The 142,969-nt window shown below is 40.7% G+C and overlaps 4 protein-coding genes and 1 long non-coding RNA gene across 17 annotated transcripts; 3 read left to right on the top strand and 2 right to left on the bottom strand.

Annotated features, from left to right (window-relative positions):
- The first annotated feature begins 4,278 nt into the window (after positions 1 to 4,278).
- LOC135302928 (uncharacterized) lies at positions 4,279 to 15,432 on the top strand. 3 transcript variants are annotated; one of them, XR_010364478.1, is made up of 3 exons: positions 4,279 to 6,005; positions 7,840 to 15,313; positions 15,358 to 15,432. It is a non-coding gene; the product is annotated as an uncharacterized LOC135302928 (long non-coding RNA). The 3 variants fall into 3 exon arrangements; XR_010364479.1 differs by having other exon boundaries at positions 4,279 to 7,949; positions 8,698 to 15,313; XR_010364477.1 differs by having other exon boundaries at positions 4,279 to 15,313.
- Positions 15,433 to 27,530: 12,098 nt separating this feature from the next.
- On the bottom strand, positions 27,531 to 49,748 carry LOC135302927 (uncharacterized). Of its 6 annotated transcripts, none has more exons than XR_010364475.1 (9): positions 49,598 to 49,748; positions 39,003 to 39,124; positions 37,712 to 37,850; positions 36,746 to 36,867; positions 34,928 to 35,038; positions 31,548 to 31,654; positions 30,905 to 31,106; positions 30,084 to 30,174; positions 28,908 to 28,955 (listed from the first exon to the last, which is right to left on the bottom strand). XR_010364475.1 is itself a non-coding variant. In XM_064423966.1 (8 exons), exons 1-8 carry the CDS (start codon positions 49,692 to 49,694, stop codon positions 28,839 to 28,841), a joined length of 906 nt encoding a protein of 301 aa, XP_064280036.1. In that variant the 5' UTR covers positions 49,695 to 49,748; the 3' UTR covers positions 27,531 to 28,838. The 6 variants fall into 6 exon arrangements, 4 of the variants coding, with proteins under 4 accessions (XP_064280036.1, XP_064280039.1, XP_064280037.1 ...); XR_010364476.1 differs by having other exon boundaries at positions 30,905 to 31,094; XM_064423966.1 differs by lacking the exon at positions 30,905 to 31,106 and having other exon boundaries at positions 27,531 to 28,955.
- A 317-nt stretch (positions 49,749 to 50,065) lies between these two features.
- On the top strand, positions 50,066 to 92,213 carry LOC135302925 (signal recognition particle subunit SRP54). 3 transcript variants are annotated; one of them, XM_064423962.1, is made up of 17 exons: positions 50,066 to 50,228; positions 53,614 to 53,722; positions 55,080 to 55,171; positions 55,757 to 55,841; positions 56,779 to 56,883; positions 58,510 to 58,576; positions 58,663 to 58,720; positions 59,402 to 59,552; positions 60,433 to 60,581; positions 61,877 to 61,977; positions 62,083 to 62,169; positions 62,585 to 62,658; positions 62,866 to 62,974; positions 63,750 to 63,920; positions 64,413 to 64,508; positions 89,689 to 89,786; positions 90,002 to 92,213. In XM_064423962.1, exons 2-17 carry the CDS (start codon positions 53,645 to 53,647, stop codon positions 90,212 to 90,214), a joined length of 1,734 nt encoding a protein of 577 aa, XP_064280032.1. In that variant the 5' UTR covers positions 50,066 to 50,228; positions 53,614 to 53,644; the 3' UTR covers positions 90,215 to 92,213. The 3 variants fall into 3 exon arrangements, with proteins under 3 accessions (XP_064280032.1, XP_064280030.1, XP_064280031.1); XM_064423960.1 differs by lacking the exons at positions 89,689 to 89,786; positions 90,002 to 92,213 and adding an exon at positions 65,134 to 65,597; XM_064423961.1 differs by lacking the exons at positions 50,066 to 50,228; positions 53,614 to 53,722; positions 55,080 to 55,171; ... (10 more) ...; positions 63,750 to 63,920; positions 64,413 to 64,508 and adding exons at positions 68,999 to 69,163; positions 73,076 to 73,252; positions 87,883 to 87,949.
- A 772-nt stretch (positions 92,214 to 92,985) lies between these two features.
- On the bottom strand, positions 92,986 to 106,542 carry PPP2R3C (protein phosphatase 2 regulatory subunit B''gamma). Of its 2 annotated transcripts, none has more exons than XM_064423965.1 (13): positions 106,462 to 106,542; positions 105,652 to 105,779; positions 104,433 to 104,537; positions 103,737 to 103,849; positions 102,858 to 102,955; positions 100,431 to 100,501; positions 99,571 to 99,703; positions 98,427 to 98,482; positions 98,279 to 98,354; positions 97,550 to 97,686; positions 95,799 to 95,936; positions 94,131 to 94,190; positions 92,986 to 93,423 (listed from the first exon to the last, which is right to left on the bottom strand). In XM_064423965.1, exons 1-13 carry the CDS (start codon positions 106,466 to 106,468, stop codon positions 93,235 to 93,237), a joined length of 1,311 nt encoding a protein of 436 aa, XP_064280035.1. In that variant the 5' UTR covers positions 106,469 to 106,542; the 3' UTR covers positions 92,986 to 93,234. The 2 variants fall into 2 exon arrangements, with proteins under 2 accessions (XP_064280035.1, XP_064280033.1); XM_064423963.1 differs by lacking the exon at positions 106,462 to 106,542 and adding an exon at positions 106,328 to 106,458.
- On the top strand, positions 106,532 to 141,588 carry PRORP (protein only RNase P catalytic subunit). Of its 3 annotated transcripts, none has more exons than XM_064423957.1 (8): positions 106,532 to 106,649; positions 107,295 to 108,698; positions 109,463 to 109,510; positions 110,833 to 110,965; positions 121,689 to 121,796; positions 138,509 to 138,657; positions 139,283 to 139,478; positions 141,069 to 141,588. In XM_064423957.1, exons 2-8 carry the CDS (start codon positions 107,686 to 107,688, stop codon positions 141,195 to 141,197), a joined length of 1,776 nt encoding a protein of 591 aa, XP_064280027.1. In that variant the 5' UTR covers positions 106,532 to 106,649; positions 107,295 to 107,685; the 3' UTR covers positions 141,198 to 141,588. The 3 variants fall into 3 exon arrangements, with proteins under 3 accessions (XP_064280027.1, XP_064280028.1, XP_064280029.1); XM_064423958.1 differs by having other exon boundaries at positions 106,624 to 106,668; XM_064423959.1 differs by lacking the exon at positions 106,532 to 106,649 and adding an exon at positions 106,825 to 106,974.
- Positions 141,589 to 142,969: the final 1,381 nt, after the last annotated feature.

Here is a 142,969-nt window from a genome sequence, read left to right as displayed (position 1 = left end):
ATCGTTATTTAGACTTTAAACTATGTGAGCAAAGACAATGTGCTAGTTTTATCAATCCACTCCAGCTGTGGGTAACAGTAACATTTGGTCTATTGTCTTTTACTGGCTGTAAAGCACTATGTTCAGTGTTTAATAACATACTCACTTATAAATAACATTCTTCAGTCAAAAAGAGAAACCACGGAAGAAGTACAAATGATTCTTCACAACACATTTAATCTTTCATTCTGGTGCAGTTCTATTTCAACATACTTTTAAAGTAGTTCTGTAATCACAAGACAGGAGGTTCCTTATTCTGCAGCTGCTGGATGCATTCATTACTTTGTTGCATTCACAAGTCACAAATAAAGGTAAAGAATCAATCAATCCCTCTTGACAGTGAATTTTTAGTGTGGTCACAATTTCTGTTAGTTTCTTAATAACCTTAAGCCAGGCATTCCACAGTTGCAAATGCAGGCTTAATTGTTGTGTCTGCTGCTATCATAGAGGGCAGTAAGTCATGGCCAGAGTCTGCTTTGGCTCTTGTAGAGCTTAAATAACACCAGTACAGCAGAGCCCATCCCTCCACAAAGCCCTCAGGGAGCACTGGGATGTTTCTTATATCATTGGATTTATTCTGTGGAAAGGCATTCTACCTTCTTAATTTTTTTCACAGTTTAATAGGATTTAGACATATGGCTCTCACTGCTTTTAACAGATATTGCATGTTTAATATCTGTGTAACTCTAGAAATTAAGAGATACATTCCTTTAAAGTTTAATCATATCCTATTTTTTCTCTCTCAGAAAATACTATTAAAGGTATTTCAGCTGATAACTTTATACTAGTGGGGAGGAACTCTGACCTTATCTACTTTACAGCAATGGCCATGTATGATTGGCCTCTAACCTGGTTACAAAATGATAAAATGATGTTGTGAAACCACTGTTCATTTCCTAATAGTGTCTCTGAAACCAGCTTAAACTCTGAGAGGATTGCTACTGCATTTTCTCCCTTACAGTTGTAGTGCACAGGATACGGAGTATTGACATTACTGTAATTTTCTTACACTAAAATATGCAGAATTTCTATTGTTAACTAATATTAAGAATGAATGATGGCTGATTAAGGATTTGAATGAATGAATGAATGAATGATGGGCAGATTTGCTAATTTTTGCTACATATGCACATTGTCACTACTGGAGCAATATATGACATTTTACAATAGACTTAAATATCCTGAATCAACGTGCTTGAAACCTGGATCTCTATGATTAAGATATTCTTTGTACAGTCAAATTTAAGATTCGAAACTCTCAACCTGAATACTACTAACCTACCATTTACTAAGTTTGCATTCATCTTATTTGAATTTCTTACATTGAACACCTCTCTGTCTAGTTGATGAGTAGAACAAATAATTTCAAGGATGTTGCTTTATGATTTTATTATATGACTGTACAGTCCCAACTTGTTTGTTTGTTTGTTTTTGGTTTTTGTGGGGCTTTTTGTCACTAATACTGAGATTAGACAAACCTGCTTGCACATTGAAATGATCCCATGCAGTGCAATTTCTGTTGAGGAGCACATGAAGAGAAGCTGGCCCAGTAGCTGCTCTGGGTTATTTAGTCAGAGTGTACAGTGATGAGTCAATCTGAAGCATATACATCTGCTCAGTGAAATACAGACCATGCTGGATTTTCTTTGAGTCATTCATTTGACAAATGTGATGACTCACAACTGTGACCAGTATTCTGATTTATCCCTTTAATATGAGACTCCTTTGGCCTCCACCTTTTTTTCTTCTGTCCTGCTACTCATCTCTAACAGAAGACCTTAAAAGCTAAGGCAAAGAGGTTAACAATCCAGGCACTCGTCTGATGGTAGATCCCAGATAAGAGCAGAATTGGAAGGAGAGAGTAGCTGGCTGAAAAAGACTCTGGATGTCTCCCCACTGAACACCAGGTGAGTCATGGTGTGTACAGGTGGAACAGCCTCACCACGATGCTCTGCTCATGCTCAGACCACTTCAGCCAAGGTAGACGAGGGCTGGAGTTAGCTGGCTCTGCATACAAAGCAAGCTTCAGTTTTGATTTTGAGCTTTTACAGGATGCTCCAAGCCTGCTGAGTCCTACATCTGGAGGGAAGCCAACCATACTACATCACAGCCACAGAATATAGTCCTTGGGGAATGCTATACTCCAGGGAAATCCTCTCCAAGGAAAGCTCCTCAGGCTCAAGCCCAAATGACCATTCTCCCTTCTCCCACAGATCCAGGAACAGATATGTTTTAGGTGGACACCACTGCCCACAGTACCCATGCTGGTGCCTCACACCCAAGCGAAAGTGAGATACTGACAGAATGTCTACATTTCTTAAAAGTCAGGCACTCATAAATATGTCTGTTTTAAATAAAGCATGCATGTAGAGCAGAATTGAAGGAAACACATTTTAAAGGTGGTAAATCCAGTGTGTACATTAGTCTTGCTCTCTTTGGAAGACTCAAGACAGCTGGAAAGTTATTTGGATTGTTATCATACAGTTGATAAGCATTCATAGCAAGGAGGAAAATGTAAACATTGATAGAATGAAATTGCTAGTTTCAAAAACTTATGAATTAAGAAACAACAATTATGTCAGTTTTAATTTCCAGTCATCCAAGAAGTTCTTAGACAAAAAGCAAAGGCAAGGGCAATCCTAAGACTACCTTCACACATAGAACTTAGAGACTACAGTGTGGACACAGATATAAAGTTGCAAAAATGCTTATATCCACATAGTTTATTGTTGTATAGGAACACTTTCTAGAGATTCAATGTATCATCATATATCTGTAAATGTATGCATTTTAAACGTTGAATTGGCATAAATATCTCAGCCAAAAATACATTTTTAAAGTTTTCATCCTTTTTATAATTACAGGATATTATAAAACATTGCATGTAAACCAAGATTTACAGAGACAGGAACACTTAAACCAGCATACTGTGTTGCCCCCAGAAATCAGAGAGTTACTTATAACTGCAAGCTTCCTTTAGTGGAAAGAGAAAGAGTAGTCTACAGCTCTGCCTAGTTCTTGTTGGATGCAATGGATAAGGCCCCTCCTTAAAAATAACTTTCAGTTACACTCCGTACCATGGCTCATTTGAGGTACAGTGAAGTAAGTGCAGCTGATAATGAGAAAAAATGAGAAAATGTGCAAGGTATTTCTTTTACACTTTATACCGGTAAGTATCCCCACTAAATCAGTACCAAGAAGAAAGGTTTTAAAGGTCAGATCGAGTTTTAAAATGCCCATGCCTTCCCATTACTGCCCTGAATTGCCTTGATTTTTATTTTCTAATGTTTCTGAGTGAATGTGTTGTGCCTCTGTGACAAAAGTGAGGTTCAGTGAGAGAATTTCCTGCTTCATAGATAGGTTTTCAACAATGCAAGGCATATGCATGACCTCAATTCTTCATTTCTTGCCTGTTGTGCAACTGAGAGTTTAGCAGCAAAAGGAGTTACAACCTCAGCATTATCTAATACTTGTGCATATTGCATGTGCACATGCTTGGATAAAAATGTTTAGCAGCTGACACAAAATTGAAATAAAACACTTCCTCCCCCCTGCCCCCAATAATAATTCTTTCACACCATCTAAAAGAATCTCCTTGGCAGGAGGACAGGTTGTCAAAAAATCAGGAGGAGGCAAGGGAAAGGTATGCCAGGAAACGCAGCTCCTGTCTGTGTCAATGGTGGGATTCTCAATGAGTTCCACAACAGGCTGTGAGTACAACCCATCTCTGAGTCCAACACATATGGATTCTTCTTAACATTCATGTAATACCTGGTTACAAAAAGTGGTGACTTTCCAAACAGCTTTGCAGAACCGAAGGGAAGCAGTGCTCTTCATCTGGTGAAGCTCAGTCCGACTGTGAATGAGGGAATGCTGCCAGAGGAGTTTTATTTGCTGCCATTAATTTGTTTCTGTTAGGCTGATGTTGCCACCCTGGTGGGCACCACTTCTCAGGCTGGCCTGTCAGTGGGATTTGGAAGGACTTTGGCACTAACAGTGGGATCTTGAAAAAAAAACCACTTTCAGGAACTACACATTTTGTGCCTAAACCATGAGCAGTTCAGGGGGCCGTGACATCCATCTGGGGGGCTGTAGTGGGCAATGGCAGCCGTACCGGGGAAGGCCCTCACAGCTGCCCATTGTGGCTGGCCTCGTCGCACGTGGAGCGTCCGCCTGCTCACCTCTGGGTAGGGAGGATGGTTAAAGCTTAACCAGAGCGGGCTGAGGAGTAGGGACAGCCCTCACAGCTCACGTCACCATCTTGCAGGGGTGTGCAGGGGCTGGAGGCCACCACTGCCCAGGCCTGCTGCCTGAGGAGGTCGGCTCGGCGCTGCGGCTGCCACGGGAAGTCCATGCCCTCAGCCTTCTCCTCACGTCCATCCGGCATGTCCCCAAGAGCATGTGAGGAGCCTGGGCAGCGCTGGGGCTGCTGCTGGCCCTGCACGGCAGGCGTGCACCACCAGCACACCATGGAGCAGGTCACCACCTGCTCCAGGGAGGCCCACAACCCTCCCCACCTTTATGGCCTTTGCCAAAATTGGGTAGGAAGTGTCTCTTGGCTCCACGCCAGGTTAAAGCTTTGAAGCCTGTGGCTGATGGGTGCTGGCTTTGGCCACCCCTTTAGCCAAGCGCGTATGAAACAGCACTGGGTTCAGCACTGCAAGCTGTGCTGCTCCTCCTGCACCAGCCGGATCGCGTCCAGCGCTAGCATCGGAGCGTGGTACATATAAAACCTCACGGAAATTAAGAGTCCTTCTGCTGAGAGTCATAAAATGTAATCAGTTCCAGTGGGGGTCAAACAACAAAATGCTCCTGGGAATAATTTGGACTTTGTTTCTTCAGTTAACCAGAATGAATCTACTAGTGATTCATATTTCAATGGTGTATAGACCTTGTGCATGTGACCATCCTTTGTTCTAAAATTAAGTCTGTCCCTTCTCTGTCTTTATTTTGTAAACTATCAGTTCATAAGGATTTAGGGAAAGATAAAAGCTCCTGTAAATTGTTATGGTTTCACAGTGTTAGGGAATGCAGAACAGAACTTTCTTGATTTTTTTTAACACATTCTACCCCTAAATCCTACTCTTAGATGTAGCATAAGCTTTGCATGCAGACCAGACCATGAACTAGTTTAACTAGTGTTATTTTGGCATCAGTTTAGTGGCTGTGCTGAGAACTGTCAGGTGGACACATTGAGAAACAAGGTGTAAACACTACATTAGCACATTAACACAGAGTTTTAAAGGTATTTAGTTAAGTAGGAGTAAAAAGGGGTCTAGATGAGCCAGTGAAAGCTTTGTGCATAGACTAGTTTTTCCTTTTGTCTGGATTTGGCTTGTGTAGGAACTTCGCTTAATTCTGTATCAGATGACTGGTGTAAATATATGCCTGTCCCACCAAAGGGAAATTTGCCTCAAAGTATCTGAAATATGTGTCCTAGTAGGTTTCCCTCCTACAGTAGTAGCGAAGATAAAAATCCATCTGTGTCAGCTGACTTACACGCTGTTTCCTTTACACTTAGGTGTAATGTATTAATTCCTTTGACAATCAATAACTATGTATTTCAATAGATAATTATTTTCTCCAGATGAATATGTTTTAAAGCCTTTGCAAAATGTCTGCAAGGGGAAAAGCTTTGAACTTTGTCTGCAAGGGGGAAAGTGTTAGAACTTCTAAAGAAATTGAATGAAGAGTCCACAGTAAGATGAAAAAGTATTTAGAAGGATAGAATGTTACCCACATAAGTTCAATTATACTAAAATTACCCGTGTGTTCATTATGAAACCTGATTATCTTTTCCTAATAAAAATAATATGGATGAGTAAGATATGCAATTTTTCTGAAGGAATATGGTCAGAATCTTTAAAGATTCAGTGGTGCTCAGTATGTCCAAACACTGGAGCAGCTGTAACATCAGGACACAAAGGCCAACAAGCGAGAACGCAGCACCTAGGAATGTAATTAAGGTAAAATAAAAGGTGGTTATATGGGTTCCATTGTAGTTGCTATTTAAATAATCCTATCTGAACTGCACCACTGTACAAAAAAAATAATCAAGTCTTGCAGGTTTGCGCTTATGCAACTTGAAAACAAAATCTATCAGTTGAGCCAGGTCCTTGGCACTACTCCAACAGTTCAAAACAGGTCTAGAGCCAGCTTAACTGCCCCAGCCATAAGTATTTTCACTTCTCCAGAAACAGCTCTGCCAGGCATAGGCCTGCTGAGACAGGGTGCACTTCCTTACTTCTGAACTCTGCCTCCCAGAACACAGAAACAAAAGGCATGGGAAGCATGGACCTGCTCTGCAGTGTATCTCTGCCACCAGAATGCTCCCCCTGGGCTAGGAATAGCTGATTAATTCTTTAAACAACAAAACAAGTTCCAAGATAATTAAACAAAATGTTTGTCATATCTTTCTTCTCCTATCCTCCATTTTGTTTTTTGGGGTTTGTTTGTTTGTTTGTTTGTTTTTGTTTTGGTTTGTGTTTTTTAGTTCTTCATCTTTGGAGATAGGATAGAATAAGCATTGAGAAACTAATGTCAGCTGGCAGGGTTTGGGCATGTTTGCTTTTCCTTGGTCTTTAGTGAATCTAAGGTATCATTTTAGAATTCCTGTTGCTTGTTTTATACAAACATGCTCTCAAGCTTCTGTCTAGTGAGGAAGTAATGACAATTTGTGGAGTAATAAAAAGGAGTCAACATTTTACAATGTTGAAAATTGTTAATAATCAATATTAAAAAGTTTTAATCTGCTGACAGTCATCTACTTGTTTTATGCATCTGGCTGCCCTGCTGTCTTATCTTTCAGGCTAAGTGGAGTCTGCTCTGAGCTATGTGTCTTTGTACAGTGGTTACTCTGGAAACATGGAGGTAGCAGCTCTCCAAAGCAAGGGCTTGAGCCATTGCTGAAGGCCTGAGCAAGAAGTAGTCCAGGCAGTACATGTGATTTTCCCAGGTTGATGTGAATGAATTAAGAGCAAAGACACTGCCTCTAGGAGCAAAAAACCCTACCAGCCCCAAAACAAAACAGAACAAAAACTCAACCCTCTGTCTAGCAGTTGCCTAGAGCAAGGGGATGGAAATTTTGGTTTTGTGTTCTTGTTGCCTAGAGTTATGTAAAACTTTTCCCCTTTTATTACTAGCAACAAATCCTGGGGCTGACTGGGTATTACACTGTGTGAGAAGGAAAAAGAAAGAAAAGAGAGAGTCATTTGAGGCACTGAATGGACCTGAGGACCGAGCACAGGGTTTGAGAAGAAATTTCTTACCATCTGTTTATTTAAAAAACTTGAAATGAAGGGATAGAGTTCATACTGCCCTATTATCCTCCTGACAGACAAATTAATTCAAACATTCCAATAATGATTTCCTATGCCAGGAAGAAAATGTTATTTTTCCTTTTATGACAATCAGATGTTTAGTGGGAGGAACGCTCAATGTGCATCTAAGAGATAGGTGATGCCAGTTATGAGAAAAACGGGACTTCACACCCTCAAACTAAACCTGTTTGGTTGCCAGTACAGTAAGCTACCTGAACAGTGCAGGAATAGGATTATAATAATTTAAAGTGTAGTAGGTAACACATAAACCCTCTCATCTAGAGACACCTAAACCTGTATGGCTCGCTTAGCAAAATGAAATGATGGCTAATGTTCTTCAGACTCAGGCTTGTCTCTTTCTATGTTTGACTGAGAAGGGAAAGACACCTGATCCAAGACACCTGAGAAAGATGCTGATTTCAGCCTGTTTAAAGCTGCTTCACTGGTATAAATGATCACATTCTGTCCTCTTTTTCTGCAGATGCATGAAACCCTGGGTCAAAGAAAGATTTTTATCTGCATCCTATTTTGGAAGGTTAGGTAGTGACAGAGATGAACACATGACAACAAAAAAATTAAAAGGCAACACAGGTACCTGTTTGAAATTACACTTTTCATTGTTTCAACATTCACCTTCTAATGTGCTCCATCTCCTTATTACTTTATGTGAACCTTGTCTCAGAAAAAGATAAGAAAAATGTTATGCACCAGGTGATTCAGATGGCTCCCTATTCTGACACTTTGCAAAGTAAGTGGTGTATAGATGTTATCTGTACAAGGTGGACTTCACCTTGCCTTTCACCACTCAATTTCAAAAATAATAGATTTATAACATTTCTGTTAATGTCACCCTTTTCATCTTGGTTTTGGTTTTGTTTTTTCTCTGAACTTGTTACAGTTGTCTAGAACGTATAGTTCCATAATAGTTTATTTAGATCATGAGGAAAAACAAATTGTTAATGTTACTTTAACTGCATTCTTATCAATCAGAAGCACAGTTTGGCATTGAACTGTCATATCCAGCTTCACAGCAGTAGTGTACATCAAAAGTTGGCTTGCTCTGATGTTATAAAAAGTTTTCATGGGAGACAGAATTCACAATTCCTTGGGATATTTATAGTATTTAAGAATGCTTTTAAGTCACTTGTAATGGCAGATGCCATTGGGTACTCTGTCATAAATGGTTTCCTTATTCATAACAAGTAATGCATATTGTAGTACATTTCAAACCAGGCCCACATTAAACTTGGTAGAAAAAATAAAGACCACGTCTGTATTACTGTATGAATTCCATTTGGATCTTGTTAATGCCATGTTGTGTTTTTTGTTTTGAATACAGCTCCAAAGAGGGATTTTTAGCCTTCAATTTGATTGTATGGACTTCATGATGGGTTTCATTGGATTACATCTAAAGCTCCAACCCAGGCTAAATGGTGTTACCATCAGGTGGATAATGGGCTTGTTACAACAGAACTAACCTTTGAGTGGCTTGGGCAGCAGGTCAGCAGAGTAAGAATCCTGCTCTCCCACTGCTGGCTCCCTTCTCCCTCCCACAGGAACCTCTTCCTATCTCTACTACACAGCCTCTCCCCAGGAGTGCTTCTCTTCCCCCAGGGGATGTAGCTGTGGATTGCTGCCCCTGCAAACACTGAGAGGGCCACAGTGCATCCTGGCTTGGATTAGAAAAGCAAGAGGGACTTGAAGGACCACTGGGACCTCTGAAGGGCTGGGATACCAGTTCTGGAATCTAAATAAGCTCCAGTCACTGGTCCAGAAGGATCCCAGTCATGGAGTTAACAGTTGTCAATGTGCTGAAAAACAGTTAGAAATTACTTACCTGTAAGTGATAGGATCAATTCACAACACACAACTCTTCCTAGAACAGGAGCAGCCACATTCTAACAGAAATTGCCAAGTTTGGTAAGATTTGACATTTCATTCTGGCTTCTGCAGACTAGAAAGCCCAGTTCCCTTGGAAATGACAGTGGCTTCTCACACAGTATGTGTGAGGCTCCTAGCACTACTACAAGGATTTTCACCTTCTTCACACAACACATTTTTGTCCTTTATGAACCAGTCCCACTTGCTGTCCCCGGCCTTACCTTTGCTTCCAGCTCTGATCCCTTCCAACTTCTGTTCCTCACCATACAGTCATAATCTTCCCTTTAAATACGTATGCTCAGTTGCCAGCTTTTCTTCTAGAATGTCTGTGGCCATTCATTATTGTAACTTGCACTGTAATTAGCAAGTAACAAGTGATTTCACAGCTGTTGAAAAACTTACAAAAAATAAATTTGGAACTTAAGGGGCATGTAGATCGAATTATTTACAATCATTGTTAAACAGGTTAAAAACCAGGTGATTCTTCTTTAATTTCTATTCTTTCCTCAGCCATTTAACATCACATGAGAGGATTTTGATTTTGTAAGTTACACAGATCCCTTAATCAGCAGTTCTCCCCCATCTCATAAAAATCAAAGAGTCTGGACTGGGAGCTTCTCACACGTTGAGGCCTCTAGTCCAAACATCTTAAGAACTGTTGGTATAATCCACACTGGGAAGATGTAGCTCTGCTGATTTCTGAGGGTTTTTTTCCTCAGCTTTATGTTTTTTGGGTTTTTAATTGTAATACATTTATGTAGAACTAAGCAGATAAGACTCTGTGTGGTTGCCTCAACGTGCCACTTGAGTCAGTCTGGCTTCATGAAAGCATTGAATTGACACCCATCTTAGTTTACAGTTCTACTTGTTGCTGCTGAGTCCTCCCTACCGCAATCATTCCACAGGCTCATAACTCAACAACCTGTCCTTTTTCCTGTCAACACAGCTTTCCTCTCAAAAATGTTGTTAACAAAACAAATACCTTCAAAGAGGATGAGACTGCTATTGCATGCGTAGATTTTTTTAAAAAGTCAGTAATTTGCTGAGGTGATGAGAATTTGGGGGATTCTGTGTTATAAATACACGGGTGTTTACAGTACATGTATGAGTTTCTTGTAGACAAAGTCAGCACTCAGGAGACTTCAGCATATAGATAGAAATACAAACAGGTGATGTTTAGTTCTGTCCTAGAGAATTATGTACCAGACACAGAGACTGGAGGTTCTATTTTTTAACAGATGTTTGAATTCTCCACCATTTAAAATGCTGTAGATGAGGTAGGGGCTGAAAAAGGCAGATTCTGATGGCAAAGGGAACCTTTATATTGCTGCTAGCCTACAGTTTTCACTTACTGTTTTTGATTATTCTTGAATTGTATATTAGGTATGGCTTATTCAGGTGTTTCTCAAGGGCAATGAGTGTTTTGTTTCAGCAGAGTGTAAAGGTTACCAAAAGAGTGACTCTTAGAAAGTAACAATTAAGTAGAGAAATTTAGATTTCATTTACAGGAAACTATTTGTGAGATGTATCATCACTCAGAGAACAGACTTAGGTTGGCATAAGCTTAATGGCTTTCTGATGTTAGGCATGGTATAGATCTGAATGTGATTAAGTTAACAGGAATTCTGCCACTCTTTGGTGACAATGACCTTGAGTCCTGAACTGAAAAATAAGAACATCTTAGGAAGAGAGTACTCTGAATAATTGAAGTAAAATATTAGAAAATTTCAGGATAAATGGGAAGAGCAGACCTCAGGATGAGTAGTTAAAAAGAACTACAACTGATTATTATGCAAAAACTGAGAAGCTTAAAAAAATCCTTAATGTTACAGGTACCATTTTTAGTCTTCTGGCCACCTTATTTCTATGTGATGGCATAATTAACATAACTATGGAGGCAAATTTCTTTTAAACTGCTTTACTCTTAGCAATGCTATCAGCCCTAGCAGAATCTCTAAACCTAGTTTTCAGCCTATTAGTACAGGAATAATTTGTTTCTCAACTGTTACTTTGAAACATATTGATTTTTCAGCCTACACATGCTTTTACTTGTTTGTGATCTTATCTTACTCAAATTTCAGAACCACACAATTGACTGCTAAGATAAAGAATGCAAAATTATTCACCCAGTTTGGCTTCAGACAAACAAATGGAACTCAACACAAACAAAGAGAGTTGTATCCAAGCATTATTTGCCTGAGTTCTTAATATTTCAATACTTTGTGGAAAAAGCAAGTTGGGTAACAAGCTGTTTTGACTTCACTTCCAGTACACTTTCTGGTTTCTCTAGTCTCCAAAGCCAAGAATCCTGTCTAAAGATGCCACAAAGCTTCAGCATGCTTAGGGCAAGACAGTGCTGTGTTCTTTTTCAATCTTTTGTTGCTACACTTTGGAATAAAATAAAAGTTTTACCATAGTGTATAAAATAAAAGCAGTCTAAGATGTTACCTAAATCCCCCACACTTATTTCATATGTGATTTATGCTTAGAGGAAAGAACCTTGAGGTGGAACTGGTTACATTTGCATTTTCTGCTGAAATAATTCTGAGTTTGAAGCATGTCATTAGGAGCACCCCGCTTGGACAAATTTTCAGCAATCAGAGCTGCAGTCTGATTGAAATCTCCCCAAAATGGGGCACCTCAGCCACCAGGTCTCTGGTCTTCAACCTGTTGACAAATGGCCTGTGCACAGAGCATCCAGATCATCCATCTCAGTGTCAGCTGACACAACTTCCTCAAAGAACAATTGGGATTTTTCTGGGAAAACTCAACCCTTGCAAGTGCCCATCCTGGCATGAGACTGTTGCTCCACTGTTATGTAGGAAACGGGACCAGCTTTGTGGAGAGCAGCCTCTTGCCTGCTCCAGGTTATTGAACCAGCAGCTTGAAAGCCAAGCTCCCACAGCCCCAGAAACATCCTGAGAGTCTGCAAGCCTGAACTGTGGCCCTGTGAAGGACTGCACTTTCGAGCTAAGTAAAATATTTTTGATTAATTGTCTTCATTTTGTAGCAACTTGTTTGTCTGCATCAGTACCAGGGGGGACAGGACTGACTTTTTGAACAACTTTTGTTTGTCCCCAGCAGGCCTTGATACTCCTTGCCCATGTTATGCAAGGCTGGCCTACCCTGCAGGTGACAGAATTGTCTGAAGTACTAACACCACCTTTCTTTACAGACAGGGCCACTCTTTCAATGACAACTGAATGGAAAGTGTTTGTCCATTTCTGTTTTCTTTTAACTTCCTCTGCAGAGATCTGGAGAGTGCCTGCCTATAAATACTTGCTTATAGGGTACTTGGGAAACTACTGTCTTCCACAGGGATCATGTTTTCAAGTAATATTTTACAGAGAGGTAATAAAGGACCTGAATTTAATTTTTCTGCATCAGCATCTCAGTCATTCATTACTTTGACCAGGTGGAAAAGTCTCATCACAAAATAAAGGCAGCAGTATAAAGTGATGGTTTCAGAGAAAGCAGGATCCCAAAGCTAAAGGGCTCACAGTGTAATGGAGATAAGCAATCTTTTCCAAATCAAAATAAGTAGTGATATCCACCAAATATGATATGCAAATTTTCAAGCCTTACTATAAAAACTTTTCCATTCAATTCTGAATGTGTTTCAGACTGGTCTATGAAGCAAAAAATATGTATTAAAACAGAGACTAGAATGTGTGACTGAATTCCAATTCAGTCTTTGCAACTGAATTCCAGACATCATAGAATGATTTTCAAGATGTTACTCAAAGCAATGGAATATGTATTTAAAAGCAAGCTTAATCTTGACTGCATTTTGAATGAAAACATTCGGAAATTCATGCTAATGCATTTTTTTATTACACTTTAATTTTTTTACAGTATTCAAAAAAACAATTGGAAATTAAAGGCTGCAGTCCTGCAAATATCACCATTAACTTTAATAAAACTACCAGCATGCTGTTAGGGGCTGCTAAGTACCAGAATTAATAAATGTATATTTTCTTAAAAGTCTTTGCTGAAGCAGTACAAAACTGTGTCAGCATTAACAATGAAATCCTTCCAATTTTTCAAGATGTTGATGAAAGTATCATGAATTTTTGAATATACATATCAATCAAAACAACCAGCCAAAAAAAATTAAAGTTTTGGGAAAGACCAGACCTTTATTTGACAATACACTGCACAGAAATGGTTAGGACTCCCTGAAATGGATGCAAAAGATTTGCTGTGAACGGCTCACTTTGCTTTTGAGAAGTACAAGAGACAAAGAGTATTCCCAAAAAAATCACCATGTGTTTCACAGCCCCTAGAGAACATGGAAAAAAGACTTTAGAAATGTTTGTCCAGAGAAAGCACATAGAGAGTTTAAATCAGTTTCAGTAAACCTTGTAATAAGTTTCACTGTATTATTTTAAAGATTATTTAAGAAACTTAACCTATAATAGTAGTTTTTACAGTACTGTCATTCCTGAGTAAGAATTACTAATTTCTTGGTGCTGTTAATATACATTTGTTAATTGGAAAATGGTGGTCAGAGAGAATGTCGGAAATATTTTTTTTTTTAAATCTTGTGCTATACTTAGCCATTTTTCCTCTTCTGGGTGAAAGAGTAGTGGTAGCTTTCATTCTTTGCCCTCATTACTCCATGAAATTATTATTCTGTGTGTGATTATCTTTCAATCCAAATTGTACCTCACTCACGACACAAGGGTGGTAGGAGCATTCTGCCAGAAAGCAAAAGAAAAAAAGCTATAGAAGGACTATCTAAGTGAAAATGTTTGCAAGTCAAAGGGAGGGCACGTTTAACTTCACAAAAGAAAATGCTGGTTTCTGTTGTAATATTGGTTACACAATCACATAAGGTTTTATTTTTAAAAGCAAGTAAAAAAATTATAGTGCATCAGCTCTTTGACTGGTGTAAATCAAGATGGTTTTATTGACTTTGATGGAGCTATGTCGATTTATACCAGATGAGGATTTGGCCTACTGTATGGAGATATTTTTATTTCTCTTCTCACTCTATCAGTTAAAGAAAGGGTAATAATCAGCAAGCTGGAAGCAATTATGCGTGTGTGAGGAGGGGGTAGTTTCATAATAGCTAACTTGATATTATTTCCTGTAAAATGCATCAGGAGACTAAAGCCTGGAGCCTGCTGACCAGTTTGTTTTGTAAAGAAATATTTGTTCAAATCTGTTTATAATAATTTGTCAAATTATGGGCAGATTCAGCTGAAGCACTTGCCTTCCACTGACACCAGAGGCAGCAGTTCTGGAGCTGATCAGGGCACCAAGTGGCACCCATGAGGGAAGACCCAGGCAAAATTTGGCTTTCACTTGCATCTGTGTAAATCTGGAATAATTCTACCAAAATCGGTGGAAATATTTTCTATTTACAAGTGTGCCTAAAAGCAAAATTTGGCACCATCTTCAACTGAGCATTTATAAGCTGTTTCTGGCAACAAATAAGGATGGGGGAGGGGAAGATTATTCATTGCAGATGCTTTGTAAGATTACCAGAGGCTTTCTGGTGACAATAAAGTCTACTAACATAGGCACTTTTGGAAAATGCTTTTGAAAATGTGATTTGAGGGTGTTTCCTGTTATCCTTTAATTCTTACATCATTTCATGGTGGTAAAAAATACTAACCAAGACCTCAAGTGAAATTACTTAAATTGTTCTCCTTACTGTGGTGAGGCAGATGAGTCCCAACCTGCAATACCAAGTGGACCAAAGCAATTCATGGCAAGCTAAGATTTCTGTGAAATCATCTTGGATGAATGCATTTCATAAGGTGCAGTTTAATTATTGTTAAGCAGCCACACATTGACAAGGGAGCTGAAGACAAAACAATCACAACTAAAATAAACTGAAAGATTTGGGAATTTATTTTTAAGTTACAATGCAGATTATTCTAAAGTACCAATATTAGCACTATAAACACTAAAGTATACCAACCAGCTTTTGCAATATAGCTCATTCATCTGATCTCTTTGCTCTCAGGAATTATTTAATTTTTGCAAAGTTTTTGTGATGTTTTAACTTAAGAATATAAATAAAGTGACTTCCTGTCCCACTAGGGTGAACATAGTTATACTAGGCTAGCTATACTAGGCTATAGTATAACTATACTAGTTATACTAGGCTAATGGTGCTTTTAGCACTATAGCTTATACACATTTAACTACCTCTTTTTGAACTGATCTACAGGTAAATGAATCCCAAAACCAGCATGTAGGTGAACCCTGAGTTCGGAAATTATTATGCATAAATGCAGCTCTTGGCCCAGCTAGGGAGAGCCCCGAGGAGCCCTTCATCCCTGCACGGCCCTCTCCAGCCCTCCCTGCTGTGTCTCCCTAGAAGAGGGCAGGTAGCCTATTCATCAGGCCCTGGACTTGGATTTGAAGTATGTACATGTCTACCATTTCCTGGATCCTTTGGAAGCAAGGAAATAGCAGAAAATTTCCAGGGAAAATTTGCTTATTTTGGGATTATTTTTTTAATAGCTTCAATGCAACTGTCTTAAAACCAAAACAAGGCATTGTTTCAGCTAGTGCAGGTGATGGCATTGTGACATTGAATTTAAATCCACCTTCCTGTAGTGAATATGGAACTTTACCTATAAAGTGCTGCCTGGTTTATTCTGTGTGATGCTTCAATGCATCGTTCACTAATTGTCTTACTCAGTTTTCCAGCTATGCATGGAAATTCATGGAGTGTTTTTTCCCAGTAAGTTTCAAATGTATATGCTGTTCTACACTGAAAAAGATAACTGTGAGGTCATTATCATCTTTTCTAGTGAGAACATAGAATAGAAAAATTAATTAAATAATGTAACCATCAGCTACATTGATTGACTGAATTTCTATGATTATATCTGTGTACATAGGGACATGTGTTATATGTATAAATGAATTATTCTATTTTTTATAAATGCATGCACTCAACTGTTTTTACTATTTAATATATTGCACAAAATATAACTGCTTACAGACAGTATTCCTAAAATCAATACCACAAAATCAATTCACACTAAGAATAATTTAAAAGGATGAGAAAACTTTGATTATTTTTCTGTTTAGGTTTCAGATCTTTACAGGGAAAAAAAAAAAAAGATTAAAAGATCTCTTTCAAACCTGGTGTGTGCTGTAAAGATGATGTTCCAGCTAATTTTGACGTGGACAGAGGTTACAACTGAAGTCAGGAATAGAGAGAAGATTAAATTCTAAACCATGACCCTGTTTTCATAGCAACGTATTAAGGAAACAGAATGACATACCTAAACCAAAGCATTTCTAAGTAAAGGCATCTGTCAGATTTTTCCATGAGCTATAGGCAGTTTATGATGTACTGTGATGGTCAGATTTCTGCATTTTAGTATTGTTCAGCTTTCACGGTAAGTGGTAAGTGGTCTAAAGCCTGAAGATGAATTTCAGAGATAAACTGAACAGTAGCCAGAAAAAAGGTTAATATCACGGAAGTAACAGGTTTCTATGTGTCAGCTAACTTGAGAAAAAACTAGAAGAGGTGATCATTAAATCAAGTGAAGCTTGAATGTATGAATGAATTTGAGTTTGGTGTTAAACTACATTGAGGGTCAGGTACTACACCAATATCTAATCCTGTACATAGCACTGGAGTTGGTGCTTAGAGCAGCAGAACTTCATGTTGTAAGCACAAGTTCTCATGGGGAATATCTGTGGCATACACTGCATCCCTGTTTTGTCCTGACCAGGGACCAAGATAATCCTGTCACCAGGGAGAGCTGAAGTCTGCTGAGAGATCTCTAAAAGCCACCTCTTGTGGTCCTGCAGGAACCACTGCTAATCACTTGAGACTTTGTTCACTTGCTGTTACCCAGATGCAGAAGAGGACCCAAGCAGCAGCTGAACCCCCTAGCCAGGAAGGACTTGGGTAAAAACTGACAAAAGTACCAGATTTCCCTTCCAAGTGCTCTAGCCTGATCTGAGAAGAAATATTAATCATATCTTTACTGTCTAAAATAGAGAAATAGAATTCAGCTATTCTGAGATACATATTTAAGGTTCTGGAGGCCTCACAATTTTTTGGGTTTTTTTTTTTTCAATTGTTTTTTCATTGGTTAGTTGGATTTGGTTGATTTTTTTTTTCTTTAACTACACATGTAATTAACTGGTTTTCCAGTTAGAAATAAATCTTTGAAAGCAAGAGACATCCACCTCTTTACAGTTACCATGTTTCCTTAGGTATTATGAAGAGTGGAACAAATAGGGCTGGAAGAGATCTCTGAGATTGCTGGAATATTTTCACTCATATTATCTGTTTCTAGTGTGCAGCCTGAATCTGACTCTACTACAAGGTTTTACGAAATGCATTACTGTGGGACTTAAGAGTTCCTCTGGAAGAAATGCAAACAGAAGTGGAAGTAACAGAATGACCTCTAAATGCTATTGCTCAGCTTGATTTCCAATTGAGTATCAGTTTAAAAATTTAATTTGACTAGTCCGGTTAGTCCCGAAATTTAAGAAGCTAGTGTCAAAGCCCATAGAGCCTGAGACCAAGTACAGTCTAATTACCAGGCTGGAATTTTTAAATTATTGCAGATAAGAGTATTGGGGGAAAACTGTCATGATTCAGAATTCAGAAACCACATCCTCCCTATTCTCTGGCCATCCCACTCAGCCTCTGAGAGGGAGTGTTCAGAGTGGAGTAAGTGAAGGCAGATAACCACATCCCCAATCTGCTGTCATCCTCAGACAGCAGAATTTCCGATGATGTGCCTTCTGCTTACCAAAGACCAGTGATCAAATCAAAGAGGGTTTAAGTAACCTCACTTGTCAACAGGTGCCTTCACCATAATTACTTGTTGGCCTTTTGCCAACAGGCAAAATTTCAATTGGCTTTTTAGCAAATTTCTGCCATATCTCCACTTAGAAAACTCAAGATGAAATCAGCTAAAATGTGTACAATTTAAGACATCTTAAACTCTACATAGCTCCTCTCATTCAAGAGCAAAGGATCTGCAAAACTCTAACATATGTCCCCTACTTAGGTATCACAGTCACAAATCTCTTTCGCCAGGTAGCAGAACAGGATTTGAGCATTTGTGAGGGAAATTCTCATTTATAGCTTTGTGTTTTTGCACAAGCCCACCGTTGTTACTGGCTTAATACAAAACCCTGGGCTGTGAACAGGAAGGGATGAGGTGTGTTACCCACCTTGCTCCACTCTGCAGGGAAAAGTAGCAAGCTGCTTATGCTAATGCACTGAACTGCTTGGCTAGATTTGGCAGACATGCCTATCCAAGTTTTGGTTCATTATGAGCAGATCCTACTAAGTAGCATCAAACTAAAGCCGCTTGATTTGAACTGGAAACCTCCATCTTGGGACTGAATGCATTTTAAAGGCCCTGACAGATGGGCTCTGCCGAGTGAACAGCAGCAATCTGTAACGCTTTAGCTCCCCCATGTCTGCTGTGCCCTCTCCCAGTGCCGTCTGTCCCAGCAGCAGGGGAAACCAGCAGATGCTGGGAAGGGCACAGAAGGCCTGTGCAGGGTGAGGCAGCAAGCCCCTGCTTTGGCCACTGCTAGGGCAAGGACCCTGGCAGTGAGGTGTGGGAGATGGCAGGCAGACAACGTGTAACCATCGCTGCTAAACACTTACTGATTTGCCAAAACCTGCTGTAGCTGCCTCGTGTGGCACCTTCTTCACACGCATAATTATTTGACCACAGTCAAAGTTTTTGCTTAAAGCAAAGAATATGAGAGTGCTGGTGCAGTGCAGGAGGAGAGCAGAATGTGTTTTAAAGCCTTTTCACAGCTTTGATCTGAAACCTTTTGGTTTCCAGTTAAACCCATCTTGCTCTGCCAGCAGCAATCCCCACAGGAACACAAACAAGGGCCCTGTCTCCTCCCTCTTGCAACACTCACACCCTCTGTGTCTGGGCTTACCTGCCAAATTTTGTGCATCTCTGTGTCTGGCACCTATGCAAATTAAGCAATCTGTGTCTAATGTGTACATTGTCATAAATATGATTTCTGAAAAAAACACTGGCAGGGGTGTTTAAAAGTATTAGGCTGAGACTTGTCTTTGCAGGGAGAGCTCCTAAGACCAGGGTCTGAGTGCACTGGAGATGGGAAAGAGCCTTCTTGATAGCCAGTCTGGAAACCTTTCTCTGGAAAACACAGGTAACAGGTGCATCCAATGGTTCCTAGGGGTCTCTTCCAGCTCAGGATCTTCACTGGCCAATGAGCATAGCAGTGGAAGACCAGAACTTTATAGAGGGCTGTTCCCCATGGAAGGAGGAGTGTTGACTGCTATCTCATGCTATACACTCATTAGGTGCTGCCAGAACTCTGCTGATTTCTTGCTCCCTCTTCCCCCTAATCCACCTCTTCCTCTTGATTGCATGTCAGTGCCCTAAATCTGTCCTGGGAACAGGGAGCACACAGAGGAGAAAGGGATGGCTGTCCATCAGCTGTGCATCACCCCAGCTCCCAGGGACAGACATGTAGACTCCTTGCCTAGAAAAATCTTCCCCTAATTCTTTAAGAACAAGCCCTCCTGTTGCTGATTTCTCCTAATTTTCCTCCTGCCTTGCCCCTTCCCCACCTCACAGGAAGACTGGTTGGGAACTAATATCCAGGTGAACTAGTTTGGGCAGAAAGAGATCCCAGTCTATTGACCTCTGTACTCCAACTTCCCTCACCAAGGGGTGAGGTAATTGGATAGCTCATATGCATTTCTGAAAACATTGTAGGAAGAGTAAAGGAAACATAACTGGGAGAGGTGGGATGGTTCTGCAAGGCAGGGGAGAAAAAACAGCCCAGGTCATGCCAGAAGCAAAGTGAGAATTTATGGGGAGAAGTCCTCACTGACTTAGCAAACTCAATGGCAGCAGCCACAGACAGATGGCTGCTCAGGGCTGGGAGCGATGGAAAGGGCTCAGCTGTGGGGCAGTGCTGAACAGGGCTGAGCACTAGGCTCAGGTCATTGCTGCATCTGGAGGCTTTACCTCCTCTCTGGGGCACTGAGCAGTGTATGATTGCTCTTCCCACCAGCCAGCCACCAGGCTGCTCTGGTGATGCTGAGAAGTTTGCACCTTGTTTCTCCTGTGCTGTGATCACAGCAGTAAGATGATCACATGTAAGGTGATTCCCATGCACTGGAAATACTTGTTTTGGAGCCTAGATATCTCTGGCAGTTAATTTAGGCTGTAAGCAGGGATATCATCCACACACACAGGATATTTGTCTGCTCTCCTCTCTGCCAAGGCCCTTCATTACTATTAAGGCCTACATGGGGAAGAGACAGAATTAGTTTCTGACCAGCTCTGTCTTCTCCATTCCCTCCATGCCCTTTGCAGCCACTTGCATGAAGGATGAAGGAATAATCCCAAGTCTGGATACCACATCACTGTAGCTGCAAGAGAGTAAAATAAAGTAAATTCTTATTAGTGAAAGGCAATTAGCTCTGGGTTGAATGGTCTGCTTCGAAGTCTCAGTAAAATACATCTTTCTAGCTACTAAATACTCATCCCTATTATCTGTGAGAGCTAAACCATATGCACAGTTATGATTAAATGTGGGTGCTGCAACTAACTTCTGTTAATTCAGAGCAGGACTATCAACTCAAAGCAGTAAGTGGTAAGAACATCCTTCTGTTATGAGAGTTTCAGGGTGACATCAACTGTTTTGCATGCAAAGACTGGGTGAAACAATTGACCAGGAAAGAAAACCCCACTGAACAAAACCAAAAACAAGACACAACCAGGAAGAGAAAACTAATGCAGTGTTGGATTTTATATCATACATGTACTGTAAAAGAGGATCTGTTTGAAAGGGATTGGGAAATTTTACAGAAACCGTCTTGTTATCTATTTAAGTAAAACCAGACCTAATTATCAGGCTGTGCTCAGTCATGCTGCTCCTGTTAGCACAGCCCTCTCTGAAAGTGAACAAAAATCAAGTAATTTTAGGGTTCCTCTTACCTGCAGAAAAATCTGAGGATGGAAAGGAAGAAAATAGTAGCCTTAAGAGGTATTTTCAGCCTTCTAGACATTAGCTGGTAGTAGAGACCACGGGGCTGCTAACCAGATCACGTTTGGCTATTCTGCAATTTTAAATATTATTTAATCAGAGCAAGCAAATACAGATAATGCAGAAATTCAAAGGTACCTCAAATCCATTTTTGTACTTTCTCTCTCAGCACATATCTTTGGCTGTAGCTCAGGGTCTGAGCATCTGTGCATAAACTTAAAGATCCATCTTCAGAAATCTCGATGCTCAGAGTTGAAGGTGGAGAGCCAATACTCAGATGAGAACTGGAGGAAATTCAGTGAAGTCTTGCACACACAGAGTTACACCAGTAGGCAGCCAAACCAGCCCACCCCTCTTTAATTTTATCTAACAATTCCCATGCTCAGGACCATCTAATGGGTCACGGTGGCTCTTACGTTGTGTCAACTTTGTACTGCAGAGATACTTCAGTTCACTCTGTTACCTGATGGGAAGGGATGAGAGGCTTGCAGCAACCCCATTTGCTGGTGCCAGCCTTCTGGCACCTAAGCTAGCAGGTCTCCCATTTCCATGCATGCCTGAGGCACTGGTTCCAGGGCAGCAGTGCAGCAAACCTCACTGCAGAGACACACCAGCATCTGAGTCGAGGCATGGACCAGAACACAGGCTGAAAACCTCAGGGCATGAGCTGAGGTTCCTCTCCAAAGCTGTCACTCATCAGGAAGCATTAAGCAAGAGCCAGGGGAGTCAGAGTTAGAAAACAACCCTCTAAAAGAAGCAGAGCATAGCAAAGCTGGCAGCAGCCAGGGACAGGCCAAGAGGCTGGATCACACCAGTGCACAGGAAGAGCTGAAAAGGGAGGAGCAGGGACCATGCAGCAGCAGCATGAAGCGGCCTGAAAGCTGGATCTAGGAGCAGAAGATGCTGTACTCAGAGTCTGCATGGAAAAAAAAAAAAGCTATAGCTGAAAGGTAACTTTCCAGCTATATTCCCCAGCTGAGCATATGCAAGTAAAAAGGCAGAGGCAGCACTAGAAGCTGCTATTAACACCATCACAGCTAAATGTCAGAAGTAGCCTAGAGAGGGAACTTCACTCTGCAAAATGCATAGCTGTGAAATCCATCGACAAAACTGATGTCTGCTTCTATTAGTACCACAACAGCAGTTTGACCTAAATAGTAATTTCTGTTTGGCATTGAAAGACAAACAGGAATAAGGTCCAAAATATGAGTCATTAAAAATAAAAAAGGCCAACTACATGTACTGTACTCCACTCCTTCCCAAAAGGGGGCCAAAAGCTGTACATATTTGGGATTCTTCCATAGCAAATCTTAATGCCACCTCAAAATTTTTGGCTGACACAGAAGTAGAGAGTCAGCCTATGACACAGAGATTTTAAATAGACAGTGGTGGTCCTTACTAATTTCAGTAAGTGCATTAAGAAACACAGACTCACAGTGTTGCAACACCACATGTTGTGCTCACACATGCGGCAGTTTTGACCATAAAATCCTTGAATGCTTGGCAACCCCCTCATTGCCTGGCTCTGGTTTGGATTTTTTTGCTGATGACCTTTTGGGTTATTGCCCTGGCAAGAATGGAGAGCTGACAATGACCTACCAGTCACTAGTTCAGTCTTTTTAACATACACAAGTGGGAAAGAATCAGTGGAAATGCCCGAGATGCTCCTGTGTAGACTTCTGAGAGTGACACTCCTAGTGCATATATGCAACATAGTAGTTCAAGATTACTTGAGCTTACTAGCTCAAATAATTGTTCTCCTTAATTACCACAGCTCCTAACTGAAATGTACTTACTATTCAAAATGCTTTCAAAATTACAAAGCTGATGTACTTGTTTACTTACATCCTCAGCATGTACACCTTACACAGGACTGAAAGAAAACATGCAGGCATCTGTGATCTCGAGTAGAGAATACATCCAACCCCAGTTGGTTGGCAAGCACTTCCGCAACATCATGCTTAAGTCTCCTTATAAGATACTAAGTCTGATGTTTTGTTAACTTTCTGTTTAGATTACTATTAAAATTAGTAATTTTTTCTTTGTTAGTTTCTTTGTTCAAGCAGTTGGAAGCAGGCAGCTCCACCCAAATTCTTCATTACACCAGTGCCCTTAAAATGTTTATCTGTGTGTCAGCTTGGTGCTTGTGTCTTAAAATTGTTTTGCCAGGAAACCGTCAGTGATGTTCTGTTCCCCTCCCTTAGCCCCTACCCCGCCAGTAAATTGTGTACTACTTATCTTCTTAATGTCATTTTTAAAATAGAGATTATTTATTTTAATGGCTATCTATTTTCATGCTCCCAATTTTAAGTCCCTAAAAATACTGACCACAAAAAATGCACTCAGCAATCCTACAGCAGACCACGTGTGTGTAATTACCTCGTTTACACAATCACAATAACTACACAAAATTCAATGCCCCATCTGAAAAATAGGAAATATTATTTCCTTTCTTCTACCTTTGTCTACGTACATAGCTGACTCTTGAGGATAAGCAGAGTCTCATTATGTTGGTGGATATATATACACACATACACAATATATATGCTCACACAATACTGCAGATAATTGGGGCCTGATTTCTGTCAGGGCTGCTAGCAACTCTGGTAAATTATTGTACTTCAAATTTTGGCAAGAAATCTCCTGCCAACTTTTCCCATCCTTGCTCTTTCCAGCTCAGGCTGACAGTTTTGGCTGGCTGCCTTCCCTGCTTGGGTAAAACCCTGGAAGCACAGCTGAGCAAAGATGCAGAACCTTCCCTCTCCCCCACCTGCCCCATAGGTGTTCGGTGGGGCTTGAGCCAGGTGATGGAAAGTAAACCATCACAGCCACATTCACAGAGAGAGGGACAGATCAGAAGAACCTGGACCTCTGATGCACCCTGTGATGAAGAATGAAAACTGTTTTCTTCTTCTGTCCCACCACATGGAAGGAGGGGAGACTACAGAGAAGCATGAATGCAAAAATCCCCCAGACAGGGTCTCCAGGTAAAGTAGTACCACAGCTGTGGGAGCTGGGACATCACACAGGTCATGCACCAGAAAAAAAGAGGGGAAGCAAATGCTTAGTACAAAAGACTTACAACTAATAGTAAACTTCTGGGTTTGGGGTTTTAATATCTCTTTGTTGGATGGGGAATGACTCCAGCATAGAGAACTCCTACATTACAAGCTACAAGGGACACTGGAGGTGATCAGTTCTAACTAAGCCTTCCAGCGTACTGCTACCTTGTTCCTGTTGGAAAAGACTCACCCCTAGGGTGACACAAACATGTCAATTTTTTAAGATATACAAGCTGCACTGAGTTTCTGCGAAGGAATTTAAAAAACATGTGCACTTAAGCATGATGTTCCATCTCCCTTCCCCAAAAACACTGTGTCACATTAATCTGCTCTCAAATAATGAATGAGTGGAAGTATAGACATTTCCAGGAGCATTTAACATGCATTTGTTGGAAAAGCAGCACTGCCTTCTTCTCCCACTTATTTCTACAATAAGCAGAGGGCTTGTGACAGCCCAAGGGCATATGAGAGGCCATTTGTTAAAATGCTGGCAAAGAGTACTGGCATTGTGCATGTCAACTCCTGCTTTACCAAGGGTGGGCAGGGGGCAGCCAGAGCCTGAGTCTGTTGTGAGGCCTCAGAGATGAGATGGAGCAGGGTCTGCTCTTTTCACTGGAGTCCCCACCAGAAATTCCTGGAGAGTACAAAGCAACCCCTTAAAATTTTTTCTGTCATTATTCCAGCCTGCAGTGAACCCTAGAAGCTGCTCAGCTGAAGTTACCAGTCACATTTTCTATTATTGTCTTCCAGTAACAGAGAAAACGTGCAGGCTGCAGCCACACTCAGGCACAGCTCCTGCTGCACCATGGGCTGGTCCTGGCACTGGCAGCAGTGAGAAAAAAGACAGCTGAGAAGAGACAAGAGACAGGAGAAACCTAGGAAAGAGAGAATGATACAAATGGTGAGGAATGAAGGAGCTGGATTTGGGTTTTTTCCAGCTTGCTCCACTGTCAAGTTTTCCTCAGCATGGGCCATTAGCCCCTTCCAGTATTGCTTACTGTGAAAAAAGGCACACGGAAAATGACACACCTTTGAGAGCCAGGCTGTTCTCACTAGGCATTTGGTGATTTTTTGAAAACAGTCTCAAGTAAAGATATTTGCAACATCTCCTGCCTGCAAAGTGAATTTATCATCCTGACATTTTTTTCTCCTACTACAATGGATCCAGAATATTTTTTCTTCTTCTTCTTCTTTTACTACTACAGAGTACTTCTTTTACTACTACTACTACTAGTTCTTGCTGGGTTCAAATTTCAGATGGCTCTTTCTGCAGAAACCAGGGTACTGCATGGGAAGTTAGGCTACTGGGGAATAGCAGAGCTGCCTTCCATGTGTGAAAAGAACTTCTGGCGATTGTAAGTGCTGCAGATATGCATCTCCCTCATTATTATTTTCTAATTCAGGCTTACAAAAGTGAAATGTTGTGATTTACAAGCTGTTCATGACCACAGTGTACTGCTGCTGTAGCAGGGGTTGGGACCTCTGTCAGGCCATACAGAGCTGTGTTTCACAGGCAGGGGCAGCACACTCCAGCTGTGCAGCCCCAGAGCTGTGCAGGGCAGCCAGCAGCTCGGGCTGGCAGCTTGTGGCAGCCACTGTGACATCTCCAGCAGCTGTCACAAGGCTGCCCTGCACGCAGGCCCAAAAATCTGGGTACCAGATACTCCCCTCTCCCTTCCTCCCAATACCAGGGGCCAGCTAACAGCAAGGGCAGTGAAAAAACAGAGCTCTAGGAAACAATTATTTGTGCATTTTCAACACTGTACTGTGGTTAATCTGTGCTTCCTTTTCAATGTTGTCAGGTGAAGGAAAGAGCCAGAAAGTATCTCAGAGAGGTACTGGTATTATCTTTGTCTTTCAGGTTTTTTAAATTAGGTCACTTCACAAAGAAGAGCTCTGCTGTTTAATATTTTTTCTATGACAATCTCAAAGCAACTGATATTCAATTAATTCACAACCTTGCTCTGATTTTGGATTTGTTGGATTTTGTCACTGTAGACACCAAGGAGGAGAAAAGTTCAATCACTGGCCAAAAACCATGCAATTCAGCAGTAGCAGATCTAAGAACAAGGACTCAACATGCTGAATATACTCTGGCAGCTTCCTCAAGCTGAACAAGCAAAACCTTAGTTGAGGCAATACACACACTCTTGGGAGGATTTCAGCCGATATCTGAGGTCTTCTGAGCCTGCACAGGGAGGACTGATTTGCCCCCTTTCACACGAGGTTTTGCAAACTACATCACAATTTACCCTGGTGTGTGGGAATGTGTTACAGGACTGAAAGGGGCCAGCTGGAAAAGAGACAATTACTACCTTCTTGATGCACTAGTTGTTTCTAGCTCTTCACTAGGTGAGTTAGGCAGCCCATAATATCCTAAAGCATGGCCCTGTGATCTCTGGCCCTATGATGTCAAGTTAGGAAGAGGTTTCTAAAAGGACAGAGGAGATATATCTCTTAACATGAGTTTGATAAAACCAAACTGAATTACCACCACTTCTTCTCAGTGAATGTGTCAATGTGAAGGTTTTAACCGAGGACAGGAGAGGAAAACACATATTTCAGCAGCTTGAACTCACCTCTTGAGTTTCCCCTGATGTCTAAAAAAACAGGGGGAGCTTCCCTTTTGCACCCTCTGCTGCATATGAGCTCCAGATGCGTGCATGCTATTTTCAGTCAGAGGATACAGATGTCATTAAATATGCTGGTGATCTGCTCCAGTCTATTGAAATTTTTTAAATCTGAGATCAACACCCAAAAAAAGTGTTTGAAGACTCAGCATGAAGAGGGGAAACAACTGCAATGAAAGCTGTAGTTCCCATATTACCAAAACAAGGTGCAGGGCAGAGATCATACCTAGTACCATGAGCCCCAAGTCCTGACAATTGATTCAGGATATCTTTCAGGACCTCTGGAAAAAGTAAAAAACATTCCAACATGGTGTTTTCTTCTCACATGGTAGTAGGGTCATGAAGTAGCTTTTTATGACCCATTCAGTTTTCCTTTTATAGCAGCCTATTTATATACTCCAATTCAGTCACAGCTTCCACTGTACTGATTACTACAGTGCTCATTTCCTCATTCTGAACTGCCCATGAATTTCTTTTCTTCATTTTTATTCTCTCCGTATTAGATCTGTTAGCCTTGCATTACCCCTCCATGCTGTTGCTTAGCCTCTCTTAGGCTTCTTTTCTAGGGGTACTTGTCTCACTGACAACTAAGTAACCAATAAAATAAATGTTTTAAGAAAAGCTTTCCATCTTTTTACATTTTTAAACACATGAAGAATAGATTCAACACAGTATTTGAGCAGCGGTTCAGTATCACTCAAGTTAAAACATCCTCTTCCACTCTGAACAAGACATGAAAGTAAGACTTCTTAAAACTCACTATCCTTTCTACACTCCCATTTATTTACTGAGTTGGTGGATGCCTATAGGCCACTGATCCTTTTTGCTCACAGCACATATTATCAAAGTCACAAACCTGTACATCCTTTGAAGACTGAAATCCAATGTAATGTTTTCCCATTTACACTAGACATAAGTTGTGCAGCAAACTTTTTAACAATGCTTCTGAATTCACAACACGCTTAGTCCAAAACTCCTGAAGTTAACACTTTTGCACTTGGGATTGTTAATGTTTGCTAAAACCCAAAACATTCTTCAGCTGACTAAAAGCTTTACATCCTTAGAACGTAAAATCTAAATATAAATGTGGTGGGCGTATGTGGATCTTTTCTCTCTGAGGAGGCTCTGTTATGAATTTCCACTGTTTTACGCCACCACCAAGCCTCTGCTAAGCCACGACACCTGTTCAGAATTTTCAGCTTCTTAACCCCTTATTACACTTCCTACCATCCACAGAAGTGCAGGAAAAGAGTTCCATCATCCTGGATTTGCTGTATTAATTCTCCATAGCTCCTCAGTGTCCTTCTGTATTTTATATTAATACCCACCTTAAGGACAACTAACTAAATGGATGAACTTGCCTCCCTCATAACATATGCCAATAGATTATCTGGTTATCAAGCAGAACCTGGAGAGAAAGCCTAAAAATTCCATAGGAGGAACATCAAAGATAATGCTGTTAATAAATATTGTTACTGATAAGAATAAATGCTTTATATCAAAATGAAACAGCACTACAGCTTTTACGTAACATTATGCTAAATGCATTCTTATCATTCACATCAATAAGAATTCACTATTTTTAGGTTTGGTTTATTTAGCAAACATTGGCAGTGCACAGTGCTACTGATGACCAAAAGTTCTTTTAGCATTACTATACAGACATTCTTTTTAACATTTCTGCAAAAAATAAATCACGAGGATATCTCCTAAGTCAAAAGTCAAAATACCCTGTTGAGACAAAGTGCCTCAGTAAGAAAACCTGTTTTAAAAGACTCTTTTTCATTAGAAACCACATATATCTCTCAAATTAACCACAATATGAATTTTGACCTGATTTATTCACACAAACGCATCCAAGTTCATTTTAGGCCCAAAATATATATCATAAGGATATCAGTAAATTTTTCCAGGTACTAGAGAATCTTGTATAAATGAATCTGTTCGAGTGCTTCTCTGTCAACATCCTTTTCTATATACACATCATAGTTCAGCTGCACCTCTTCAACCCATTGACCGAGCTGTATATCTGTCTGAAACAATGAAAGCAGATCCTTAAATCAACACCATGTTAACAAACAGCAGGACTTTTAAGGTTAAGGAGTTTCAACATTAAGAAGGCAAGACATAATATGAGAGATTAGTTATTTATGGCAATGATAAATTAATTTCTAGAAAAGCCATTTTAACTCTAATAGGAGATAATAAAGGTAACTTTAAAAATTATCTCAATTAATAGTCTAGATATTTTGTTAAAGTATTACAACCGCCTTTCTTTATGCATTTATGTGAGCCTCAAGCATCCTAATTCAGAGGGTGACATTCTGACAGATGTGCTGAGGGAGCACCTAACAGTATCACGGAAGAATCACAGGTATTTTCTTCTTTTACACCCAGGGAGTGTCATATCAAGGCTACAAAGGGCTTCTCAGCTGCTCTGTGACTACAGCCGGCTCCAAGAAAAGTTCAAATGACACCACTGCTGCTCTTGGGGCTGAGGACCTACTTCACCCATCAGCATACAGGCAACAAGTGATTCAATTTCTCTAAAACTAACTACTATTGGAAGAAAGTTTATACATAAGTCTGATCAGTGTTTTGTCTCCTAACTAAAGCTAGACCACATAATTTGACCAGGTATCACACACATGATCTACTGATGACAGACGGCAGAACGGACAGAGGGCAGAGCGTGACCCATTGGGAGCAGCACAGAGAATTCAGCATCTTTGAAAGGTGCACTGTCGTTATGTTTGCTTCCAACTGCAATTTAAATCTAAGTAACTGATTCAAGATACCTGATGGTAGTCACTTGGCTAGCTGTGGACCACATCTCCACCAAACTACTTTTGGAAGTACAGATTAGTATCTGTACTTCCAAAAGCTCATACTGCCATACATACGTTAATACAGTGATTCACGCAGCCTACTGATAGAGGCTGGGATTTTCCTTTTCACATGAGGACAGTCGAAGTACAGGGAGATTGTGCTGGTGGTCAACCTCAAAAGAGAATCCCGAGTCTTCCACCTTTTAATCTCTGCACAAAATTATATATCCTTCCTTACAGCAATACTGGCAAGCAGCTAACTTCAACTACAGAAATGCCGCTTTAACAGAAAATAACAAAATGTGTCAGCTAAAACAGGCTGATGGAACTTACCTGGAGCTTTGAAAGTGATTCCTCAAGACTTGGAACTGTCACTAATAAGGATCCTCTTTTCCTTACATTACAAGCAATAAATTCCCAAGCTCTGAAACATATTTAAAGGTAGGTGACCAGTTTTTTGGGGAAAAACCACATATATTTGACATACAATGAATCTAACACTTGCAGTTTATTGGACAGAGGTAGACTAAGCTTAAACACTTGCAATACATGCTTATCAGTCATTATTAATACCTAAGCAAATGTATTTGCAGGAATAAAACCAAGCTTTGTATTAAAAACACAGGGAATATATGGCCTCACAATGTTAGATTTTGTAACTTTATAATTCTCATACATACATGCATATAATTTGGTATTGTCAAGACTTTCACTATGAACAAGGATTAAACATTGACATTTGGCCCCTTTGCTTTGAAGGAAATCCAGTCCTGAAGTGCAGTCCTCTATTAAGCTTCACAACAAGCTTCTCTTTACATACACACTTCGTGTACAGTCGTGACGAAGTACTTCTCTTAAGACATTAGTAATCAGAGTACTTAAATACAGCCCCCAGCATTCCTTTTTTTTTTTTTTTTGTTTTGCAAGTAAGATCATTTCTCACAGCACAGCAATTCAATCTAAAAAGAATTTAATTTCCAGCATTCTTCAAATGTCATTTCATGCTAGTAATACAACACTAAACCACTATTCCCAATTTATGACAGAATCAAATGAATTCTCAGTCCTGTGCCTGGAAATACATCTCCTGGCATTTTGAAACACCCACTATCCTTCACCCATCCACTCTGTGCCTCGCTGGTTGGTATTATCACCTGGTATCCAGGGCAGCAGGGCAAGCCTCAGCTGAAGCTGGTACAGAATGACAGACTTGGCTGGGACCAAGTGGAGACACAGGTACTCCTTTTTTCTGACTGCCCATTCTAAACTTACGATGATCAAGTTAATTACACTTTAAACGGATGCTGCTGGATTAGCAAAGGCTCATCTGTGAGTGCCTTGTACCTGAAAGAGAACCTTAGCCACATGTTTGTTTGCTACCACATCCTTACAAATATCTATTAGAAATATCATTCATAACCATGCTTTGTAGTCTGTATATATTAAAGCTCTGACATCAAGGAGTCAGTGACTCTTACTTCTGAAGATTAAGCTTTATGCTGATACAGTAATCTCAGATTCTTTAGGAGCAAGATACTATTTTAACATATCAGTGCAAGGATGCAAGCCAAGGTTTGGGTAAACAAAGCAGCAGTGTTTAGTGGGTTTAACAATAAACGTCTGTCAGAACACCTTAGCAGTTAAGTATAACAATTAGAAGTAGACAGTATGAAACAATTTCCTTATATAAATTATGTATATGCCTTCAAAAAGCACAACCTTAAGGTTTTCTATTATTCACAAGGTTATGCAGATATTGCCAAAGAAATAGGCAACTTGTTTGGACACAGAGCTTACCTGGCCTGTTCCTGTCTGTCAAGAAAATATTCAAAGACATTATTCATTACAACAACATCAGCCTTCTGCAGAAGTGAGGGCTGAGTACAGATGTCTGCATGAACCACCTGAAGGAGAGAAATTTCCCAAGGCATAAATTAAGAGACAAATACAGCCTTTGAGAAGTCATGAAGCCTGTTAGCCTAATACAGCAGCTGCTACCACCCTTTTGAACCAGTCACAAAAACAGGTATTTTACTGGCTTCACAGTAGATAAAACTGACACACACAATCATAATAACCTTTCACAATTTTTTTTTTTAATCAGATTTAACTCTTCTAATTAAGATACTTCATCCATTATGCTAAGTAAAATAAAGTACATCTGAATTTTGGTTTAGAACTGTGCGCCATAAAAGAGAAGATGTGCATGTGATGGCTGTTACATTTAACTTCCCTATATTTTACCAGTGATTTCAGGAAAGAAGTTAAGCTAGTTGAAGCTATTTTGAGGATAACAAAAGGCATCTCACAGGGTCAGTGGGTTACTGAAGGATTATAGCTAGAAAAGACACTACAGACCCAGATGTGACAGCTGAATTCTCACAATGCATGTTGGGACTGGGAATGTTGGAAAAGCAGGATGCTCAGCAGCACTGGAGGGTCCTACTAAACAACTGCCTCTCCAGTCAGCACAAGAGGAGCTGTTTTGATTTCATCTACCTTCACCTACCAACAAGGATATTAGCACAACATGTCATTTTTCAAAACAACTGAGACAGGAGAATATGGATGCTCATTAACTCTCTGATGTGTTTGATTTCCTCCTAAGACAGAGAAATCTTATCTGACTCAATAATCCATGTAGGTCCTTTTCAACTCAGGATATTCTATTATTATGCATCCCAAATCTGATGAGAAATGTAAACTGGAATATCTTTTGAAGGGATAAGCAGTAGTCAGCATGGATTCACAGAAGTCCTGCTTAACCAATCTGATTGACTTCTGTGATGAACCAACTACCTGCATGGATGAGGGGAGATCAGTGGATTTTGTCTGCTTTGACTTCAAGAAGGCTCTCAACTTTGTTTCTCACAACATCCTCAGAGGCAAACTCAGGGTGTGAGGGCTGGATGAGTGGACAGCAAGGACTGAGAAATGACTGAACGGCAGATCCCAGAGGGTCATAAACAGTGGCACAGGGTCTAGTGGAGGCCTGTCACTACCAGTGTCCCCCAAGGCTCAGTACTGGGTCCAGTATTGTTTAATTTATCCACAAATGACTTGGATGAAGGGGAAATGCCTCCTGGGGCAATGCTTCACTGATGACACGAAGCTGGGAGGTGTAGCTGACACTATGGAGGGATGGGCAGAGAGGAAGCTTCTGAAACTCAGCAAATGCAAATGCAGGGAAGAATAACCCCATGCAGAGGACAGGATACTAATGGTAGTCCTAATATTTTAAACCACAATTCAAAAAGATGCTTAAACTACTGGAAAACTTTGAATGTATGTTGATGTTTCCTTGACTTGAATGATACATAAGACTTGACCTAAAATTACTCTGCATTTACAGAGTCAGTGACCATACTGACCAAAGTGACCTAAGCCCCTCATTCTCCCCAAACATATCCTCGTTCCTCTTGGGGAATTTGGGACCACATAAGCATGTCTGGCTGCACAATGAGCCAGACCCAGATACTGCTGTAGTCAAAACCCCAATATTGCTGGGTTTGGTTTCAGCTGAACCAGTTCTCTGATCTGCTTGGCTGTGTGCTGGCACAACAGAGGAGGCAGCAACTGATTTTAAAACTGCCCTGTTATTGAGTGGAATACACCAAGCCTTTCATGACTACAGTCAATTTCTGAATTGAGGTCTCAAGTTTCCTAAGATCTGTTCAACTGTTTACTTTCCTCCCAGTAGCTAAACGTTTCCTCAAATGGCAAAAGATGCTGAGCAACCTTCTATGTACTTTAACAGACCAAGTGTTGACCAAAGAAACACAAGGTTCACTCAAAGATTTAGCCACTAAAGGTACCATTTCACTTTGCTATCCTTTAGGAACATATTCTAATAAAAATTCAGAATACCTTGAAAAAAAACAATCTCTATTTAAGAGTCTCTAAAACATTTTTCAAACTTGTGTCATGAATTATGACCAGCATCTGGATTCTCACAATTTTTCAACCTGATATGTACCTCTAGAGAGAACTCATTTGGGGGTGAAGTAAAAATATAAGATTGAAATGTTCAAAGCAGTGTGATAACAGGAGTCACATGACTAAATTAGCATTTAATGAGACTCAAATAGCTAAGTCCTCCGGCACTGCTTTGAAAACCTATTATCTTATCTTTATGCTCCAAAATGAATACTTCAGCAGAATTACAAGGTGTGAAGAAAATACATAAAAGCTTATAATAAAAAATATACAGGGCTGAAAAGCATGCTTATAGATCTCCAGCTCCACTGAATTCACTTGACAGAGCTCCTAACTGTACTTTCAGTTTCATCACAGTAAAGTGTTATGAACACAAAACACACGCAAAACCCAAAGGTTATGGATAAACTGTCAGCAACTGTGACTGAATTGAGCAACCCAATGCTACTGCTTACCCTGTGTTAAATATTAAATATGTTTATTATTTCTTTCTAGGTTAAAATTGGGTTACCTTAATACCAAAGAAATTACTGTACTCAGCAGTTTGTATGACTCCATTCAGGAGCACATGCATACACACAGGATTAAAGCCAGTATTCTACTTAGCATATTCTATTTACCAACTTTTGCTGGTAACAAAATAATGGGTCTGGTCCAGAAAGGAATTTATTTTTCCTCTTTAAAATATTAGTAGCTATTCCTGTAATGAAACTAGGGAAATGATTCCCATAATGATAGTACTTTGTGAGAAACCCTTTTTTTTGTGGAAGGCACATATACACTGACATTCTATGAAAGGAAATACAAATAATTTTAAGTCCTTTAAGTATCCTTAGATGAAAATTTGCAAATCCTACAAACATTTTTCTGCTAACAAAAGTGAATCACAGACATTTACTTTTGTGTTTGTGACAGAAATTCTTTATACACTCAGTTTCACAGAAGTGAGTGGCAATGATGTCATTGATTTCCCTGGGAGAATCAGCTAACATTTATCTGTTTTGTGTGAGCCAATGGGTACGTCCAGTCAGGAAAAAGGCTAAATTATTAATATTTTGATAATTTCCCTCTTCCTCTTTACTATAAGTTCTTTTTTTTCCCTAATGCAAAGCCTTTGTTTAGGATCAAAACAAGCAAAGGCAGATACTTCTCAAAATGCTGATTTACCAGCCACTCACTTAAACCAGATACCTTGTACACAGTGGTTAAAAATACAAAAACTAAAACATATATTTAGTTACCTTTATTCTGTCAATGAACTCATACTTTGTAATCATCATTTCTTGCAACTGGCAAAAGTCTGCATTCATTTCTACTCCATACAGCTGGGAAGCTGAGCTATAAAGATAACCCTACATTAGGAAAAGGAAATTTAGTAACTGTGATGCCTTTAAAACAAGTTCAAAATTTTCATTTAAAAAGAAGAGAATTAAACACAAGTTAAGATTAAAGAAACATTTTAAAATAGTGAGTTGAGAAATGTCTTTCAGTGGATGTGAAATATTTTTCAGATCTAAGCTCCTGATTTGGCAATTCCTACTTAAGCCTCACAAATGTTAGTAAGAGATTCAAAATGACACATCAAAATAACAAGAAAAGGAAAGCTCCAAGTTCACTTGAACTGCAAAACAGATGGAAAATAGTCTAAGAAAGAAAAAAGATATACAAATCAAAGTATGAAAATAGTGTGAAGGGAAAAGACTCTACATGTCATTTTTGGTCCTTGGGAGAATTGAAGGAGAAAATATCAAGAAAAAAGAACAAAAACATGAGACATAACAGAGTCAAAATGAGTGAAAATGGAGGACAATATACCAATAATATAGTGGGATATTTTGATAACAAGTCTTTGTCAGCTTCTCTAAGTTACTATATTACTGACATTTTTAGATGCTTCATACAGATATATATGCAAAAAAAAAGCTAAATTATGACTTGATATTAAGCCCAAAAAACAGTTCCGTTTTGGACTAAGATTTTGGGAAGTTGTTGGAAATGTTAGCAGAAAGAAGTACAAATACTTGAGTGAACAGTGCCCTAACAAAGATTCTGCTTCAAGTGCCACTGTCTCCATTGAGCACAATAATTACATTTTGCCAACGACGGCAAAGACAAACAATGCTGAACATACAGAATATCTGAGATCCACATGTATTATAACTTCATTATTAAGGTTTTCTGAAACCATTCAACTCAGAGAGTAGAAAAGCAACCTGTGAAGTCACCCCTCCTCCAAGGCAAGACCATATTACAAAGCAGAACTCTTTTTTGAAAGAGTGCTTTGAAAGCATCTTCTCCTATAATAATACAAACAATTAAATACTTAAAAAAAATTCAGCCTAGACAAAGTGTTACCATTTAAGGACCCAATGCTGCAAGTATTTACAAATGGGAGTAACTTTCCTCATTTGAGTGATCCCAAAATTAGACTATTCAAATGAGTAAAATCACATGCTCAAGTGTTTGCAAGATTGAGCCCTAAACACACATTGACTTTTTTAAGAAAGTAGTAATGTGTGTTTTGCATTGCTGTTGGCCATATGTTGTACCAGCCATGCCAAAAGCAATCAAAATTGCACTCAAGTTTCTCGATGAAGTATTTTATGTGCATTTTAAAATGCAGAGCAGGACAATATGTTTTTGGAGACAAATTCATATCAAAGTCTTCCTTTGTATATTTTAACAGTTTATCAGCTTCATAAAGGAATTTAACATAACTAATCTATATATAGGCATGGTCAAGACATAAGAGGACAAACTCACTTATGAAAGAGACAGCAGGAACGAGCAAAAGAGCAGCATGTGTGACAGCAATATGCTAGTCTGTTGGACAACAGACTTTTCCTCTCCATAAGCAAGATCATTTGTATTCCCTCTTGCGAGGAACAGAGGAAAAACTGAAACTGCTAGTAAACAGCACCTTACAGCATTCAGAGAGTCAGATCAGAGGTGCCTCTCAGAATGACCCATCCAATATCGAGTAATGAGAGTAGGCAGTCAGAAAAGAGGGAAAATGTTTGTCACAGTAATAAAATATGAATTCCTGTGCTGGAAGTTACCGCAAATAGCACTGCACCAAGCCTGGAGCCAACGTCAACCACTACCTTTCCTGTCAGGTCAGGCAGTACATGGTGATAAAGAAACTTCAGTTCCATGAGGGAAAAGGAATGCGAAATAAACTCTGGGAAATAAGAACAGAACAAAGGTGTTGGGTGGGCAGTACTAACTACTGTGTAATTAACCATTGAAATAGTAACCTGAAGAATTATCTTCACTGAAAACTTGTGTGGTTTCTTGCCTGCACTAGTGCACTAGGGCAGGGTTTGCAAATCAGAGGTAATCAGCCAAGCAGCCTGTCCCAAGTCTGAGGATTCCTTGCCTTACATGGAGAATTTTGAAATCCTTCATGAAACTGAATTACCTTTTTCTGCACAGTAACGTATGTTAAATAACACAAAACAAAGTAACTTGGAACTGTTTAACTGAAAAAGGAAACATAATAAACACAATTTGTGCAAAACTTTTTATGGGCAGACATATTAATAGCTTTAATTTCAACTCCAAAGTTTTAATGAATGGAACATTCTCCATATAATCCATTCCTTCAATGGCTGTGCTCTACTGGCAACAGCACTGATCTGTACCACACCATACACAAGCTTTAAGACAGATGGTGCTTTCTACTGTTTTTTGGCATGTGAGAGGAGACCCAGGCTACTGCATGGACTCTACAGTATTGTCTTCCTCTTGCATCTTCCTCTCCAGTGGTACACAGCCTGCATCTTACCTGCCCAGTTTTTGTGGGCAACAATTGTCACTCATATTGTCACTCACTGCAAATTAATTCAACTTACATGTGTAGGAGGCTCCTTCCATTGGTTATGGGAAATAATTCTGGCCTGTATATTGCAGCAGACTGGACAAAGTTCCCCATCAGCTGGATGTTGTCAAGTCCAGCTGAGTCACTGCACAAACCAGTTTAGTTAAACTCAATTTGTTTCTCATGTTCCTGAAAGAACACTTACCTAAAGATGCAGTTTTGTATGAGCCACACTCTGTGCAGTAGCTCCTACTCATTTTCCCCTCCTCACACAATGAATCAACAACATCATCATCATAAAGGAATGCATCAACATGAATCATGGGCAGTGGATGCTGTTGTATCTGAGAAGAGGAACAAAACCTTAGAAAGGCATAACCAAGTCTCTTAACTTCACTTACACTGTGAAGTCACATGATAATTATCCCACCATCCTACCTTTCCCAAAATCCCCAAGATCCATGTTTTTCACTATGCAACAATTACAAAAAAAACCAAAACCCCAAAAACAACCAAACAACAACAAACAAACAAACAAAAAACAAAACCCAAAAACCATAAACCTACAGAAATCTTGTATGTAAACTGGGTCATCAAATTCTATTGAGATAACCAGTAAGTGGTAGTCGACAAACAAAAGCAAGCTGGTTTTGATATCTGAGTAGGGAGCCCTATGTGAATTTTGTCTCTTTAGTGCTCGCTTGGCTATAGAGAATATACAGGGTAAAGGAAGCTTTTTCTCCTCTTTTAATGAGGAGAATGTAACTTAAATTTAGCAGAAATGTCAATTCTGCTTCTCAGCCTCAACTGACTATTTTCATCATTGTGCCTTACGCCTCTATCTAGAAGCACCCCTAATTAACATGGGTGTCACTTTCAATCGAAAGTATACCAGTTGGGATGCTTGCCTTCTCATCATTTCAAGGGGCATAATCTTCACCCTCCTACTCAGCTTTCCTCCCTTTTCCAGGCTTGCTGCATATGGCCAATCCACTTCTCCCACTTAAGAGCCACACACCACTTTTCTGGGAAATGCATTAGCATTCCTTGTATACTGACAGGTCAGATAGGAAAGGTGCACTCTCCTCCCACAGGACTCACAGCCCACCTGTTTCTGAGCCACGGGAATCTGAAAAGAGCTGGGTATCATCTCTGGGCTGCCCACATTATGGCAACAGCAAAACACTGGCCCTGTGCTCCTGTTGTCTTTAAGGGGGCTGTTAAGAGTCCATTATGGAGCTAGCATTGAAGAATCACTGTGACAGGTGTCATACCACACAGCATGAAAGCTATCCCAAATAACATATGATCAAAGTATTAAAAACTATGAAGCAACTTTCTTGGAGTCATGCAAACACAGAGCAACAGACCTGAGAACCAAACTGAGATTTCCTATACTTCAACCCGTGTTCATTCTCTACTATGAACTACTGCTAAAAATATTATTAGAATAAATGATATGGTTCAGCAAAAGCATTCCATAACAATTAACTTACTTTCTGAACAGCTTGATGCTCCGAAGTAAACATTGCCTCGATGGGTAAACGATTCCGCAAATCTTCAGCAATATTTCTGAGCACAACATCATTGTTACTCACCACAAGCTCATCAAAGTCATCTATAAATCAAGACAAACAAAAACCCCTGAACAATCATATGCAGATCATGTGGACTAAGTGATGACCAGTACAATACAGTTGCAAGACATAAACAACACCAGATGGATAAGATTTATTATTCACATGCATTTTTCAGCCTTTGTTAGCTTTTCCAGCCAATGACAGATTTGGATTGTAATAACTTTGCCACGTAAAAGAAATGCACTGCTTCTCTGAAATCTCAAATTATTTTCATATTTATAAATTTATAACTCACATATGATGGTCTGGGCTGCCACCAAAGTGATATTGTTTCAGTTTAAGATATAAAAAACATCAAAGATGTTTTTGAACTGTTGGAGAAATTACAAAACTGAATAGTTGCCTGAATGCAGGCTTTTTTTTTTAAATACAAGTTTCTTTTTATATGTATGGTCTTTCTAATAAACTTATAAAAAATCGGGGATAATGCACAGTTCAACAGTTCAACTCACAATACATTTTACATTACCTAAACTATCAAAATATTTCAAATGAGAAGGAAAATAGAAATGGATGCAAACCAATACATTTTCACAAAGCCACAGTGTAAATTTTGCTATTTTTCCAGGATCTTCCTGTATTACTTTAGGACATTTTTTTAAATACATCTAGAAAAAATATTCAGAAGGAAACCATGTGAAGACACTAATATTTTCTTCTTCCAAGGCTCAATCACTAGAGTCATTACTTCTTCAAACTGCTCTTTTAAAAATAACTGTTAAATGCTGGGGACTGTACAACCACCCTTAGCCATCTATTCCAGTGCTTGACTAGCCTTAATATTAGAAAGGAAAACCCTTCTTAATTACTTATTTAGATGTCCTCTGCCACTACTTAGTATTTTCTGCCCCACTCACAATGGAAACAGAAAACTTTGTTCCTTTCTATGACACAGTAACTATTTACTCCCCGGAAGATTCACCACGTGTCACATCAGTCTCCTTTCCAAGAAAAACCAAGATTCGTCTATCCAGACGCTTCCTGGTTTTTTTTCCCCCCAGTGTGTGAGGATTCTCAGCACTTCCCTTTGGATCCTTTCTGACCTGCAGTATTGAGAACCAGACACTCCAGCTAAAGGTTTACTTACTCTTAACAGAGTTTTCACATCTTGCAGCCAACATCCTGTTTATATCCCCCAATTTCATGTTAAGAGTACGATGTTCCTAACTGGCATTCAGCACAAGATCTGCTGTATGCCTGTACTCTGCTCTTTTCTTGTTTTCCTCAAAAGAAGGACTAGATGAAATTCCTTTTTGTCTGGACATCTCACTGCTTTGAGGATTGTTGAACTGGTTCTAAACAAAGGCACATCTCAGGTCAAAGCTACAAATCTGTAAAAGACAACCACCACCACCAAAAAGCAGCCACTAACCTAATCTTGAAAAAATATACCAAACCCATCTATTGAGTTTCATCCAAAACCAGACAGCTATGTCCCCTTTTCTCCACCCCTTCTGGTTTGCTTGTTTTATGTAGACTGCCAACATGTTGGGCAGTGACTGCGCTTTTTTACATGTATGTGCATCACTCACAAAAAGGAAATTTGACAGCTTTTACAGGTGTTTTTTGTTTGTTTGTTTTTTAAAAAGCAATGTTTGTTAGCATTGCTGTTCCAGGTGGGAATATTAGTACAGAAAAGCTTGATGGCAACCAGGTTCAAAATAAATCTACAGAACACATTACAAGTTTCTCTATGCTAATATATTTAATCTTTCCTGTGGATGATATGAAATGCTAGAAAGAGTGAAAAATTTTAAGGCTAGTATAGGAATCAGAAACCTGCAAACCTTTAAACTATTAAATGCTTCTGAAATGGTTTTTGCTTAAGCACTGTAGTGAGAACAATATGATTAAAGAAAGCATCATTCATTAGTGCAAAAGGCTCTCTTCAGACTGCAAATGTAAATGGTTCTTTCAACACATGTGAAAATGGACCCCAACATATAATCCTGAATACCCTGTAGTAAGCAGCAGAAACTTTAAATTATCTGTATTCCCCTAAGATATATTTGGTTTAAAATGTATTAAATGTACAGTAGTAATGCTCCAAAGCCCTGATGGGCCATTACCATTACCAATGGGCAATTCACTGCTCCAAAGTGCTTACAGTTAGGTTCTCCAGAACTTCACCTCCTAAAAAGATGCACACTTTGCAGCGAGGATCACAGATAGAGGCAGCAGCTGCAACAGCAGCAACACAACAGGTGCAATGCAGCAGCTCCAGCTTGTCAGCATTTTAATTTGAAACCTCTAATGAGCACCCATCCTGCTAAACTCACAGCCCATCCAACAATTTGCAGACTTGTTATGAACATCCCAAAAGCACAGTGATTTTTCCAACCAGCTCAGGGAAGATTTCTATGGACATGACACAGCACAGAAGTAAACCCAGATATTATAGGAAGGGAAGGTGGACAAATCTAACTGTAGCTTAAAGGAGACCATCAGCACCACAACATGCCCTCAGAGTGCCAAGGTGCCAGTTTGCTGAGGTGGATACCGTCTGAAGGAGCAAGGGGAAAAGCTGTGCTACAGACAGAACAAGAGAGTAGAAAGCTGATATTAGCAGCTGAACAGATCAGTGCCTGTGGGCAATAAGCCTCTACATCTGGCACTTGCTTTAAAACAATACTATTACTATGCAAGAGAGCTCATCCAGCTGTTATAGTGCCTGTTAAGAGTATCATATTCATATATAGCATTTAATGAAATGCAGGAAGTGTTCCTAGACCACCAGGCCAGCCACATCACACCGCAAATACAGAACTTCAGCTCTGTTCCTCCCAGATCCAGTGTGTCAATTGGATCTGCTCCCTCACAGCATGGGTGACCTTTCCTGGCCAACATTAGTGACAGACAGCTCTCCAGACTATTCAGTGTTCCAGCTCCACAGAAGAGAAACACACACCTTCAGTGGGACACAGGCAGCACACCCATCTTCCTCTAACCCAAAATATCCCTTCCCTGCCCTGAGTTCCATGTGTACAGTACCTGTCACAATGCTGGCCCACAGGGCCCTCTGATCTCTCCTTGTGAAACAAAGCATGACACACATGAGTTCTTGTATGCTCTGTACAAAACAAGTCCTAAGGACAACACATATGCAGCTCAAAGAAAAAATGTTGAAACACTGACCCTGAAAAATAAATGACAAATGGAAATGCTCCTTTCTAACTATCAGTTAATATTTTAAAGCACAGGAACAAAAAAGGTGAAGGAGGTCTGAACAGACTTCATCCGAGGTGACAAAATGGCAGCTGGAGCAGAAGCTGTGTGTGCAACACTCCACACCTGTGTGTAGTCTGTGACTGAACTCTGACACGGAGACTTGCCTCCTTCCTGTCAAAGCAAGAAACAGCAACAGCTACCACAATAACTCATTTACTTTTGCAGTATGTAAATATTTGTAGATTGCCACCAAGTAGGAAACACCAGTGCCAAATATGAAAACATGCATCTCTGCTGGTACAGTTTTATCAACTCCACCCTCGCGTTTAACAAATTGTTCACTCTTGAGAATCTCAGTATCGCCTTAAAAGGGATCTTCAAAGAAGAAACAAAAATAGAAAAGTATTTTATATATTATTTTAGTACCTGTTACATACATTAAATGTATACAACATGAAATGGAGAGTCTGCAAGCCAACCTGTGCTTACTGAACAGACAACTAACCAGGAAACAAACGTACAGTTCATGAAACACTGCAAGATGAATCACAATCATTTGTTTATGGAGGAAGTCTGAGTGCGTAGTGTTTGTATTTTACTTCAAAAACCGGTTCCACTGGATTTACTCAACATGCATTTATAAAATTTAATTAACACATTGCAAAAAGCCTCATTATCACCCTGGTACTAGTCAGCCTTTCTACAGAAGCTAAGAAAACATCACAAAGCCTCACACCAGATAGAGAGCACCGCTACACCAACATCTGAACGCCCCTGCAAAATACAGGATTGAAGACAAGCAACGTGTGATTTCCAAATGACACTAGAAGATTACATGTCACTGAAGGAGAGGAAAGAAGAGGATTTAGCAAAGGCAACCATAGCAGCAAGCACCTTATGGTCTTCTAGATATATATTCCGACTCACAGAAGAGAAAAGCAAATATTAACAGCCGTGTTAATTAATACAAGGTTAATTCAGTAATTCATGTTTTAATAATACTGGAGAACCAAGCCAACGAAGGAACACCACATCCCTAAAACTTTAGTATTACCCTTTTTGGCTAAATAATTAGAGAAACAATATGTGACCTCAGTACCAAGTAGCTCAGGAACTCTAAATATTATTTCTGTCCCAAAGCATACATAGTTATTGGTAGAAAGTAACTGGAATCTTTTTCCAACAGAAATATAACCAGAGTTCATTTTATTAGTTCAAGTCTTTTACACTGGTTAATTGAAAGAAGCTTTGAAGTTAAATTTTAAACAAGGTAAGTCTCATACTGTTTCACAATCCCTAGTTTCCCCCACCATTATTACGTTTCAATGACTAACAACTTAGAAGTATTTGGTATTCTTCTTGAGACCTCTCTCACACCAGTATCATTTGTCACAACAAAGGAAATTAATATCAATTCCCACAGCTGATGATTCATCCAATTATAGGAAACATCCCATTTTAGTTTATCAAACAGAACAGTGGAAAAGATTTTTGGTATGGTATCATTTTAACAAATAAATGTTAATGTGAAAATGCAATGCTATTTTTATCTCTTCTGAAAGGATATTTCAGTTGAATAAATCACTTCTACAAATTTGGATATGAAGCTTTGTACTAAATTACTTTTTCACATACACACAAACACAAAAGCATATGCTATACTTGTCACATTACAGAAACCCACATTTTCATCCTTTTTAAAGGTACTTACTCCACTTTAGTTTCACCTGCAGACTGAGAGGAAACATTTAAAGAATCTAGTTTTTTCTTATCCTACTTCCTCTTCTTGTCTTGTGAAAATTATCATCATCTGATAACTTTACCTATTGGAGAACATGCTAATTCCTAGATAATAAAATACCTGATAGAAAATGCTGGACACACTTGGTCTGTTCCTAGAGTATGATGAGAAGTTTCTTCTCTGTATGCAGAACACTGTACTAAAGCAGCACATCCTCCATAATCAGTTAGGCTGATTTTATCAGATACTCCTCCCTCACTGCCTGTTAAAAGCCTGAATTTACACCACTGACTGCCCTCAACTTTCAAGGCACAAGACTAAATTGTACACCAACCTCTTAAAAAGCTGGTTTGCCCCCAGTACAAGTGAATCAATTAAAAAAAAATCATTTGTACTTAATCAGATGTTGTTTATTCTTAAATTAGAAGATTTGCAATGATTATTATTCAATTACTATTTTGAGTGATACTCTTTATATTGAATATTTTGAGTATGTAGGAACAATCAGCAATTCAGACCAGTATATTACTTTGAAATCTTAGCCTCATATTTAAGTTTCTCAGGAAATGCACAGATTGGAAAAAGTTTGTAGGAGTGTTTTATTACACTGTTATATGAACTGAAAAAAATTTAGAAGTTAGTATCACAACAGTAAGATTTAGCTCTGACGGAAAAATATTTCAATCTTAGACCCCATAATTAGAACACAAGAAGCAAAAAGGGTCTTATCACCTTATCTGTGCTTCACTGACACTGACTGAGAGACAGGCTTTGTCATCTGCATTGAAGTGCTAAGCACAGCAAAAGCATTCGGTAGTTGCCAGTAGGTAGAGTGGTTTGGTGACTTCAATCTCAAATTCAAGATTCAGATTCCTTTATTTACTTCCCCTGATTCCTGTGTTGCTGCTCATGTAAACAGAAAGCTTGGTCAATTCACTGGTTATCTCCTCCAGCATCCATTCTTACCAAGTGCAGCCTTTTCTGCTACTGAAAACTTTAGCAATCTGGGCAGTGGAGGTTCACGTGGCCCCAGCTATACATCAAATGCTGGGACCCAGCTGAGGGGGATTGTCAGGGGGGTTTCCCAAGTGGTTTGAATTAGTTCTTGGGCTTCACCCAGGTTTTCTTAGCTGGAACTTCTGGAACATGGTTATTGCAAAAGGATATTAAAGCATTAATCATCTGATTATAAAAAAGTTAAGACACCAAAGGTTCCTGTTCTTTTTTCCAACTCTTATTATTTAATTTTCTTTAAGATCTAAGACAAACTCAAAAGAAAAGCTGGAATGCAAGTCACCGTGAAATGACGTACATCTCACTGCAGTGTGTGGGAAGAGCTGGCTGATTGTGAAACACCAAGCAGTGTTGCTAAGCAGCTGCTTTAAAACAGTAACGTCTTCTTCCATCACACATAAAGATTCGGAATTTCTCAAATTCTCAATACAGAAAACCCCACATTCATAAGAAAAGAAAAAAAAAACAACAGAAAAGAAAAAACAAATAGAATCTTTCATTCACTTACATTCCCGTAATTACCAAGTAAGGTTAGTCAAAAATCATTGGAGTGAGAACATGTTCAATGTTCTTTCAGTTCAAAATATGTAAGACTTCACTTTAGGTAAGATAACTCGCTTTACTATAAATCAATTTGTATCTTCCATGGAAGTTTGTCAATAACATTTCATGCCTTCAGTGTGTGAGTCAGAAAACACCAACTAAGTCACAGTAATAAATAAGGCTGTCTTTGCAACAACACTAATCCTAAAGGTCAACCACTTTATTCAGGACTTTAAGGATGCATGTACACTTTAATTCAGAGAGAGGTGTGAAGAAGGAAAAAGCCTGACTCCAGCTAACACTGGAATCATGCCCAGTTCTCCTCAGCTGGAGGTAAAAGTATAAGCTCAGCACCTTGACAGAAACCGGAATGGGATACAGGAGGAGAAGGCAGAGAACTCACAGCCCACAGAAAACGTTTGTCTGTGGGGATACCATTTTTGTTTCCATTTATCCTCTCCTAGTTTTCATTCAGAATATTATCTCTCCATCCCCACCACATTTTTTTTCCTTTTGTTCATCAGAGGTTTCCTTCCGACATCTGTATCACCAAAGACTAGGCTTTTATTTCTGTGTGGCACAAGTCTCCCATAAAACAGTCTTCCTTATGCACAGAGAGAACACCACATTCCCTACTCAGGGTACAGCACCAGCAACCTTTACCAGCTCCTCATTATCCTCAGCCCAAGCACTATTAATTATCACAGGACTATCTAGATATTAAAATGGGCAGTATAATTATTCAAATGCAACAATTCTGAGGGGGAAAAAAAAAAGCCACACTAAAAAGTTACTGCCAGTATGCAGCCACAGAAGCAGCTCAGAGAAACAATACTAAGAGAAGCATCATCAAGAGTGCTATGCTGGGTACATCACAGAAAATATTTGCATCTCTGAGGAAAATGCAAAAAAACTAAAGGAATGTGACCTACAGGACAAATTTCTCTGTTCACTTACTGTCCAATGCTGCAAGAAAATAAACCCAGTAAGGTACAGATACTGATCTGGTACTCTAGTCCTGTACTCATCAGGGTGAAAGAAATAAAGCAGGACATAGCCATTTGGAAAAAGGAGATTAGAAGAACAGGAATAGGTTAATGACCCAAAGAGGCAGTGAAACATATCTTGATTGTTTAACAATTAGAAGTTTTTACACACAGGCATAAAGCTTTCTCATTTCCACTCTTTTATCATATATCTACATGTAAACATATATGTACGTTAGAGAAGGAAACTCCAGCCCCTTGAGAGAGCACAAAAACTGGGTAAACACTGATATTTTTCCACTGTCAACTTTTACAAGCATTAGCATGAGGCCAAATTCTACAGGCTCTAAATGTCTCCACAAATGTGGCAATCAGGGAAATAAGATCAGCCTAAGTCACACATTCTACATGACACACCTTGGAACAAATATGGTTGCCTATACTGCATCAGCCCTTCACAAAATACGATCACAAAATGTAAGCAAATGCCAAGGATGCAGATGACTAAAGTACAACTTGATTTCTCAGAATATTAATAGCATCTAGCCAAGATATTAACAATGAGCATTTTTTTGAAAGAGAAAATTAGCATAAAATATTATCAGAGCACAAACCTGTAAGCAAAGAAACCTAAACCAAAAAAGATTCTGAAGATGGCCTGACAAATAGACTACAGAAATGAAATTATATCCATTACTTCAGCTGCTTGATCCTGATTGCCCTGTCCACTCTGTTCCCTGATCTGCAGCATATGAGCTGAAAAGCCATTGAAAGGCAACTGTAAAGCTAATCATGTTTAAGATGATGCACATAAGTGAAGTAGCAGCAATCACTATTGATGCAAACAGTATAAAAATAGAAGGACACAGATTGCTCAGATGTACCACACACACAAAGTAGTTCAAGATTTGGAACCTAATCTACTCTTTAGGTTGTATGTTAATTATGAAGAACAAATATGAGGCAAGAATATATGTAGCCTTTCACTGAAAGACCTAGGCAAAATGCTAGATCATTAAAATTCAGAAAAAAAATATTTGAGAGATCATAATGAAAGCTAGTGACCATAGCATCTTATTTTTCACAGAAACCATCTATAGTGAGTTTTGGAAGCTGTAACATAAAAAATATATTAAAATTTATTCACTGACATAGGATTTTGGAGTCTACATAAACTATGTTAAAACACTGGCTAAAAATTCCTATGGCAGAAGTAAAACACGATCATAGAATTGAAACAGAGAAAATAGTAAGTATTAGTTTCCTAATGAAACAGTTCAGCATTTTCAAGTTTCACTAGTAAGCTCCCATGTGCTTTACTATATTTGTGAAGGGGTCAGGAAGCTGAGAAAGCTAGATATGCACACCACACAAACTAATGCAGTGCGTGGGAGCTGAATGATTTATGTTAAGTGAATAATCAATATGAATGATTGCATGTGAAATTCACTGAGATTTTTATATATTAGAGCATATGGGAGAGAAGAAAACCACTTCTAAAAAGACTATTTACAGTAACCCAAGCACTGTTTAGGAAGCGTCCAGACAAGACCTCAAAAATGAAGGATGCAGCACTGCTTACAGCAGATTGCTCTAGCATTATGCCTATACACACATGCAGAGATAAGCATGTATAAAGATACACTTAAGTACGCGTACATACACACACAGAGAAAATAAGAATGTTTAATTGCAATTAACACTAACTACTTCCATCAAAATTCAGCCTCCAAGTCCTAGGGAGGCCTGTCTGTGCTCTAGTCATGAAGGCTGACTCCCAGATGCTCAGGAACATCTGGCAATGTCTCTCCTAGGAAAGAGCCCGTTTGGGTGGGAGGGCTGCATGCCTGTCACAGGCAGTAAAGGCTGTTCCCAGCTGGTTCTCTTCCCATAAATCCAACAGAGGGCCTGCTCCACCTGGGAAAGATCTGTCCTGCCTCTCCATCTGAGTGACTGTGGAAGCCACAGTGAGGGAGTTTGCAGCTCCAAGTACCTAGACAGCTGGACAATTTCTTGGTGTCAGAGCTGGCCTTTGTGCCATGGTCCCTGCTTAGGAGGTTGTTTCCACCCTAAAGTGGACACGCTGGAGCAAAGACCTAAACAAGAAGCACAACCTGAGCAAAGCAGGGCATTACTTGGGGAAGTACTGTATCATATGATGAATTTCTGCTAACACACGATCATCAGGGTAGGTTTACCATCCTAGGAGACAATCATTAATAAACAGGACACACACGTACTGGATGCTTGAGACTGGGTCACAAAATTGGAGGGGGTCTTCCAGATTCCTATCTGCAATGGAAAAATGCACATGTCCCCTGAGACTAAGCAGCCTTTAGACTTTATTCAGCATAGCACTATGTGACTACAGCTTTAACACACTGCCTGTGTTGAATTTTCCGTGTCATCCTTTGGGTTCAGTTGCAAATTTACAGCTTCTGCACTGACCCACATTTCCTTTCTTCATCTGCCACAAAATGCTTGACTGCAGCACGCTGATGAAATTACAGCCAGGCATAAACAAGAGAGTAAACAGAAAGCTATGTTAACTTAAGGCGACATCAAGTGCGGAAAGCAGCGTCTGTAAATGAGCTCAAACCGCTGTTTCCAAACTTCTGAGGGGCTGCTGTGAGCACGTGTGAAGCGGCACAGGACAAGCCTAAGTCCCAGAGCCGCCCCGGCGCAGCCTGGCTCCGCACGGCCTGTGCCGCCGCGGCCCTGGAGGGGCGGCCCGCCCTGCTCCGCCGCCGGGCCCGGGCACGGCACGGCACGAGTGCCCCGGGACGGGCGAGCGCGGCCCGGCCCCGATCGGAGCCGGGCAGGCAGGGCAGCACCGGCCGCGCTCGGCTCCAGCTGAGGCGCCGGGCCGGTGCCCCCGGTACCCTGAGGGCCGCGTGCCCCGGAAAGGGCGGCGCCCCGGCCCGGGCACGCTGCCCCCCGCCCAGGGTCCGCTCCCCCCTCCCCCGGCGGTGCGGGCGCGGTGCGGGCGCGGCGCTTACGGGCGTTGCGCATCCAGTGCAGCAGGCGCGGCAGGTCGGCGGCGCGCGTGCCCCGCACGGCCGCCAGCACCGCGCGCCGCGCCGCCGCCAGCTCCATCGCGCCGAGCCGCGGGGGGGCGCCACGCGCGCCGCCTCACGCACGTGCGCGCCGCGGGGGGAGCCCCGCCCTCCGCGCGCATGCGGGAGGGCGACACCGACCGGAAGGGGCCCCGTACGCATGCTCGGCCCCGCCCTGCGGCGCCCTCTCCTGGCGCGTGCTCGCGCTGCCGCTTGGCGCCGCGCCCGGCCCCGCCCCCGCTGAGGCGCCGCCAGGAGGGAGGAGCTCCGCCCTCACGGCCCCGCCCACGGCCGCCCCTCTCGCCCCGCCTTAAGGCGGCGCGGCGCAATTACCGCTGTGCCCCGCCGCCTGCTGGCGAGACGTTTACGCGGTGCCCCCTTAACGACGCAGCGGTCCCGCGCACGTCCCGGAAACGGAAGGCAGCGGGGGCCTGTGGGGTGACGGCCAGTGCTGACGTTTCCCCGGTCGGCGGCGGCCGCGGCTCCTCGCGATCCAGCCGAGTCTCGCTGGGCGGCCTCGCCCCGCGGGCCGGGCTGGGCACGGCTCCGCCGCGGGCCCCGCGCCGCGCTCCCGGTGAGTGCCCGCGCTGCCGCCTGGCCGCTCCGTAAGCGGGACCGCGACCCGCGGCGGTTTTCGTGACGCGGAGGTGCCCCCGGCCCAGTCCCGGCGGGGAAGGAGGGGGCACCGGTGCCTGCCGACCGCGGGGACAGGCGGCGGTCTGCGCTGCGGCAGCCGGGGCGGGCAGGGCCCTCGGCGGCAGCGGGTCTGGCCTCCCGGCCCCGCCGCAGCCCCGGACGGGACTGGCCCAGCGCAGAGGCAGCGGCGGGCGCGCACACCGGGCTCTGCCGTCACCGTTTTCCCGTGAAAACGAGGGCGTTGGGCCGTAAGCGAGAGAGCCGCTCCCTGCCGCTGCCTTGGGGGCGCCTCCCCGTCGTCAGCCGGGTAATTTTAGAAGGTGGAAACTCCGCAGTTGAGGCTGAGCGGAGCTGCAGCAGCTGCAGGCATTCCCAGCTGTGAAACTGCCGCCTCTCCCTGACAGTGTTAGACTTGCAGTTGGTCTTAATCCATGGATGTGTACATTTAGTACATGCTTATTGTACTGTTTTTAAGCGTACCTTTTGCTCGTTATCTTTCTAAACAGCTGCTATCTTTTAAAGCAGCTGTTTAAACTGCTGTTACCTGTTAAGCCTCTTTTTTTTCCAAACCCTGTAGATTAGATCTTGCTAGTTTAGCTAGAGGGATCTGGTTGGAGTCTGTCTCAGAATTGCTTCGCTGCTGGTTTGCTCTGCCATAGTAAGACATGCACTAGTTCTGCTGCCCCTTTATCCCTGGAATGCCCGTTTGTGGCGGAGCACGGAGCTCTCGGGGCTGCAGCAGCCCCACGAGCTGGGGCTCAGCGTGGCGGTGCCCGGGCTGCTCGGGACTCGTGGCCTTGCTCAGCCCCAGCCTGCTGCAGGCAGCCCGGCCCGGCTCAGCCCCGCTCCGGGTGTGTGCGCTGCTGCGTGCTGTACTGAACTGCCCGGTGCTGGGCTGCTCAGCACGCTCACGCTCTGCAGTGCACTTGCTGCTAATGCCCTTCTGGCTGCCTGCCTGCCTGCCCACGCTGGCTACCTGCTGAAACGTCTTGCGTGTCTTTTTGCCTGGAGTGTGTCTCTCAGCTTGGATGGACTGTCACAAGGTGTATTAATTTCTGTACTTGGCAGCCCTTAGAAACACTGATGACTTATGATTTCTTAATGTGGTAGTAAGAGCAGTTTATATGAAAATGCTTAAACTCATCTCCTTAGCAAAGGATTTGAATTATTCCTATTGTAAGCCTTTTGGAATTCTGCAGAGGAAACATTAATTTCTTAGGACATAATTAACCTTCTGTATTTGGAGAGATGTGGAATTCTGGAAACTAATTTTAAATATGGAGTATTCCCATGACTTCTGTGTGTTGGTCATCCTATCAAATTTCTTAGCTGGTATATCCAAGTGTTATAATTAAATTCTGTCACTGATTGCCATTTTAGTAGCTCAAAGCTTACTGAGGTGCAGCACTATTTTTAAAGGTTTGGGGGTTTTGTTTTTTGGGTTTTTTTTAACACATTGTGATTATCACAGAAAATGACCTGGAAAACATTTTGAGCATCCATTTTGCTGAGTCTGTTTGTTAGAGCCTATTAAAGATAATGCTTTTTTAGAATTATCTGGAATAATATGACTTGTAGTCCTGGTAAGGAAACCTTGGAGTTTTACCACTTCAGCTAACATGTAGAAGTCCCCTTCCAGCACTGTAAGAAGATGGACATCAATTTCTGTTAGTGTACTGGTTTGCAAATACTCTACTGGCAGAGTTCCTTAGGAAACACAGACTTATTTTCTAATTTAATATTGAGATGGCATTGTAATGGATATCATTGCTTGTACATTAAATCTGAAATGTGTAAATATATGCATTTGTGTCATTTGCCATACCCAACTCCTGCACTTATATGGGATTTATTTATCCTACATCTTCTGGAGCTCCGGGAGACTTTGTTCTGCACTGTGACCTTACTATCAGGGGAGGGTGGGTGAGACTGGCAGGTGCTTTTGGGGTTTTGTTGCTGATTTAACCTACCAAGTTGGTGTCAATAGTAACTCTCAATTAGATAAAGCATTCTGGAGTTTGGCTTACATGGGAGCCTTGTTTTAGCTCTTTTGGAATGTATCTTTTATTATTTATAAATAAAACATTTTAGCATTTTAAAACACTTTAAACCATGCTTTTTGGGGTTTGTGCAGCTGATAAATCTCAATGTGTATATACAGTGGGCTGCTTTGTTAGCCACATTGATGCCCTGTCTGTTAAATAAAATCAGAATGTAGCTAGTGGTGCATTCTTCATTTCAATAAACGGACTGGCCTTTCTTATTTGAGGCAGGGGGAAGTCCTAAAAATCTTTGCAGCTCTCACCTGTTTTGATTAGAGACTCCCATTATTGAGAATTTGGCTTTCAGTTCTGAAAGGAGGAGCTCAAATGTGAGATTGCAATTTGGGCTATCAGCAAGGAAGGTGTTTCAGCTGAGTACAGGACAGCAACACTGAAAGTGGAAGATAAACAAGGAGTACTTGAAGTGCTTCATTTCAGCACTAGCTGTGGTGTTACAAATTTTTGCTCTTCAGACAAGTTTTGGTTTGCCCTTAATCAGAATTTTAGATTGCTAATTCCACCATGTGTTCTCCTGAATATCTTGCCACCTAATAGAGGGGGTGGAGTGGTTTAGCATGTTGACTAGCGTGTGTACCCCTCAGAAATTAACTTTTTATGGTTTCCTAAGTGTAAATTATGGTATGGTTTAGGCTTATATGTGAGATTTGTGTTTCTAGTGAGCAAAAATAGTCTGTTTTTCCAATACATCCATTAAAAACTACAATATGAATTTTGCTTATTAAAATGCAAGTATGTTTGTAGGGTTACTGAAATGGGAAACTCAGCTTGATTAATGAAAGCTGCTTTAAATGCAACTGATAAATAATGCTGAATTTTGCTGGCAAAATATTTTGCTTCTGGTCATATTGTCCTTGCAAGATGCAGAGTTTCTAGGCTGTTCTGCATGATTTTATTCTGTCATGTAGCATACTGCTGATAAGAGGATGAAAAGCAATTGGCATTCTTTCTGGAAGTCTGTCTGGACTGTTTTGTTTGGTTTTTTTCCATGGTGAATTCAATGCACATTTGTTGCATTGAATAACAGTGAAAACAGTGAAATCCTTCCTAATTGAAGTGTGGTATCTCTCTTTTTAAGTAGGCCATCAGGATTGCCTAAAATTAACTTCAGGCCAATATTTCCTAAAAATAACTTTAAAAAGTAAAACTTGTGCACTTTCTGGAATGCAAAGTAGAATTCTTACTCAAAAGTTACTTGAATAATTAATTTGTGAAGGCATAGCTTCAACTAGTTTTAAATTTTATCTTTAAATTTTTTTCCAGATCCTTCTGAGTCGTACTTGAAGCCGCCAAAATGGTTCTGGCAGATCTTGGAAGAAAAATAACTTCAGCATTGCGCTCACTGAGCAATGCCACAATTATCAATGAAGAGGTATGTAGTGTACAAATGTGAAGACTTTAGCACTGGAAAAGTTCTGTGGAAAAGTTCTTAAAGGCTGATGAGAAGCTTGAAGTGGGCTACCTAGACTTTTTCTTTCCTTCAAGTACAATTTCTGCTAAAGGTTTTGACCCCCTAACAGTACTGCCAGAACTTACAGCTGGATTTATACACGGGTCACCACCTCAGACATAGTGGGTCCCATGGTCAAAGGGTCCTTGAGCCTGGTGGCTGTATTCAGGGAGGTGAGTGTTCTTGGGAGGCAGTGTGTGCCTAAGTTTGGATGGAAGGTAGGTGCCTGCTCTGATTTATGTGTGTGGGCACAAGCAGACTATGCAGATGTGGATTAGGCTGCTAGGAACTGAAATGTGGAAGATCGAATGTAAGCTTTGCTGTCTGAATTGTGAGGAATTTCCTGCATTTATGTTCAAACCAGTGTGTGGTTCTGGAATTTTGTTTGGCTTAGTATTGCCTGCATTTTCTCTAAGTAAGAGTTTGAAATTAGAACTCAGTGTGTTCTGTCATAGGAGTTCAATGCAAGACGGAAAACTAACTAATGTGATGGTTTCAAAGTGTCTCCGAGTACACAGATTGCTAGAAATTCTTTTCAGGTGGAAAGATGTGTGGCTTAAAGTAACTAAAAAATAGCCTCATTGAGAGCTCGAGGGTTAGAACTTATGTATAGAGAAAATGCTTTAATGTGTCTTCTGCCGGGAGACAAAAAATTCCTCATTGAATTAAATACAGCCCAGTTTAATTTTTTCATCAATGGAAGCTTTTATCTTGCAAGAGCTCAAGATGTGAAAATGAGGCCATTTTTGCAGGTGTTACTTTCAGAAAAATGTTTCTATTCAAGACATTGAAAACTCAGAATAAGCAGAGTTTCTAGCTGAGGCACCTGCTTGCCTAAAAGGCATACAATCAGAGCAGCAGGCCAGTTACTGAAAATGCAGGTAGCAGGGTGTCCATCTTTAGCTGAGGAGTAGTGTTACATAAGATTTTTTGTGTACTCTCTAAGGAGTACCCAGAGGGGAGTCCAGGAAGTCTTGCTGCCACATGAGCTGTTGGCCATAATGCAGTAGGAAGTGTTTTGTGTTAGTGTTCTAGAGTGTGCAGTTGTTACAGTTGAGAACCCTTCTCTTTCAGATTTAAATTGTTTTTACGTAGGAGCAAATGCACAGACTTTCTTTGTGACAGTTGATTTAATGGTAGGACTACATGCATTTAATTTGTGAAAGCCATGGTTATATCATAAATAGACTTTCACATTCTTATTTTGACCTAATAGTGGCCTGATTAATTTCTCTGTATTGTAAAACAATTTTTCTGATTTTTCTTTTATACTCCAAAGGTTTTAAATGCTATGTTAAAAGAAGTATGTACAGCATTACTGGAAGCTGATGTTAATATCAAACTTGTGAAGCAACTTAGAGAAAATGTCAAGTAAGTGAAATAATCAAAATGCATTTAACTTTTGATATTTGTAAAAGTTGTAATTTGAGGTTACAAAAGAACAACTATAATTTGTAACTTAATATGTTGGGGTTTTTTTTTAGAAACACCCAGATTACTTTCAACAGGAAAAGAGCTGTTTGAACTAAATGTTTATCCAGTTCCATCAAAAGAGTCTTTGTTCAAATTTAGTCATTTATTGCTGTTACAGGCTTGTTTCAAAAATCTCTTGCTGTCATCAGTTGAGTTGTCTGATAAACAAGTTCTTCATTACTTCCTAGACACATCATCTTCACATGTTCTTGTGCTGGCTATAAATAAATCTGTGTGTGTGACTAGCACTGTTACTTTGCCTATTTTCAGATTAATTTAGGTAAATGCAAGTCTGAAAGATGCATTTTAGAAACCTGTTTTTGTCCTCTGCATAAGAATGTCTCCAGTGCATGTCACTTCTTAAGTACATCCTATCTGAAAACTCAGAACAAATCAGGGTGCTGTTGCAGTTCCAAAAACTTTATTAGTGGTTCAAGTGATGCTTTAAGTTATGCTAGTGTTTCATGCTTTTCTCAAACTCAGGTCTGCAATTGATCTTGAAGAAATGGCATCTGGCCTTAACAAAAGAAAAATGATCCAGCATGCAGTGTTTAAAGAGCTTGTTAAGGTAGGACTTCAAAATTCATCACTTTCCTTGTACAGTCTGGGCTTGGCAGTAGTGCAGTAGCAAGCCAAGCTCTTAGGTGGTTGTGTGGTACCTGCAGTTAGGTTTTCTGATGTGAAAGCACAACTGCAATACTGCAAACAGCAGTGTTCTCATTGAATTACACCCTGGGCGTTTCTCAAACTAACTTCAGTTTAAGCTTTAAGTTCAATTGTTCTTACTCTTCAATTGAAATATAAAGACAAGAGTAAAGTACTGCTAGTTTCTAGACTGGCTCTGGTTGTCCCAGAACACAGCTTTGCTACCCTGTTGTTCCACCTACTTACAAGCCTTTGGCAGAGTGATAAGTAACAACCTAGCAGCTCAATGCAACATTTCTCATTAATCTGCCTGCTTGGTCAAATCAGGACTTGAGTATCTGTATTCTGCCCTCTTTCCAATTTACAGTGTAGTTCTTTTCTTCTTCTGTAGTCAGTGCCCAGAGATATGGTGGCTCTCAGGAATGTATCTACCTTCTACTCATTTCACAAGTGAGGCAGCAGCCCTAAAAAGCCTTCTGTGCTGTAGGATTCTCACTAGAAGAAGCCCATCCTGAGCAGTGACAAGAGGGGTGGAGGTCACCTTTCTGTGTTGGTTGTTATCCTTGTGCCATGTATACAGGCCATCCTGACTGTGCTTGGTGTTAGAAAGAAATTAATGTCGTTGTTGTTGCACCATTATTATGCAGAATTATTATGCAGAACATTATATACTACAGATACCTTGTAAAGGCTGTTGTTGTTCACTGTAAATCAGAAAAATCTAAGCCAAATTAAGATGAGACTGTGCAAAAACTGTTTTTCTCCTTTGAATGTGAAAGCAGGCACCTAGCATGACTGGGACACCAACTGTCTGTGCTTTTGAAATTTGGTTCTGCTATCTATGTTACTCTGTTCTTTAGCTTGTAGATCCTGGAGTCAAGGCATGGACACCTACCAAAGGAAAACAGAATATTATAATGTTTGTTGGTTTGCAAGGAAGTGGTAAAACAACAACTTGTTCAAAGGTAAGTGCAGTGGATCTCTTTGCTTGGTTTTTGGTATGTTTGTTGGGGTTTTTTTTTTTTTTGCTTGGGGAAGCTGGTGGTCCTTGGGCTCCTTAGGTAGGATTGGCTTGTGATCTGTGCTGGTTTTGTTAGAAGGAACGTTCTGACTCTCTGCCATGCAGAGATTCATTTGCAGAGAGGTTTCTGAGATGAAATGAGTGTTGAAAGTAATATTCTTTTGGGGCAATTTATGGCTTGTAGGACTTCCTTCAAAGATTTTTCAACTGAACTGTTGATGAAACAATAAGAGAATCTTTTTTTGTCCTTTTACTTAGTTAAACCACAACGCTGTAGTTCACTTTCTAGGTTTAAGACTAAATACTAAGAATGGGTGTTCATTCCATTACTTATTTAGAAAAAACAGTGGAATTTGGCCTTTTTATTAGATACAAAGTATCAGTTAAGTGTAAGTTGGTGATGTGAAACCTCTTCCAGCCCCAGATTCATTGAGGAAACTTGTGTTTGTATTTTTTTAAGGCTAAAAAAAGAATGCTCTGAATAGATGTATGTTCACATCTGCAACGAGGCCTTCCCTGTTTGTTAGTGTAAGGTCAAGCAGCACACCATTCCTTGTGGGATTGTCCCCTTCCTGTGACAGGAAGTTGTAATCTCTGCCTTCCATTTTCCAGGAGCCTCCTGGACTGTTTGTGCTTCACTGTGCTGCTTCTCCAGTAGATGTCAGGGTAGTTGAAGTCCCCCACAAGAACCAGGGCCTGTGACTTTGAGGCTGCTTCAGGCTGTCTGTAGAAAGCCTCATCCACTTGCTCCTTCTGACCAGGTGGCCTGTAACAAGCACCCACAACAGCATCACCCTCACTAATCTGCCCTATTGTCTTAAACCATAAGCTCTTGATTCACTCATTCACCCCAGGACAGAGCTTGATACATTCCAAGTTGTGAGGAGAAATTATCCTGTGGAAAAAAGACACATCTTCATTGTTTTTTGTCATCTCCTTTTGAAATGCACACATAGTGAAATATTCAGTATAGCCTCCTCTGATTTCAGAAGACTTTCTTAGTGCTTATGTAGGTGAACTTTATTTTGTATGTTTGTATTTGGTCAGTGTTTTGTGAATATATGTAGCACCTGTGAAGCTGAGTGTTGTAGGAAGGGTAAGGATCCTGTCCAGTGCTTTAAAACATGTCCTTTCAATGGAAATATCTTTGTTCCTCTGAAAGTACAAAAACACAGAGCTGTACAAGTTGTAGCCATTATGGCACTTGATATTGAAGTATTGCTTTGGGTAGCTTCTACATGCTAGTCCAATCTGCAGTATTCACACTAAGTAGAATTCAGGAGTTAGTAAAATGGGAACTTAAGTTATTTATAGTCATTCCTAGAGATTGCCATTTCAAGAAAAGGAAATCAGAAGCAGAGTCAAGCAGGTGTTTTCATCTTGCCATTAATAATTATTTATAATATGCTTTTCTAAATAATGGCCTGCTAACCATGAAGAGTCTTACTCTGTGGCCTCAGTTATAGAAGGGCTGGCTTGAGTTTGTGTCCTCTGTGTGTGACTTCAGGCTGTTAGAAGTGTCATGTCAGTGGGACTTTGCTGTAACCACTTGTTTTGGGTTTCATTTCAGTTAGCATACTTCTATCAGAGGAAAGGCTGGAAGACTTGTCTAATATGTGCCGACACATACAGAGCAGGTAACACAGCCTTTAATGATGTAGTTTTCTATCTATAATATTTGAAGATTTCCTTAAATAGTCCCTTGACTATACCTGTCTTACAGGTGCTTTTGACCAGTTAAAGCAGAATGCCACAAAAGCAAGAATTCCTTTTTATGGAAGGTAAGCATCTTCCAGAAACACTTTGGAGAACAATTCAATTTCAATTATGTATTGTTCTCTTCTGAACATTTTACACTAAACCCCATCTAGCATGGCCTAATTGCTTTCATTTTAATAATATATTCTGAGTAATACTTGCTCTGATCATATGAAAATTCTGTCCAGTTCAGTATATTGCCAGGAGTAGCAGGTAGGATAGTGTACAAAGAGATCAGCTGTCCAGGAATAATTCCCTATAGTGCTTACTCAATGTATAGCAGTTCAGACTTGTACCAGGCATGGCCAGATTTTTGAGAAGTATCTCACAGATCAAAGGATATAATTTTTAGATGCTTAATTTTTATTATCACATAGAGACAGAGGTGGACCTGAAATGTCTTTTTATAAAAGAGTAAATAACTTTCCCCTAAGATTCACTGAAGGTGAACTGTCTAGATGCTCAGCTAAATCTTATTTGAGAGGGTCTTGTAGAACTTACTGCAGCTTCCAGCAGGTGAGACTTCAGGCTTTGTGCTTCAGTTCACTGAGCAGTAAGGGTAAATGGTTTAGGAAGACATATTTGTAACCAATTTTTGCTTTACATAAGAGGAGTTCCCTCTTGAAATCCAGATAGACTTAGAGTAAACAAGTTTATAGTCAAATGATGAAATTCTGAATCTCTTTGTTTGTCTTTTTGATCAGTTATACAGAAATGGATCCTGTAATAATTGCTTCAGAAGGTGTTGAGAAATTTAAGAATGAAAACTTTGAAATAATCATTGTTGATACAAGTGGACGTCACAAACAAGAAGACTCTTTGTTTGAAGAAATGTTACAAGTTGCTAATGCCATAGTGAGTAGTTTTGAGAAATACAGTAATTTGGCATATGATGATGGTTGATTAATCATTATTCTAATGTTCTGTGTGCATTTTGCTTTAACTCCTAGATGATATTAGAAATGACAAACAGATATGAATAAGCAAAGGCTGAATGACCAGTGCTTCTTAGTTTTGTGATGGTTTTAATTCTGTTCTTCTGTTCAAGGGTGCTTGCATATAATCAGACTGCCATTCCTGCTTTAACTTTCCCTTTTCAGGATCTTTGCATTGAAAAACTAGATGAAAGAACCAGTCTGGTCTGGTTTCCCTTAACTATGAATACTAAACTTTCTGTGATTATCACAAATAATTGCACTGAGACAGAGAAGATGACTGGATCACTTTCAACAGTTTTGATATGTAAATGAAGCTGTTGTTTCTATGGGTTTTAAAAGTCTGGCTATTTGTTTGATTCTGTGGTCTTGCATGACAATATGACACTTCCCACACAATTCTTGGTAATGCTAACTTATTTTTAGTGGCATGGATGTCTTAAATATCTGAATGTAAAACCAAATGGAAGATGTTAGCTATTAAATGCTTTGTAGATACTAATTATCTTATTGGCTCAAGATACTGGCTAAAATCACTTGAATCATAACTAATAAGCACAAATGTATTAAATTGTAATGTTTTGTGTTGTAGATAAATCGTATAGTCATTCAGCATCAGAATTTTCTTAATGGTCCTTAGATAATACTGTTTATAAAACAGTGGTCCTGTTTGAAACCCTAGCATACAGCTCTTATATACTGTTATTGCAGTAAGTTCTGCTACTGAAACTATAATAATGATAATGCATGAACATTGTTTAATAAAACAAGAAATTATTTGTGTATCTCATTTCTCCTAGCAACCAGATAACATTGTTTATGTTATGGATGCTTCCATTGGCCAAGCTTGTGAAGCTCAAGCTAAAGCTTTCAAAGACAAAGTAGATGTAGCTTCTGTTATTGTTACTAAGCTCGATGGACATGCCAAAGGAGGTGGAGCTCTTAGTGCGTAAGTACCAGTGGTGCTAGAATAGTGTCCAACATCTGGCTGTGCACAGCCAGCTGTGAAATGCATTAGTGTCTCACAGAAACCTGTCCTGGGGACTGTCACTGTCACACTGCACAGAATCTAAGTCACAGTCACACTTGGATTCTTATCCTTCTTCTAGTGGGTAGGATCACCTGTTGATGATACTTAACATCAGCCTTCAGTGATAGGATGTATTTTCAGTACAGTAGTTTTATTGTCACAGGTCAGACTTTTGTCTTCTGAAATCAGCATCAAGCAATATTCATTGCCTATTGTGTATTAGGCATTTTTCCAGAAATACAAATTTTGGCTCAATAGATAGGACTTAAATGAAGAATTTGCACCTCAAGAGATTTTTTTCCAAAAGGGGAAAAACTGTATCTCATAATATGTGACCTTAAAACTATAATGCAAATCAAACTTCTGGATTGGCAGTGTTCAGAAACTTGATGAAAAGTTGTCTGCAGTCATACTTACCCAAATTCCATTCTTGTTGGACTTCCCATGTTCTGTATCTTGGCAGAGTTTTGACCAGAAAATGCTACATTTTATCTTCAGCCTTATCTGCAGTGATACAGCTTGTCTGGAGCTGAGGTGTTTTGTCAAAAGAACTGACCCTGACTTGCTAATTCTCTGCCTGTCTTTGACCTGAAGTGTTAAGAGTTCCTAAATTGCCATATGTATTTTGCTTTATTTATAGCATAATGTTGGAAGACTAAAGCTTTTGGTATTTTCAGTTTCCTCTTGTTCAAGTTGTCGTATGCTTGTGTGCTTTAAGTGTGCTGTGTTTGCTCTGTACTGTCTGTGGAATGGAAACTAAGTTTTATCTAAAGGATAGTGCCAGTGTGGTGGAAAGGTTCTGAGTTTTCTTATGTCTGAGCTTTTTCCTGTGTTGAAAATGAGGTTGTCTTTTGTATGAGGTACCTTGAAGAAATTGTAATCAATGCCTCTCACGTGACAGTATTATGATTAGTATCAGTGTATGTATCAGGAATATCCCAATATTAGGATAAACTGGAGATGATTTATTTTTCTTTCTTTCCTCTCAAGTTTCTTAAACTCAGCAATGAAAATTAGCAAATTGTACTAATTAGAGAAAAATCTTTTTAACTACGAGCTAAACATCCAAGTGCTGGATGTTTTTTCATTAACACTTTGAGGAGTGAGGCAGATACTTCAGACAGAATGCATAGTGTTGATGATGCCTAGCTGATTATAGTATAAAAGATGGATGGTGTTTGAGAGGCCATTTCATAAAATATATTTTATTGCAGAGTTGCTGCCACAAAGAGTCCTATTATTTTTATTGGAACTGGCGAGCACATAGATGACTTTGAACCCTTTAAAACACAGCCTTTCATCAGCAAGCTGCTTGGTATGTCCAATGTACAACTGTACTTGAAAGACACTTAGAATTGGATAGTGGAAAGTCAAAGTGTATTTTTTTAATGCTAATTTCAGATCTGTTTTCTTTATCCAGGTATGGGTGATATTGAAGGATTGATAGATAAAGTAAATGAATTGAAGTTGGATGATAATGAAGCACTCATAGAAAAGCTAAAACATGGTAAGTTATTCCCAAGGCCTGAATAGCAGATGCATTACAGTGACCTGACCATGGCAGGTTCTCTGTGATAGAGGCCACTGAGTTAATTTGTGCTGTGTGTAGACACAAACAGCTTGTTCATGTGTACAGTGAAGAATAGTTATTCTTTCTCCAGTAAATGTGACAGCCAACTAAATTGAGTTATGTTTTTCAAACAATAAGTCTGTCAGACTACAACTGCAGAAAAACTAGCTTAGTGGTTCAGCATGTGCCATCTGAAACTGTTTAGCCATATTAGTAGTGAAGAGGTTTATTTATCTGCTTATCTTGTAGTACAGTATTTACCTTATGAATACAATGAATAATTTAAAAAGGAGAGTAAGAGCAAAATGCTGGTGTGACTTCTGCTAACTTTTCTTTTGTTGTTGTGCCTCAGGTCAATTTACATTAAGAGATATGTATGAACAATTCCAAAACATCATGAAAATGGGACCATTCAGTCAGATCTTGGTTAGTTATCCCCAAAATAATTTTATTTTAAAACTCTTAATTGAAATTTGTTATAATCTGTGTTCTGTTTTTTAAAAAGATAAAATTATTTGCCTACTGCAGTATGCAACTACTGAACTAACAGTTGCTGTCTATTTTTCTTTCTACTTAGTTAAAGTTAGCTTTGCCTATTTTGACACAGCTTTTCTTTTCCATTCTTGAAACAAGGGCATGATCCCTGGTTTTGGAACTGACTTCATGAGTAAAGGCAATGAACAGGAATCAATGGCAAGGCTAAAGAAACTCATGACTATAATGGACAGTATGAATGATCAAGGTAATACAAATTTCACCCACACTTTTTTTCTTGATTGTTGAACAAGCATATGTAGAGAGATCTTTCTGGAAACAAAAATTCATATTGCAGCATGTACAATGACAGAAAATGATAATAAATATTTAACATTCTTGGGAATAGCAAGGAGTGCATGTGTCTCCAAATTTCTTAATAAATCTAAATATCTAGAGATAGAGCAGCAACAGGCAAAGTGTCTTGTATAGAGTAGGTGGGCTTTAAAATCATTTCCATTCTATTGGAAATCAATGTGCTTTTATTCATTGTATTGTAACTGTTCAGAAATTATTAATGCTATACTTGCAAATTAATAAGACATGTTAATCATTAATCTGGCATTGCTGTCTTTTTTTCTACTCGCCCTCAAATTTACTTGGTGACATAGCCTGGTCTCTGGAATTCAAAGTGTTGTTTCTAGTCCACCTGTAATTCCTTTACTAGTATGCTCTTACCCTTGTGCTAAACCCATTAATATGGCTCAAGACCAAGTATCCCAAGAGCATAATTTAATCACACAGCTTTTTTCTATCATAGTGATTAACATATGAGATAAGAGATGCTTAGTATTACTTCCTAGAATATTATGTCTCAGTAATTTATGTGAAATTTTGCATTGCCACTTTTAAAACTAAATTTTTATTTTCTGGCTGAAAATTAAATTCTCAGAAAGGAAAGCAGGTTTGCTGTTTGTTACCAATTGTAACAGTTTTTAATGTCAGTGACTCAATGGATTTTTCTTTTCCACACTGTAATGCAGAACTCGACAGTACAGATGGTGCCAAAGTTTTCAGTAAGCAGCCGGGAAGAATCCAAAGAGTAGCAAGAGGCTCTGGTGTTTCTACCAGAGATGTTCAGGAGCTTTTGACCCAATACACTAAGTTTGCACAGATGGTGAAAAAGATGGGAGGCATCAAAGGGCTTTTCAAAGGTAAAAAAAACCCAACCAAACAAAGAACCCCAAACTGATACCTAAAATTTATTACCCCTATACCCCACCCTAAAATGTATTAACTAAGAGGGGGAGGTCACCTGATGTGTGTATACAGAGGAAATGAGAAAATACTGATTAGGGAGAGGAGAAAATTAGTTGTAGCTTGCTCATTTTCATGATATTTGAAATTTCTTTTATGTCACTGGTAAGAGCTGCACTGTTCTTCATGACACCAGTGTGTAACTTAGCAAGGAAAGCAACTGCATTTCTGTCACTGCAGACTTGATTACTACTACAGTACTAACACTTCACTCTGTTATGTGGAGTGCAGGGAGTCTTGATCCTAAATGGGCTTCTAGTGGCTGATGTAGTAACTTCTAATAACGAGCTCATTAATATGAATCTAGAATAAGAAGGTAACATTTGGATTTATTTTATTTCTAGCACCATTTGTTAATCCTCTTTCTTACAATTGCTCTTTTTATTTAGGTGGTGATATGTCTAAGAATGTGAACCCATCTCAGCTGGCCAAACTGAATCAGCAGATGGCAAAGATGATGGATCCAAGAGTTCTTCATCACATGGGTATGTGCTGACTTTTTATAGCTTCAAGGGAGGACTGTCAATTATAGTGGAGCATTTGAGATACAGAAGTGAGGAAGGGGATGGGAGACTATCTGCATTATATATATCAGTATGAAGTATTTCTAGGGTTTCTAACAAGAATCAGAAAGTTGAGTCCAAATACTATGCACTTAGCAGTGCTTAATCTAGTCTTTCATTTGGATTCAGGTCTCAAAATGAGCATTTGGAATAGTGAAAGATGTCTGTGGTAAAACAAATCTTCCTAGACTTCCCTTCTCTTTGAAGATTTGCTCAAGTAATTAAATTTGACAAGAGCAACTTTAAATAAGAACTCCCATAACTGAACCTTACTGATTGTTAATAGTCATTCCATCAGGTTTTTTTCTTCTATGTAGTTCTTAATGCACAAGTAATCTCAAAACCTACTTAAAGTCTGGTGTTTTGCAGACCTTTCTGTAATTACTCCATTCTTTATTTTCAATAGATGTTTCTACCTGGTTTGACAGTTTGGGCTTCTGCCTTTGGATATTACTAGAATAGTGTGTGTACAGTAATGATGGCTCAAGCAAGAGAGCTGTGCTTCAGAGTTCATTAACACGTTCATGTTCTCACTTATTTTCTGCAGGTGGCATGGCAGGTTTGCAGTCAATGATGAGACAATTTCAACAAGGTGCTGCTGGGAATATGAAAGGCATGATGGGATTCAATAATATGTAAAGAAGCCTTAATATAAATGGACTTGGTTGACTCTTCATTGCAACTTCAGTGAATGAATTTGCTTTCTTCCTTTTTACAGTGACGAGAGAGTGGTCTTTTGAAATCTTATCCAGGCTTCTCAGTTTCTACATCTAATTTCTGAAAACTATTTTTGCTTAAATTAGTTTCTCTCCACTAATAACTGATGGCACAAAGAGCAATTCAATTTAATAAAACAAAATCATGATGTAAAATTTTAATATGTAGAGACACTTTTTAATCGTTTACATCAAATGGCAGCCATTATATTTGTAAACAACCCTGATCTTTGGTTATAGTAACATAAAATGTCACAAATATACTGTAAAATAAAATTTAAGTGGTTATAAATAAGGGAATGGCCTGTATCTTCAGTTCCTTTTAACTGTCCTTTCAGTGTGTAATAAGATTGTTTTCTTAGTTTGACTGTTGTGTAACTCATGTTTGGCACAGGTACTATTAAGAATAGTTCAGTACCTGAAAATGTGCTGTTGGTGCTCATCTGTGGAGCATTCTTAGAATGTGGATGTGCTGTGCTCAGGTTTGTACAAGACTTTGGTGTGTAGAATTTCATCATTCTTCCCCTATACACAAAGAATCAAAGGACTGAAAAAATACAGTGCAGATACCAAACTGTCTCGTATGCTGAAGATAATCTTCATACCAGGCTGCCAGTTAAGCAGTTCTTTTGTTCTGGAGGTAATTTCTAAAGCATATTAGGTGGAATTCCATGCTGGTACTGAACTTTAAAACAGAGATAGCTGTATTTAACAGAGCATAGTGCCCCAATTTAGCTGCATTCTGATCTTAATTTCCTATAGCAGTTTAGTGTTTCAGTTTACTGTGCTGGTGTACAAAGGGTAGAATCCACAGGCACACTTCAGAGTATGAGTAGACCAAGATGAACCTTGAAATCCAACATAGATCTTGGCAAATATGGTAAGATCTTGTATCCTTATCTTAGGGTAAGAGGGTGTATTGTAAATTTTAATATACTGCAGTGTTTAGTGTGTAAATGGACATCTATTGCTGATGTCTAGATAAAAGTTAAATGCTGTACTTAAAACAATTGGGTCCCTCTGTCAGCCAGTTCTCTGAGATGGCAGCTAACAGGGAATGTCTGATATATGAAATTAGACTCTTGCACTAATAAAACATAAGCTATGCTGTAATGTAGTTTATAATGTGAAACTATCCTGCTTGATTAATGGTATGTGTTCAGTATAGGGAGGATGCTGAAAAATCTTCCAAGTATGTCATCTATCTAAATGCACTGCATTTTATGTATAACATTAATCTGCAAAATGAGCAGTTAATTTGAATCTCTGTATTTTAAATATAACAAAATGAGTCCTTGCATATCACTAGTTTGTTGGGGAGCTGTCCTCAGCTTCTGAAGTGGTGTGCTTACTAAAACCTGATTTTTCTTTTTTATAGTATTTTCAGTTCTTGAGCACTATAAACCAATGCAACTTGCAAAACCATGCAGGAAAGAGTATGAAATCTTGGTTTGAAATGCAGTCCCTAGGGGAGAGTGGATGGTTAATGCTTTTGATGGAAATCAAACATGAATAGGGATATTGAGGATGAACAGTGAAGCACTGTGCTCCAGGACAGTCAGCTCAGTCAGACTGTCAAGTTACCAACAATTTAACTCTTATTTTCAGCTTCTGGCCTACATTTAATTTTAACTTTTAGTTCACCATTTCCAAAGTACTAAAACTGCAACCAGATACAAAGAGAGCTGTCACTAGCTGAGTGTTGGCAGAGACAAGGGCAAGTTGAGAATGCATTTCCTTTAAAGTATGTGTTAATTGTTATTTCTAAGACATGCTGGAATTAACAAAGTGTATATTGCTCTTACCTTAGCAAGCCAGGTAGAAAATACTTTGGAGCCTGCTTAGAAAAATTGCCTGAGGATCTCAAGTCTGGAAAAAAAAATACATCCATGATGGAGACACTAAGAACAAGAGTTCAACTGTATAGGAGCACATCTGAATGGATTGGTGACTTACATGGCCTTTCACAGCTTGATACAAATAAAACTCTGCTGGCAAATGTAACACTCCAGCACCATTTTCTTGCATTAGGGTTTTTGTCCTCATCCTCAATGGCATCTCAGAAAAGTCTGCAGAAAAGTTTTGTCTAGCATACAAGAACCTTGAAGAGCTAGAGTCAAGCAAAAGTGCTTAGAAGACTGAGGTCTGTCTTCCTGTGTATAAATTGCTGAAAGCTGTTGCTGCTGTCAGACAAGCTTTTGTCTGAGCTGTTTGAGCTCTGGCTGCTGCTGAGCAGCCTGCTAAGAGGAAATGGTTATGATGGTCAATAGATAGCTGTGTGATAGAAGCTGGACAACTATTAGCACACACAAACAGCTCTGGCTTTATTTGTTAACTCTTTACCTTTCCCCAGGGCTTTCAACACTAATGTGCTAAATTTATTAAACTTGTCCAAGTTGCAAATGCCAATTGTTCTGGGAGGTGAAAGATTAAGTTCAATGTGACTGTACAGCTGCTCTAACCACAGCAGAGGTGAAGGAAAGCAAGTTGGTTGGTTGATGATTTAATGCTGCTCTTGAGGAGCTGTTACTTTATTCCAGCCAGTCCTTCACAAACCCTCAACACAGTATACATCCTCTTAAGAAATACTTGTGTATCCTAACATTAGTTTGTTTTTTTGCAACTTCAAGTGATGTATGTTTGTTGTAATCCCTTAAGCAGCTATTCAGCCCCGTACCGTCTGAAATAATAGTCTAACCTTTCATTCTGTAATCATTCTGTTTCTGTAATCATACATTGTATGTCAGCCCTTTTCACAAGGGAATGTTTTCTGCCTTCTGCTGATATAATCGTAAGTCTGATGCATCTGTACTTTACCTGGGCTTTTGTCATGGGCTCTGGGTTATGCTTTGGTAATATGACTAAGAAAGTATCTAAGAGCCCATATTGTGCTATAGAGTGTAATTATCTGGAAACTATTCTTAATGATGCAGGATTGAAAGACTGCTCTTGCTGTCATGTAAGTGCATGTTACAGCCATTGGTTCCAAACCCCCCCTCCAAAAAATTTTAAACTACTCCCTCCTCAATCCCATAAAAACAATGTTTCAGACGCTTCCACTCCAGCTTTTTTCACTGGTACTTGATATTTACTAATGTGCATTTTGCCGGGATCAACACACACTGGAGGCAGAAGGGCTCCCACCTCTCTCCAGGAGCAGCTGAGCAAACCTCTTACCTGCAAACACTTCTCGCACCCTCCTGGCCATGCTCATTATTTTCTCAGCCCACCGCAGCCCAGGGGCCAGGGCACTCTTGCTCTGCATTTCTTTTTGTTCAAGGGCTCGTTCTTCACAAAGGGCTGAGTTGCCTGAACCAACACCCAATCCTGCAAGGGTGGACAGGGCTAGTAAGCCCCCTAACTACTGTCACGGAACTCCATCTGCTTCTTACAATAACATTCTATTATTTGGCAGGGTTTCACGCTGTTTTGGGAAGATGCTGTGTGGGTTGCCCCAGAATCAGTGTTTTTTCCCTCAGTGCAGTCGGGTATGTTTCCGCCTCTGTGGAGGTACGGCTGTCCCTGGCAGCCCGGCCGCCCTTGGCCTCTCCCGTGCCTCCCTCCCGGCTCCGGTTACTGCCGGGCTGCGGAGAGAAGCGAAACGAGCGCAGCCGGTGGGAGCGGTGCCGTGTCTCCGCCGTGTGGGTGCCGGCTCCTGCGCGGGGCAGCCCCGCGGGCCGCAAGCACCGCCCCGGCGGGCGGTGTGACGGGCGGTGCCGCCCGGCCGCGCTCGCCTCCCGGGCCGCGGCGGGCCCGCTGCCGCCCTCCCCCGGCGCCGCGGCGGGCGGGAGGATGGAACAGGGGCTGTCCGCCATCACCCTCTACTGCGCGCCCGCCGCCGGCGCCATGGAGCCCGAGCAGGTGAGCGGGGCCGGCGGGCGGGCTCCGGTCCCTCCGGGCGGGCGGCGGGGCCCGGGCGCAGCCGCTTCCGGAGCGGGCGAGGCCGCGGCGAGTCCGGCCGGGGTGTGGGTGGTGGCCGCGGCCCGACGTGCCGGGGGAGCCCCCGTTCCCCGCTGTGGCGGCGGGGTGCGGTGGCCGGGCCGCGGGAGAGGAGGGCTGCCTGTCAGGCAGTGCGCCCTGTAATTACAGACAGCGCGGCGGGCACGCGTGTCTCCGGTGTCTCCTGCTCGTCGGCGAACAATGCCTCTGACAAACGAGCCTGATGAATATTAGAGTGGGACAGGTCTCCGCTTCCCTCGGTGGTGTCAAGTTGGCGAAGGCGTGGGAGGTGATCAGGGACAGCAGCTCTTACTTACAGCGCAGCCCGGCGGGCTGGCCGCTCCGCGCCCCGGCTGCTGTGGGCGCTGCCGCTGCCCCTTCCCCTTCCCGAGGCTTGTTGGGAGGGTGTCTTTTCTAATAGTCGTCCTCCGGCTCTGTCATCTTGTCTTTTGTTTCTGAAAGACGTGTGCTGTTTAATTTCAGTTGAAACACAAGGGTGGAAAGTCAAACGAGCAATATGAAAAAAAACCAAACCGCTCAAGCCTGAGCAGCACCCCCACTTCCAAGCCCTAGCCAAAAAAAAATATCCAAAAAATCAGTAAGACAGCTGAGATAGCATGGTAGAAACATTTTTTTTTCATTAGCTATTACCAGCCTTCTAGTGACTAGCAGTGTCTGGTCGGTAGATCTGTGCAAATTGAATTACTTGTCTTTCTCACGGAAAGTGGACATCACACACTTTGGTACTTTGGGTCATAAGCTCTTACAAGGATTCCTGCATTTGAGAGGTTAAAAGTCAAATGGCCTGGTCTTCCTATTTCATTTTACTTTTCTTCTTTGTCTCCTTCATGAAACTTTGTGTTATTGCATCACCTAATACTACTTGTGTCAGCTCTCCCAGCTTGCCTGCAGGTGTCCAGGCACACCTTATCCTTAACTGTAGTTTATTTATTTTGGCATTTTATATGTGGACTAAAATTCTGTTGTGCTGGGTATTGTACCAGCACTATCAAAAGATTCCCTGCTCTCTCTCTGATTCTGGATAAAGGGTGAGGTAGAGTGGGTGTAAAGAGGGTAAACAAGGAATATGAGTTTCAGATCCTGACTGCCTGACAGGCAAGGTTTGTATGTGTGCCATAAAGCCAAGAAAAATTCCAAGGGGACATTTAAAAGAAAGGGGAAGTCACCTTACAGTGTTTACCGAGTACCTTAAGAGTGTTAGCTAGTGTGGCAAAAGCACAAGAGTGACCAGCCTTGGTGTCTAACATTGCCTGAATAGAAGCCAAAATAAATACTCCTGTGACGTGGCCACAAATGCTGAGTCTTTCAAGACCATATAATGTGTTAGAGAAGGAGGAGCCTGTGGGAAAAAAATGAGGTCAGAAACCTGACTGAAGCCATGCACTAGAAGAAAGATCTTTGTAAAAACTTCCTAAATTGGAAAAGAAGATCAAATTCATATAAAATATAATATAAAATATAAATTCTCAAACAAGAAATACTGTTAACATTTGAGCTATAAATGAATCTAGCTGATAACTCTAGAATAAGTTTGCATTACCACAGTTTTGAAAAGATAAAATTTATCTGTGCTGAACTTTCTGCTCTTACCTGGGAGAGTTGGCTGTTATTGCTGTGCAGGTGAAACTTAGAAGGCCAGTGATGACTAAAACCCACGCAGGGTTGTTGACTAGGTAATAACCAAAACAACAGGTGACATACATTATTTTATTTAATGATGTAGGACTTTGAGCCAGATTACTGAGGGAGGCAGAGTCACTGTTCCTTGCTGAATCCTTACTGTCTTGAGCTACTACATTTGTCTGAAGTGTTCTACCAGTACCAGCTATGTGGAGCTGCTTGCTGTAGGTAGTGTGAGTGTGGGATGGGTGTTCAGGGAGCTAAAGCTCACTTTTAAAACTTGAAATATTAAACAACATTTTTTAAAGTTAAAATATTTGAAGCATTTGCACTAAATGAGCCAAAATCAGATTAAGAGACTGTGCTTTTGGAGGAACTCTTAAGAGGGAGTCACATTGCTTGCTGTTGTTAATCATAATGATATTTAGGATGTGTTTGCAAGAAACAGTGCTCTTCAGTACTGCGCCTAAATATAAAAACAGTGTCGTTGTATGATGCCAATAAAGGAGTGTGGAATGTTCATGAAAAGCTGATTCTCTGGTGCTTTTTGCACAAAAAGATACAGAACTGAGTCACGGGAAGTGGCACTTTAATAATGGCAGCTTTTATAATGGCAGCAAGCAGCGCTCCCTGGGCTCAGGTTGCTTCACTGTTTTCAGTGTTTGTATTTTTGTAGCTTTGCTCTGTTTCCAAGACTGATAGACAGCAGAGAGATTGCACTGGGCCCCAGATAGTCAGTTTTCTCTTTCTACGTGAAAATGCGATTCTGCCTGAAAATACAATCCTGTTTCAGCTGAATTACCCCGTTGAAAACTTGCTGCTGGATTCTGCTCTGCTCCTCCAGGAAGATGCCCGAGACGTGCCAGCATGGCTGCAGGGGTGCTGGGGGAGCTGAGATGACTTGCAGTTTTGAGGAGCAGTGGTACAGGGCTCGGAGCGATGATGGATGGGTGCGCTCCCTCTCCACACTGTAGAGCTCAGCACGTGATCTCTGCCTGCCCTCCCTCTTCTCCCTGGGCATGAGAAGAATCCGTGGCTGGAATGAAGGAAGCAGTTCTGCTCCCCAGGTCCCTCTGCTGCCTCTCTCTCCCATGCCCACTGTCTTTGCCGGCTAGCCAAGCCTGCTTGCTGCAAAGCTGTGTTGTGTAACCTAGCGTGAGAGATGAGGATGGTGATGCTGCACTTGCAGCAATTAAGGGATGTCTTACAGCTGTGTGATAAAACATGTATTTTTATTTATAGTTGTGGAGATCATTAGCTTTGTATAGGGAAGAAGTTGGAAATTGGAATGCATTTTATGCAACCTGGATTTTGCACACACTACGCCTGTCATTCCTTATGATACAGTTTCAAATTACATGAGCTCATGCATTTTTAAAAACCTTCATGGTACATTAAAAACATGTGGTTGGCATTTCCTAGCCTCTGTGGCCTTCTCTATATGACAGAAGTGTTTTCAGCACAATTTTGTGCATTTGATGCAGTAGCATCTAAAAGCTCCAGTACAAAACCTTACTTAAATTCTCTGTCTGCAGGAGTGACTAGCCTAAAGATTTATTGACAGGCTTTTGAACTAGAAGTATATATTCTTAATTCTTGTGACCCAAAGGCTGCATTGTAGCATTCAGCAGTTGGAGAACACAGCCAGACATTGTACTTCTCACTTTGTATGTTCTTAGCCACAAAACTAAGTGTTGTCCTCTTACCCTTGTACTAATCATGGTTGCTGATGAAAGCCCCACAGGGGCAGATTCCTTCGTGCATCTTTTAAAGCTTGAGCCTGGCTGCTTAGTTAGTCAGTTCTCTTTTGTGTTAGAGGTGTCTGTCTGAACTTGCAAAGAGGCAGCTACAGCCTATGAACTACTTGGTTAATTTCATTAGGTATTTAAACCCAACAATAAATATTACATATTTATTTAATAAATATTGACATTTCTGTGCTTATCAAATTATTTAATGAAACATGGTCCCCCAGAAGAAACCTTTTTTGTTACTTTTAGAGAAGGGATCAGTTTTTACATATCTGCAAACAAGAATGTTTCAGTCTTTCATCTACAGGCAAGCTCTTATAAATATCCACTGTAAATGCTAATTAATGTAAAATATTTTAAATATCTCACGAAGTTTGGTAAGGGGGAACTTTCCAGTTCCAGAAGCATGTACTTGAGATAATGATTTTTTTTTCCTTTATAGCAACTTTCAAAGGGAGAAAGCGGCTTTGAGAATGTGGAGCTGGGTGTCATAGGAAAGAAAAAGAAAGTTCCAAGGAGGGTTATTCATTTTGCCAGTGGAGAAACAATGGAAGAGTATAGCACAGATGAAGAGGAAGATGAACAAGAGAAAAAAGACCTGTTGCCACCTGTAGATCCTGTAGGTATTTTACTTGATAAATTGCTACTTCTGGTTTACTGGGCAGCTATAAATATTTTATACTTAATTTTTTTGTGTCACAAATCTGATACAGTCTTTAGTATTATAAATTCTAATAATTTGATTGGCTTAACGGACTCAGAAATCTCTGAAAAGTATTACTGGGGAGTTTTGTCCTGGAGCTCTCCTCCACTAAAGTAGCCTTATTAATTACAAATTGGTTTAATTTCTTCACAGTTCTAGTTTGTTCTCTCCAGTATTTCCCTTTCTGATAATACTTGCCTTATAGATACAAGTTGATACCTTGGTTTATACTGTTGTTTAAAAAAAATTGCAAGACAGACATTTTTTCTTTCTTTGTTGACACTGAAGAATAAAAGCTGTAATTTAGGGTCATCATAACAACAATTTTATATAATTAAAAAAGCATAGGAGGGAAAGAAGCAGATGACTTGCAGAAATAAAGGAAGACTGGTGTAATTCATGGTATATAAAAACCAGATTTTAAAGGACCTGCCTAGTCCATGTAAGTGTTCATCTGTGTTGTAAGCTGTTGAGACATTGCTCAGCCCGTGAATGGAGTTTCCTTTTATTGGTCCAGATTCAAGTGAAGTCTCAACGATTAAAGCCGGTATTGTGCATTGTAGCTGTTAAAATGCATTTCCCTTTTTGTCAATGATTGTGGATTTATACTTAGAGGTAAAATGAAAGATATAATCTGTTTTATTCTGTTGGCCTGTCTGATAAACTATTTTGTAGTGATAGTGTGATTGCAAAGCATTACAGCCACGTGTGCCAACACCAGCAGCTTCCCCGCTCTGGCAGTGAGTCCCAGAGAAGATCCACATCCTGCTCTTTGTCTCTCCACATGCCCAGTCTCATGTTTCTTTTATGACAACCCCAGAAACTTGTGTGCCAGCCACCTCTACCCTTCTGCAGCAATCCTTGCCTCAGTAAATTGAGTCTGCAGTCCTCTTCCCTGCCCACTGGCAGAGTTCTTGGCCCTCTCTGCACTGTCTGTGCTGAGGAGGAGGCTCCCAGGCTGGCTGGTGCTGCCTGAGGTGCTGCTTGTGGTCAGTTAGCCAGGAGCCGTGGCTTTGTGCAGGACTGCCCATCCTGCCTGGCTGGGCACTGCAGGCAGCCACGGGTGTGGAGCTGCTCGTTCCCACACTTCAGAGAAGAGGCCTTGCATGCACGGAAAACAGTGCCCTGCTTTCTACTTGACATTGCTGTTGAAATGACTCCTGCACCATTGTTTGGGAATCCATAATTAAGAAATGTTGTGGTTGAAGCTTTCTATTTACTCTACAGTAGTAGACCCTGCATTTATTCATACGTTATCCATCCTGGGAGGGCTTGGCTTTCTTGAAGGGACTGAAGATTTTGACTTTCTGGTTATGCTCTTCTGAAGAACTGGTGGACCATAAGAGGTTTGCTTTGTCTGTCAAGCAGTACCTCTCTTCCCCTCTGTAAAATTAATTTATCTTGAAGAAGAAAAAAAGTTAGTTGAGGATTAAGCTCCAGTGAGACAATGGGAATTCAGGTGGGATTGGGGGTTCCACAAGTGGAGCTGATGCAATGTGTTTTGTATGGATTGATGGCATTGCCCTCTTTCTTGGTAGGCAGTTATTGTATACAACAAAAAATAACATTAGCCTGATAGCAGGTAATATATTATCAATATTAAATACACACAAATTATATAGTTGGAAAAGACCTGTATTGTAATCATGAACAATGAGTGAGATGTTAAGCTGCCTTGCTGGGTACTGGGGTGATTCTTCCCTCTTTAAGGATCTTCTAAAATAAAAGCAGGAACTGTGAAACTTACTGACTATTATGGTAATGTTCAGGTATCTTCAGAGTGAAGTTTGTCCCCCACTAGGCAGTCATATCAGGTATCTGTGGATGTCTGAGAGGTTTTAGTTCCCAGTTTTAGTGATCAGGGAACAAGATGTGTGCAGCTTTTTATGCCATTTCCTGACAGTAGAGGAGTTCATGGTGGTGCAGTGACAGAAGGCTCACAAGCCTTGGTGTAGGTGTTGTGAGGGCAGAGACATGCATGCTGCTGTGCAAATGGACACTTAAGTAAGGAGCCCTCAAGTGTGCACAACAGCCAGGAATGCTGCATGTTTGTTCCCCTCCTTTCCTAAAACAGATTTCTTTTCTGAATACCAAAAAGAATATTGTATGTTGGAGTTAAGATTGTGTTATTCTCCTTTTATAGTTTATTAAATCCTTAATTTTGAATGCATATTTTAATAAAAGGACCCCCCCAAACCAGAGTAGTTTATTGTGGAGCACTCTATGCCTTATTATGTATTGCTTTTTACCTTGGACAGAATGAACTTGATTAGAGCAGGGGTTGCCATTAGGTGAGGCTTACTTTATCTCCTGCATGCTTTGTGTATCCCAGCTGAGCCAGACAATTGAAGAAATGTTAGTCCAAGCTGAGCTTTGGTGTTTTAGCCAACAGCTGCTTTTAAAATGTTTTTTTGTAGGATTTCTATAAAAGCAATTAAATAGTCAGTTTGCTAAGACCAGCATGTCTAAAACTTGTTATCTCAGTTGGGATACAAAAAAGTATGTTGCAAGTAATAGCTGTTTCTGGACCAGTTTATTTTCAGAAAAAGCACATTCAATATTTTGAATAGAAACTTTCCATCATGAAGTTTCAAAGCTCTGCTGGTATTAGCATCCTGGCAGTTTTTGAATGAGTTTAAGGGAAACAAATATTTTGCTGTGTTATAAAGAAATGTCTTCAGTAGGTACCTTGGTTTAATTGTGTTTTAGAGCTAAGCAGGCAGTGCCAGTTTGTTTCTTACTAAGCAAAGTAGTATGTATATATCTTGGTGATACCATAACCTGAGCACTTGGTGTGGTGGATTCCTGTTGCTCATAACAAAACAATTCTCAAAAAGAACTGGGTTTTAAATTTTCTTTGAAACAACTTCTGGTGCTTCAATAGGTCAGCACTCAGTTCATTAACATTGTTGGACTGGGGTGTCCATTCTATTGTGTTTTGTGTTTTTTAATCTAGATATTATTTTTTAGATAATAGCATTCAGTATTATCTGAATGTTCTCACACTGAAATTCAAGTGCTTTAATAGCATAAATGTATTTTTTATTCTTTTGTCCTAAAATGTAGATGTTAGCACTCTATATGTATATTTTCTTTTGGTTTTGTCCACCAAAATTTTATTTTGTATTAATTAGGAAGATAATCCTTCTGTTTATCCCTGAAGGGACACTTGGTGTAAACTCTTTGCTGCATTCACCTGTTAGATGAGTGGGCAGAAGGTGGAGTGTAAGTCTTCACAGCGGAGCTGTAAGCAGCATGACTTTGGTGTGATAACTTTGGAATCTATCCCAAGAAGACATCTGCACCAAAGCTCCAGGAGGGATTTGATTTTATTAACCTTCAATGCTCAGGAAGATTGAAACACATCCTTGCAGGAAGGTTATCTTGATATCCTGTAGTTAAAAGGGCTTTAACATCAAATAGCAAAAACTTCTCTCTTGAGGACCATCAAACTCTGGTTTTCTTTTAAGAATTTGAAGATGAAGGAGAAAAATGGTCACTGACCAAGTAATAACTGCTCAGAATATGGTAGAAGCTCTTGATGGAATATGATATGTGTGTTCCTGGTCTTGTTTTCACTGGCTTGTCTTAGATGCCACAGTTTTACATGGTCTTACACAAAAGAACCTATTATAGCATTGAACAGTCATTGATTAAACTAATTAACAAATTAATTTAAACTTTATCTTGGCATACTAAACAATGGAAAAGTATCTATTTGGTGGTATATATTAACTATTAAATACAGGATTTTATTTTTCATAAATCAGGAAATTTTTTTTTCTCATTTTGCCATTTTCTCTGACAAAAAAAACCCTGCATGCCTTTGAAAGTTTAAGTGTTATTAGGGCTGAAATCTGCCAAAAATAAATACATATGTGGATTGTTTAGGAACATTGTGCACTCAGAAATGCAAGAGAACATGTGTGCTCCCTTCAGCAGTCCCACACTAGGAAATAAAATCGTGTTCTGTTATTGAACTAGAGCCCCCTTGGTTTTGTCAATGATTGAATCCATTATGTGCATTCCTATTTAAATTAAAATGATACATTAAGATTTTTTGTAATTTAAAAATCGGTTGTCAAAACCATTATGTTTTCCATTTTGACAACAAAATAAAGTCAGGATAGCTGAGTAATGTAATTAAACATTGTAGAAACATCTACTAAAGAGACTGATTGCAGGAGAAATACTATAAACAGTGTATGTGTTTCATACTATCCCTTGTTTCCTGTCAAGAAATACAATATTGCTGCGTCCTTGAGTTGATTAAAGACTGAAGACTAAGGCTTCTCTGGCTGGCCAAAGGAAGCTGACATGCAGTGTCTGGGTGTGTGGTTCTGCAGGTCTGTAGGACCTGACTAGGGTATGGTTTTCCAGTTTCCAGCTCAGTGTATTAAAGCTACTTCACTGACAAGGGTTAATTTGATTAATTTGTACTGAGCCATTCCTTTGGAGCCCTGTTCATGTTACTCGAACAGCTCCAGTTTCCCCAGTACCAGTTCTTGCCTCACATCTGCCATTTCTGCTTCCATCTCCAAGGTGCTCTGGGAAGGCACCCAGATTTACCCTGAAGAGGTAAAGGGGGAATATGTGGAAAGGGAAGGTGATTCCTTGAATGTGTTCCCTTGTTCCTGGTCGTTCCTGGTGGTTTACTCTCCAAACCATCTCCTTTCCCCTGTTCATGTCCTGGGAAGTGGCCTCTCTCATGATTTTATATTGCCTTTTGAGGCACTGGAAAGAAAGTTACTTTTTTAACTGAGGAGTCTGGCAAAGCCTTGCTTATCAGGGATGAGGAAGTGTCTGGTTGGGCTTTGTCAGAAAGCAGAGGCTCCCACAAAGCTGAACTTAGAAGTGCTTGCAGTGCACCAAATTGATTTTTAGATTTTTAGCTGTGGTGGGGGAAGAATAGAAATAGAACCTCTGTGTCTGCTGAGCCTCAGCTGTTACCCACGTTTGTGTTCCCACAAACTTGTTAGAATGTTCTGGGTCTGACTTACTTCTGTCACGTTGAAGCTCAGCTTGTCTTTTCACTCTGAAATATTATGGGGGCTCTTGTAACTTCTTTCTTACAGCACACAGCAGGCCCTTGTTTGTCCTGTGCCCTGCATGAATGCTTTTTAACCCTGTCACCTCATCATGAAGGATTGTGCAGAGCCCTGTCAGTGCCATTATTTGCACCTGTGGCAACAAGCTTTTCCAGCACTTTTTTTGACTTCTTCAACTGAACAAACTCCTCGTTAGCCTTTCTGCCAACTGAGCACATAATCAATGAGCTGGAGGTGCTTTTGTGTAAGCAGGATAGCAGCTGGTTTTGCTTACACTTTTACCTTGGCAGGACATTTTCCATATCCACTGCCAAAAATATATAGCATCTGGCTTTTTGTCAGCCTGCCCAACTTGAGTTTGTGGCTTGACAGACAATTTCTTGCTGCACTGATTTGTAGAGACTGCTTGGAAAGCATCAAAGTCTTGTAGCTTGTGTACATATATACTGAGGCTATACCAGATAGTTTCTGTAGCTGTATTATTTACAGCAATATTGGTTGTTCCTGTACACATATCTGTTAAATGAGATAATAGAAAAAGGTTACTATCAAACAGTTCTTCTCAGCTATGTAAGTATAACTTGCTGCTAAGAGCTAACGTGTTTTTCTTAATAAAAGCTGACACTTTAAATTGCTACTTTCCAGAAGAAAGGTAGTTTACAGAGATCTTTTCTAGGGGGGAAATATGTATCAAAGAGCTTGCATGAATACAACAGCCTGTTAACTATAAACTGTGAACGCTGATTTGCCTTTCACAAACGGGAAAGCCTACAATTTTTTCCCCCATTTGCTTGGAATCTGCTTTTCCCCTTTTCTATTACACGGGTTGTTTTGGGTTTTTTTGGGGTTTTTTTTGGTATTTTGTTTTTTTTTAAAGCAGATACAGTCTCTTCCTGCAGCAGTGCGTCAGCCTCAGCAGGAAACCCGGCTGGCCGAGGCCAGCGTCACCGGCAGCACGATGACGCCCCCTGTGTCCTCTAGAGGACTGGGGTGCGCCTAGGGCGTGGAGGCCCGGAGTGACGGGGGATTCCGGAGAACGACGAAGACTGCAGCCCGCAGGAATGAGAGGAGACGTTCTTTCGGGGTGATAAGGTCAGGTTTAATGCCAACAGAAGAACCGCCGAAAGACAAGCAAATGTGCCCGACAGCAGATTATAAAGGATACAAAGCGACCAATCAGGGGGTAGGGGGGGTGTAACCTGGCGATAACAGACAACCTGAACAACCATTTGTAACAAACTGAGGGAGGGGCCCCAATCCCCAATCCAATCACCCAGCAGGACTCTAAGAAAGTTCTGGAAGATGGGAGGGGTCCGCTGGATGACGGACAGGGAATTGGGGAGGAGCTTGACTAACCTGGGAGGATTAAGGGAGGAGTGAGGGAGATTGATGGACAACAGATATCCTGGGACTAAACCAACCAAAGAGTGGGGGGAGAGCGAACAAATGCGATCCCACATCTCCCCCTTTTTTGTTTAAAAAGAAAATAAATGGAACTAAACATCTTCCTCCCAGCAGTCGTAGCCAAAGTCCCTGTACTGTAGATCTTCTTCTTCTGATGGCTGCAGCTCCATCACATGGTTCACGACTGCTGGGGTAGCCAACTTAATCGCGAGTCTCTTGAGAATTGTCCACAAAATTGAAATAACAATAAGAATCAGTAGAACGACAAACACGACTAAAATAATAGTCTTTAACACGGACCCAAGCCACCCTGACAGTCCCCATCCGGAGAACAAGTTTCCCAGCCAATCCGAAGAGTACGTTTTTTCTTGGCTGGGGAACGACCCACGGCGTAGATGGTGACAGAAGGAGTGAGAAAATGATGATAAAGGCCGTGAATCGTACGGTCTCCAGTGGGGCTGCCATAGCGTGGGCCCTAAAACAATAGATACATAAGAAACGCGTAAGTGAGAGAAATCAAAATTCCGATCCCAGGATATCTAAGTCTCCCTCAAAGGGTTTCCGCCTACGCCTCCAACAGGACTCCTGAACTTGGGGAACTTCACCTACCGACACCTGCTTTTTGGGGAGGAAGGGCTTGACCCATTTTGATGGAATCCACTTGGGACCTGAGGGGGTGGATACGCAAGCATATCCTCTCCCCCAGGTCACCAGGTCAAAAGGCCCTTCCGTCCTCCAAGTTTCCGGGTCCTTTATTAAGACCGGTGGCCTTGTCTCCGGTTTTAAATTTTTGTTCTGGCCAAAGTGACGCACTACAGGTGGGTTTAAATTATCAAACGAGCAGTTAAGAAAATTGATGGTATACAAGGCTCGCGCAAGGCGGGTCTGCGGGGAGTCCATCTTCATTGCCGAATGCTGATGGTGTAGAGTGTTTTTCAGGCTCTGATGGGCTCTCTCCACCATGGCTTGGCCTGTCGGGGAATAGGGGATGCCGGTCTTGTGCTCTATTCCCCATTGCTGCAGGAAGCTTCGCAACTCCCTGGACTTGTACGCTGGGCCGTTGTCTGTTTTTATAGACTTTGGGATGCCCAACACAGAGAAAGCCAACAACAGATGTTTCTTAACATCATTAGCTTTCTCCCCTGCGTGGGCAGAGGCATAGACCGCATTAGAAAAGGTGTCAATAGAAACATGTACGTACGACAGACGTCCGAACTCTGGGATGTGTGTCACATCCATCTGCCACACCTCGCAACTTGATAGACCTCGGGGGTTGGTGCCTGACGGAATAGAGGGAAGCTGAAAAGCTTGGCACTGGGGACATGTTGCCACAATTGCCCTGGCCTGTTCCCGAGAGATTTTAAACTGTCGAACAAGGCCTGGAGCATTCTGGTGGAAAAGCTGGTGGCTGAGCTTGGCTTGCTCGAACACGCACGGGAGGGGGGCCACCTGGACAGGGGCAGCAAGAGCGTCGGCTCTCCTGTTCCCCTCCATGATGGACCCCGGTAGCTCGGTGTGAGACCTGACGTGCATCACGTAAAATGGTTGCTCTCGGTGGGAGACTAGTCGGATTAATTTCGAGAGCAAGAGGAACAAGGTGTTGTTGGAGACCTCCTGCAAGATTGCACCCTCAGCTCGGGAAACGACTCCGGCTACGTAGGCCGAATCAGTTACCAAATTAAAGGGCTCAGCGAACTTCTCAAAAGCCCGGACGACAGCGTCCAACTCAGCGATCTGGGGAGACCCCAGAACTATCTTAACATCAGCCTCCCACTGCTGAGTCTGAGGATCCTTCCAAGTCATTACTGACTTGTGGGATGCTCCAGACGCGTCAGTGAAAACTGTCAGGGCTTCGAGAGGAGTTCGACTCTGAATTGATTTTAGCGAGAGGTGGAATTGAATGTCCGAATTAAAGAATTTATGTGAGGGTTTGTGGATGGAAATTTGGCCGGAGAAGCTGTCAAGTGCAAACTGTAACGATTCGTTCTCCTGCAGAAGGTGTTCCAACATAGCCTTGGTAAAGTTACCTGAGCTCAGTTGGATGGGAACGTGAATGCAGTCGAATTCCACACCTGCCAACTCCCGGATCCGCAGGCGTGCTTTGCGGATGAGTTCTGCCACTAGCTCCTGTGGCTTGGTCATTCTTTTGGATCTGTGGTGACTAAGGAAGACCCACTCTATGATTAAGAGAGGATCCTTAGCCCCTTGATCCTTTCTGATGGTAGTGTCCCATTGAAAAATCACCCCATGGAGGTGTGGCAATCTTCCCAGAATGATGAATTTGAATGGCAGCTCAGGACGATATCGATGAGCTTGCCGATTTGAAATGAACGTCTGAATCTTTTCTAATGCAGACTGTGCCTCTGGGGTGAGCGACCTTGGAGAACTAAGCTCCTCTCCCCCTTTCAATAAATTGAAAAGGGGGGCCAGGTCCTCGGTGGAAATACCCAGCCAAGGCCTCACCCAATTTAATGCCCCACACAGCTGTTGAACATCAGAAAGGGTCCGAATGTTTGGCCGAATTGCTATTTTTTGAGGTACAATAGTACGGCGGCCAATCTCAAGGCCCAGGTATTTCCAGGGTGGCATCCGTTGAATCTTATCCTGTTGCAGCTCGAACCCTGCAGCAATCAATGAATTGATCACCAGGTCAAGCACATGTGTAAGCATGTCGTCTGTCGGAGCGCAGACTAAGATGTCGTCCATGTAGTGTTGGATTATAACTTCTGGCATTGCAGCACGCACCGGGGACAACAAGGAGGACACGTACCATTGGCAGATTACCAGCGAGTTCTTCATGCCTTGTGGCAAAACTGTCCAATGATACCTCCTCCTTGGGGCTTCTCGGTTAATGGTGGGAACCGAGAAGGCGAAACGTGGGGCATCATCCGGATGCAGGGGAATTTGGAAAAAGCAATCTTTGATGTCGATGACAGCCAATTGATGGTTTTGAGGGAGCATCGCCGGGGACGGCATCCCTGGTTGAAGAGACCCCATATCTTCAATGATGTTATTAATTTTGCGGAGATCGTGGAGGAGCCGCCACTTGTTCTTATTAGGTTTTTTGATGACAAAGACTGGGGAGTTCCACGGCGACGTGGACTCCACCAGATGGCCCTTCTGTACCTGCTCATCCACGAGCTCCTGGAGCGCCTTAAGTTTTTGTTTAGAAAGCGGCCACTGCTCTACCCAGACGGGGACATCCGATTTCCAAACGAGTTTCTGGGTAGGGCGCCCCTCAGTGACCGCTGCCCGAAAAACCGGGGGAGCCAATGGCAGGTCAATTTTGGCTCCCCATTGGGCAAGGAGGTCTCTTCCCCACAGGGGTTCCGAATAGTCTAAAACAAACGGGCGAACAGAGGCCAATTGCCCGTCTGGCCCCATAATTTGAACGAAGCTCCGGGATTGCTTCGCTAATTGGACCCCCCCGACACCCTGGATTTTTCCAACCACGTTTTGCAACTCCCAATGTGCCGGCCATTCCCTTGCGGGAATGATCGTCACATCTGCTCCGGTGTCCAAGAGTCCATGTAATGTGGTGGCCTCCCCATCTTTCTGTATGTGGCACGTGAGCCGTGGCTTGTCTCCGGTGACAAATTGAGACCAAGCCACGGTAGGTGTTGTGTCTGTTTCGGTGGTCGTGTGGTAAACCTCTGGGATAGGGATCGCCTGTGCGATCACCTGGCCCTTGGGCAGAAAGATGGGTGGCTGTGTGCAATGCAGGACGACGGAAAAAGCATGTATGTGTGTGGACAACACCCCTGGCAAGATGTTGATGTGTGGTGGGGTGTGTTTCGTGTCTCCGACAACGACATACTTACATTTGACCCGCCACCAAGTACCTGGTGCGTCAGGCGAGACGGAGACTTCCCGGAAACTGGTGTCTGTCAGGTGTAGGGGCTCGATGAGCTGGAGCCTGTATGGAGAGATGTTAGAAGTAGTAGTCAGTATGGGATATGGAATAGTCGAGTCCAGTGGGTTTGTCAACGTAGGCGGATTAACTTGGGGAGCCGCTTCTGGGCGACCCCCTCCTCCTCCCCCCCCGCGTGATGTAAAATTTTCCGCCCTACTTTTGTCATTGCGCGGGGAGGCCTCGCGCTCCATAATTAGTTTTTTGAATGCTGGTCTGCCCGTTGAGGCTTCTGATGGAACTTAAAATTGTAGAACTCCTTCCTCAACGGGCAGTCAGGCATCCAATGTCCAGTCCTCTGACATAAGTGGCACGGAGCATCGGCGCCGGGAGGTGGCCTTCGGATGGGACGGGGCGTCCGATGCTGTGCTGAATTGTCGGTCTCTGCAGGGGCAGCGTCCGCCGCGGCGACTCTCCGGGGTGTCGGGTGCGGTCCTCGGGGAGGATTTTCAGGGAGGACTGACACCTTCCTTTCGCAGACTTGCAACATCTGTGTCAGGTCCGGTGGAGGGTCGAACGGGAGGCTGAGGATGGCAGCCTTGCACGCAGGGTTGGCATTGGTGGCTGCCATCTCCGTTAGAATTCCCTCCCGGGTTGCCTCGTCCTGAACCTGCATCTCAACAGCTTTGCGTAAACGTTCAGTAAACAAAAGAAATGGCTCATTGTCTCCCTGCACAATCTTAGAATAGGGAATCAGAGGGGCAGTAGGAGACCTAAGGGTGGTGAACGCTTTCAAAGCTGCTGATGTTGTTGCCTTAAGCGCCTCTGCAGGAATATACCATGATTGGTAATTCCCGTCGGCCCAGTCCCCGATGCCACAAAGATGGTCTGTGGAAATCATTCCTCCCTCCGTGTCTCTGGCGGAGCCTGCATCTTGCCATAATTGAGGCAAAATCTTGCCTATTTCTCTTCTCCAATTTGCCTCCCAGAGGCGGAACTCTGAGGGGCTGAGCAGGCATGAAAAAATCCGCCGGAGATCGGCAGGAACGACTATGGCATCTGTTAGGGTGGCCCTCAGGATTCCCCGGAAAAACTCGCTTTCCCTGGAGTAATCCTTCTGGGCCTTACACAACTCTTTGATAGTTTGGTTTGAAAATGGGACCCACTGGGCCTGGGCCCTCCCTTCCCTCCCCGGAGTGTAAGAAACCGGAGCCGCGGAAAAGTTTAGCAGCGGCCCCTGGCCCCGGGCCCCAGCCCCCCCCCCAGCGCTCGACGGAGCGTGGGAACCGGAAGAGGGAGCGTGGGAACCAGGGTCCGGGGCGGAAGGGGAGGAGCCAATGACAGGGGCGGGGACCGTTGTCCCCACCTCAAAGGCGGAGGCTGCGAAAGGTGGAGCCAAAGGCGGAGCGCCGCGCAGAGGAAGGGGCGGAGGCAGGGGTGGAGCGGAGGGAACCGAGGAAGAGGAGGGGTCAGGGAAGCGGAAAGGGTTTCGGGGCGAACGAAAGGGATTTCGGGAAGAAGAAGGAGTTTCGGCGGGAAAGACCATGAGGTCTCCGCCATTTTGGGATTCACCCGCACCATTTTGGAATAACGAATCTCCCGAAGGGGTAGGGGAAGGGGGAGGGTGAAAACGAACAGACTTCGAACCGTTTATACGTTTAACTGGGGAAAAGGGGGGACAGGGAGAATCCCGAAGAGTCTGGCCAGGACTCCTCGGGCGGGGGGAAGGGACACCCTGAAGAGAGCCAGGGAGATGGTACAACTCCTGCGCGCTGCCGTCGCGGGCTGCTCTCTTCAGGATCCCTGATCTCGGGGTAGAGGTAGAGGGAAGAGGGGTAGGGGAAGAACACACAACCGAACTGGGGACTAACTCGGGTGAGGTTGGCTGCTCCCCCAATTGCCTGTTAGATCTTAAAAGGTCCCGAATGGTCGAGCTTAGAAACGCAATTTTCAACATCTTAGAGTCCCCCGAGCGGCACATACTGTTAGCTTTTAAAACGACATGGGACCAAAACGTGTGGTTAAGAATCTGCTCGGGGTCTGTGGTAGGGAATTGGGAGAGGAGCCAAGTAACCAGCATTTTAACATCTTTCTTGTTAACATTATCAAAACCCCCCACAACTAAAACCCCCTGAACTTTTCTAACAAGTCTCTTTTGGGTCGTCGAGACTTTTGCACCCATACTGATGTTAAATGACGACCCAAGCCCGCCTGCCTTGGAAAAACGAAAAAAGGAGAGGAAGAGGAGAAAAAGGACAGTCGCCAAACCCCGCCGCCGGTCTATGCCGGTAAAGAGAAAATGGCCTGCAGGACTTGAATTAGATGGACCGATAAAACGGTCAGAGCGGATAAACCCGCAGAAAACGAGGTAAATTTAAAAAGACGGGGGTGAGGGAGAGGAAAGGTGAAAGGGAGGAGCGAAGAACTCACGCTTGGCGGCTGATCCGGGAAAGATCCAAGGCGGAAGGATCCTGCGGAGGGAACCGACTCCTGGGCACTGGAGCTACCGGTCCCGATCCCTAGGGAGCGCTACCCCTAAAACGGGGTCTGCTCACCACAGGGTAGCTTGACGGCCACAGAGGTAGAGTCCAAATCCAAACGGACTGAGTCCAGGGATCCGGAATCCTCGTCCGTGTGTCCTGGTGATCTTCTCAGGGCCCCACGTTGGGCGCCAAACTGCAGCAGTGCGTCAGCCTCAGCAGGAAACCCGGCTGGCCGAGGCCAGCGTCACCGGCAGCACGATGACGCCCCCTGTGTCCTCTAGAGGACTGGGGTGCGCCTAGGGCGTGGAGGCCCGGAGTGACGGGGGATTCCGGAGAACGACGAAGACTGCAGCCCGCAGGAATGAGAGGAGACGTTCTTTCGGGGTGATAAGGTCAGGTTTAATGCCAACAGAAGAACCGCCGAAAGACAAGCAAATGTGCCCGACAGCAGATTATAAAGGATACAAAGCGACCAATCAGGGGGTAGGGGGGGTGTAACCTGGCGATAACAGACAACCTGAACAACCATTTGTAACAAACTGAGGGAGGGGCCCCAATCCCCAATCCAATCACCCAGCAGGACTCTAAGAAAGTTCTGGAAGATGGGAGGGGTCCGCTGGATGACGGACAGGGAATTGGGGAGGAGCTTGACTAACCTGGGAGGATTAAGGGAGGAGTGAGGGAGATTGATGGACAACAGATATCCTGGGACTAAACCAACCAAAGAGTGGGGGGAGAGCGAACAAATGCGATCCCACATCTTCCCTTGATGAAAAGTATAGCCTGTGCACACCCATTATTTTATAATTAATTTAATTATGAATCTTTAATTTATGATGTATATATCTATATATCCGTTTGTGTGGAGCCTGCAGTATTTTTGCTGTAGCTGTGAACACACCCCAGTCATACAAAAAGCAATTCCTTTTCTTTGTCTTCCTGGCCAGCCCTTCCTAATCATTGTGTATCCCTCCACAGCAGCACTCAGTGCACTCCCTGCATCCCTGGGATCCTGACGTGATCCTACCCCTGCAGCTGCACACGGATCTCCGGTTCCTCATGTTTATGTCCCATGCTGTGTGCCCTGGTGTGCAGCTCTTCAGAGAAACTTCCTCACTCACATGCAAATGCTTGAGGTGACCCCAGCTGAGCCCTGTTTATTCACGTTGTGTTCCTCGTGTTCACAGCACCCCAGGTGTTTGCTTGGCAGCCTCTCCACCGCTCCCTCAGAGCTGCAGTGACTCCCCCCGCCCTCAGGGCTCCTGGGTTTGTTTTGCAGGTGTCATTTCAAGGGATAATTCCTCTTTGGTGTTGTAAGTGTTTTAAAGCAGCCTCTTCCTCAGAGGTTTGAAGGTTTGGTTTGATTTTAAACAGTCTTTTGCAGTTCACTCATTATTATAATGAAGGACTACTTTGTTACTTCACTTCTCCTGTTGGCCTGATGGAATTCAGAACGTTGTGGAAGGATTTTTCTAGTCAGGGATTGAGTTGGCTGCTTGTCATTTCCCAAATCTGGAAGTGGGAAACAAAAAGCAGTGAAAGAAATGTTCCCAGAGGTAAACCATGGTTATATTTATATCTTATGGTGATACTTTGCTTGGCTTGTCTGGTCTGTACTTATTTTAAAGCAAAAACATGGTAGTAGCTGGAAAACAGAAACCACTGCAGGTCTTTTTTCTCAAGCCATTTGCAGTTTTGCATGTGTTATTTTGTGCCATGGCCATACAGCTGTACATATTCATACTCCTCTTGTTCCTGCAGACAACACTCACATGGGGACCCTACTTGTGGTTTCACATGCTGCGAGTTGCCACATCCACCTTATCAGGTATTGCTTTATTTAATTCTTGGGTAAAGCAGAATATTGAAACTCACAAAGTCACGTTGAGAGACTGTAAATCACCTTTGGGTTCTACTTGTTGTTTTTTCAGAAGTATGACTTGAACTGTATTTAATCTGTGGAGATGTACTCTCCTGCCTTAGACACTTTTAAATTTTTTTTTTTTTTACTTTTAATAAACAATTCTTGCATGGAAGAATGAATGGAAAGTGCTCTTTTAATGAACACTTTTCTCCTTTTTTCTTCATGTGGCGATAGATTGATGTTGACAAGGGAATATGTCAGTTTTCTATTAGATTTTGTATGGAACCATTTTGTGTGATGTTACCTGAAAAGAATGCTGGCTGGTGTAACTAAACTGGCAGTTTTCTTAAGACAGCTAGAAAGTATCCCAAGAACATATCTAGCTGTGTGCCGTCCTGTGAATTTCTGAGGTTTCAAAATAAACAGGACTGTTGTCCAGGGTCTTAAACTCACTGCAGAGGCACTTATTTGTGTCTCACTCACAGACATACATTTGACTCTAGGACCTCTTAAAATTTTGCCAACTTTAAAAAATATTTGTCATAGTCTGTGTTCTTTCCAAGGTAAAGTATCTTTACTGTTTTTTTCCCCCACAAATATTATGGAGTTTCTGTCATTGTACACATAATTTTGAATATTTTTATATTTTTTGGCAGTCTGTTGTGTTCGTTAACCTATCCTTATTTTTAGAAACATCTTTTCTCTGATGTACAGTGTAATTATATTCCTTGACGCATCTGTTCTTCATATGCAAGTGAAGATATTGCTTTTCCTTTTTTTAGAAGTCCTTTATGAATTTGAAGATCAGTCCTTTCTTCTTTGCACTTCAGTTTTGGCTCTTACCTCTGTAATTTGATCTGGTCTTTTGCACAGCACTCAGGATGCCAGGATATCTATAGAATTAGTTATCCTGAGTGTTCATTGAAGCAGTCAATGACTGACTTCTAACATTTTTCCCTGAAGACGATTAACTCATTTGCATCCTTGGGGCAGATTTACAATTTGAAGTGCAGAATATTTGACTTCTTCCTTGCCTTTACTTAACCAGTGTTATCTGTAGCCATCACCATGGTAAAGAAACTGGCTGACACAAGCTCACCTCTGTTCCATACTTTTGATTGTGCCCTACATGTTTTAGCAAAGTAGCACTGAATGTAGCCTTGAAAATTGAGACAGCTGAAATATAAATATTTTATTAATCTGTTAGTATGCAATGTTCTGTATGCAACACAGAACATTGTTAAAACTGACTTGAAGTATGCTTATGTCAATAAATACTGTCTAGTTTGCTAGTACCACTAGACTGAGCTGCCAGTACAGTTGGTACCCATGTACTTTTGTCTTAACCTTAATTTTCAGTTAAAGTTCAGTTCAAGGATTACCCTTTAACTGAATCTAAGTTTGTTTTGCTAGGAATCAAAGCTGAAACTAGCAGAATTCAAGCACTATCACCATATATATTTTCATTTAATTTCATATTCTTCTCCTTTTGTTTATTCTTTATCCTAAAGAACAATTATTAGTATATTCAGATAATAATTACCTGTAAGGAGATTAACCTCACAGATTTTTGTTGTATTTTGTGAGTGAAGTAGGACTACAGAAAATCATTCAGGAAAGATGGTGATAATTTTTGTAATAAAACTGGATATAAGAATTTTCTTCTAGATACTAATCCTATTTAAACTTTCTTTATTTTTTAGTGTGTGATTTCCTGGGGGAAAAGATTGCATCTGTTCTGGGAATAAGCACACCAAAATACCAATATGCCATTGATGAGTATTACAGAATGAAGAGGGAGGTACGTGTGTGAGCTAGGGTTCTTGCACTCCTTTTCTCCCAGCTTGTCTTCCCTAGTATTCTAAAAACTAAAATTTGTATTCCAGCATTAAAATGAAGCTTTAGACCCTCAAATGTCCTTACCCTATAACAGTAACTGGTATGCTCTTATGGAAAGACTTCATCTAAGTGGTAAATAGTAAACAGTAGCATATGAATCTGGTTATCTCTTTCTAGGAGGAAGAGGAGGAACAGGAAAACAAGATGTCAGAAGAAGCAGAAAGACAGCATCAGGAACAGCAGAACAAGCCACAGGGAGAAGCTCCTGTCCAGACAGACCAGCCTGGAGCAACAGCATGCTCTTCATTCGTGAATGTAAACTTCGAAAATGAGGGAGACTGCCCGCCCACTGCAGAAAATAAACAAGATGTAGTTCCTGTCCCTCCTTAAGTGTAAAGCTCTGTATAATGTAAGAAATAAGAACTGTCAGGTGTCACAATCTGCCTGTAAACAGGAAAAACAGGATTATGCTTGTTCAGAGAAATACAACTCCTACCATTCTTATTGATCAGGAGAGAGCTAGGCGATGTCTCTTCAGTCTGCCTAATACAGGCTGAGGCATTCTGCCAAATTGGCACTTCAGTTAAAATGAAAATTGCACTACAAACATTTGGTCTAAAATTGAATGTGTGAGCTAATTTCTGTGTAAAGTAAGTAGAAATGTCTTGTCTTTGAATTGCTGTATCTCTAACACCTGTGAATTGCAGAGGCAGTGCTGTTTCCTACTTCTAAAATCCTGATTTGCACAGTTTGCAACTTGGCTCTCTATGAATAGATTAATAGGAATTAATATCCTGTAACTCAAAAGTAATTATAACAGAGTCTTATTCCCCCTATTTATTGTCACTGTTGTATGCATGTATTTTTTTTCTGTTGTTAACACAAGAGAAACATGTTAGATTTAATGTTAATTAAAGGGTCCACTGACTTTTTGTTTTTTTAAGTAAAAAAAATCCCAACTTTCCAGGAGGCTATAAGCATTCTTAAGAACTTAGTACCAGCACTCTTGGAGGCTAATAGTGCTCAGCTGCTCCATCCAGTGCTGTAGCAAAGTTCAGAACTAACATCAGTGTAGGATGTTCTCAAGCCCAAGAATTAAGAGACCCATGTGCTTGAATGCATATTCTCAGTGGTCTGGAAAAGTAAATAAAGTCATGCTAAATTATATCAAGTGCACTGGACACTCTATGCAGTACCAGTGTAGAACTATGAACTTTTTTGAACGTTGATTACACAAGTCTGTGTACTTGAGTAACCTAAACAAACGAGGTGTTGAATGTTAAGCTGGCAGTAAGGGATGTGCCACTGCAGACGGTTTTCATCCCGTTAGCACAGAATACATACAGAACTAGAAACAACAAAACCAAACTTATGACTCTTTCCTTCTCTTAAATATATATGTGTTGCGATGCTGCACTTGCAAAACCAGAAATTTTTATTTTTGTCTAAATGAAGTGCAGGTAGCTCTACATCTAATACCAATTAAGACTATTTTACTGCAATGACTGTTGTACCTGTAGCTTGTAAAAGGTGAATGGTTTACTTTGCAACAATCAGATGTCATTGCCCCAGTCATTTTCTGCAGACAACTGTTATATGTAAAGGAGCAGAGAAGCTGCACTAGTTACCATGTAGAATATTACTTCTGTCCTTGAGATGTATATAAAAAAAAGTTTAAAATAGTCCTCAGTGAAATTGGGTTGTTGGGTATCATGACATGTCCCTGGCCTTGCTCCCACTGCCAACTAAGGAGCCTGATATAACACCACTGGCCAGGTAACTTGGCTCTTAGTTTCTGGAATTAATTGCACATTTCAGATGACCCTCTGCCTGAACTAATGTCCTGTACAGCACAAATTCTTCCTCTCATCTGTCCTCCAGTACTACAGAAAATCTAAGGAGGAGGATTCAATCATCAGCTCTAGTCCATCTGTTTTGATACTCCATTCTTTGCCTTTTCTGAATTGTCAGACAGAGGGTGCTGACCACAGCATAAGATCACTCCTTTGCCCTGAATGTCTGCAAGGGAGAGCTTGATTCAACACCTGGGGAATACACAGAAAAGCAGCTTGTTGGGAGTTCTTATAGCATCAAAGAAAGAGAACGTCAGATAGCTTGAGTACTACCTTGACAGCTGAAGGATACTCTGCTTTTCTTCCAATAAATTAATGTCAGTTGATTTTTTTTTAACCTCCTTTCCCTACTATTTGTTGCATAACAAATGCTCTCACTGCCTTCTTTGTATGAAATACTGTATTACTCACTGTGCCTTAACTTAACCCTTCCTTTTTTGCAAACTGTATGAAAGTGGTTACTTTCATATTGGTTTAATTTTTCTGTAAATGCATTAATCGGTTATTTTATATTTAATATAATTTTTGAACTGGAAGTTGGCTATGGATTTTCCTTTAAAACCGTGTGGTTTTGAAACTTTATGCCTGTACACAGGTGCATGTGCCTGTTTAGTGTTTTCATCTTTACTAAGTCACACATCCTGGTGGAATATTCAGACACCAGATTTCAAAATATCATTTTGAAATCTGGTGTCTGAATATTCCACCCCTTCCTTAGACTTTCATGTGTTCAGCACTACCTCAAACTAATAAATAATGCAGGATTGTAAACACTTCTGGCCTGGAGCTATTGTAATTCTGTCTGAAAGCTGAAACATTTCTGTGGCTTTCTTAAGGAATAAGTTTCACAGCTTCAACTGCTACTGCTGTAGCTCAGCTGTACAATTAAGACAGATTACATAAAATACTTGCAGAGGAGGTTAACTTGGTGAAAGCCTCTGTACAGGTGTTTGGTTAATTTTAACTAGATCTAAAGCTAGTGCGGTTTTATTTCTGTTAATGAACCTCCTAAAATTAGATAACTATCCAGGTTGATAATTTACTTACGCTTCCTGTTACACACTTAAAGCTGGTCATGCATAGAACAAAAAGGCCTAAATTCTTTTACTTCTTACTGAAAACTTTTGCCTTCACAACAGAATGCTAACAGTGCTGTCATTAGAGGAAGCCATGCAGAATGGAGAGGGAGACTTGGGATGGCTGAGTGGACACAGGCCAGTGCTGAAATACCAAGAACCACATTCTTACAGGTTAAATTCACACTTAGAATAAGGTATTTAAATAAGAACAGGGCTTGGTACACATGAAGAAAGTCCAAAAATATTTATTTTAAAAAAAGGTTATTTTTGCCTCTTAAACAGCGCTTGCTTTTTTGGTTTCAGAAATTAGTTCTGTGATTTGTGTATGTACCGCATTTTATATCACATGTGGGAGCAAAGGAGGAAGGCAGAGAAGTAAAATGGAAGAGGAATTAATTCAGATAATGAATGTTTCCAGCTTCCAACAGTTGGCCATCAGATTGAGATCTCTGTGGATACAGTCTGCTCCCATTTGAAGTCACGTATCATCAACATCAGCAGTGCTGTCATTGTCGCTCGCCACAAGGACCTCTCTGTTCTCGTAGGTCCAGAAGCCATTCAGATCGATCAGAATGCTGGTAACAGTGTCTCCTTGGCTGCTGTTGATCAAGTCTTGAAGGGAGATTTTGTAAGGGTCCTTAGGCTTCACCATATCAAAGATTTCATCCTATGAAAGACAAGTCAAAATTGGGAGAAAAGCCCCACACATTAATGAGCAGAATAATGGCTATTTCATACCATATACAGAATGATCTTTGGGTAACCAGTGCCAGCCACACCAATTTACAAAAAGCAGCTGTTAAGCCCCAAAGCATTTAAGATACAAAGCACACTGACTGACTGGCTTGCTGTAGTTCAGAGCAGTGTCCTCAGCTCGACATTGCAAACAAGAATTTGCTTTTCTGGGGAGGCTTCAGCCTCAAAGTGACAAAATGAATCTCAGTTCACTTGTATGTGCTAAGTTTTGTAGAAGTTCTTGTCCTTTTTTTTTTTTAGGTACTGAAACTAAATATACAGTAGGCAGTAATCAGTTTTATGGGCTGTTTGTTTCAGTCACCAGTCTGCTCCCTGTCCCCCAAGGAATGATCCTCAGAACTGTAAAATGGACTTAGCAAGTACCTTCAAGAGTAAGAAACAGCAACATGTATTTAACAGGTAATTTGTCTATTATTAAGGAAACTACTAGAACACAGCATTTTACAGAGCAACTGCTGACTAGGAAGGCACTTTCAAACCTATGAGCAGAACAAGTCAGCTCATTTCTAGTACTCTCCAAGTAAATATACAGCAACCTAGAAATTATGATGTAACACAATTAAATCATTAAATGCTTATTCAAAGATTTTATACAGTACTCCATTTGGTAAAGCTAACCTTGACATCCTGAAAAGAAACTGGTTCTTGTCCATGAATTTTCATTTGCTCCTGAATAGCCTACAAAAAAGAAAAGACAGGAATGGCTAGTGCAGTTTTATACTGACACTGTATGGAAGTTATTAAATGCTTCTGCATTTTCAGCTGTATTCCCCTCTACCAAAGCATTCATGGTACAGTTTGCAATAATTTTTCTTCCGTATGTGAGGCAGGGTTAAGGCATAATCAATGATATACATCTCTAAATTCACAGTTCTTAATGAATATTATATGAATCTCATTATATTTGAGCAATTTGCATATCATCCCTCAACATTCAAAACTTAAGATATTAATACACTTGAACCAGAAGGTTACCTTTCTGACACAGTATGAAATATAGGCTAAGGAAAGAGAGAAGGAAAATGACCAATCAGCAGAAGGACAAATCAATTATTTAATGTGGTACTGTTTAAACACCTGCATCAGCAAATCTACACCTGCAAGTAACAGCTATGAACAAAACTGTTTCACTAGCACAAGCTGCACAGCCTTGTCTGCACAGCCTCTGTAGGTGCAGAGCCATTCACACTTAATGCTAGCAGAAAAGCAATCATTCACAGAGCAAGAGGAACTGTTCTGATTTCAAGGAAAACTTAGAACATTCCATGTCCAAAAGGAGACTTGTTACAATACAGAAAGAAGGTTTGTGTAAGATCCTGCCTTGAGCAGGCCTGAATGCTTTACTGACTCTATGAAGCCTGTACTTGTTCTTCATCCTTCAAGCATACAGCTAAGCACAATGACATTATTTATTTTCACAGTTATAATACAAAGATCCATGTAACAAAATGTGGAGTGCTTGTCCCTGAGTCTGAATAGATATACTGAGGGAATCCTGCACATGAATAAAGCATCAAGCTCATAACTCAGCTGGAACCATCCACAGCAAAAATACTATTTCACTGCATAGCACTTCCCAAGATATCTCAGGTACTGATGAGAAAAATAAAACAACAAAACACCTGCCCCCTCACCAAACCAAAATCACCACTAGTCAAAAGAAAAAAATCCAAAACAACAAAAACCTATCACACACAAGCCACAGTTTGGAGGAATATTGTAAAATCTTAAGTTAATTTTAACAGCAACTAAAAAAAATTAAGCTTACTTTAAATCTATTTTGGAAGGAGCAGGTACAAATGCAGACTATGAAAAATGCAGTAAGCTTTTTGCAAGAAAAGCACTGAATGAAAAACCCCACAGCTGTACAGGCCTATCAATAAATTTCATTATCTTAATTTCTTTTAGTGAATTTCAGTATTACAGTTGAAATTAAAACCATGGGCAATAATCAATTAGAACTATCATAAAAGATTTTAACAGGTAATCATCCCGTAATCTCAGGTCAATTTTCAATTTAAAAAAAATACCCAAATCAACAGAAAATATTTTTCCTACTCAAAATCAAACCAGTTAATTTCAACTGCAGATAAACTACTGAAAATACCTTTTGAAACCTTTCCAATTTTAGTCTTTAAAAAAAAAAATCATCTTCTTAGAAGTCGTTACTAGCTTGCCTGTGGCTATTGGTAATTTAAAGTGATTTCCTGCAGATCTGCATGCAGAAGCACATAGGCTGTAACACTATAAACACAGAAAATGGCCTACTTGTATAAAGAGACTTACCCTAAAGAAATAATTAAGGGAAAAGACATTCAGGTGTCCTTTGTTCTCTATATCAAGCAGTTTGAAAATATATTGCAGAGCTGCAGGCTCCTTTCTGTTTTCTAATGCAAGCACAAAGTCCAGGTAGGTTTTATAGTCCTAGAAGTAGATACAATCACGTTTATTACAGTCTTCTTTCTAAATTGATTTTGCAAGCAGGAACTCTATAATTGGCAGCTATTTCATTCTAGGGGATCAGTTTATTTTCTAAAAAAGACAACATGAAATAGAAAATGGCTGCTACCACTAATGTGCACAGAAAAGTTAGTTTTTCATGTCTGCTGATAACGTCTGCTGCCATTTTAGAGGCAAAACAACATTCCAAACATAAATCCAAATGAAACATGCCATATATATGCTTTTAAACAATGTTTAATGTATCTTTAAACTGCTGAAATACCCAACTAGTGAAGAAAAAACATATACAATGTTTTCATTACCATAAATTAAATGTCTAGTGGCAGTAAGCCTACTGGTACCAAATAGTGAACTATATGGCCAATTAAGTACATAATTCTTAAACTTGTCAGTGGTTTGGCAAATTATGTGCCAGAAACATTAGTTAACATTCCAAATAAGTATCACACTTTTCTTTTTCATTAGTATGGATTCTTAGTTTCCCAATGAAGATACAGCTGTGACAAGGACAGAAGTCCTACAGCCCTGTGTGTGTAATTCCCCTGTTTACCTGTAACACCAGGGAGTTGTGCTGTCATTCAGAGGGAGCCTGACAGCCTGGAAAAATGGGCTAACAGGAGCCTCGTTGAGTTCAACAGAGGGAAGGCAAAATCCTGCATCTGGGGAGGAATAACCCCACGTACCTGTAGAGCTGGGGGCTCTCAGAAAACAGCTTTGCAACAGGCCCCTGAGGCAAAGGCTGCTCACAGCACCCTCAGCTGCATTAGGAAATGCTTTGGTGGCAGCTTGAGGAAGGTGATCCTTCCCTACTCAGCACTGCTGATGCTACATCCAGGCACTGGGTCCTGCTCTGGTCTCCCCCACACAAGAGAGATGATCCTACTGTTCCAAGTTCAGAACAGGACAACTAAGAGGATCCCTCAAGATCTCAATGATTATGTGATTCCAACAAAAAAACTGCTCAGGTGGCAAAAGGGCTCTATAGTGAATTTCTAACTTATCACTTCGCACTCCAGTCATTTGAATGCAGACAAGAATTGTGGCTGAACATTAAGTAAAGCTTCAAAAATATAGATATAAGGTGTTACTTTAAATTAGTTAGCCTTCTCATTTTCCACAGCTATGGAAAGCTTACAGTGAAAAGCACAACTGTCTTCATGAAGTTGACAGCTTAGCTAACTTGCACTAATCTCAAGTGTGCCACTTGTCTTTGGTTCTCTTTAAAGCATTACATTTAACTAAAAAGTATTGCTGCATCTATAATTTTTTCAGTATGCACTTTTCTAATTGAATCTACGAGTGGCTTTATCCTAGGCTGTCTGGATTCTCTATCAACTCTGCTTTTTCAAACAAGCAATTTATTTTTAGGCCACACTACAATCACCTTGCTCTTAAGAAAAATAACTTTCTAATATGTTGCATGGTCATTTGTGTGCACAATGATAAACACAAGTTACTTTACCTCAAGCTCCTCTTTCAAGAATAAGGAGTAGCTTGAGGTAAAGTAACTTTTGTTACATTACTCAATAAGCCAAAGATGGTATGCTGTGGACAAAGGGAAAATATGCAATTACCATTTCACCATCATAAGTTAAGCATTCCTGAAAGACACGATCCAAAAATATGTTGGTCAGAGTGCCTGTTCCATATCGGGACAGCTCTTCTTTGCTGAGCATGCCATTGTGATCTTTATCAAGGTTTAAGTACTGACCTAGGAAGGAGATAAAAAAAGCATCAGAAAAGAACTCTTTCAACAGAGAAAAATAAACATTGAAATGCTAAACTTTTAAATTTCCATAATAAAGTTAATGCAGTTAAGGGAGACTTTACTACTGTTTCTGATTCACATAATAATCAGAAAGCTTCAGAAATAAGTACAGACCATGGAGGGAGAGAAGCGGGATTCCCATAATGAGGTGTTAGCAGTTCTAGTGTAAGTTAATAGTTGTGTATACTGAGAGAGGAGCAGAAGACTAAGAGCATATTACTTTATCCAAATATGCTGTAAGCATTAATAAAGAGCTAAAATGATGCAAAGGCATGAATAGAGCCAGAAGAGAAGGTTACAGTGGAATCTTGTACCTTGTGCAACAAAGTGACCGATTTTAAAACCACAATAAAGAGCAACAGTGGAGAACCAAAATTATAAAGAAAGGAAGATAAACTGAAAGGGTGAACACAGGATTTGAAAAGACAAGTTAGCAGGAGGATTTAATGTGACAAAAGCAGAGGAAAAATAGCAGTAATAATGTGACTAAGTCATAAGAAAGAGGAGAAAAGTGTTGGCATATAAAGGAACCTACCATAAACTCTTAATGCAGAAGGAGCAGAAAACCAATTTGTTTCCTGACTTTCTTTAGAAAGTTCTTCATCCCTTAACTAAGTGAAACACAAAGTTAGAATTCAGAAAGAGTAAATTAAAATACAACAGTATATGTTAGAGATCTTTACCTCTAGTAAGTCATCCAGGAAGCTGCAAGCTAAAATATCCTGTATCTTTATCTTCCCTGCAGCAAGAAAAAGAAAATACATTTTAACAGTTGCTCAGCCAACATATCCATTTGACTATTCTCATTTAGGTGGTTCTACTTAAGAAAGAAGTATTTGGAGCAGAAAAAGATGACTTTTTAAGAAACAAAAGTTAAACAAAACCCATGTCTAACATCAAGGATAAGGCTCTAATTTCAGAGATAAAATAAAATACCTTTTAAAATGTTTGGACAAAACTAGCCTGATATTGGCAGGAGCTATCCTGAAGCCTTCAATGCCAGAAAACTAGATTAAAATAAATATGAATGTTCAACAACAGCTACTCAAAATGTAAAAAAAATTTGCAAAGACAGCATGCTTAAGGCATTTGATGAAATAATAGTCTCTTAAGTGACACGATATTCTCACATCTTCAAAACTACAGCTGTGACACAAAGCTAAGGTAGCAGAATGAGCTGCTGCTGGTGCAGCTCTGACTGGTGCACAGACACTGTGCTAACAGCTGTGCAAAATAATGGCACTTAAAACTTCCCACCCACCCTCTCCAAACGTTTGAAATTACCTCTGTCAGAGGCTGCTGCCCACACAATTCTGACCTTTACAAGGGGCACAGCTGGAGCTTGAAAACACATGCAGTTTGTGACTTCAATGGAGGGCATAGGAGGGAGCTACACGTGTAACAAGCATTAGCAGAACTAACTGCAGACCTTTTCTAGTGGGTCTGCATGGTGCACACTGATTTAATCACAGGAAAAGCACGTCACTCTAACCATTCCTGAGCATTTCCACAGCTCTGTGGATGTACTGACAAGCAGCTGTGTTTTCTAATCACCCTAAACACTTACAAAATTAGCTACTGCTAATAGCTCATTATGATGAAACAGTATCTTATTTGTCAGTTTCTATGAGATAACTCTATAGAACCTCAACTGATAGGTATCCCACAGAAATTTATTAGCTGTAAAAGTAGATTATTAGACCACAATAAAGAGTCATGGTCTTCAGTGGAGAATAATCTTCAATGCTGACCAAAAGCCTACCAGGACAACCACACATTGCTTTCAAAACACAAGCAGCTTCAGTGGGAACATTTTAAGAGACCTACCTGTTCTGAGAGGATCCAGAAAGAAGAAGAACTTTCTAACTGCTGTGCAGACATAAAAGGAGTAAAAAGATTTTTCTAAGCCATCCAGTTGTGGCAAAGTAGGGATGAGCTCCAAAATATAGTTTTCTAAATCCTGCAGAATTAAGAAAAGGAAACAAGCATTGAACATTACTATTGTTCCTTGTTTGCTATATTCCTCTCTGCCTTTCAAGTGTATTTTGTTAAAATACAGTCCTGCAACAATGCAGAAAAGAGCATGAAAACGAGCAAAAAAGCTTCTGACTACGTGCAAGAAATCCCAGATCATATACATGCACATGTGATTCTAGGGCTGAAACAACCTATTAATAAATCAGAATTTAACAAAGTATATTTATATGTAAATATAAATGCATTCCACTGTACCTTTTTCATGTATCAGGAGTATAACTCTGGATTGGATAATCCCATTGCTTAATAGACTTTAATAAATCTTTTTTTCTTTAAGTTGAGTGGTAACTAGGACATTTTTATTTATTTTATAATATTATCTCCTTTTAGAACAGGATAATAATTTACTGAACAATAATTTGTGATTTTTATCATACCCTACTAAATCTAGTAAAATGCTAATGACATGAAATCTTGGTAGATACAATCCTTTTTTCAGAAAATTACCCAAAAGTTTAAAAGGCTAGCACCACTCTCACCACCACATCTCTTGAACACATAAATTGCAATTTATCCAAACAAATGTGCCCACCCCAAATCTATGTTACAAGCTTTTACAAGACAAGGCTAGAAAAAAAAAATTGGGATCTTTCTGATGCTCTGTCATTTGATTTAAAGAGAGATATTAAGTTAATCAAGAATTTACTTACTGATTCTCTGAGGTAGCCTTGTCCTGCCACATCATACAAACTGAGACCTATTCTTGTCTGATGAAGCCATACTGTGAAACAGAAAACAGAATTACAATGCAAGAAACCTATGGGGCTTTTGAATTCATGCCAAAATTTGATGTTATTCTAGAGGCTGCAAGGCACAGTTGGATTTAAGTGCCTCTTCCCATTTTTCTGAGCTTTAAGCAAATCCATGTACTGCTTAGAAACACTGTTTCAGTCTCTAAATTTTTAAGAGTCACTTGCAGTATACTATAAATATATACTTCATAAATATATACTATTTATAATATAAAATACATACACCATTGCCACAGCTACCTTATAATAACTAGATGTGAAAAATGGCTGAGCAGACACTGCATTTTATTTGGTGTATCATAGAATGGCTAGGATTAGAAGCAACTAAAGATCCCCTAGTTCCAACCTCCCCCTGCCACAGCCAGGGATGCCACCCACTAGACCAGATTGCTTGAAGCCCCATCCAACCTGGCCTTGAACACTTCCAGGGATGGTGCATCCACAACTTCTCTGGACAATCTGCTCCAGTGCCTCACCACCCTCTGAGTAAAGTATTTCTTCCTACCATCTACTCTAAATGTCTCCCCTTTTAATAGAAAACTGTATTGTCCTACCTAGTGTCCCTGTCCTACCATTATCTGCCTGGGTAAGAAGTCACTCTCTCTCCATTTCATACACTCCCTTAAGTCCACCATGAGGGCTCCTCCAGAGTCCTCTCTTCTCCAGGCTGGACAACCCCAACTCTCTCAGCCTGGGGTCACAGGAGAGGTTCACATCTTTCCTGTGCTGACTCCAGATGGGGTCTCAAGAGTCTCAGAGCACAGAGGGAGAATCATCTCCTTTGACCTGCTGGCCACGCTTCTTTTGATGATGCAGCCCAGGCTGCAAGCACACACAGCTGGTTATAGGGAATCATATGGATTCATTCTCTCTCACTGACTGAGAAACATGCAGCAGTTGCATTTTCACTGCACTAAACAGCTGCACAATGTCATACATAGATAGATTGCTCAACCCCTTGTATAGCACCAGACACTGCAGCTACAGCCAAAGGTCAGGCCCTCACTTCTGAGTTACAAGACAAGAATTAGAATCACACAAGAATCTATCTTTGTAATGAGAAGAAAAATTAATTGGAAAATCTACAGGACAATGTGCTTGAAGCCATTGTCAAATCACTGTAACAGTGATGGAGTACAAATTAGATTAATACAAACTATTATTCACATACTCAACATCAAATTTAATTCCCATTTTCTGAGGAAACAGTTCAAAAGTTCCTCTTATGCCATATGAGCTGTCCTTCACAACGTTCACTCTTCAAGGTAAGTGTTTCTCATGGTGTGCTAAGAGTCAGATGGCAGACATTATACAGTGAGACTGTTTCATTGTTGGCTTAAGTATAAAGGCAAATGTATCACACATGAAGTGATTTGGTGGTGGAAGCTTTTTTTTTTTTAATTGTTATTTTGTTTGTTTGCTTAGAAGAAAGGCATAATCCTAAACACACAAGACTCAAAACTCCTGGGTGAAACAAGCTCTGAAAACCTCTGTCCTTCTGGGTGGGCCTTTTTGAAATGCTTACAATCCTAACAGACTTTGGCACAAGTCTCCTATCCTGCAGCTTTTGGGTTTGTTGTTGGAAATGGGTCTGTTACTAATTTCTTGCATATTGTGCACACCTGCACATCATGCTTCCTGCTCAACACATTTCTCATCCCCTGCACAACAAGATTTTAAGTTAAACACGCTGAGCTGCTTAACAGAGAAAGGTGCTGTTCTCCTCTCCTGAAGGCTTTAGCAGATCTAACAATGCAGTAGCCAGGGCAAAAGATAATGAGACAATCTTCCTTCTGCTAGCCAGCCTAGTGTTTTTAAACAACATCTAATACATATTAAAAAAAAAAAGAAAAGGCAAAAAAAGAAAAATTTTCAGCCCAAGTGGCTGTTTATAATAAAAAATAGCTGCAAGCATGGTAAGGGACAAGCACAGAAACATACTGACATATTTGACAGTTAGAAAATATAGACAGCACCACTCTGTAGAAGGACAAACAGCAAACAAAGCTATCTGCCCCATCACAATGGTTAAGATCACACCTGCCATGGAACTGTATTGTTTTGCACTTCACAGTATTGCCTGAATAAAGAAAATCAGAATGACAATGTATATAAACAATCAGATCAAGCATATTTGTGGATTTCAGAGGTACAGCGGTCTCCCACCTTCTAGTAACAAGAAAAAAATCCCAAGCCTCAAGAAAAGCAGCATTTGCATTTAAGGGCAGATCTCACTGATGTTGCAGGGAACAATTGAGTAACTAATAAAGTTGAAAACAGCCTTAAAATGAAACAACTTGTAACACAGAAGAAGCATCCACTAACCTTTTCGCATGACATAATTGAAAAACTGCATGATAGATATTCTCCCATAAGGATCATTATGGAGTAATTTGGCAAAGATCTTCGCTGTAAAGAATTGCCTGTAAAACAAACACAAAGCTGCTTCTGTGCATCTGACTACACTGCACTGACAGAGCCAGTTACAGTATTTGACATTGACAGATCCTGTAAAATAAGGTTTTAACACAGAATGTGTTAATATGCCACATTACACTCATCAGGTGGAATCCTACCAAGTAACAGAAAACCCAAATATCAGCTACCTCTTCTGCTCATGAGACTCTTCAGTGATGTACACCTTTAGAGAGCTTTTATTCAATTTCTCTTTAGTACAATGTATTTGGTAGCTTCCAATCTTCTACAACAAAATGCACATAAAAGAAACTGCCAGTACTGGCAAATAATTGGCTTCTGCCCAAAGGTCAATCACAAAGCTATGGGCACAACAGCCATCTCCAAAAGGAGCATAAAGAACAACCATTCACTGCATGCTGTGCACATCTGGTAGGAAATTCTTCATCAGATGATGTTAGGGAAGGTTGGGCAATGTCACTGGGGACATGATTTCCAGTTCATTTGCGTAATGTGCTGTTTGCTGACCACTAACATCCAAAAACGTTTGTGCTGATGAAAACTTTTCTTCAAAAGGATGCACTATCATTCTTTTAGGCACCTCTATTACAAGTCACCTCAGAGAGGCAGAGCACACCTTTGCAAGGATGTAAAGTAACCAGTTCATCAGTAACTACATGGATATGATTTTTTCTCACCATGAAACTGTTCCCATCTAACTGAAAGGTACAGTAGCACTTAGGTTTAGTCAAAATGAGAATACAAGAATACAAGAGAAGAAAGCCTTACTTGCATTTTGGTCCAGCTTTTTCACCAACTTTCAAGAAGTTCTCATAATTAATCATTGCTTCTTCCCCAATCATTGGTGATGTCTGATGTTTGTCCAGTAGAAACCATAGATTCTTAAAAGGCATTGATATTTGGTTAAGAAGATATCTCTTTAGAGATGTCAATGTGCTTAAGATATAGTATTTAAGAAACTCAGCAAAAATATGGGCTTGATGAAAGGTATTCTCAGTTAATCAGGAAACATGGTCAGCTCAGCCAGAAATGTCAGTGTGTGCTACTCCCATTCCCTCAAATCCTGCTAAACACAGGCACGCTCTCCCTCCTCACTAGCATTTCTAGGGTCACACCCCTTTTGTCTTTGCAGTGTAATAAAATCAACCATCTTAGGAGTCTGTCTCAGTGATAGATAAACAGAACTTATTTTATCATCTGGGCCCACCAGGAAATCACTGCAACATGCTGGAAAACTGGAAGCCATCAATTTAGTCCTCCCATACATCATAACAGGGAAGCTTCACACTGACATTACCTGCCCAAGGCTAGGCAGCACTCAGCTTTACCAAGTACTGCATGCCCAAATACAAAGCACCTCACCACAAGATTCTGTGGGGAGACAGGAGATCATCAAACTCTGAGAGAAGATAATCTAAAGCCATTCAGAAGCCATTAAAAGACATACAGAAATTATTTTCCTACCTGCAGCTCTTCATTATCCAACAGTTCTCTACTTTTTCTTTGCAGAAAGACAGCTCGAGATTCTTCTCTTAATTTCTGAAGCAAGACTTCATCTTCAGCTGGCAGCTAGAAACATTGTGGCATTTTAATTTTCAGCACAGGACCATTCAAAAACTACACATTCAGCAAGTATTCTTAGGTAGTCTTGAGTCCCACACTCTGATTGAAGTTGTTCACTTGACAGAAAATAGCCAGTCTGCCAAACTTGCTTCTGCTACAGGGGATATCACTTGCACACAGTCTCAAACCATTTCAATAATGAAGCACTTACCTAAAGCAAGACATCTTTAACAGGAGAGAGAGAGAGAGAGAGAGAGAGAAGTACCTAATACCAGATAACCCATTCCCATGGTGGCTAGGTATGAGAGCTCACACATAAAAGACATTTACTGTTGTGCTTTACTCAGGAGAAACAGAACATTCTGTTTTGTGGTAGGCCTGACTCTCCAAAGTGTGAAAATCTGCTAGACTTGTCTGGCCAACAAATAAGATGAAAGAACACCCCGTGTGAAAGTTCTGCCAATATTTACATGCCAAGCTGTACAGCACCACTGGAACTTGGAGAGTTGCACGTGTACCCATTAACTGAAACATGGGTACTTGAGAACTGCATTGGCAGAAAGGTGAGACCCTAAGGAATCCATGACCAGGAGAGGCTTGGCCACAGCTGAGTGGTCAAGTTGATGAGTACCAGCAGTATCAAGATGTCAACATGTGCTCCCATCCCAGTCTGATTCATCCTCACAACTACATTGCTGGACCAAGCATTTCTGATGGATGATGCAAGCAACAGATCCATCTTTAGTCTGCAAGAGCAATGACCCACCACTTTCATGATCCCACCAGGTCTAAGCAGGGACCAAAAGATACATATGTGTAACACCAGTACATCAAAATTTAGTAAGAATTTTAAGTGCCTTTGAAAGACAACTTCCTATCTTTACCAAGCAGAGTAATTAGCAAAACATTTCACTGACTCTGATAAGATTCTTAGTACTTATTTAAAACTGCTAAAATTTACAATTATGCAAAACAAAACATTAGACTAAGCAATTCACATCACTCAGACTTCAATCTACTTTAGCTTCTGAAGCTGCAGGGTCCCTGTAAGTGAGCATAACTTTTTTTATATAACATAGAAGAGCCTCTTGTTAAAAGTTTACCTGGGTACTTCACTTACCCTGTAGTAAAATCGTGGTATGTTTGCATATGACATATTGTCACTTTTTTTCCCTCCTTTCCATTCCATGTAATATTTTGTGAACAATTCCATTTCTTCATCCTTCAGCTCTTGTTCACTCTTTTTGGCTGAGTGACACAGAAAAGAACATTCACGCTGTACTCCAAAGAAAGTTCTAACATAATAAAGGGCTTAAAAAATAGAGTTAACACTGAGGCTTATCTGGTTGTGCTGTTTGGTAACACAAATACGAGGTGGAAATGAGCGGAGCACAGACCAATCACACAAATTACATAACAGTACGTCCCGTAAGAATTTAGAGCATGGTCACAGCAGCTCTTTCAATGCCTGCACACACCCGGCTCGCTGCACGGCACGGAGCAGCTCAAGCAGCAGCTCCATGAGGCAGAGCGGCAGCGCTGTCAGAGGCTGCGAGGGGCGAGCCGCCCCTCACGCCGCCTCGGGGCTGTCGCTGCGCACCTGCGGGGTGGCGTGCTCCGGGCAGCGCGGCCCTCACCGCCCCGCTCCGCGACCCGCCCGGCCCCTGCGGCAGCCCGGCCACGGCCAAGTACGGCAGCGCCGGAGAGGCCGACGCTCGCCCCGCCGGCCGTGCCCGGCCCCGCGGGTGACTGCGGGCATCCCGGGGGATTCCCGCTCCCGCTCCCGGGGCACTCACGCGCGCGGCGCGCGGCCAGCCGGGCCCGCAGCCTCCGCTCCCACTCCATCCGCCCGCCCGCCGCCACCTCTCCGCGCATGCGCGCCGCCCTCAGCTGCGCGCCCCTGCCCCTCTTCGGAGCTTCTTGCCCGCACCCGACATGGCGGAGCAGCCCCGTCCCGCCTAACGGGGCGCGCGGATGACGTGTGGCCCCGCCCGCTGGGACGCGATTGGCTCCACGCGCGGGCACGGGCCCGCCACGCGCTTCCGGGCCAATGGGGAGCCGGCCCGCCCTGCCGTGGGGCACGCGCCTGCCGCGCATGGCCGCCGCGCGCGGCGTCAGGTGGGCCCCTCGCGGAGGGGTGAGGGAGAGAGGGGATGGGGGAGAGAGGGACTGAGGGAGAGAGGGGATGGGGGAGAGAGGGACTGAGGGAGAGAAGGACTGAGGGAGAGAGGGGATGGGGGAGAGAGGGACTGAGGGAGAGAGGGGATGGGGGAGAGAGGGGATGGGGGAGAGAGGGACTGAGGGAGAGAGGGACGCGCGGAAAGACTTTCCCAACAGCCAGGAGTTCTACGGCACGGCCGGGCCGGGTCCGCGGGGCACCGAGTGAGGGACGTGGGACCCTGCGGAGCCTCCCCGTCAGGCGGACCGGCCTGCGGACCTCCCGGTATTTAGCTGTATAATCTAACGTGTCCCCGGGGTTCCGGTGTAATTACCGCCCGCCGTGTTGCTCTGCCTCTTTGGCAGCGGCGTTACCAAGGGTTTGGGATTGGGAAACAAGCTAAAGGGAAGTTTGTCACCAGGTGAAAAATGTGAGGGAAGCAATGTAGGGACCCCGTCCTGGGACTGCCTGAAGGATCAGGATTGGGGTTTCTCACCTGAAATCGTCGAGCTACCTTGAGTTTCGTGTTTGCTGGCGTGCAGATGTAAATATCACAGGAAAGCACGGAGCAGGTCATGATGTCGTGGTCTTATTTTTATTTTTAGGAAATCTCCTGACTGAACTTGGATAAAGGCAGGAAAAAAAACCCCGTCCTTTTTGTGTAGCTGCCTCAACGTTGCATTTCTGCGTACAGGATTGACAGTACACATCACTGCTGTAGCCAGCAAAGTGGAATGTCTAAAACATCTCTAGAAAGAAAGATACCCATATTTTGGATGATTGCCCTCACAGTCTAGGAGATCGATTTTTGTGAAAAAATATTTTACCATTGTTTGTGTCCGTAAGAGACAAAAAGGACTCACAGAACAAGCATTTGGAAACAAGCTTATACAGCTTGGCAGCCCTTGGGCTTCTATTAATAAACATCCCCATTCAAACTGTATTTTTCATTTTGTAAGTTCATCAGATACAGTGAGCTAATAGTTTGGTCTTGTGATGGCACTCTTTTCTCAAACTAGTCAGCAGGGTTTTCTGGCTTTGCTATGGAAATGTCACGTGTTCTGGCCTGCATCAAGATGCCGACAACTGTATGCTGCCTCTTTCAGCATCCCTATTAGGGAAAAAATTAACCATTTCAGTTCTGTGACATCTTCCAGCACTGCTTTACCAGTGGACCCCAAAGAAACTGATGTCTTACCTTCCAAGAAAAGGTCTGAAATTGATTGCAAAGAAGGAAAAGGATGGGATGAGGAGACTAAAGAAATGCCTGAAGGGAAAGTCCACTTCTCTTCCTCTGTTGGAGCTGCAAAGAAATGGTCAATGAGTCGTGGTGTGCCAAGGCATAGGCTTAGCAATTTACAACCTCCAGAAAAACCTTTGCAGGCTGAGGAATGGAACAAGCTAAGGGAAGAGTTCCACTCACCTGAAATATTTGAAGAGGTGATGCTGAACAGTATGATCAGGTGCAACAGCCCCATTGATGTGGCCAAGTCCTTGCTGAGCCACGTGGCAAAGCGTAACGGTGACATTGCTTACAACATGCTGGTCAAATACCTGACACTGTGTGTCCAGCAGGGACAGGTTTCGGAAATCCAGGATGTGTACGACATAATGAAAGTCAGGTTTAAGATGTTAGAAAGTGGGGCTTACAGCCTTCTAATCAGGGGGTTGAGCAATTCAAATCAATGGAGAATGGCCCTGACTGTTTTGGAAGAAGTAAAAAAGATTATGATTCCCTCCCGGGCGTGCTATGAATCTTGTATCAAAGCAGCCAGCCGTCACCAAGAACTGAAACTCGCCTTTGAACTGTACAGTGAGATGCTGGCTAAAGATGTGGTCCCAACCCTGGATGTCCTGCAGTCGTTTTTTGACTTCAGCAGGGGTATGAAAGCTGAGTTACAAAAAGCTGAGTTACAAAAAGAGCTCTTTGGTATCCTCTTATATTTGAGAGAGAACCAAATATACCCTCACAGGACATTTATGCGGAGTATAAAGCTATGGTTTGAAAGGTAAATAAAGTTTCAATGGCAAGATGCAGTTCATGAGGAGGAGGGATTCAGACTATCCTACAGATCAACTCTGACACCCCTCAACATCTCCTTTTGATTTTTGCTTCTCCACAAGAGACATGTTGTCATGAAAAGATGCATTTTGATTTTGTTCACAAATTACTGTGAAAGTTTAAAATTTTTACTGATTTCACCTTTTCTTTTACTTGTTAAATATTATTCCTTGGTACAAAAATAAGGAAATTGTATTGGGTCATGGCAATTCAACATAGCTGACGTCATCTCTTTCTGAGGTGCTAGATAAGGAATATTGACAGGTGTATGAGGGCTTTAGCAGTTTGCTTTGATTTATGTGAGCTACAGAGCCCTTTTACAAGTTAGTCTTCCTGGGTGGGAAATGTGGCAGTGGGAATGCACTACCATCATTGGGATGGCTTATGAACGTGTAGGGCAGTAACATAGAAGTTGTCAGTGCACACTTATTGTTTGTGTGGTTTTTAAAATTTGAGGACAGCATAAACTGCTGAGGTTGATGGTGTTCATTTTTTGCATGTTGTTAAATGCTGCTTCTTTATATAATATTTCCAGGTGTTACTAAATTAATTTGGATTTTTATATAATTCCTTTGTAAGGTAGATGATTGTTTGTTTTTTTTTTATTTCTAAGTGTTGACCAAAATATAATTATTCTGGCACGTAATTCAGATATTGTTAAATAAGAGCCTACCTAATGTTTTTATTTATCTTTCCCTCTGTACATATTAGTTTACCAGGAGGGAACTGGAGAGGACGCCTGACCAAAATTAAAGACAGGTAAATGCAACATTATATTTATAAGTGGGATATTGTCTTGAATATTCTATATTGATCTCTTCCTTCAAAAATATAAAAAAAGGGTTTTCCTTATATACAAAAGTATTTCAGTCCTTGAGAATATGAACCTTTGTTGTGACATATGATTTTGCAAACTCCAGTTTTCAACTCGTACATTAATCAAGACCCAGCATGCACATTTGGAAAAGAATTATGCTTAGCAGAGCCAAGACAGAAAACACAGTGAAAAATAAGAGGTGCCATTTTACTGTGTGGCTTATTTGTCTCCTGTTTAGGATTTAAAGACTTTCTTTTTTCTTGACTTTATGATGCTGTTGCTTAACAAGATCTATAGTAGAGCAGCTTTGGTGTGTAAAGTCTTCTCTTTCTGAAAACTGATACTATTTGCACACTTCAGTTAATTTGTACAGGTGAAAGGTTTCTCCCTATCTCATTTTCAGTGAAGACAAAATGGTTTTCACAGGTATATTTGGGTGTGTGTTTCTATCTCAGTGCAGTTTTCTTAATGTCTGTAAACTGCTATTTTAAAATGGTATTCTATTTAAAACCTTGTTCTATGCTTTTGTAGCAATTTGGCAATTATAAGTGTATTAATTATGATAATGTCTCCAATGGGTTATGGGGGTTTTAGGTGCATATTGCGAAGTAAAGGCACATGTAGAAGCCATAGTTTTTGAAGCCCTTGAAAGAACAGGATAGCTCACTCTTTCAAGAGTTGTTTGCTATAAAATAAATTATTGTTATTATGTAAGAATGTGTGGAGTACTGTACTCTGTTATAATAATTCATCATATTTTAGACAGCCTTTTCCAGCCTTTAAGAGTTTTAAAATTCTAGAGTCAGTTGTCTTGACTGAGAGGTAAGTCTGTTTTCTGTCTTACTGTCTGTAAACAGTTAAAGACTTGGAGAGCTAAACTAACTTAGGTCACCTCACCTTTTATCATGGGTTAAGAATCTGTGAACAAAATGGTGCCAAGTGGTTCCATAGTAGTTATTTTGTTAGAACTGTAAGAACACTTTATTTTGAACTAAACAAGTTTGAGGTAGCCTACTTGGATAAGTAATTGAATAAAATTGAAATGGTTTCAAGAAAATAAAACAAGTATAATAGCTAGTGGCTTTAGTAGGGGTTTTTTTGCATCGCAGAAAGAGTACAACTGATTTTCTGATGATTGTACTGTGTTGGGGTTCTTTTAAAGAGTTGTGCTCAGATACAGACACTTGATAAGTTAGTAATATTTAAGGAATTTCTTATTTAAAAGCCTTTTTCCGTCTGTTTTCTTGCTTCACTATGCTTGCAGTGGACAATGCCCAGTTTGCAGCCATCAGCTGGAGGACAGTAACCTCACCGAAGAGGAATACAGTCATCTCAGTGAGAGAATAATAAGGGACGTGATACATGGAACTGACACTTTTAGAAAGACAAGTCCAGAGGTAGGTCTCATACACTGTCAGGTTATTGGCTAGAAGAATATTATCCAAATAATGTTCAGGCACTTTGAGAACACCAGAAATGTTTTCCTTTCCTTTAAACATTGGTAGGTCATTAGATAGGCCATGTAGTATCCTCTGTGTCTTTTTCAGTTGTGTTTATGATTTGCATCTAAATCACAACATCTTTCATATTCTATTTGTTCGTACATTTTCAGCCAGCTGTTAATGGATGCTGAAATAATTAAAATGTGGGAGATTTTTACATTAAAAATTAAAATATTTTGATCTTTCAGAAGCTAAATTTTAAATATGGAATAAAACCCTGTGAATAGAACAAAATAAGACATCTTGAGCTTGCAAAAAAGTAAAAGGACTGGTTGTAGTTTTTTTGTGTCACCTTTTACAACCCACCAATCTATCAACTACTCCTCAATTTTGAAGATACACTTTCATATTTATAATTACAGTATACAGTATCAGCCTTTTCAAAGGTCATGGTAAACGTATGAGAGGGGGCAATTTCAGACACTACAGTATATTGCAGTTCTGTGACTTCAGTAAAGTTTTGACACTGCCTCCCAAAGCGTTCTCTCGGGGAAGCTGGGAGCTCATGGCTTGGACAGGTATGTTCTCCCCTGGGTGAAAAGCTGTCTGTGTGCCCTGTGAAAGGAGCTACACCCAGCTGGCAGCCGGACACCAGTGGGGCTCCCCAGGCTCAGTGCTGGGGCCAGTCCTGTTTAACACCTTTGGTGATGGTCTGGACGAGGGGGTCAAATGCACCCTCAGCAAGTTCACAGACAACACCAAGTTGAGTGGGAGTGTTTGTGAACTGGGAAGCAGGAAGGTTCTGTTGATGGATCTGGATAGACTGGAGCAGTGGATAAAGGCCAACTCAACAAGGCAAAATGTCAGGTCCTGGACTTCTGTCACAATAACCCCATGCAGTGCTACAGGCTGGGGACAAAGTGCCTGGAAAACTGCCCAGCAGGAAAGGACTTGGGGGTGCTGCTTAATAGCAGCTGGACATGATCCTGTGTGTGCCCAGGTGGCCAAGAATGCCAATGGCATCCTGGCCTCTATCAGAAATTGTGTGGCCAGCAGGACCAGGGCAGTGATTGTCCCCCTGTGCTGAGCACTGGTGAGGCCACATCTCTAATCCTGCATCCAGTTCTGGGTCCCTCACCATGAGAAGGACATTGAGGTGCTGCTGGAGCATGTCCAGAGAAGGACAGTGGAACTGGGTAAGGGTCTGGAGAGTTAGTCATAGGAGGAGCAACTGAGGGAGCTGGGGTTGTTCATCCTGGGGAAAATGAGACTCAGGGGGGACCTTACTGGTCTCTACAAGTACCTGAGAGGAGGCTGCAGCCAGGTTGGGGTTGGTCTCTTCTCCCAGGCAGCCGGCAGAAGGGCAAGAGGACATCAAGCTGTGCCAGTGGAGGTTGAAGTTGGACACGAGGAAGAATTTCTTGACTGAAAGGGTGGTAAAGCATGTAATGGGCTGCCCAGGGAGGTGGTAGAGTCACTGTCCCTGGAGGTGTTCAAGAAACAACTAGATGGGGCACTGAGTGCTGTGGCCTAGTTGACAGGGTGGTGATCAGTCACAGGTTGGATTTGATGATTTTGGAGTTTTTTTCCCAGCCTTAATGATTCCATGGTTCTATTTCTGACACATTTTGTGTGGAGATAACAGATTTGGTGGTAGCAATATGGAACAAAGCTGAGTCCCACTAGATGGAGCCCACACCACATCTTGGCACAGGTTTGCTTTATCTTTGAGTATTGATTGGACATTTGCTGCAGCTGGCACTTCAGTTCTTCACCAGCTTTGAAAATATGGAAAAGGACACCAGGTTTATTTTTCAGGCTTTCTGCAGGCACAGACCTTAAACATGTTTATCAGTTGCAGAAACTTGAAACAGTCTTGGAGTATTTGTAGTACATGCAGTGTATTGTGCAGACATCTAATTCCCACACAGATCTTATTATTAGTTCAGGGCTTTTGAGCTGATCTAGCTGTGAATTGTACAGGAGAATAAAATACTGCTTAGAAATGTAGCAGTCATTTTAAGTATTTAATAGGTACTGGTATTCTACAATATTGTAATATAAACAAAAGGCTGTGTTTTACTGAACACTGTATGGCTTGAAAATTTCAAATGTGTCAAGTAGACAGGGCTAGATTGGCAGTACCAGTTGAAGGTGGAGAGATTTAGGAAGGGAGTTCTGGGTAACAGGACCTTCACACACAATCTGAAGAGTAGTAGAAATTATGTTCCCCCTGTGTAAGAGCCTGATTGATTATATGCATACAATGTAAGGAAACAAAGACTCAATACACTATATTAAAATTTGATGGCAGTAGATTCTGTTAGACTGTGTGGTAGCTGAAATTCCATCATAGATTACTCTGGAGGCACCTACTTGTTAGTTTCAAGTTGATCTCATTCCAGTTCTGTATCAGCAGGTAATCCCTAAATAGACATTAACTTGCTGTGTTTACTATTTTTGTACAGCTTAAAGTCTGCTTCCTCAGTGAATTTTGGACATGAATATGGGGGTAGTGGCAAAACAGTGTCATGATCTATCATGATGTTTCCAGAAATAAATTTGGGACTTTTTAGTTGGCTTTGTGCTATGAAAGCAGACATGTGGTGATAAAAATATGCTGCCCTGTTTAGGTATGTCAGACTGTGTGACTTCTTCTGCAGCCAGGGGCTTCCAGAGGGGAACTAGGTGATGAGGCTGGAATAAGGATGTGAGTAAATACCTCTGAGAAGGTGGGGGGGATTTCATTTTCCAGTCAGTCACTTTTTTTTGTAGTGGCTATAATTCAAATAGGAAACTTTAGCTTTGTATTCCTTCCTTTCTCCTAACTAGTTTTCTTTAGTGGATCTATATTTCCTGCAATGAAATGATTAATCAGGAAAATAGTTTTGAGTTGCTTTGAGCTCTAAATATTTTTTCTGACAGTGTTTCTAATTGAATATATAAATGCATTCGGAATCTGGTTTTTTTCTTCACCGAGGAATACTTATTTGTCTTACTTTTGCAACAACATCGTTGCTTTATTTTATCTGTTGCTTAAGAATAAATGTGATCAGAGTTGAAAATGAGGAGGAAAGACTTGGTTTGTTGAGGATCCCCCAAAAGGAGTTTGTTGTGCAGTGATTAAAAACAATAAGTGTTTTTTGTACTTAGTTTTAGTTTGGAAAATCAAACAACATAGGTTTGTACATCAGAATGGTAGTGAACACTATTTACAAATACGTTGAAAAGATGGCTTGCATGAACTATAAAACTGATTATCTGTGATAAGGAAAGGTTAAACATTAAAAATAGGCATCAATTTGGATCCTCATGCCTTGCTTCTAGAAGGTCTATTTGGATGTCATATGATGATCTGATACAGGGAGCTGTAACCTTGCAGGCTGCCATAGCAAGGAAACAGTTATAATAAGACTGTCACCTTTCCTACCAAATTTCTACATGATATTTTCTGTCAGATGCTTGTTTACCCTGGCTGCATTTAATTGGGAGCTATGCCATTGAGCCTGAGAAGATATAATTGGTACACTGAGAGGCAGAATCAACTTTGCTGTGATGACTTTCATGTTGCAGCTGCTCCTGGGGGTTTACGCAGATGCTGCAATTTCATTCCCTTTGTGGCTCCTACATACCTCTGATAAGCCTGAAAGGACTGTTGTGCAGTGGGAAGGAAGCTCATGGGAGACGTGGATGTGCTGTCAAGAAGGCAGGAAGAGATGGGTTTGTGCTCATGTGAATTCCCACACTAGATCTGGCCTAAGCAGGGACTTTACATATTCTTCTAGCACATAAGGGGATGACAAAGAGGAAGTAGCCCATTCATCTCAGTGTTCTTTTGCAACTGAATGAGGCCATGCTATTTCCAAGGAACATTGAACATTAAGTTTTAACTCTTACGTTTTAGATTGATACATTTTTTTTTTCTGTAAAGCTTTGTTTCTCCTTCCTATTTGCCCCAAAGGCCTAAGTGACTCAAAGGGGATCTAGGGTATGTGTCAGTCCTGTTCTGAATGTGGCACAGTATGTGCCACAGCCTGGGATAAGTGTGCCATTTACCTCCTCTACCTGTGTTGCCATGGATGTGAGCTGAGTCCTGCAGAGGCTGTGAACGGGCAGCACCGAGCACGTGCACATCCCAGTGAGGGCCTGCAAGCACCTTCCTGTTCCTGAGGGTGCCTCCCAGGGCTACAGCCACAGGAGTTCCTGGCTGGGGGTTATTTGTGAGCTCAGAGGTGCTGTAACAGAGGCCAAACAAATTGTGTGCAATCCAGAGTACACAGAGATACCATAGACAATACTGAGAAAAGTCATCCTATTTAGAAGGGTTTTAAGGGGATTTCCAAGCTTTGAAACTGCAGGGGAAGTATTCAAACCCGTCAGGCATAGCAACAAATAGATTTAAGAGTGGTCCACCAAGGTGCCTTAATAAAAAGAACTGGCTGGATTTCAGCTGGAAAGCTGAATTTTATTTCTCACACTTAATGTTCATTCCTGTGGTTTTTTTCTGATACCAAGAAACATTGCTGAAAACAAAGCAACCCCCATAACATTGTATTTTAGGAAACTTAAAAATTGAATGTTTTCACTTCTCTAAAATACACACTGTTAGATAATAGAGGTAGTTACATTATAATTAAGTGCAATATAATATTCTATTACTCAGAATTTGCTGTTTCCTTGCACTTGAGGATGTTGTCATTAAACAAGAGAGGAAGCACTGCTTTTTCTGCTGTACAAGGCTTAAAGTATTGTGACTTCTTCCGGAAAAAAACATGTGTTGAACATTGGAGTTTTACATTTTTTAATTTAACTAGTGGCTCTCCATCATTCCTGAAGTGAACAAAAACTTTTATTTTTCAGAGGAAGTGACAAACAGCCTTTTCTGCAGTGATTTGAATATGTTTTAGAGTAGGGTTTTTTAATTCTTATTTTTTAACTCTGTACATTGGCAGGAACATTGTAGCCTTTCTTGTAAGTCCTCTGAATTTGTTCATGTATCTCCTTTGTATGTTAGATTACTTTGGGTTTTGGCATTTAGGTAGTAGACCTTTTGGATGGTTTGATAATTTGACTAATGCCATGATTTTTATTCCTAGTTGCCAACATATTTCTTATTTAGACTTGAGAAAAAAACGATAAAGAGATTCAGTTTTTCTGTGATTTTAAACTTGTCATACACTTAGAACTGTTATACACATTAACATTATTTCAGAATACTCTTGTGGATTACTCTCATTGCTCTTGCTGCTTGTTTAGCTATATTTTCTTTGTCTTGAAATATTTATTTTTGTTATCATGTTTAACATAGTATCTGTAAATACTTATAATGAATTCTTTCCCTCATTTCTGTTGTGGTCTTAAAGCTTGTAATCTGTATGTACACTGGTATGGGAAGAAAAATGTATATTTCTGTTCTATAAATCTATAAATGTATTTACAGAAGCTGAAATGGTATTGTCTTACCAAAAAGTACTATTTTCATATTTATTACTGCTGCTTTTTCAAATACTTTTCGCTGTAAAACCAGGCTTTTGAAGTCTGAAGGTACACTTATTTAAAAAATCCCAAACTTTAAATGAATTAAGGCAGCAAAACTAACCTTTTTTTTTTCTTGCTTGCTTTTTCAAACAATAATTCCTATAGTTCTGGTTTTTTACAACCAACATCTTTTGCTTTGCTGTAATTTTCCAGGCTGAGAGTTATGTTTCATAAAATGTTGTTTCATCATTTAGCCAGTTAGCATAATCAGGGCTACATGTGGGGAAAGGTGATCCCAGTAATCTCACCTGCTACCAATCTCATTCCATTTCCTGGCTGTGTTTTCCTGCCAAGACAGTCCTGTGTTGTAACCTCAGCAGAGGGACTGGTGGAGACTAAAAACTCATGTATGGGCTGAGTTCCACTTGAGTCTTTCTCCAGGTGCTAACATGTGTGCATGGGTAGGTGAGGGAACAAAGCCAGGAATGAATGGCTGAGAAAAGGGAGAAGGTGGAAACACCTTTTCTGGGGCAGTGCCGGTACATACCAGCGTAAGATGGTGGTGAAACAGTGCATGAGCCACCCAGCTGCTGTGAAATACAAAAAAAATGCAACTCTTTGTGCTTTTGCCAAGATATGAATGGACTTGAGCCACTCACACCCTCGTGATTAAACAATAAATTATTTAAAAACTCTTAAATTCTTTACATCAATATAAATTCCATCATGAATTTGGTTATGGTTGGCTTTTTTTCTTTTAGTTGATTTAGTCAGTGTGTATCCATTTGTGAAGAAAAGATTTTTTAATAACGGTGCAGTGAATCATTTTTAAAGGTTGCATAGCTGGCATTTCCCTGTTTTCCCAGTAAGGCAATGAATGAAATCAGGTGGGTTTTTTTTAATTCCCTTTTCTTTTGTTCATGGTGTGAAACAGGATATCACTGGAGCCACTGTGAGCACTGTGCTGTGCGTGTGGGGGGAAGTCCTGCAGTGAGGTAACAGCCCTGCTGTATTGCAGTTCTTCTCTGCAGAACCTGAGTCTTATGGAAGGTCACATCAATAAGCAATACAAAATGCAGTTTTAGTTTAACTCCTTCAGTTTGAGTCATGTTTTTCAGTCCATAAGGAAAATGGACTTTTCCTTAAAAACTTTGTGAGATGAACCCAGTCAGAACAAGTTAGGAATCAGGGTAAGGTTTGCTGTGTTTATTTTGGTGTTCTTACCTGGAGGGGGGCAGGGTGGGAGGGAGAGAGAGAGATGTGTTTTATTACTTGTTGGCTTTGATTGAAGGAATTAATGAGAAGTGCCCCTTGTCTTGTTGAGCAGGTGGTTTCCAAGTAAATGCTCCTGTGGCATGCACTGCCTGTGGGGTGTGTGTAGATCACGTGTTGCAGTCTCCATTTGGAAGGGTAAGCTGTTGTGAATAGATTGCTTATTTTTGCCTAAACCAGCCTGACTCTTGGGGATGCTCCTGTGCAGGGCTAAGAGTTGGACTCAGTGATCCCTGTGGGTCCCTTCCAACTCTGCATATTCTAGGGTTCTGTAGCCTTCACATCATTGTTGTACTGCATTGATAGCCATTGTGTCTGGGTTCACTTGATTAGCTGTACCCTAACGGCAGCTGTGCTCTACTTCATTTACTGCTTAGAAAGAAAGCCTTTCATTTCTTCCAACAGTTAGCTAATGGGGGAGATATCTTTAGGGAACTGTGGATGAATCATCTGTTTACTACTGTGGCTGAAGTAAGAGCTGCATAAAATCTAGACAAATCCCAATCCTTAAAAGATCAGCAAGCATTCTTTGAATTGTCTACTTTCTCTCTTTGTAGTGGGTTGGTCTTGGTTGGACACCAGGTGCCCACCAAGCTACTGTATCACTCCTCTCAACAGGACAAGGTGTAGGGGTATAAAATGAGATGGAAAAACACTTGTGGATCAGGATAGAGACAGTTTATTAAAGCAAGAGCAAAGGCTGCATGCAGAAGTGAAGAAAAAGAAAATATTTGTTCTCTACTTCCCATTGACAGGTGATGTCCAGCCACTCCCTGGGAAGTAGAGCATTAGTATGCATAGCAGTGCTCCAGAAAACAAAGGTCATAATAATAAACACCCTCTCCTTGCCTCCTTGTTTCTCTTGGATATTGTTCCAAGGAGGTGTTGTATGGATGGGATATCCTTTTGGTCAGGTTGAGTCAGCTGTCTTGGGAATGTCCCCTCCCAAGATTTTGCCCACCACCAGCCTACTGATGAGAGGGAATGTTGGAGACACAGCCTTGATGCTGTGGGGAGCATTAACTCCAGCTCAACCAGACCCAGTACACTCCTACCATGTAAGTCTTTGGGCATTTGTATTATGTCTGGATGAGGTAGCCTGCTCCTTATTTCCAGGCTTTGCCCTTTTCCGTCCCTGTGTCCAGAAGGATGAGAAATATGGCAGCTTAAAAACTGTCTCTCAGGGGAGGAGACCTTCTCTGTCATTGTTAATGTATTTTTATTCTGGAAAAAGAAAGAACACACTCTCATGTTTTGCTGGGAAAATATGGGTGGTGAGGAAAAAATGAACTGACCCTTGGGATTTTTAGTCTGTCTGAGGCTTTTTTTTTTGGAGTCTTCTGTGGTTGGTGACATGAATTAAAGTTGGCCATTTGTCTTCTGCACTTTGCTATTAACTCCTCATTTCCCTGCCTGAATAAATCTCCTTGCCACCAGCAAACCTTCCCTCCCTGTTTTGCACAGTTTGCACATAGAGAAGCAAAGCAATTGAGCTGATCTGGGAGGCTGGCAGGGCACGCTGTCTGTCAGGCATCTGTTGGGAATGTTAGGAGACACAGACAGGAGGAGATGGTGTGGAAATGTGCAGTGGCCAAGTGAATGACACTGAAAAAACTGCAGCATTTCCCCAGCTCCAGGAGTAAAGCCCAGAGAGCCACGAGACAGTTTTCTGAGGAGTGCTGAGCCTATCCTGCAAGACCCTTCTGGCAGCCCTGCACCATCTGCTTTTCTGGGAGATGAGAGGATCCAAGCCAAGAGTGGGCAGAGGAGAGTGCAGACCTACTGAACCCCTCTGCTGTTTCCCCAGCTCATGCTGTAGTATTTATTCCCTGAACAAAACAGTCTACTCTGCCTGTCAGGGGAAACCACCTTTTCAGGAACTGCTCTATAACCATTGTCATTTGACATACCACTTGAAAAATTCTCTGCAAAGTGCTTGTTTTGTATTGAACTGAGTCCATAAAGACAAGATTACTTGTACAGTTTGCTTCTTTAAAAATATCTTGACTGTAACTTATTTGTTACTTCAAATAATATTGCCAGTTGTTAGCATTGAGAAAACAACGCTGTGTTGGAATGTTTGCCACATGTTTCACCTGCTTCCACTTTTTGTTTTTTCTGTTTTCACTCATCTTTCTCTCAGAGGTTTTCTATCTTAATTTCATTTGGGCTGCATGTGTTTTGCTTCTTTTCATCTCCCACATTTCAGACAGCCATCCAGTATCGCAGTGATAACTCGCCAGATTTTGAACCATGGGGAGGTCCATGGGTGGTGTAAGTCCAGAAGACAGGAATTTATTATTTGGATTTGCACTTGTTTCTACCTGCTATCTTTGCCACTGCCTTTCCTAGCGACTTCTTTCTGTGTCTTGGTGTCCCTGTCAGATGACAATGAGAATTTTTATTCATCTATGGAAAATACATTGAGATTAGGGCAGGGGAGTGGGGTACTTCACAAGTACCAACAATTCATTTTTGTTTTAGATTATAATTTCCTTGTCCAGCGTTTTATACTTTCTCTATAGTAACATTTATTTAAGCCATGGAGAAATGAAAGATCACATAACAGGTGATTGATTCCTAGGGTGCTAGGCTGAGCCCTGTGTTGTCCAGATTCTTGTCACTGTGCTTTTGACTGGTACACCTCTGTTCACCTGGAGATTATTTCTGAAATTTTAACAGCTGAATGAGCTATCTTATCTTGCTTGGTTTGTACTCTTGGTACAAGTAGCCCTTTTCCTAGTATAGTTTATCATGAGCATTCCAACTACATTTGAAGTGATCATTTGTTACTGCCTGACAGAACTATATTTTCTGGAAAAATGAATTCTTTCTTTCACTTCTTTCTTCAAGGAATAATTGTGTATGCTCTGAATGTTTCTGAGTGCTGAGGCAGTGGTTTTTATTTAGACATACATTGCCATATTGCTACATGGAAGAAGGCAAGATTAGAAGAGTACTTCTTGAATCCTTTGCAGAAGGCATGAAATATTAATTGTTTTGAGTTCTTGTGAAAGTTAATTTATAGCCTGGATTGTGAAAGCTCTTTCAGTGATAAATAAATCTTGTTACTAGAAAGGTAATTTATGCAACTAGGTCACTGCCCATCAGGATCATGCTGAGTTCCTGGTCTTATTAAAAACAGTCAGAAGCAAAAAGTACAAATCTTATGCAAATGCCTGCAAAAAAACTACTAAATCTTTCCCCAAAAATCAAGGGAGAAATTCCTGAAGATTTTATTATAGCTTTGTAGTCTGTTCTTCTCTTATGGACTCTCAAACCTAAAGCAGTTGTGGTTTCCTTATGAGGGAAAAACTGGATGTTTTGTTCAGTCAGTGCATTACATTTCTGACCTAGTAAGAAAGTTCATGGTTTTAGCCTTAAAGCCACGTGTTTCTCACAGATGGAGTACTGTCTTTCTAAATGGATGTTTATTGAAATATTGACTGGCATTTAGAGATTTCATAATTCTTTCAGAGAACCTAAGTGTGATCATTATTTTTCATTTGGATATGTTAAGAGCTGGTAGTGGTGAAACTGTCTACTGGACTGTAAAGTTGCTTTGTTCAGCAGCTGCTGTGTGACAATGACTCTAGCATGTATTTTTATAGAAGTGTACAGTTCAGATTGTAATTTTGAAAATTTGGATAACTGTAACGTTTTTGGGTTCAGTTGTAATGTAATTTTTGGTTGTAATGGTTTTATTGGATGTATCCAATGTAAGACTTTTGGCTTAAAAGATGGGGTGGGTTTTTTTGGTGTGGTAGTTTTAGCAAATAATCAAGTAATGATGTGAAGTGTACTCAACAAAGGAAAGGTGAGACATTTGGGCTTTGTTTCCTTTTTAAATAAAAATGGAATGGAATTTCTTTCTATTAAACTCAACATATTATTCCCTTATGTTTATTTATTTATTTATTTATTTCAGGAATTGGAGGCCTTTCAAACATTTGTTGAAAATCGACTTCCGTTTGATATTGTTATTGATGGACTCAATGTTTCCCACATAAAACCCAGAAGGATGCAGTGTGAAAATGTAAGTGCTGGTTAAATATTCATTAAGTGTTTTGTGTCTACTGATTGTAAAACAGTGAGTGCCTCATTATTAGTTATCCTCTAGAGAAATGAGCAAATACTTTGTCGCACATTCACAATGAAGTTCAAAGAGTTATCTAAGTTTCACAAATTAAAAATTATGAGTGGGAAGATGGTTTTTCTTATATATTTGCCTGTAGTAGCTGTAAAATGTCATACATTTCCTCAAATATTCAATGTTTGTAGTTCAGCTGAGGTGTCAATAATAACATAATTACACAAACTCTGTGTGATTGTGTAAGTTTTCATCATAATAGGGATTTGGGGGGACTGGGTAAATCTGCTGTGTTTATTTAGTCTAATATTGTTATGCTGATAAAAGTTGTCATTAAAATAACCCCTTAGTTCAAACCACATCCTGTACACATTTAAACATTATTTCACTTCCTATTGCTTTGAGACTTGAGTCCTGTTTGACAAGAGTAGCTCAAACTGGCTTCAGTTCTTTCCATTTGATTTGTAGAAGAAAAATCCTGCTCCTTTATCAATACCTATGTTTGAGAATTCTTGATACTCCCTTATAGCATTTCATTAAGAATTGACTTAAGGTGTTTGGGTTTTTTGTCAATCAAATTTACTTTAAATTAGGAGTAGCAAAGTAGCTGCTCACACATACTCCAAAGCCAGAATTTAAATTTTCACTCTCTCAAAATTAAAATGAATTCATAAATGAGCTCAATAATAAAAGAAGAAATTCACTTTTAGTCATTACAAGAAATACTTTTTTGTTCTAAGAATTACTTTAAAGCTATTGTTAGGAAGTGATGTATACTCATATATCTAGATAAAAGTGAGCTAGGGAGGTTAGATAAACTTGCTGAAAGATGTTTCAGAGTGGCAGTGTAGTTTTGTGAGATACTGTCTCACCTGATTTTGGCAGATAGTTACTCCTGATTTCTGATCAGAAATCTTACTAAGAGGTATTAGCATGCTGAACAGTATAAATTGCATTTGAGTTTCTCCTTAGCTTGGGCTGTAATGGAAGCACTTTGGGATCCATGATGCCAAAGAGCTCCAGAAGGACTGTTGGAGGCATCAACTTTCATTTGGGTTGTTCCATATAGGTACAGGTCAAATTTCTCTTCAATCCCAGCTGTTTACTGGTTAGGAGGATTTTGGGAAGACTGGCCTTTCCTTCCTACACAACAGAACAGTAACTTGGGCTCACCCCAGCTTATCCAGGAGAGGGTTCTCTTAGCTATAATTTACTTGTCCTGTGACAATTATTACATTTTATGTAATATTTGTAATAATTACATAATATGTAATAATTACATTTTATGTAATTATTACATATTATGTTAGGTTGCTGTGAACAATTATTACATTTTTTCATGCACAAAAAAAATGTTAATCATTGGGGTTTCTGCCAGTCTTTTTCTGCTCGTGTTTTCTGGATCCTGTTTTTTGGGAGTATGGAATCTTTACATGAGAGATTGGAGAAGCCCATTATTTCTGCCATAGACCTGCACATACTCACTGGCTGAATAGTACCTGTTTTGGCATGGGAGATGTATATTTGCACTCTAAACAACAAAGTGGCTGCTTCATTTCCCAAAAGAAATAATCTTCTAGACACATGGACTACTAAAGACTTTTCCCTGCATTGATCCTCTCAACTAACTGAGATCCTTTTAGTTTTGTTTTTTTTTTAATGCTAGATGTCATTATACACAGTTACAGTGTTAACTATTGAGTTTATAGCTTTTTCCAAGTGGAAACATAACTTAAATGCGAGGTCATTCTGAATGCTAGCAGATCCTGTTTTATTTCTTCATGACTCTGAACTTCTATGTTGTAACATGTCAAAAAAGGACTATGTTTTCCTTCTTATTTTGGATCCTTCTGACAAGAAGCATGCATTCTTGTTTTCTAACTTTTTTTCAAGACTGCTAAAAACAGAAAGAAACCCACAAAGCAGAGCAATCCTTTATTCTGTCTCCAAACTGTTTTCAGATGAGGGAAGGGAAGGCCACAATAATCCGTTCATGTGTTGCTTTTCTGCCAAGCAGTGTCCCATCTGTGAATGCTGACCTCCCTGAATGCTGTAGTCTGTTCTTTGAGGGCTGCCTCTACCACAAAACATCCTCTTGTGGAGGCTCCTATCCTCACACCTGTGACAGCCAAATGGAAAATGTGGAGTGGCACATATGGGGCATTTACAGCCTGCCTTATGAAGTTCTTCAGACTGCACAGGGAAACACAGTGCTGAACTGAGAAGATGGAGAAGAGAGATAATGTGAGAGAAGTGGGAGGCAAAGCACAAAGGATGGAAAAAGCCAAGAATGAAGGCCACTGAGGTCAGGGTGGCTGGCTAGGGTAGCATTTTGAAGAGAAGTCCCATTCTGAAGAGAAGTATGCTGTGACTTCTTCTGCTTGACTAGAGATGTAGTAAATGAGCAGTGTTTCTGAGGACCTATGTCCAGCCTGTCAAAAGCTAAATTATTTAACTTGTCAAAAAGCTAAGTTGTTTTAAGTCTCCAGGTATGGGTCAGTCTGTGTCCTTTTCAAGGGTTGATTACTGCATCTGCTAGACTCAGTCAGGATATTGTTTTATAAACTTTTCCATTAGAGTATGTAGTTAGTATGCAGCGTGGTTCAAAGAGAAAATGAGATTGTTGCTGTGTTTCTAGCACACTGTTAAGTGTTACTATTTGCAAATTATTAGTTTCTTTGGAGCCTGTCCCTTATGTGGTTTAGAGAGAATGGCAAAATAAAGGGTGTTGTTAAACACAAGAGAATGCCTAAGATTTATGTGACAAAACCATAGTAATTTAAATGCATTCTGGTCTTAATTTAAATTTAACAGAAAGTACTGTTTAACTTCATGACCTAGCTTCCAGAACTGCAGCTGTTCTGCTGAAGACCAAGACTCTAGCTAACTCTTAGTCACATGATTAGAATAAGAAAGCATCGATGAAATTTTCCTCTCTTTCAAACAGCCTAACACTGCTAATTCCATTAGTATGCCTAAGGCATCTTGGAGAGTGGCTGGGTTGTGTGGCAAGGCACAGGTACCTTGAGGGATAAGAGGAGGCAGAAAACAAGCAGAAGTTGAAGGTAAAATTTTTACTCATTTAATTCCCAAAGTGTTCTGAATTCTAGAAAGCTAGATATGTGTTCCCAGGCAACTTCAGTCCTTATAGCCAGCACTTAGCAAATCATCATGAATATTATTGACTTGACAGATGTACTGGAAAATGCTGTGGCAGTTTCTCTGGTTTATGACACTCTTGGTTTGTAAATATAATCCCCAGTTGCCCTTTTGTCCTTGGTTTTATTCTTGGTCTGTTTCTCGGTAGAAATTATAATGTGGCTGCATCAATTACTCAATTCCTGGAAAAAAGAAAAAGAAAAAAAAAAGGAGGCAGCATGAAGATGGGAACAAAGATTGAGGACTAGGGCATGGTGAGCCCATTTGGTTTGAAGGCACTGCACACATAGTGACTGCAACACCAGATAGCACCTCCTTTCAACCCTTTGCTTCCTTACTGTAGCATTTTAAATTAGATATTAAAGTTGGCTCCTTTTTACAAGATATTGTAGAATGGAAATTTGCTATATAATCAATAGAAAAAGATTCCAAACCTCCCTAAAGTCTAAAATCATTCAGCCTTGTCATCTACTGCTGTAAGACTGTACCTGGTGGGTTTTGCCTGACTGAGTCAGTCACTGTACTGCAAACATGTGGCTTATAAACAGAGACATCCTTGCAGTTTAACTAAGCAAAGTTGATTCAGGCTGTATCATGATGTGTAGTTAATCCTTTCCTCCAGATGTATCTAATTACATAAATCCTTACCCAATACAATCACATTTGGTACTCTCTGTAGTGCTCTCACCTTTCACCTTGTAAAGGTCAAGAGAGGGAATTTCCACACACTAACTGTCCATTTCTCCTACTAAACAAACTGTTACATAGTTCTTAAATGGATGTTTTCCTGTTTATGACAATTTTCTGCAGAAGTATTCCTTTGAAATGAGAGGGAAGCCCAGTGCAAGCAGGCTAGTTAGGCTCTAGAGACTGCTCTTGGGTTGCAGGAGGGGAGTGAAGACACTTTGCTCTGCTTCAGCTACTGCTGAGCTGTGGAGGACCAGGGCAGGGGGTGAGAGAGCATGATCTGCAAGAACAGTCTGAAGAGTATTTTGTTATTCTTAATTTACAGTGAGTTTGGTATGTTGTAGATTAACTATGCAGCCAGGTTCTTTTTTTTAGCTGTACCCATCTGGTGTTAGAGGTAACTGAATATGTATTTCAAATGTGTGTTGGATCAAAGCTAACTCACTATTCCCTTCTTCAAACAGTTTGGCAGTTGGGGTCAGCTCTGCCCTTTTTCCTCTCTAATCTCTATATTAAACTCAGACATCTAAACTAGCGGTAAAATAGTTCCAGACTGAGTTACTCAAGGCTGACAATGCACAAAGGAATAGTTTTTGCTCTTGGCAGATAATTCAAAGTGGTTCCTCCTAAACTTAATCAGCACTTCTATAAATGGACTGCATGAGTTTGTGTAATTCCCATATAAATTGCACTAGGCCTGTAGAATGTGGTGAGGAAGCCAGATCCTTGCTGTTCCTTGCCATCCCAGTCTGCTGGCAGCAGCAAGCATACCACATCTCTGGCCTGAAGCAGCAGTCAGCTCCTGCCAGGAAAGCCACCAGACGTGCCCCTGTGCACCTCTCGCAGGCTGTCACAAAAAGCCAGGCTGTGGCTGCTGTAATTGGGAGCTTTGTGGGACAGGTGCAGGGAACACCTCATGTTATGCATCTCTTTCAGGGAAAGAGCAGCAGGCTTGTTGAGTGGAGATTGCCCTCTGAATTGAGGAAGGGACTAAGAGAATTTTGCAGTAATAATACTTGTGTATGAACATATTACTGCATTTTCTTTTTCTATATGTTAAAGATCTAAAACTTTATTTAACAGGAGGATTCAAGCTTTAAAACTAACATTATAATGTTAGTTATTCTGTAGTTCTGTAGCAGTTATTGCTGGACTCCTGGCTACATTAGCAGTAGAGAAAAGAGTGGGTAGACAGAAGTTGCAGTCCTGAAAGCAAAGGTGGTAGTGGAAAAAAGTTTCATCAAGATTAGGGAGAAAAATAGTACATAGGATAGTAGTCTACAGGAAAATGGTGAATGGTCCTGTTAAATTTTTGAAAAAACCCCAACTTTGGCCACAGAATTAAAGAACCTTGATGAATTACACTTTGTGAATTCAGCTCAGAGCCATTGCTTTGGTATGTACTGTATTCAATTTGCAAGGCTTATTTTCCAAGTATAAAGACAATTATTAAGACAAGAAAACCTCAACTCTTCAAATAAAGGCAAAATTTTTAAAAATAAGGAAAAAAAGAAAATGAGGGCATCGATGACCCATGATTCTCTTGGCTTAATAACCCAAATCAATTTTGAAACATAGTTTTGCTTCTTTGAAATCTCTGCTTAATGCCTATAAATCTTCTATGATGAAACAAGAAGAGCAAAAAACATTTTGGATCTTGCAGTGTGTGAGAAGAGTAGTGAATACAACTTTCTCTCCTGAGTTCCAGTTACTAAACCATTTTTGAGGCCACAAGACACAAAAAAATCAGCTCCTGTGCATACAAGTATAGTGGACAAATACACATACTAGTATGCTCAGGTTTTCATGGGTAATCTTTACGAGTCTTCAAGTCAGTCTTAACTGTGCAACATGCATAAAAAATCATCTGTACAGTTATTGAGACACTGATACTTCGTACAAAACATTAGCTCCACTCTATGAGCTGTCCTACAAAACAAGCAGTTATTAATAAATTTGAGCCCAAAAACTCGTCCATGGGAAAGAATTTTTTTCTTCTCTGACTTCTTTGGCAGCATCTGTGATTTGTTCAAGTACTTTACTGTCTGTAAATGAAGCAAGAATGAAGTAGATCCATGAGTCATTCTCTGTTTGGAATCAATACATCCAACAGAGGTCTTATTTGTCATACTGTGACAGTTCATCAATTCTGCCTCTGACCACCTCTTGTCTTACCACTCAACAAAGCAGTCAGACGTGTTTGTTCATTTGCTCTCAGCCTTTTCCATCTCTTTTTTTTCCCCCTATCTTCTAATGGTGGTTCAAGTTTGCATTTCCATGATAACAAAACATTTGGCCTGGTACTCAAGACTGGAGAGATTTTTATCTTTGCAACATGTGTTTCATTCTTTAGACCTGTACTTTCATTTCCTGTAAGTATTGCACAAACCGTGCAATAAAAGATGAAGATGAAGATTTTTGATATTTTCGTTGAAAATCACCTTCACCTTCTGTAACATGATCTTAGAAGAGAAAGAAGGTCAATCAGTAAGGGTTACTCTTGAAACCTAGTGTTAGAGATTCATGAGTGAAATATTCCGCATTGCATCCATATCTCATCAGTTAATTTCTGGGGGTTTCTTGGATAACCCAAGAGAAGAACTCAATTCTTCTCTGAAGACACATCTCAGAGATCAATACCAATCTGCTGAAATCTTTCCCCTCTCCTTCTGTGTTGGGGCCATCCTAAAATAGCGTAGCTCAAGCTCAAGCAATGTGGTCACCAGATGCAGAAGAACAAGGCTGTTCAACTTCCCAGGAGAGCTGAAGAAGATAGACTCAGTTGCCAGTGAAACCTAGAGGGAAGGCCTGGCCTGCAAGTTCTCCTCTCCCTGCAGCTCTTCTGAAACCTGGCGGTTCCTGATTGTGGCTAAAAGAGAAGTAAGAGGGCATTTAATATATTCAGCTTTGTATCCCTGTACACTGTAAGTGCAGATGTGTTGGACATCAGTGTGGCAGAGGTTCCAGAAGTACTCCTGCAGCTGGTTGGCATGGATGCTTGCATTGAGGAAATGCCCGTGTTGCCGACACACCTTGAGCCATCAAGCCAGGCTCTTCCCCTAATGATGTGCTGCATTGTCCCTCGCTGCTTCTGCAGCACTGGGACAGGAGAGTAGGAGCTAGGTGGGACATCTTAAGAAGGGAAACGTAAGGTCAGACTTGTGAATACAGGGGAAACTTTCTCAAAACTTTTAAATTCCCACCTTTGTGAAATGGGGAGGGGAAGCTGACAGGATTCCCTGAGTGAATGCCTCATCAGTCAGCTGTAAACAATTATTCTTCTTTTCAGTTTTCAGAGGTTTCTGCTCTAGTTTTGCATTTCCTGGTGAGAATAGAGCAGCAGAAATCAATTAAGTTAAAGAAATCTGACTATCAGGCGATTTGATAGTTCTGCCTGTTACTTTCTCTCAGAGTCAGATTCTTCTTGGTGTTGCCTCCCGTTACTATTTGCAGCCTTTGTTTCTGGCTATAAAGTTAATAAAACCCATGTGGTTAAATGAATTACCTCTATTGGTTTCCATCTGGTGTTTATAATTTTACCTTTGTATTTGGTGATAATATCAAATCAAAAGTTAATGTAAGTACAGGAGTACCCAAGCACCAATCATACCTTTTTTTTTTACAAGTGAATTTGCATCACATCTTTCATAGTAGGATTCTTCTAATAACTAGAAATATAAGCTTGAAATGCAGCAGGGCAGAGTGAACCTGCTTTGATGATTCATGTCCCAATGAACTTAGTAACTGTAGCAAACAGTTGGTTTGCTGTATGTTGTAGAGAAGTCTAAAATCTAGGTGATGAAGTCAAATGAACTGGATGAGTTTCTATCTTGCTGTTTTCACTTTGTCCCTTAGAAACCTCAGGATGGGGGTTTTCTTTGGGCAGCTCAATTGCTTCACATAATCATGAATTGCCATCAGTGTGGCAGTAAGAGGTGTGCTGGGCCTCCAGATTGGAAACCTGGTCCTTGGGGAACAGAACTGCTTCTTTAGAAGTGATTTTCATATGAAAAGTCTCCATAGTAGTGAGAGGCTATGGGAAGCAGGCCAGAAAATGTGAAGGCTGAGTTCCTATAGGCCAGTCCTCTGTAAGATAAATATTTGATTTGAATGTGAGAATTGCTGGTTTCACTGTCATTTTAAAAGCAGCATAGGTAATCCTCAGGACAATGATTGTGTTCATTCATGTATATCTGGATTTATTTATACATTTGAAGAGCAACCAATTTTGGTTCATGCCTGGCTTTTACATTTATAAGCTATTTCTAGTAAAAGTAGGAAAGAAAAGATATTTGATAGTTGTGTTATCTGAAGGCTAAAAGGTACAATGTAACAAAAGCCTAAAATCCATTTGGATTTATTTATGAAGCTATGAAAGCCTAGTTTTTTGAACAGTATGTTATTCCTAGGGATCTCCATATATTGACATGATGTTTAATGATCCAACAATCCATTAAGCTACATTTGTTGTTTTTTTCTCTAGTTGCATTCTATTTGTGAAGCAGGATTGGAAGAGACATTTAAGTATAAGTAAATATACTTAAATTGAGATTATTAAATTATTATAACCTGCAATGAAGTTTAAAACTGAAGTTAAAGTAATTTTATTTTTTTTAATCTAGACTCATATAAAATCAAGTACAATTGTAAACAGCTTTTAATCTAAATATCTTCATAAACTGATTTTTTTGTTGTTGTTGTTGTCTGGAACATGGAAATAGGAACGCCTGTTTGAATCTAGGAGACTGATTTCACCAGAATTAAAATTCCATTCTGGGGATGGCAATCATGCTGGCAGTATTCTTGCTTAAAACCAATTCACAAGAATTCCTGTTTCAAACTGAACTTCTGAAAAATGGTGAGAACTCTTCTTACCCAAAATACTGGTGCCCATTAGAGGTGACATTCTGTATCAAACACTTCTTAATGCAAACCTCACCTTCTGCCAGTATTGATTTTATACATCAGATACAGACATAAAAGGGAAGAGGCTATCCCTACTCTACTTTTTACTTATTTTGTTTAAGAGTACAATTGTACAGTTCTTCCAAATAAGAGAGGGGAAATGAGACAAGGCAAAAAACCTAAGGGTCGAAATAAAATAGTCCCCATGCTAATTCAGACTTATGCCTTTATCTGTGCTGTTAATCTAAATTAGATCAAATTAGATCAAATGTTCACTTGTGTTAATATAAAGAGGTATATAAATATCTCATTCAGATATCTGTCACTTCTCTGAGGACTGCTACCAGAACTGTGCTGGTATTGTACATGCTGAGACTTGTAAACAATTTTGTTGCTTGGTGTCATGTGAGGAACAGGAGTGATGTAGTAAGAACACCAGTTCCAAGGATGTAATAAGATAACTATGGCTACCTTTGCTGCTGCTGTTCTTCAAGTTTCCAGGAAAGTAACTCCTATACAATAGAAATCTTCACTCCCATCCTTCAAGAAAAATGCCTAACTCAAGATCTTAAAAATTAGTACTTGCAAGCCATTAGATGAGGAGTAGTTACCCTGGGCTCGTCCATCATTAATGTCACTACACTGCTTTCATCAGAAGTCATGTACTCCATGTCCCTGTAAAACATTGCACTGTGCTGTTTAAATCTGTTTGTATGGAACAAACAGCACTATTGCAGTGCTGTTTAAATCTGTTTGTGTGGAATGGCCATACATCTCAATAGTGAGAGGAAGCATCTTAAAGAATTGGAGGGTTTTGACATTTTCACTTCTAGTTTGTATGTATGTATCTGCATATCATGTCTTAAAGAGTGAAATCTCTTTAACTTTCCATTGAATGGGCATTCCCAAATGGGCTTTCAGAAATTCGAATGCTATAGGTTAGGAATTTCTTTTTTGTCATCCCACCCACTCTAATTTCCACAAGCCTATTTAGTCTACCAGCCTAGTTAACATACCCAGTAATAAAACACAATTTTAACCATTTGCTATCTGATAAATTTGGTAAACAAAACACTTCTGAAATTATAGTTCTATTTTGAACTTGAGCACTGATGTTCAGTCCTGGGTGCTCCAGAGTTGTTAGCTGGGTATCTGTATCTTTTCCATGGAAATGGACAAAAAAGGGCAAGATGCAACATAATTCCTCAAAAATGCTGGCTGATATAGTCATATAGATACCTAGAAACTGTAATTCTGAGTCCCCAAGCTAAAAGTTGCTTAAAAAAAAAATAGATCCTTTTATTAAATAAGGCTGGGGATTGGGAGTGGTTCTTACTTGGCTTCTGTAGCCCAAGCCTTTCTGCTGGTCATATTTTCATATTCTCAAGCTTGTTTCTCTTGACAAGGAAAAAAAATGGCTAAGTATACAAAGTTTTTCATATAACTGGTTGTTCCCAGGAGGCCAAGCCTTTAGACAAATGCCAGCTGTCATCTATAATTAATTTGTGGAAGCTGACAATACCATCTATTTGTCAAATTGCTGTATCTTTAAAGTTATAGAAAATTACTTCAGATAAAACAGTCCTTGCCCAGTATCCAGCTACTGAGTATTGCAGACTGCTACCAATATATTTACATTGAAAGCATCAGAGTAGAAAAATTAGATCTTGTGGACTTTAACTATCATGGTGGGCTTTCAGACTTTCACTGCCTAGGATGTCCAGGTATGGACACTGCTGGCAGTGTCACTTGTAGTAAAATGGTATGAGTCTGCAATGTTCAAAACTAATGGCTGTGTAAGATAAATAATGCTGACCCACATTTACATTGATGCAGCTGCATTATACTGCATCAGGTTCTTGCTGGTTTTGTAGGAGCAGTGAGTTTCTTGCCAGGGTAAGCCTTGATCCCAGCTGAGACAGTTGAACTTCTGCCTCGTGGTACTGGCAGTGCAAGGTGTGCTGATGGATGTGAAAGTTCCCTGGGGTTTTTCCAATCTGGTAAATACCAGTTGTGCTCTTAGCAATATTAAACAGATTCCCTCCTAGGTTCTTCCTTGTTGAAAGCTTTGGTTTCATGGTTGGCCCAGGACAGATAGGTCTGACTCTGACCACACAGCTGCTCCTCCATCTCAGACCTTTGTGCTTTAGTTTGCTTCTGCTGATTTTAGTATGTTGAAGAAGAGCATTTTATATGTTCTCTTTCATATTAAATAAAATTTTCCTCTTTCTGACCTTCTCAGAGAAATCACCACTCATTTCAGTAGTGTTTGTTAATGTATTTATGTGTTAAGAGCTGCAAAGATTCTTATTGAAACAATTGTTCTTGAAGGTGTGTAAAAGTTTTGAAGGTAACCTCTGTATAATAATCTGTAGCAGGCAACTGGAAAATAGTACTACTGAGAAACAGCAGAAAGATAGCGTGAAAATTGTGTTATAAATATTTGCTGCATGTTGTACTCTTGATGCTTTTTTCCAACTGCAAGTTGTCAGTTTACTGATGTCTCCTTGGTTATCATGTCATTCTACCTGGATGTCTGTTGTCCTGTGAGCTTAGAAATAGTCCTTATGTTAAAGTGTTTCTGGAACTGTCAAGTTTATTAAAATGTGGGATGTCTCTGCAGAAGCATAGGTTTAATATCCCATAACAACATCATGCCTGTAACAGTGGTGTCCCCAGCTGCTGCAGGACCTTCCCTCAAAGGACAAAAGTGTTGTCTGGGACTTTAGGACATGAGGAAAACACTTAGCATCCTACAAGGTCAGTCACACTGCACAGACATCTGCATAGGACAGTGGTGAGAGCTGAAGTGTTAGTACCTTTTCAACTGTCAGTTTCAGTCTGACAAAGCCGATTTCAGGCCTGCCCCGAGTGATTTCCTATCTATGGAAAGGATCAGTCAGGCTTGTGCTTTCATTTTCATAACATCCCATCAGCACTGCCACCGCCACCACCCAGAGATCCTGCTCACATTTTGGATTTTCAGTACTTAAATATAGCTTCTGACCCACACTGAAAATCTTAGGACTGGCGCAGTTCCATGGGGCTCACGAACATTCCTTTGAAATAGCTACATTGTTTTTAGTTCACTTCCCATGGCTGCATTTTTACTTGTTTCTAAAATGAAACATGCTAGGAGAAACTCCCTTATTTCCTTAAAGTCTTTGTGTACTTTGTATCTCTGATAATAGTAGAAAAGCAAGAGTATCAATGTTCTTGCAAACACTGGATTTCTGGTGAAATATTTCCAGTGAAAGAAGGCAGACCCCTGAAGCTGTGACTTCAGTTGGGAAAGTTATTCCATTTACAGTCAGTGGCTCTGACAGGTAAAGTGGAAACTTTACCTCAGTTTATAATATAGCAGAATGCAGTGTCAGAGACTATTTACAAACAAGTTCCTTCTACGTTCAGAATTGTTTCAGGGATTGTCTTGAGCAGATTGCATCTTCAGCTGAAATCAAATGGAGTTGTAATTAAAGATATCCCCATTACTGGCATAACAGCCAGGGTATCATGAACACAGAAAAACATAAATTGTGCTATTGCTTCTGTATCTGACCTGAATATATTTACAGTTAGTCTGCTTCATTCTCCCCACTACTCAGGATTCAAGATGGTTCATTAGCTTGGTCTCAGTCCATGGAGTATTGCCGTAGTCAGTTTTGACCTGAAAGTAATGTGTTTACATTCACTGAGTTTACAATTGAGCCAGGTCCTCCAGGGAGTGGGAACCCTGGATTGTGCAGGAGCACCAGGTGTCGTGGTACACACTTGGTACCAGCCAGTTTGGACCTGGCTGCAAAAGCATCTTCAGTCTCTGAAAACAGACTTACTCTGCAAGTAGCACAGCTGTATTTAGGTGTTGCCTCATCTGAGCAAAATGAGGCTACTGTACCATCCTCAATCTATATTAAACCAACTTGGGAATCTGCTTCTGTGGTTTCGTTTTGCTGCTCAATCAATAATCTGCCTTTGATTAATAGTGTTGATTGTTAAGAGTAAAAGCTAATATCTAAAAGTGAACTGCAAATTTTAATGAATTGTGATAGGAAGTTAAGACATATCTCTAGTGAATGTGTCAAGAGAGGATAAGTCAATTCCAGGCACAGAGTCAATGCAGACAGGTTAAAACACGTTAAACATTGTGTGATAGCCATCACTGAGGTGTGAAGAGCTGTCACTGGTAGAGTTTTGCATGATGATGTGTTCCATCTGTCTAAATAGTCTTAGTGTAACACAGGATACACATATCCCCAACAATATTGTTTCTGCAGTATTGCAGAGATCCTTGGTGTTGTAAGGGATAATTCCTAAGAGTCACCTGCTGACTGTCTAAAGAACAGAAAGTAAACCAGGCTGATTAATCTTAGTCACTGTTACTTATTCATCCATCACTGCTTTCCCTTGGAAGCAGCTATGCCCCTGCTAGTCAGGGACAGATAAACTCCAGAGAAATCAAGAAACATGTATCCTGCCCCTGTATTTGGGTTAAGAGGACTGGAGACTAATTTACACTGTCATCAATAATAATGTAGAGAATATAAGAAGCATTTGTATTTAGTGCTGTAGTAATGATCTTGAATGTGCTTTGGTGAAATTACCAGGCTCAGTGAGAAAGTCCAGCCTTTCTTGCAAGCAGCACACATGCCTTCCTTGAGCAAAAATTTCTGTCTTCTCATCATGTGGGACTGAAGTAAACAGGTTTTTCTTGAACTTTTTTTCTTTATCTACAATATGGGAAAAGGTCACCAAAAATGGTGAAACTCTTAAGTCAAATAAATGTAGTTTGTTGCTCTTATTAGCAGATAACCTGTAGGTGAGTTTTGCTTTTAAGTGGCAGTTAGTGAACCCAAATGTTTAAGCAATGTCAAACATGATTTATTCATAAAAAATGTGATTTAAATATTTTTGGTGGTTACTTCTTCATGCTGTGTGTGTATATGGGTGAGTCACCTTTTGCTGAATCACTGAGTGGTGTGCCTCCCAGCAGCAGTGTGTAGGGATTTCCCATTTCACAAGTGGGAATCTACCAGTAGTACCTAATGAGAAAGCTACCTCAAGCTAAGCTTTGAAACTGAGGACACATGGTACACGTGATCTAGTGATCAGAAAGGGACTGGCAGTGAAGCCTTAGGAAATCTATACCCTGCTCTGCTCATAGTTCCTTGTATGAGTTAGAGTAATTAATCTGTCTTCCTTGTGCTCCATTATACACTCATGCAACTTCTGGAAATACTAGATTAATAAAATGCCCATGACTTTTTAAATGAGAGATCACTACTGCTGTGTTTGTATTAACACCATTGTATTCAGTTACTTTCCTCTATGACTGAAACAAGTGGTAGTGTGTCTCACATCTTCCTTTCTTGAGAAGCAGCCAGGTGTGGGAGTAGACACACTTAGGAAACCCCCCATGTAAGTTCTGTGACACCTTGTAGACCACCCCCATTAAGTGCCTAAGCCTGAAGTGAGAGAAAAGGCTCTTTAGTGAAGTTGTGCCAGGTAAGGGGGTGTGCAGGACAAAATTATCTTTATCTTATGAAAACAAAAATAATTTCTATCTTCTGTATTTTAGTTGTGTAAGTAAGGTTAATCTCTGTGTTAGGTAGAGGAGAGACAGTGGGTTGTTATGTAAGCAGGAGTTTCAAAATTTTGAAATGCTGACTCCTTTAATTTTGAGCCTTTGTGTTTTTCCATTGCTGTAGCAAATTTATACCAACCTCTCAGTTTTCTCCCAGAAGCACGTCATGCTAGAAAACCTCATATGCTGATAATATGTAGGACAAGAAAGTCCACGTGGCTAACAGGTACAAAATGCCACTAGTTACAACCTCCAGAAAGAAGGACCTACAGGAGCTCAATCCAACAATATTTGGGAATACCTACTATTGACCAATCTGTATCTGGAGCTGCTGTTTTTTAACTTCTTTTTTTTTCACATGATTTTTGCTAACCTTCTCTTAATGTAGCAAAATGTTAGGCAAAAATAAAAAATATTTTCATTTGGAATTTGTAAGGGTTTACTAAAGTTACTAATTGTTATTATTTTTTCACTGTTGACTTCTGTACATGAAAATGTACAGAAATGTGGATGCAGTAGCTACATTCCTAACTTTAATTAGCTTTAATGAACTCAGATTAACCAACTTAATTCTCCTTTGGTATTTGAATCTAGCTAGTTGCAGGACTGGTTCAGTGCATGAGAAATTACTGCATTTGGCCTTTTCCTGCTCACATTATGTTTTGTTTGTTTCAACCAGGGAAAAATAGATTGTACGCATGGGTAGCCAATATCCAGTGTGATCTCCTGGAAGCAGGAAGTCAGTTCCAATAGGTACTGTTAGGTGTTTGTGCTTTTCATTAGCACCAAGGTCCTGTATCTCTATGAAAACAGAGCCTTTAGTCCCTTAGAATCAATACTGACAACAGCAACTTACAGCTCAACAGTTAAAATTAATGTAGAAAATCTCCTGGCTTCCTCTTCCAGATCTCAGATCCAGCTTCATGGCATTTTTAATTTGAGCCATCTGCAGGTCCTTTCCTGTGAAGGGCAGTCCCACACTTCCTGTCCTCACCACCTCCAGCAATGTGTTCCCATCAGTCATTGAACCTTTGACTCAAGTCTGTCTGTTGGGTTGCTGCAAGCTCAAAACTACGAAAAAGTCTTTGGTTGGATGAGTGAGCTCATGTGCAGTTGTGATATAGATGTGACACAACAGAAGTAGTGAGATTGTGCAGCTTGAGAGAAGACTGAATAGAGCCACCCCTTTCTCTTGGTACTTGCAGGTAGATGAAACTAAATATATTGTAAAATGGTACACAAAAGTTACATGAATAATTCTTTGTAGCCCCTGAATCAAAAGCAAATTATACCAAAAAATGAGAAGGATCACAAATAGAAGGAAAGGAGGGTAAAGAGAAGGAGAAGGGCAATTGAAGGAATTAAAGGGAGAAAAAGTAAGAAGGAAGAGGGAAGTAGCTAGAAAAGTAGGAAGGATTAAAGAGTGATCAGGAGATTGTATGTTGGCAAATAGTGGTAGTAAATGCAGGTAAAAATTAGGAAATACTGTTCCCTGGTTGTTGAGCATACTGTCCTTGTCTTTTAAATATGATAGATGCATGAATCTCAAGAAACAATTCTTCTGTCTTTCTGGGTCGAACTGAAATGCCATTGTTTTGTGAGCAGTCCACGGTAATAACCTGGATGCTGAAAGCCAGAATCTTTGCCCTCCCTGCGCTCAGTCTGGGCGAAGCAGGGAGGGAAAGTCCCAGGCACAAGTGCCTGTCCTGAGAAGCACTTGTTGCAGAAAGGCACAGCCCTAAGAGACTGCTGAAAAGTCCCTCTGAAGTGAGTTTACCATCGCTGTGTTGGTTCACATAGGCGGCTAATCTGATGTGGTTTTCATGGAGCCTGAGTGCCGAGGTCACGGGTTTCCATGTCCTGCCGCTCGCCGCCTCCCCACAGGGCAGCCCGGGCCGTGAAGGTCTCCAGCTCCAGCAGGTGGGGCTGGAGAGGCGCCGTGCTCAGGGCTCCCGGTGCTCCGTGGTCACTGTGGGTGTCCCTTAAATCCCCGTGATTCATCCCTCGGCTGACTTGGAACTTCTGACATCTCCAGACAACTCTGCCCGAGGTCGGCATGTCATTTGAACTGCAAGAGCTGGAGTATAAAAGCACTGTATTGTCTGTGTGGTTGAGAGCAGCTTCCTTCAATGAATTGGTTTGTTGTGTCTTTTTTCCTTTGTGATTAGAAAATTAAATTAGCTATCTGCTTAATTCATATTGCAGTTAAGAACTGTGTGAAACGAGAGTAGTCTAAAAGTCCCTCTAGGTGACACACACGAAAGTATTCCATGTCACTCAGTTTTTACAGCTAAGAAAGTCTTTGGGTTTGCTTTGTTTTCTGCAGCTGTTTGATGCTGTCAACTGCCTGGCAAAAGAGAATGCCCGGTTGCTTGTGCTGGGCCGCAAACATATGCTGACGAACTCTTCAAATTGGAAAAGAGAAATTATGAAGGAGATGCAGAATAAGGCAGAATTCTTCTTTGCTGAAAATATGTAAGTTGAAGAAAACAGCTCAATATACTAGAGACCAACACCTGATTTATGTGCATTTTGCTCTAGCTTTTAGTAACATTACTAGTATCTCTATCTGTGTCTGTGAAAGAAATACATCCCTTGCTATACTTGCTTCAAAAGTACATAAAAAGTTGCATTGGGAAGACTTTCATCACTTAGAATCATATTGACAGCTGTGTGGTTTATTAGGATTTATGACTGATAAAACCACTGCCAAGAGCATAGTGCCCTGAAGTACAAAATTTCTGATAGCATCAGTGTGCAGTTGTGGTCTGCTGCTGTGTGGGGTACACTGTTGAGTTTTAGCAGTTTTGTTCTACATAGCACAGTATTGTTAAACTTCATGGCAGGAGATTATATTGTTCTGTTATCAGATTGTGAGAAGAGGGAAAAAGTGCTCTAAGTAGCATGTGATGAATTTTTATTTCACTCTAGCTTTTGGTGCCCTGTGGTAAGCAGTTTTTTATTTTACAGGGCACTAGAGTAGTTGTGGGAATTTTCAGTGTTGCTGATGAATAAATCTTGATCAGCATTTGAATCACTTCCTGCAGCCACTTACTGCCTTGTGAATGACGTCTGTCTTTCCCATTTTTTTTTTGTGAAGCTCTGAAGATGATGCCTTCTTGTTATATGCCACTCTCCGATCAGGCAAGCACTGCAGGTTTGTTACCAGGGACTTCCTCCGGGATCACAAGGCTTGTCTCTCCGACAGTCTGACACGTCACCTCTTCCGCAAGTGGCAGCGTGGGCACCAGATAGTGTTCTTCCCTTCTGCAGCAGGAAAGAGCATACATTTTTTGGTAAGTTTTCCCACTGCAGTCAGAAAACACACAGAGCATATTCATTGAAGATACATTATTTCAAACTCTGGAAGCCAAAATATCTTGTTGAATTCTATGTGGATTTGTACCAGTGCCCTCAAAACTCCCATGTTAACTGAAAATTCACTGGATTCACAAAGCATGCCACAAACAAGAAAACTGTAAGAGAGCCAAGAAATGCTACCTAACTGTTTAAAATGTAAATGTAAATAAAAGTTTGTGTATACAAATATTTCCAGTGCTGGAAATATGCTGTAACCATTACTGGCCTCAGTGAAACCTGAGTGCCAATGTCTTAATTTATTTTAAACTTTGAAATCCCTTATTCTCCTCTGCAGCACTATTATAAAATACCATCCTTCTAATTTTACAATAGAGTTTCTTTCATCTTTATTCTAAAGAAGCGGAAAAACACAGGTATTTCACTATTCACTGTAATAATAACCTAACATAGGTGTAGAGTTTCATGAGGGAAAGCCCATAACAGTCGAGTTTATGGTTAGTATTCAGCTACAGAAACTGCAGTAATGTCATGTTGTGGCAGAATACTACTCTTATTGTCTAGGAGATATGTATCCTTGTGAACAGTACATTAACAGGAATGCAGCTGTTAAGATTTTTCTAGTGAAAAATCCATGATTACAAACAGAGATACCAGTTTGTAAGAATGACAGCAATCAAAGAATGACATTCTTTGTTGCCATACATACATTACTTCTTATGGAGCCAAATAATGAATGGTGGGTTACCTGAGCTAAAGCTGACACAGCTTTAGCTGTTTCTTTCTCTTGTACAAAGGGACTACTAATTTTCACATCTTAATTCCTATACAAGTGATTTGGGTCATTGATATTGCCAGTCATAGCTGTCTTCTAAGTTTTTCTGGAAGCTACCACAGTAAAGTAGGCTTCCAAGACTATACATATAGACTGATAGCATGTCCTGGGAACCATAATTACCAGCCAGTCAAGTTTCTTTTGTATTTGTCTTATATATGTTGAATTAGTGTACCTGCAACATAATAGACCTGAAAGATTGTTTAATCTATTTGTTCAACCAGATGCTTCTGAAAATGTTAGTGATAAACCCTTTTCTTACATCTCCTTTCCTTACTTCTCCTTGGGACAGAGCAAGTCAGCTCTGTAAAGAGAGACACTGGGAGAACAAATACAAGATGTCATTAATGTCATTAAATCCTTCAGTCAAGCCTATAAACTCCATCCTGAGTAATTCCCATATGATTTCATTTAACTGAACAGAACAACAATCGTTTTGTCATTTCTAGTAATTGAGTGCATTATCCTGAAATCATTATTATCTTGTACAGATTGAATACAGAATTTGTAATGACATCTAGACCACAAAATACTTGAAGATAGTTTAGTTTTTCCTCCAGTACTAAAATTTAGAATTTGTTTTGTATAAGAAAATAAAATTAGTTGTTAAGAGATAAAACTGTGGAGACTTCTAAGGTAAGCACTGGAAGTTGTAACTAACTACCTGTAACTGATATTTTAGTAATACTTGTGCAAAGTCTAAAAAAAAGTTTTCCCTGTTTTTTCCCAACAGCCTGCTTTCCGTTACGACTGTGTGGTACAGACTACAGGTGATACATGGCATATTCCCTACAAAGATGTTTTTGAGGAAAAATATTCATATCAAGTACCAAGAAAATGGCTCTGTGTTCACCAGAAATGATGAAGAATGTAATTGGACAAGCTGAAGCTGCCTTTCTTTCTTTTTTTTTTTTCTCCTTTTCTTTTATTCCTTTTTTTTAAAATTTTATTCACTGTTGCTGGCTAGGAGAATTCAGCAGGACAGTTATGGGATTAAATGTGTGAGGTGTGTTACTAAAGAAAATTGAGTGACTGCTTTTGGCAAAATCATTCCTGCATACATCCCGTAACATCAGTGGTGGTCCAGGGGGGGTGAATTATATCCATTATTTCCATTTTTACAGGCAATTTTTGTGATTTGAATTAAAACTTGCTTTTTCCTGTTGGAATTAGAGTTTGGGCATTTTTATATTTTATTTTTTCTCAAGCTTTTCGTCTACACTGAAATAAACTCTTGAAGAAATTAAGCAAGACTTGCCAAGTACCTTCAGAGTTTGTGGTGCTGAACTTGCAAGAGTGTTGCACAATGTCTACCTCTGTTCAGGGGAGCTAAGGGGAACAAGGGTGCATTTACCATTCACCAGACACACACTGACCTAAGGCTTCCTCACTCTAATTAGAATTTGCTTGACCACATAGAATGCAAGAGATTGGTTAGAGGAACATATAGCGATCATTTGCTTGGAAGAATAAGGAAACAACCAGTGGAATGTGGGGCTTTTTTTGGTGGCTTCTCCACACTCCTAAATTTGCCATTTCTGACAGGATTTGGCATTACTGTGATAGTTTGCTGATGGAAATGCATGGATTTTTTAAATGAAAATGGATAGCTAGAAATTCTTAAAGACAATAATAGGACAAAATTGATTCTTGTACATTACTATAAAGTCTGTTCCAAGTTATAAAGCAAAAAAATAGTATAAATTACAGTAAAAGTGTTCTGAGTTATTTGTTAGTGTGTGTGTGGTAAATGTGTTTGTTTATTGCACTTAAAACTGTAAGGCAAACCTTTCTCCCCCCAAAACATAGAAATGCCACATAATTCTCAGATTAAATATCCTGGGCTTGTCATGTCTGTTTCATACAGAAATCCTCTGTTCAAAACTGAGATGAAACATTAAGATCTTTTTGTATAGAACTCACAGATCTGAGTTCTTGCAGGCCCCGTGATGAGCTCCCTCAGGACTCAGCATTCAAGCATGTTCCCTGCTTTTTTTTTTTTTTCCAGGACAGTCCTGACACATGTTCTACTTCTGGTATCAGTTTGTAAACCAGCAGATGTGATTTGTGTACAGTCATGTCCTTCAGGTACTGTGCAGAAAGTGTAGAGGAGCTGGGTGCCTCTTAAGGTAACATAAAACCTTGGCTTTAAATTCATCATATTGTTGGTGGTGTTCATCACAGATCCATTTCCTGAACAGAATATGACAGCTCCTATGGAGTCCAGGAGGAAAAGGAGAGGGATTGGATCTACTTCTCTTGTTCCTCAATACTTCTAATTTGTCAGAAGATTGCTTTTATAATTCCTTAAGTTACAGAACTGCCACATCGCCTTGAAAGTGGAAATGCTGCTTTTAAATGAGGTGTCTGCTCCTGTGCAGCAGTGCTGAGTTAGCAGCTGCTGCTCTGTTCGAGGCTCCCCCACCCTCTGTATGCAGTTGTGCATGGCCTGAGCTGGTGTCAGTCAGTGCTGTTACAGTGCTCCTTTGGTCCTGGCTCTGATGGTCGTGCAGCCCACAGCAATGCAGAGACGGGGTCTTAAAACTGTGTTTTGGCTAGGCCAGAATTGGCATTGTTGCACACAGCTAGCACCATTGCACAAGTACTGGTACCTGTGTGGGAGTGGGGTTCAAA

The sequence above is a fragment of the Passer domesticus genome, chromosome 6 (genome assembly GCF_036417665.1).
Source record: "Passer domesticus isolate bPasDom1 chromosome 6, bPasDom1.hap1, whole genome shotgun sequence".
Taxonomy (NCBI): domain Eukaryota; kingdom Metazoa; phylum Chordata; class Aves; order Passeriformes; family Passeridae; genus Passer; species Passer domesticus.
Note: the sequence above shows the minus strand (reverse complement) of the source record. Positions and strands in the feature narration are given on the sequence as shown.

What these genes read in the sequence shown, in the direction of transcription:
- LOC135302927 (XM_064423966.1), bottom strand. Translation starts at nt 49,694, where the DNA reads ATGGAGCTGGCGGCGGCGCGGCGCGCGGTGCTGGCGGCCGTGCGGGGC. An exon ending in GCACTGGATGCGCAACGCCC is followed by an intron (nt 39,125 to 49,597) that starts GTAAGCGCCGCG and finishes CTTGATTTATAG; the next exon opens with ATGACTTTGATGAGCTTGTG. An exon ending in ATACAAAACTGCATCTTTAG is followed by an intron (nt 36,868 to 37,711) that starts GTAAGTGTTCTT and finishes CTTATTTCCCAG; the next exon opens with AGTTTATTTCGCATTCCTTT.
- LOC135302925 (XM_064423962.1), top strand. Translation starts at nt 53,645, where the DNA reads ATGGTTCTGGCAGATCTTGGAAGAAAAATAACTTCAGCATTGCGCTCA. An exon ending in GGAGGTGGAGCTCTTAGTGC is followed by an intron (nt 60,582 to 61,876) that starts GTAAGTACCAGT and finishes ATTTTATTGCAG; the next exon opens with AGTTGCTGCCACAAAGAGTC. An exon ending in GACCATTCAGTCAGATCTTG is followed by an intron (nt 62,659 to 62,865) that starts GTTAGTTATCCC and finishes TCTTGAAACAAG; the next exon opens with GGCATGATCCCTGGTTTTGG.
- PPP2R3C (XM_064423963.1), bottom strand. Translation starts at nt 106,406, where the DNA reads ATGCGCGGAGAGGTGGCGGCGGGCGGGCGGATGGAGTGGGAGCGGAGG. An exon ending in TAACTTATGATGGTGAAATG is followed by an intron (nt 95,937 to 97,549) that starts GTAATTGCATAT and finishes ATCTACTTCTAG; the next exon opens with GACTATAAAACCTACCTGGA. An exon ending in CCCTTAATTATTTCTTTAGG is followed by an intron (nt 94,191 to 95,798) that starts GTAAGTCTCTTT and finishes TCTTTTTTGTAG; the next exon opens with GCTATTCAGGAGCAAATGAA.
- PRORP (XM_064423957.1), top strand. Translation starts at nt 107,686, where the DNA reads ATGGCACTCTTTTCTCAAACTAGTCAGCAGGGTTTTCTGGCTTTGCTA. An exon ending in ATAAAGCTATGGTTTGAAAG is followed by an intron (nt 108,699 to 109,462) that starts GTAAATAAAGTT and finishes TGTACATATTAG; the next exon opens with TTTACCAGGAGGGAACTGGA. An exon ending in GAAGGATGCAGTGTGAAAAT is followed by an intron (nt 121,797 to 138,508) that starts GTAAGTGCTGGT and finishes TGTTTTCTGCAG; the next exon opens with CTGTTTGATGCTGTCAACTG.